The sequence below is a fragment of the Apium graveolens genome, chromosome 6 (genome assembly GCF_009905375.1).
Source record: "Apium graveolens cultivar Ventura chromosome 6, ASM990537v1, whole genome shotgun sequence".
Classification (NCBI taxonomy): Eukaryota; Viridiplantae; Streptophyta; class Magnoliopsida; order Apiales; family Apiaceae; genus Apium; species Apium graveolens.
The window spans coordinates 304,131,048-304,275,226 of record NC_133652.1 but is presented as its reverse complement, the minus strand read 5'-3'; the positions used below and the strand labels follow the sequence as shown (position 1 = coordinate 304,275,226).

The following is a 144,179-nucleotide window of genomic DNA, read 5'->3' as shown; positions in this document are numbered from 1 at the left end:
AGCTTCAAGTCTTGCAACTGGAGCAAAAGTTTCATCATAATCAATTCCTTCTTCTTGTGAGTAGCCTTTTGCAACTAACCTTGTTTTGTTTCTAGTAACTATACCATTTTCATCCATCTTGTTCCTGCACCCATTTTGTTCCAATGATGCTTCTATTCTTTGGTGCAGGAACTAATTTCCAGACTTTGCTTCTTTCAAACTGATTCAATTCTTCCTGCATGGCAGATATCTAGTCAGGATCCAGAAGAGCTTCATCAGTTTTTTTAAGTTCTACTTGAGACAGAAAACATGCATGTTGGCACTCATCAGTAGTTGCACTCCTGGTCCTCATACCAGCAGTAAGATCACCAATAATTGCATCTCCAGTGTGACTCTTATCTCACTTTCTTGTATGAGTTTGTTGACTGGTGCCTTCATTATTTTCCTCATTGTTGGTATGACTGCTAGATTCTTTTTCTTTTTCTCCCCCTGAGTTTGTGCTCTCAAATTCAGGTGTTTGAGATGAGTTTCCATTTTCATGATTTTCCTGTTGAGTAGTCTCTTCATTTAAAGTCTGATGTGCATCAACTTCAGCTTCTCCATCAGAGTCACTATCAATGTTGAGGTTATCAAATGCCAGGATTTCAGCTTCATTATCATCAAGGCATTTCAATCCTGAACATTTGTCATAATCAAAGATCACATTTGTGCTTTCCATAATCTTCTTTTGATCAGTCACATAAACTTTGTAGGATGTCCTTTGCAGTGAATATCCCAGAAAAATTGCTTCAAAAACTTTTGAGTCAAATTTTCCCACATATTCAGAGTTGTATTTCAAAATATAACACTTGCTTCCAAACACATGAAGATGCTTTACAGTAGGCTTCCTCTTAGACATGATTGAGTAAGGTGACTTTCCATGTGCCTTGTTAATGAGATATCTGTTCTGAGTGTAACAAGCAGTGTTAACAGCCTCTTTCCAGAAACTTGTTGGCAACTTGGCATCTTGCAACATTGTTCTGGCAGCTTCAACCAATGTTCTGTTCTTTCTCTCAACTACTCCATTTTGTTGAGGTGTCCTGGCAGCTGAAAAATTCTTAAATAATGCTTTTGCCTTTGCAGAATTCACTTAATGTAACATTTATGAATTCTGTTCCATAGTCACTTCTCAGTCTTTTCACACAATTGTAATCTTCAGCCTGCTTTTCTATCTTCTTGATGTGCTCAATTATGATGTGTGAAGTTTCATCTTTAGAGTACATGAACTCTACCCAAGTGTATCCTGAGAAATCATCCACCATCACAAGTGCATATCTGTTCCTTGAAATTGATAAGACATTCACTGGCCCAAATAAGTCCATGTGAATAAGTTGCAAGGGTGCACTTATAGAATTCACAGTTTTTGACTTGTGACTAGATCTTTTTATCTTTCCTTTCTGACAAGCTTCACAAACTTCAACTTGAGCAAATTCCAGTTTGGGCATGTCTCTCACTAACTCCTTTTTGACTAAGTTGTTAATTGCCTTGAAATTCAAGTGAGACAGCTTCTTATGCCATAGCTTGCTTTGTTCTTCTGATGCCTTGGTGTAGAAGCAGCAAATATCATCATTATTTGTTGAGTCCAAGTCTGTAACAAATAAGCTTCCTTTTCTTGCTCCTTTCAGAGCAACTTCATCAGTTTTCTTGCTGATAAAAGTGCATTATTCTTTGTTGAATAAAACTTCAAAGCCTTTGTCTGCAAATTGGCTAACACTGAGAAGATTCACTTCAAGACCAGCTACTAGTGCTACATCATCAATGACAATATTTTCAGAAACAATCTTGCCATATCCCATTATGAATCCTTTGCTGTTGTCTCCAAAGGTCACCAATGGGCCAGCTTTCTCCTCAAACTGTGATAGCAGGGCCTTATCACCTGTCATATGTCTGGAGCATCCACTGTCAATGATCCACATGACTTTCTTCACTTTGACCTGCACACGATGAGATTCAGGTATGTTTAGTGACCCAAGCAGTGTTGGGTACTTTCTTCTTGTTAACTGATTTATCAGAAGCAGAGTGAGTTATTTCAGATAAGATAGAGTTCAATGATAGTTGTGCATTTTCCCTTTCTGATGTAGACTCAATTTTTGTTTCTTTAAGGTCTACTATCAGTTTGTGGCAACTCCTCATCACTTTCAAGTTGCAAGGGATGCAGTCAAACTTATCACAGAATGAGTGGGGATCATTTAAATATGCTTTATTATATTTGCAAGCTCCTTCAGTTGGCTTACTAACAACCTTTTTATAAAGGTGAGTTAGATGATTTGCAGAGCCACATTTTTCACACTTCTTTCCAGGAGCATCTGCAACGTAGTCCAGATTATTGCTTTTGTTTATCCCTATTCTCCCATTTCTATTATTCTTCTTCTTTCTTGCATCTTCAATCTTGGTTTCTTTGACAGGAGTCTTGGTGCTTTGATTGTTCCTGAGATTTTCTTCAGCCTTGGAAGATTGAGTTGAGTTTGCATTTTTCTTTTTATTATCCTCATCTACAATTTCTTTCTTGATAATCAATTCTTTTTCACTGAAGTCTACTTCATAAGCCTTGAACATAGGTGACCCAACCTTTTTCAGCATTGCTGGAACATTTTCATTCTCTGTTGCTTTTTATCTGTCCCTTATGTACTTCTTTTTGTTGTTCAAAACATCATAATCAAGACCAATAGCAATGTTTGCACATGGTTTGATTTTCTCATGAACTGACCAATCAATTCAGATACATTATTGAAAGACTTCAACCTTACTTCATTTTTCTCCAATTTTTCCCTTAGCACAGCCTCAATCTCATTTGCACACTTGAGCTTGTTCTTCAAATAACCATTTTCTTGTTTCAAAGCTTCAAGCTCCATTGTCAACAATTTAGTTCCTTGTTTTTCATTCTCAAGCTTCTCATTTAACTTTGTTAATCTGCTAACTTCTTCATTAGCAGCAACCATGCTTGTGTGGATGTGAAACATTTCTGTGCTCATCTTCTCAACAGTTTCCTTATACTGATTCATATTTAAATCAGTGGTGGTAAGAGTTGGTACCTGTGATTTAGATGAGGATGATTCTCCTTGCTCCAAAGCCATGAGTGCATAGTTTCCAAGTTCTTCATTTTCATCAATTTCATAGTCATCCCAACTTTTACCTTCTGCGATATAAGCTTTGCTTTGCTGTTTCTTCAGAAGAGCTTCATACTTTGCTTCAAGTTCAAGATAAGCTTTATCTTTTGTTACCTTCTTGGATTTCCTGCATTCTGTAGCAAAGTGACCCAGTTCATCACAATTGAAGCACCTTATCTTAGATTTGTCAATAGACCCAGTTTTGTAGCCATTCTTGCTATCAGAATTGTACTTACCTTTTTCCTTCCAGCTGCTGTCTTTGTTGAAAGACTGTCCTTTATTCTTGAAGTATCTTGGCTTCTTTACTCTAATATTAGAGAATTTCCTAGCCAAATAAGCCATTGACTGATCTAGCTCATCCAGTTCTTCAAGAGTATAGAACTCATCTTTTTCCAATTACAGAATGACTTGTTCCTGTGAATCATTTGTTCTTTGCTCTCTTGCTGAGGCAACTGGAGTTTGAGATCTTGGTTCATCATTGGATGTTTGACTTTCATTTACAATTAAAGCACTTGAACCATCCACAACATGTCCTTGACCAGATCTCAATGATTGTCTTTGAATCATCTCTAGTTCATATGTTTTGAGAATTCCATATAGAACTTCCAGCGTTATTATGCTTAAGTCTCTCCCTTCCCTGATTGCTGAGATTTTCTGTTCCAAATGATCAGGGAAAGTAAGCAGGAACTTTAGATTCACTTCTTCAGCTTCATAGTATTTGTCATGAAGTTGCAAGTCATTTATCAGCTTATTGAATCTTTCAAACACATCAGTAATGTTTTCCTTTGGCTTAGCCATAAAACCCTCATACTGTGAAATCAATATTCTTCTTTGGTTTGACCTAACTTCTTCAGTTCCTTTACAGAGTATCTCAATCTTTTCCCATATTTGCTTGGCAGTGTCACAGTTGACAATGTTCTTGTACATCACATTGTCAAGTGACTCAATCAATATTAATTGCAAGCTATTATCCAGGGAGACTTTCTCTTTTTCAGGATTAGTATACTCAGCAGGATCTTTTGGAGCATAAAGAGCTGGGATAATCCTGTCTCCATCTGTAGATTCCTCAATTCTAACCATAGGAATGAAAGGTCCATCCTTGAGGATCTGAATGTAGAGAGGATTGGCCATCTTGATTAATAACATCATTTTCTTTTTCCAAAGAGTGTAGTTAGCTTTGTCAAATGTAGGAATTTTGATACTACTGATTTTATGTGTATTCATTCTTCCAAAATCTTAAATCTGTTTACTTTCAGATTTAGTTCTGATACCACTTGTTAGGAAATGAATAACACACAGAGGGGGGGGGGTGAATGTGTTTTACTGTTTTTGAGCTTTTCTTGAATGTTTATGGTTGAACAAAGTAAATTGATTCTTGTAGAGAAATGTGTTCATGCAGAATTTAAACTTGCAGAAAAATAAAGAACACAAATCTTCAAAACTCACTTAATTTTATAATAAAATTAAGACTGTTATGCTACAAAATTTTTAGGCTCTTTGTTAATAAAGAGCTTAGCTTCTACTTGAGAGTGTTACAAGAAATCTGATCTAAATTGTTACAACTGACTAAAGGACCAGTGTTAACTTTATAACTTAGTTAACTGCTGGTTTACACAGTGGATAATAAAACATGCTATTAGCTTTTCTAAACTGTCACTTGTCATTTCTATTTATAGAAAAGTAGATCTTCCATTTCTGGCTTGGCATATCTTTAGCATCCCGTGTTCACTTTAATCTTCCTCTGTCAGTTAATCTTTACCATTGATCTTGCACATTCTTCAAGCTGTTTTTTGTAGACTTGTCAATCCAGCTGTTGGATTGTTTGTTGATTGTTTATCTTGGATATTCAACTGATCTGCAATTTTGTACTTTGAGATTGTACCTCGAGATCTCCAGTTTAGGTTTACAAAACTATTGATATCTCGATAAGTATATTGACTTATCGAGCTCTCCAGTATTCTCTGTTTAGTTTGGCTTGTAGAGGTCTTCAGTTCTCTATAAGAGATTTTAGGCTTATCGAGATCTCTAGTCTTCACATCTTCACTTTGACTTATCGATAACTCTTAGTTCTCTAGTCGCTTCTTGACTTGTCGTTGTCTCAGAGTTCTTTAGTCAAATTCACCTTGTCGATATCTCAGAGTTCTCTAGTGAATTTTGACTTATCGATATCTCTGAGTTCTCTAGTGGAACTTGACTTATCGATAACTCAGAGTTCTTTACGGAATGTAGACTTGTCGATAACTCTGAGTTCTCTAGTGAATGAATGACTTGTCGATATCTCCAATCTTCAGTTCTTCAATTTGGCTTGTCGATATCTTCCTGAGTTTTCTAGTAGCTATCCCGACTTCTCGATAAGCCATTCTAGAGTTCTCGAATAACTTCTCTATAACATTAAATTTGTGACTTGTAGAGATCTTGACTTAGAGTATTTTTCTCCAAACAGATTTATTCAACTCCAAGGTTCTTCAAAATTCTTCTGAGGCATGATCTTCTTGATCTTCTTCCAGATAGAATGCTTAGGCTTGATATTGTTTCAGGAAAAAGACTCCAGTCCACTCCTTTGCATTTTTACAGACTTTAAGTGTTACAAGTACAAAATACAAATTAAGATAACAATACAACTTACTTAGGGTTGACAAGATGTCTTAGTATTGTTAAAGTACATGCATGTCTCTTACAACAATCTCTCCCAATTTGTGAGAAGATTGCTTAACACAAATTCATGCCTGTTAACAAGACTAACCCCAAGTTTAACCGATTACCAAAAATAACAGTTCATTAATCTCCTCCTTAGATCAGATGTCCATCTGGCTTGCTTCAGACTTTGATCAGAGAAACTAATGATATTGTTATCTCCAATGATATTTGACATCATCACTTATATATTACAATCTCCCCCGACTTGTTCATTATGGAATTATGCACAAGTTCTGATTGATGATGTCAAAACTCTAGCTAAATGCAGAATTCAATCTCCCCATCTGGTCTTCTTTTGTGGTTATCTTTGTTATTGGTATGATCTATTCCAGCTATATTTTTTAAATTTAATTTGAGTTAATTTTTTTAATATTATCTAATTAATTTGAGTAAATTGATAATAAATTTTATTTTTAAAAGAATAATTGGTTGATTATTTATAATAATAATATTATTATTATTGTATTTTTATTAAATGAATTGATCATGCTATCTTTGAAAATGAAGAGGGTTGGTTATAAAAATGAAAAATATAATGTGTTTTAAATGAAAAAAGATAATTTGTTAGTTATTACTAATTACAATATTATTATTATTATTTTAATAATTAATCTGTTAAGTTTGTGGAAAATGAGGTGTTTTAGGTGTAAAAAATAGAAAAGGTAACTTCTAGTTGGAAAAAAAATAATTTGTGTTACTAATAATGTGACATTTTCCGGAAAAGAGGTGTTTTAGTTGGTAAGAATTAGAAAAACTTAATATGTTGTTGAAATACGTAATTGATTATATTTTAATTGAAAAAGATAACTGGCTAATATTATTAATAATAAAATTAATATTAATAGTAGTAATAATAATAATAATAATAATAATAATAATAATAATAATAATAAATGATAAAAAACTGTTTAAACCAAAGTTTTAAATATTTCATATGTTAGTTATAAATATATAAATGTAAAACTTGTCTCAGAAAATATGTATTTTTATTAAAAAAATTTATCATTTATATTATCTAACTTAATGCATATACAATCACATTTAACATTTTAAAATATATTAATATTTATTTTGACTAATAATATATATAAGGGGGCCAAAAATACTAGTCTAGTTTTTGGGGGGTTTTTGGGCCTTTTTTGGTTTATGGAAAAAAATACTAGTCTAGTTTTTGGGGGGTTTTTGGGCCTTTTTGGTTTATGGAAAAAAATACTAGTCTAGTTTTTGGGGTTTTTTGGGCCTGGATGAAGGTTTTATTTAGTTTTCCACTTTTGCTCATCTCAGAGAGCTCACGCATTTTACAAAATATCTCTTTTTGATCCAACTCATTTTGCAATTTAACATATTTTTTTGTCTATCTATATATTTTTTTTAAAATGTCAAAATAATTAGTTTAGAAATTAGATTTAAAAACTATTAAATATTGACCAACTTTAATATTATAAATACATATTTACATGTTTGGTGTTATGTCTGTACAATTTTTTTTATTAAAGAATGTGTACCTCAATACAAAACAATACGAGTTTATTCAAATGCATAATTTGCATTATCTAATAATTTTTTTATGTATTTAGCTAAAAAGATTTTTTAATTGTAATTTTATATAAAGTAGATAACGAAATTCTGATTACATCTATTTTTAAACTATTAAAATTTATTTTAATATATGAGATATACTTTACGAAAAAATTTGGTACAACAAGATATATATCCATGATCATTTGGAAAGTAAAATATTAGACTTCACAAACTTAGTATAAAATTATTTAAAATATAAAAATAATTATATAAAAACCACAAAGAGAGAAGAGATTCCAGAGACTACTGTATTTTTCTTTTGACACGTCACGTACTGCATGCATTTCATACACGTGTCTTGTAGAATTGAAGTGTCTGCATTCTATTCAGCTGTACAGTTCATAGTTGATAGACATGCTCATATACATCGAGAGAGACTTATAACATTTATATTATAAACTGTGAGAGAGAAAACTAGCTAGAGAATTCACTACAAATGGAGAAAAAAGTTAAACTTGTGTGTATAATTGTTGGAATTTTTGGAGCTTTAGCAACTGCAACAGGCTTTGCAGCAGAGGCCAAAAGAGTTAAGGTGACTTCTAATTTTTCATTTTACAAATTTATTTCATCAACATTTAAATACTTGTTTTGTTATAGCTCAATCTTCTACATGTGTGTGTTTACATAAATGTACTAAATTAGATGTTTTCATTTTGATGAAGTTGTATTGAGGATTTCTAGAATACATGTGAATTATTACTTATGTGAATTATTGTGATTTGGGGATAAATTTTATTAGTGAATTGATATTATCACCTGAATTTGATATTTATGAAAGAAGTGTAAATATTTGTTTATGATTGTATTGTTTTGTGAAAGAGTTTCTGAACTTTATAAAATTTAAACAAATTTATTTAATCAAATTGTGATCCTTTGGTGGAATGAAGAAAAAAAGGAAAATTATGCAAAGTTACATGTGTAAAACGGTTTAAAAAAAATAAGAAAGGATATGTACAAGAGAGGGTGAATTTTGGACGATGAGTTTGTAAAGAATGTGCTCACACCTTTGTACAAGATGAAAATTAAACTATAGACCTCTACTAGCAGTTGGAGCACCTTTGTCACGGTAAACTCTTTGATTCTCTATCTTGAGTTTTTAGCGTTGCTAACTAGCTTTTTCACACAGTCAATATATATAGTCAATATATATATATATATACACACACAAGTAATTTGTGTTTGCATGTGTATCCAAGCTTCTCTTTTTTTGTGATTTATATGGGATATCAAATGGAATACTGGCTCTAAGAATGTCGTGTGAATAAGCCAGGTAGTTGATAAACATTTTTCCCTTGAACTATGATCTCTTTGCTTTGATGGACTTTTTAAAGTAAAACTTTTTTGGTTATGAAACTTAAATTGGATATTGAAAGTCAGTTTTGCAATAGGTACCATTCTTATATCAACATATACATTTTATACCCTGTACTCGAGGAATAGTAATCATATAAACAAGCTAAGATGTCCCATGAGAACAACAAGAGCTGTTCCTTTATTAGTAAAACTAATTATCTAAAAATGAATTGTGGGTTTTAGTAGTCAGTAACCAAATGATCTCTATTTCATAAGCTATATAATCAGGTCCCTGCACTTATACTTGCGGTTCCTTTGTAAGAGTAATTGGATGATTCCTCATGGTCATCTTGAAATGTATATATTCTTACCCCATGTAATGAAACATGTGACTGAAAATTTATTTGTTGTGGAACAATGCTAGTATACTCTTAGAGCCTCTTCATGGCATTCCTTATAAGCTTGAATAGTAAAATAGGTCGCATCCTTTTAAAATGGGAAATTGTCCTCAATTTCGAACTCCTGTTTGCATAAGCATAATCTGAAAGTCCTAGGAACCCGCCTTAAAGTAAACATAAGTATGAAGGACAATTCTAATTAGTAGGATATAGCTATCCTTGATCATGTGCAAGCATGACTACCATGCATTCTTGTATCAAAGTAGTGGCCTGCAAATGTATAGGGTGTGAGATGGAGCAGAAAGGTAAATTAAGCTAATAATGCACGGAGTTAGTGTGTTACTTGATAATATTGCCCATGACTATCATCACTCAAAATCTTGTGTGAATACTGTGAACAAGTGTTTGTACGACTACAACGTAATATCAGAGTTTTTGCCACACTTCTTTAGTCGTTGCAAGTTGCTGCTGCCAGTAAGATTATTATATTGGAGTACTTCATTTAGCTTTATGTTTTTCATTGTCTGAGTCATTATGTTAATAACTGACATGTTTATTGTAAAAAAACATTGCAGCAACATCAGATACGCTATTTAACTCCAAATGGATGTATATATCCCAGGACTCCAGCTGTAGGTCTAGGATTGACGGCTGTCGTGGCTCTTACGATAGCTCAGACTATTCTCAATATCGCTACTGATTGTCTTTGTTGCAGACCACGAACTTTTCCGCTAGATTTCAAGCAAACAGTGGCTCTAGTCTGTTCTACCATGTCCTGGTATCTTCTTCTAGTCCACAGCTTTACCCCTTCTTATCATTCTCTACCGCCTAGAATATTAGCCTTTGTGTAGTTTTTGAAGTGTGAACATTGTCCTAGAACGACTATAAAAAAATCACACAGGATTTCATAAGCTAATAGTGTAATCTTGTTTACTTCACTTCCAGTGTTACATATGCGATCACAATAGGAGTTCTAAGTTTGATATAAAACTATAATGCAGGTTCACATTTATAGTAGCGTTCCTTATGTTGCTACTTGGTTCAGCAGTCAATGATAAAAAAGCTGAAGAGACAGCATACCTTAACGAATTTTATTGCACTGCTGCGAGGAGTGGAATATTCACTATGGGTGCCGTTTTATCCCTTGCAACTGTCATTCTAGGAATCCTGGCATATGCGTCGGAGGAGTCCTCAAAGAACAGAGGTGACCCTTGGTCTCCATCTGTTGCTCCTGAACAACTTGGCATTGCCATGGAAGAAGCTCGGAGGTCACACGATGCAATGTTTTTTCAGGACGAAAACTACCAGATAGCTTGATGAGTTATCTACATGAGGGGCTTGGCAAACTTCTTTGCCCAGTCCCAGAAGACTCCAACCGAGCTGGAGTTGGAAGACTGTTAGTGTCTTGAAAAAAAGATTTGACTTGTGTTTATGTTTATCGACAGACAGAAGGTCTTCCGTTCGAACTATTTTAAATAAATAATGCAATGTGCTTTACTATTCATTTCATTCAGGTTAGATGGTTTTCTCATCATTGAAGTCGCTCTGAGTGAATATGGATGAAGGCGATTACATCCCTATTCACGCCTTACATGTATATTACAAGTTATGCGTGGTCTAATAAGCAGGAACACTTGGGTCCATGTTGAGTCCCTGTGTCGGATTCTCGGGCATACTGTATTGAATATACGGATTCTTCCACAATACTAATATGAAATTTTATGTTCATAAATTGTAGTCAAAATCTATTTTAAAATACTACATTTACAAAATAAAGTATCTATATCTATTAGCTACTACAAAAGTATTTATTATCGCATTCATTTTCGCATAAACTAAAAGATTTTACTTAATTTTTCTGTTTTAGATTAATAAATGATGCATTTGATTTATTTTAATGTAATTTTTGATTTTATTAGCAGGTTTTATTATGTTTAACATGAAATATATATGATTTGCTTTTTATTTTTCCCCTGTCCCTCGCACTGTCCCTCGCACCCGTATTCCCATATTATTATATTTATTGAATTTCCGTATCTCCGCACTACGCACTCCCGCACACATGTTATTGCTTCCTAGCGCGTGGTTGTATTGTGTTGTGTTTTGCTGCAGATATGGCACATTCTCAACAGCTTGGTGACAAGATAAATTGAATTACAGACATTAAGTTAAATTAAGAGTGGATTGTTGATTACAATAGCACCACAATAGATAATGTGTATCTAATAATCTCTCATTAGAGTCCTACTATTCTTATGTGAAATCCCAATGCAGGAGTTAGTGCTAGGTGCATATGCAGAAATAGATGGCACTGAAGTGCTTATTTCTTCAAACTCGACAAGGCAACAAAATGGTAGTGTCTCATCAATACATGAATTGATAATCCCAAATCACCCCGGGGCCTTCTCCTGACCGGATTCGGACTCAAACTCCTTTTAAATGTCGACGGCGGCGGCGTGCGGTGTAGCTGGAGGGTGGGAACCTACAAAACAGAACCGGAGGGGGGTGACGTCCCTGCGGCCGGAGGGGCGGCACCTCCGGCGTGAGGATGAGAGGATGAGAAAGGGTTTTTAAGGAGAAGAAGGGCAAAGTGGGGATTATGCGAATATATTTGTGGGGTGTACGTGTGTGCATGTAAGTATAGGTGAGAGAGAGTATGTAAGATTGTAACCTGTAACCTTCCTTCTGTTATACCTTTTATAGGCCTCCTACTAGGGTTTAGGGGTTTATCTCCTTTAATCTGGACCGTAGGTTGGCCTTTTGGACTGTAGGGCATCTGGACGCCTGGGATGTGTCAGAGTACTGTCAGATCCGGACCGTAGGAGTATTCTGGATCCCAGGTACCTGGACGGTGAGGATGTCGTCACGTGTCCTAGTCTTCTCAAGGTCAAAGCTGAATGCGTCAGGGTACTATCTGATCCGGACCGTAGGAACGTTCTGGATCCCGGGTACCTGGACGGTGGTGATGTTGCCACGTGTCCTGGGCTTCCCAACACTACAAGAAAAATGCCATCAGACAACACCCATCAGACAACGCTTGACCAAAAAAGTGTTGCCCAGAAATTTTACACAACAGTTTTTTAAAAACCAGAAAACGGGTGTTGTGTGAATCCCTTTACTACAATAGGTTTAAAACTGTTGTCTAGCATATCGTATCAGACAACCGTTTTATGAGATAAGGTGTTGTTTAAATAAAAAGATTTCATCTTTCCTACAATGCTTTAAAAACTATTGTCTAGGTAATCGACACAGACAAACCTTTCTAAAGATATGTTGTGCAAATGAGGTAGTTTGTACAACAGTTTAATTTTGCATTGTCTGAAAGTAATGGAGACAACGTTGTGAAACACCGTTGTTGGAATGAGACAAGTGTTTTCTACAATAGGTCAATGCTGAGTACTCCCTGGGCTCTTGTGATTGAGCCCTGGGCCTTTGTTATTGGGCCTGAATTATTATAGGCTATCATTTGCCCCCACTCCCTTATGCGGGTTTACCCGGATGGGGGAGTAGAGTAATTACCATTGTGTCGCGACGCCTTTGAAAAATTTTGGGGGTTATTTGATTTGCTGCCCTCTAACCCCGGGGTCAAATGGGGATGAGGCTCCAGGGTTGGCTTGGTTAGTCATTTGACTTCAGTTCAAGGTGGGATTCGTTGAAGCACTTAGAAAAAGTTTTGGGGGGTTTTTGATTTGTTGCCCTCTAACCCCGGGGTCAAATGGGGATGAGACTCCGGGGTTGACTTGGTTAGTCATTTGATTTTGAATTTGAATTTTGGGCACGGTTTGGTGGGCAAGTGCACTCCTGAAATTTGATTTGACCGGACTCTGAAAAGTCGACACTGCAAATCCGGGGTGTCAGACGACTGTTGGGATTCCAGCCGGGGTCAAAGATAGATACGTTTTATCCGTATCTTTTGAGTTTGCCGGTTATTTATTTCCCCCCCCTTTTTCGCCTAAAAAGACGCGCCCACGTAATGATTACGTGACAGTTCATGTAATAACTGCTGTGCAGTTACTTTTTGGGACCAATTGGTTTCTGCCACGTGGTTGAGGTAATTTCTCTTCAAAAAACCTTTCATCTATCTTTCTTTTCTTTATAAATACTGCCTTCTCCCCTTCTTTTTTCTTTTACGCAGAAACTTCCACGGAGCGATAACGAGAGAAAGAGAGAGAGACCTGAGAAATCTTGCAGAGATTTTTTGAAGCCGCATTTCTTTCTCCTGTAACTTTGTAAGTGTCTTGAACTTTTGCTTGCTTGTTTTATTTCTTTTTCGTTCGTTCTTGCAATGCATGCAGTCATTTTGTGCAGTTTTGATTCGCCCCTTCATATCCCTTTTTCGATTTCCACCGCTGTGTTGTTGCCTTGATCTTAAATCTGTGAAGTTGTGTAGATTTTGATGACTTCTTCGACGATTTTGTGTTTGGTTTGTGTAAATATCGTGAATTTGGTAGTTTTGTATGCGGGTAAGTGGGTTTTTAGCAGCGTAAAAAGTTGAAGGGCCCGGGGTGTGTTCTTGATATGTGGTCTTGGTTGTATGTGTATGTATATGCTGTAGATCTTGTTTTTGGGGTAAGATACGTATACGATTTGTTTCTAAACTTTCTCTGTTTTTTGTTTTGTTTTTGTTGTTGTTGGGTTCGGGATTTGGCATTGACTCCGGGGTGCGTTTATATAGACACACATAGTATATGCCAGGTAGCCGTTTTAAGCATACTGCTACTCTTAGGAACCGGTATCCCGAGCGTCCTGTCGGATTAGGCGAACTTAACTCCTTTTATCCTTCTTCCTCTTCTAGCAGTAGTTCAGTAGAGATGCCTCCCCGGGTTGACCAGCCTCAACAAGTTTTAGCCCAGACTTTAGTTTTAGGCCCCGGGGGTACCCTGTCCAACCCGGATGGGTCTTGGGAAGATGTGGACGAATACTTTGTCCAATGCCGCGTGAATCCTAAGCCCTTGGGCTTTTATTACCGAGACTTGTCCGAGGCATATGGGGACCCGGATGGTTTGGGAGGCAGGGAGCCCTATAATGAAGATGACATGAATATGAAGTTCTTCACCGCCCCGGGGACTAGGTATGAGTGTGGGGCGGTTCATAAAGAGGTCCAGGAGAAATATACGGACGCTGAGGTAGATGGAGCCCTTAGACTCGCCTTTAACCTTGATGATACATACCAGTGGAGATGGCCCGAGGAGCATGAAAGGGTATACCACAGACCGGAGGGGGGATGGGTTGGTATTCCATTAGAGCATCTCCGGGGCATGCGCCTCGGATTACATCAGTTCACCAAATCTCTATGCCGGGATGTTTATGGGATTCCTTTCACACAGCTAGCCCCGAATTCGGTGAAATGGATAAGCTGGTTTTTAGCTTGCTGTCATGCCAAAAACTACCTCCCCACCTTCAAACTTTTCCATCATATTTTCAAAATTAAGAGGTCCACCGCTCGGCCGATTTATGAGTTCATGTTTAGGATAGAGGACTGTGGGTATCCTTCTGATAAGATGGTTCTCCCGGTTAGTATGTTGACGTCGCTTAAGGGATGGCACCGGGAGTTCATTTTTGTCCGAGGTGGGGATTTGGAGTTCATGCCGCTCCATAAACTTGAAATTAAAACAAATAGGTTTCCGGTCCAGCGACTCGGGCAAGCAGCTCTCGTGATGGTTTATGCCTTCTGTGGGGCACTTGGGACGTAGTGGACCCGGGACTATTTTACTAGCAATGAAAACATGCATGCTGCCGGATGTAAGTCATTTGCCTTAGTGTTATTTTTGTTGCTTTAGCTTTGATTGTTTGTATCCGGGACTGATAATTTGTTGTTTCCTTCTCAGGTATTCCGAAGTTAATTCCTTATCCCCGAATATGTCTGCCCAACTTAAGGATCTCTCAGCCAAGCTGTGAAGGATTGGGGGAATGACGAGCTTGGACGCCGGGAAGAAGAAGGTTGGTGAGGGTGATGATGCGGCCCGGAAGGCGGGCAGGACAACGATCGTGATCAACGAGCCCCGGGTCGAGGACGTGCAGCAAGGGGATGTGATAAGGGTTCCGGCACCCCGAAAGAGGAAGAGTGCTCCCGCGAGTTCCGGGGACAAAGGTGATGATGTATCTGAGGGCCCAGTTTCGAAAAAGGCTTCTATTGACCTGGCCCCGGATACCCCGGAAACTTTGAAGGCCCTGCTTGCTAGTTTCACCCCGGAGACTCGCCGGAGGGAGCTGTTTGAGAACTATGCTAGCACGGCGGAGAGGAAGAAGTACAGGAAGGAGCCTCTCGACGACTTCCTGGTCGGGCTACAGGAGGATATCACTGCTGTAAGCCTTTTTCTTACTTTCCTTCTCGTGTTCTTGTATTTGTGTTGCCTAATCATGATTTATAATGTTTTCAGGCTAACTCCCGGGTTGCTGGACTGGTTTGCATAACCCGGAGCCTTCAGGCGAAGGCTGATGCTGCCGAGGTCTACAGGACTGAATCCGAGCGGCTGTTCCGGGAGATCCAGGAGTTGAAGGAGGCAAGTGCAAAGGAGGCTGCTGCTCATAAGAAGATTTTGGATGAGATCCGGGAGAGGCCGGATCGGGCTGAGGCTTCTGTCCGGGAGATGAGGGCTGAAAACAGAAGTTGAAGGATGATCTTGCCGCCCGACCCACTCCCGAGGAGGTTCTGGCAGGGTTCTGGGGCACTCCTGCATACTTCGAAGAACTGTACGACAAGGCCCTGGAGAAGATCCAGATCTGCTGGAATGTTGCTTCTAAGTATCTTGTTGAAGAGCCCCAGGGTACCATTGATGTCTTCCTGGAGAAGTACATCGAGGAGGAGACTCGGCTGGAGCAGGAGAAAGAAGCCATCCAGGCGAGGGAGTCCGGTGCCGGAACCTCTAGCAATGTTCCTTCCTTCCCCGGATCGCCACTTGCTGAATAGCCTCCCGTACCAGAGGGTGACCCGGAGCAGCCTCCTTCTCCTCCCGCCGATCCTGCCGTCGAAGCTTGAAGACTTTGCCATGTTTTGCCATGTAATTTCTATTCTCTTGTTTTTAAATTAAGCCATTCCGAACTGAGCCTTTTGGCTTTATTTTTAACTTGTTTGTAATCTAAATGCTTCCGATTTGCCCCCCGGGGTGTGTTTCCCCGGGGTAGTTTAATGTGATTGTGCTTCGTTTCCTTCGTTTTGATTTGCATATTAAAACTTCTGACGTAGGAATTCAGGAATAGTTAGGAATTTTCTTAAGCACACATGGGCTGCATTTTTGTAGACCCCGGGATGGGGTAAAATTTTGAACTTATAAATTTTTTATGAATATTCGTGGGCTGAGTTTTTATAGGACCCCGGGTAGGGGTTACTTTCCATTTGATAGAAATTTTCATAGTACACATGGGCTGTGTTTTTGCGGACCCCGGGATGGGGTAAAATTTTTAACTTATAAAAATTTTATGAATACTAATAGGCTGAGTTTTTATAGGACCCCGGGTAGGGGTTACTTTCCATTTGATAGAAATTTTCATAGTACACATGGGCTGTGTTTTTGCGGACCCCGGGATGGGGTAAAATTTTTAACTTATAAAAATTTTATGAATACTCATAGGCTGAGTTTTTATAGGACCCCGGGTAGGGGTTACTTTTCATTTGATAGAAATTTTCATAGTACACATGGGCTGTGTTTTTGCGGACCCCGGGATGGGGTAAAATTTTTAACTTATAAAAATTTTATGAATACTCATAGGCTGAGTTTTTATAGGACCCCGGGTAGGGGTTACTTTCCATTTGATAGAAATTTTCAAAGTACACATGGGCTGTGTTTTTGCGGACCCCGGGATGGGGTAAAATTTTTAACTTATAAAAATTTTATGAATACTCATAGGCTGAGTTTTTATAGAAATTTTTTTTAAGTACACATGGGCTGTGTTTATTTAAATTTGATGGCAAATAAAGGAGCAACGTAATGAAATTGATTCAAGCTATGGAAGGCTTAAAGTAGAGTTTTTCATTCATATTGAAAGCAAGAATTACATTCTGGGGTGAATGAGGATAATGTTTACATCAAAATATCATAGTATGAATGTAGAGGTGTTCCCAGAGTGTGCACCTTTTCCTTACTGGTAGAATTTCCTTAGGCGGGTTCCATGCCAGGTATTGGGGACCTCGGTTCCGCTGAGGTAGTTCAGCTTGTAAGTTCCCGGACGGATCACTTCCTTGACTATATAAGGGTCTTCCCAGTTCGGCTGCAGTTTTCCCTGATTAGTTGGGTCCGAGGCTTCAGTGTGCCGGAGCACCAGATCTCCCTCCACATATTCCCTTATCCTGGCCTTCTTCGCAAAGTGAAGCTTTGTTTTTTCCTTGTAGCTTTCCATTTTTTCTACGGCCCGATCTCTTACTTCATCTAGGAGTTCGAGGTTGGTTCTGAGGCCTTCTATATTGGAGACCTGAGGCCTTCTATATTGGAGACCTCGTCAAAGTTGGGCACTCTATGTGAAGGGGATCCGGTCTCTACCGGTAACCGGGCTTCAGTACCGTAGGCAAGCTTGAATGGAGTCTCCCCGGTTCCTATCTGGGAGGTGGTTCTGTATGACCATAAAACCTTCGGGAGTTCATCCGGCCAGTTCTTTTTAGAGTCTTCCGGTCTCTTTTCCAGACCTCGGAGTATGGTTCTGTTTGTGACCTCAACCTGTCCATTCCCTTGTGGATGGGCAACATATGCTTTTTTGTGTCTTATCCCGAGCTCTTTGAGATAGGCTTCAAAATCCGAACCCACGAACTGTGGCCCGTTGTCCGAGATTAAAACCATCGGGATCCCGAACCTTATTACAATCATGTCCACAAACTTGATGTAGTCTTGCTGGTTAATGGTTCTCATAGCCTTGGCCTCCGCCCACTTAGTCATATAATCTATTGCTACCAAAACGTAACGAAGGTCCCCTTTTTGCCCGAGGGAAAGGGCCCATGATGTCAATTCCCCAGACAGCAAATGGGATCGGGGAGAGAATGGACCTAGGGAGGCTTGAACCTTGTTTTGGTACGTTGCTGAAATTCTGGCACTTGCTACATTTCTTGACATAGGTGACTGAATCAGCGTGGATTGTTGGCCAATAATAGCCTTGTCTGATGACCTTGGAGGCTAGAGCTTTAGCGGCAAGGTGATCCCCGCAGATCCCCTCGTGAACCTCCCGAAGGCAATAATCCGCTTCATCCGGATCAACGCACTTTAACGTTAGTGCAGAAAAAGTTCTCCGGTATAACTGATTGTCTTCTAAAAAGAAGCGTGCAGCCTTATACTTGAGGTACCGGGCTTTGTTCTGATCTTTCGGAAGGGTGCCGTCCTTGAGATAGGCTATGTAAGGAGTCATCCAGTTCTCTGGGCTACTAACACATAATACTTCGGGCCGATCGGTGCTGGGGGCTCCGAGCTCCTCGAAGTAAACCGAGCTGCTTAAATCTGAAGTATTCTGGACGAGCTTGGACAACTCGTCTGCTTTCGCATTTTCCTCTCTGTTTATCTGCAAGATGGTTGAGTCCGGGATGGTTTCCAGGATTGTCCTAACCATTTCCTGATACCGGGCCAATTTGGGATCTTTTGCAACATATTCACCATTGGTTTGTCTTACCACAATCTGAGAATCACTATAAATTGTTAAATTCCTTACTCCAAGGGATTTGGCTAACCTGAGTCCGGAGAGTAGAGATTCATATTCAGCCTGGTTGTTTGTAGCTTTGAAGGAGAAGGTAATGGCCTGCTGGATTGCGAATCCATCCGGGCTGGAGAGGATAAGGCCGGCTCCGGACCTTTCGGCTGTAGCCGAGCCATCAACATGTAATGTCCAAGAATCCCGGCTGTTAGACTCTTTTTCCCCCTTGGATCGGGTTTTAGGCGTCTCGGGGGCTTCCGAAAAGGTGCATTCCATGACGAATTCGGCCAACGCCTGGGCTTTTATGGTTGTCCTCGGGATAAATTTGATATTGAATTGGCTCAACTCGATTGCCCAATTAACTAACCTTCCGGAGGCGTCTGGTTTGTGGATGTTTTTGCGAAGTGGTTGATTAGTGATTACCCTGATTTCCCGGCCTTGGAAGTATTGTCTCAGCTTTCTGCTCGAGTGCACAAGAGCCAGTGCGAATTTTTCCAAGTTTGGGTACCGGGTTTCAGCATCTTTCAGGACTTGGCTTGCATAGTATACCGGGGTCTGCGTTCCATTTTCTTCCCGAACGAGTGCGGAAGATACCGCTCTTTCCCCAGCTGCAATGTAGAGATAAAGGGGCTCCCCGGGCTTTGCTTTTGACAAAATAGGTGGGTTCATCAGATGTCGCTTGACTTCCTCAAACGTTGTTTGGCAAGCCGGGGTCCAGTCGATCATCTTTTTATTTTGGGCCCCCTTTAATATCTCAAAGAAAGGCAGGCACTTTTCTGCCAATTTTGGGATGAACCTTCGAAGAGCTGCTAAGCATCCTGTAAGCTTTTGAATGTCCTTTTGAGTCCGGGGGACTGTCATTTCCATTATAGCTTTGATCTTCTCCGGGTTGGCCTCTATTCCTCTTTCGTTGACCAGAAAACCAAGAAACTTTCCGGAGGGAACCCCGAACGCGCATTTCTCCGGGTTCAGCTTCATGTTGTACTTCCTCAAGTTGTCGAAACACTCCCTGAGGTCTCGGATGTGTTCTGGGATTGTGGCCAACTTAGAGATCATATCGTCAACATAAGATTCCATGTTCTTGCCCAGCTGATCTTTGAAAATGGTATTCATCATTTTCTGGTATGTTGCCCCGGCGTTGATTAACCCAAACGACATCATAACAAAAGCGTAGACAGCCCGGTGTGTGATGAATGCCGTCTTCGCAATATCTGCCGGGTTCATCTTGACCTGGTTATATCCCGAGAAGGCGTCCATGAAACTTAGCATTACATGGCCCGAGGTCGCGTCTATCAGCTGGTCAGTGTTGGGCAGGGGGTAGGAGTCTTTAGGACACGCCGAATTGAGGCTTGTATAATCCACGCACATTCGGCATTTTCCATTGGGTTTCTTGACCAGCACAACGTTTGCCAGCCAATCCGGATACTTAATTTCACAGATTATGTCTGCTTTTAACAACTTTTCGACTTCTTGGTCGATTGCCTGTTGTCTCTCCGGGGCGAAGTTTCTTCATTTTTGCTTGATTGGTTTTTGCTTTGGATCCACGTCCAGGCTGTGCATGGCCACAGATTCATTAATCCCCGACATGTCTTCCGGGGACCAAGCGAACACGTCGGCGTATTCCTTTAGTAGGTCGATGAGTTCCTTCTGGAATGTGGTTTCCAGGCCTTTGCCGATTTTGAAATTTCGGGTGGGGTTCCCAGATTCCAAATCTAACTCTATTGTCTGTTGGGCAGGTTCTACCTTTGTCTTCTCCTTGCTTTCTACAAATTTCTGAATCCGGGCATCAGCGTTGGTTACACCGTACCCGGAGTCCTCAATCATATTTACATCCAGACGGCCCCTTTTACTAAGATGCTCTCGATGCTTCTTTCTGCTTTGTTCATTGGGTAGGGACATTATCTTCTTCCGGTTTTTCGGCTCCGTTTCTGCCATGACAAGTGCTTGACCATAGCATCTACCTGCCATTTCCCTATCTCCTTTCAATTCTCCAACGCCTCCCGGGGTGGGGAATTTGAGTTTTAAGTGAATAGTTGAAGGGATTGCTCTGAGCTTGGTGATAGTGGGCCTTTCAAGGATCATGTTGTATGAGGAGGTTGCACTTATCACATAGAATTTTATCATATGAGAGATCTGCCGGGGTGCGGTCCCAAAGATTATGGGGAGATAAATGATGCCCCGGATTGGAATCATCGTGTTCCCGAATCCGTACAAGGGATCTTCGAGACAGGGGTCCATTCAGAGGTGGTCGAACTCCATCCTGTTAAGTGTGTGCTCGAATACAATATTAGCAGATGAACCATTGTCAACTAAAATTCTTTTTACCTCGTTGTTTACGACATCAAGGGTCACCACCAATGCCAAGTTGTGGTCCGAATCGAGTCCCTCGTAATCAGAATAAGAGAAGGAGATCGGCTCATCATCCTGAGTCTGGATCATCATCACATCATTCTCCTGGTCCGGGCTCCGAGGTGGAGAAGCTGTGCCTCCAAAAACAACATTCACCACATTTTTGCCTCTTCCCGGGGCTCTGTCTTTGTCATTTGACCCCCTTTGAAGATACTGGTTCATGTTTCCTTTCTTGATTTGGTCTTCTATGAACATCTTGAGGGAGAAACAGTTTTCAGTGGTATGACCATGATCCTCGTGATAGCCACAATGCTTGTCTCGGGCCCTGTTTTTGGGAGGCGCCAGCAAGGGTTTTGGAGGATAATAAAAGGCTTGCCCTTGACTTCGCGCAAAATGTCGGCCCGGGGCCTGTTAAGGGGTGTCCACTCCGGTTCCGGCTTGGGTTCCTTCTTTGTCTTGGGTTTCCTTTCATTCTTTCTTGATTCGGGGTATGTATCCCGGGGTGGGGTTCCCCGGGGCTGCTGAATGTAGTTTGCTTGCCTGTCAAGCTTGTATCTTTTGTCTCTCTGGGACGACGAGCGTCGCTCTGGAGACTCATCATCCTCATGTATTCTTCTATTCATCTTCATTGATTTGAGGAAATCATTTTCCTTTATGAACTTTGATGCCAACGCGTATGCTGATGCTAGGCTCTGGGGCTCCCTATGAATCAAGTCTTTAACATAGCCTTCACAAGATATCGGGTGCAAGTTTCTTCGAAAGATGTTTACTGCCTCCTTTTCTTCTAAGTTGGAGAGTTGATTGACTGCTTCCTGGAATCTTTTGATGAATTCCGGGAGGGGCTCCTTGCTTCTTTGCTGGATTGTTTCTAGATGACACATCTGCAGCTCGTTCATCCGGTTGGCCCTGAATCTTTTCAAAAATATCTCGCGGAAGTCTTTCCAAGAGTCCACACTCCGGGATGGTATGCGGCTGAACCATTTCTGAGCACCCCCCCTTCAACGTTGATGCGAAGAATCGACATCTAGTCAGGTCGTTGTAATCATAAATATTAGATATTTGCTCAAAATAGTTCAGATGCTCCTCGGGGTCAGCCAGTCCGTCAAAAGAGTCAAAATTGAAGTGCTTCAGCCCTAACTCGCTGGGGGAGGATTCCAGTTTCTTTATGAACGGGGTTGTTGCCGCCCTACTTCCATATCGCCTTCCACTTTCCTTTTAAGGTCCCGAAGGACTCGGGCCATTTGTTCTTGCTTGGATTCCTTCTCTGGCTCTGAGTCTGAAGAAACATGAATCCGGCGAGCCTTTCTCTTTAGCTTGGCCTCCTCCTCCCGGACTCTCCTTTCTATAGATTCCTGGGCTTTAGCCTCTTCTTCTTTCCGGATTCTCTCACGGAGGGCAGCTCTTTTTATTTCGTCTCTGGCATCCTCTGGTGGCCTTTTGAAGTTCTTCGCAATCCGGTCGAAGACGGATCCCCGAGATTCTCCGGACCGTTCGCCGGACCGCTCTCGCTGATCCCCTGGGCGGGCCTCAGGCTCAGCGTCCTGCTTTTCCTTCCACAAGTTTATTGCCGCCTGTATCTGTTCCGGGGTCATGCTTCCCCATGGATTTGTGGGGACCCCTGTGTGTTTGTGGGCAGCTCTTTCAATAACTATTCTATGGTCTCCTGGTTGGAGATTTTGAGAGGGAGTCTGGGTTATGGGGAGCCCTTCGTCCAGGTTTTCCATGTCTCCATCCCTGGGTTGGGGAGGAGGCGGAAGGAAAGAGGCAGAAACTGCTGCTTTGCTTTTTCTCGTAGTCATGGTTATTTGAAGGTGCTACGAACTCAAAATAATAAAATTCGTAAAAACAGATCTAAGAGATTGGTAGTAGCGTTCTTACTGGGAGATGGTGTTTCAAGTTTCAGGGTGATGTGGCTGTGGATAGGAACACCACTGGTCGGAGGTTTGACCCCTCCTTCTAGTGCCAATGATAATCCCAAATCACCCCGGGGACTTCTCCTGGCCGGACCCGGACTCAAACTCCTTTTGGACGTCGACGGCGGTGGCGTACGGTGTAGCTGTAGGGTGGGAACCTACAAAACAGAACCGGAGGGGGGTGGCATCCCCGCGGCACCTCCAGCGTGAGGATGAGAAAGGGTTTTTAAGGAGAAGAAGGTCAAAGTGGGGATTATGCGAATATATTTGTGGGGTGTACGTGTGTGCATGTAAGTATAGGTGAGAGAGAGTATGTAAGATTGTGACCTGTAACCTTCCTTCTGTTCTACCTTTTATAGGCCTCCTACTATGGTTTAAGGGTTTATCTCCTTTAATCTGGACCGTAGGTTGGCCTTTTGGACTGTAGGGCATCTGGACGCCTGGGATGTGTCAGAGTACTATCAGATCCGGACCGTAGGAGTATTCTGGATCCCGGGTACCTGGACGGTGGGGATGTCGCCACGTGTCCTAGTCTCCTCAAGGTCAAAGCTGAATGCGTCAGGGTACTATCTGATCCGGACCGTAGGAATGTTCTGGATCCCGGGTACCTGGACGGTGGTGATGTTGCCACGTGTCCTGGGCTTCCCAAGGTCAATGCTGAGTACTCCCTGGGCTCTTGTGATTGAGCCCTGGGCCTTTGTTATTGGGCCTGAATTATTATAGGGTATCATGAATCTTCCTCTCATAATCAGACCAATTTAAGCGGAAAACCTATAAAGTCTAATTTCAAAGAAGTTCCTCTCAAACTCAGACCAATTTAAGCGAAAACTTATAAAGTCTAATTTTAAAGAAGTTATGGAGGGCGAAACTAATAATATCGTTCTTTTGAAGAATTTTTATAATATGCTACTCAATTTCACCTTCTGTAGATGAAGAATGTGTGTGAATCATCTGAAAAATACTTAGCGCGTCTGTTGTGCTCTCATTAGAAATTTAAACCAAATTTACCATGAATTTTAATACAAGAACTCGAGAAGTTTTGATTAGGCCTAGTTTTTTAGCTGTGTTTTTCACGCATTTTGAACAATGACTTTGCAGATGAGAAGAAAACATTTATTTTACTACAGACACGTTTGTTATTCCATGAAGAGTCGCCTACCATCAGCAAAGTGAACATAACTTCAAGTACACCCCTTCCGAATATTCAAAAAAGTAGTGCATTGCTTCTATCCAAATCTGCAGCCCAAACCGGGAATGAAATAGTCACAACAAATGATGAAGGTTTGTGAGTAGAAATTTTGTGCTTTTACAGAGTGAACAACCAACACAGCACTTGTATTCCCTTACTCCCAAGTTTTAAAAAGGGAAGAAAGTAAATGTAAGATAAGTAAAGTACTTTCATTTCCTCTCGTAGTAGTGTAATAAATGGAAATTTGACACACTTTCCCTCCAAAACTTCCACTCAAAAAATGAGATGAAATGAAAGTATTTTACTTCCTAATCACTTTCTTTTCTTAGAAAAAAGTCAGGAGCAATCTTTATATTGCTGAATAGTAGAATGGGTAATTAAAAAGATTACCATGTTCAGCTGAAAAAGATTAGTAAACTACGCCGAAGGGACATTGTTGTAGTATCTTATCTATTAGTTTCTCAGAAGATGTCTCACCTTAAACTGATTTATATTTACTCACGTTTTACAAATAGAATTGAAGCAATCATCAACTATGTTACTCAGACTCTTCATTTGACGTTCTGAGTACCCGTGTCGGACACTCGACACTCGGAAATGGACACTCGGACCTGAACACCTATTTTAGGCTAAAAACATGTGTGTTTTTCAAAATCTTGACGCGTCCGTTACTTGGACACGTATCCATGTTGGACACTTCTAGCCAAGTCAGAGTAACATAAATCATCAGTGCTAAGGCTTTCATTGATAAATACTGATGCAGTGTTCTTTTTTCAATATGGTGCAGTGAGTGATACAATAGTAATTAAAACCAGTTAAACTGAAGAGCCTGATGCACAAGTTCAGGATTTAACTAATGCAGCAGAAATTGGAAAATTGCAACTAGAGGCTCAAATCCAAATAAATGAAGAAAGAGGCATCAAATGTAATAACCCCAATTTTTGGAATTTTTGAAACCCTTATGAATAGTGTTTTGCTGATTATGCTGAATAACATCGTTCATTGCTGTTTTTGCTCTTAATATCAGGACCCGAGAACTCCTTGTTAGGTTTTGACCATTGCCATAATTAGATAGTTCATGTTACGAGCTTCGTTTTGATATGTATTCGTTTGATTCCGATGTACGGTTTAGGAGAAACGACCGTTTTAAATAACGGCTTTTCGCGACCGAACCATTACCCCTCGCCTTACTTTGAAACCTTGGTTAAGGACCTTAAATGACTAATTGAGGTAAGAAACAATTATGTAAAGTGGATTAGGCACTTGGTAAGGTACTCGCGAAAGAATCGCCTTAAAACCCTTAATGGTTAATTTATTAAAAATGGTGGAGCCGAGGGTACTCGAGCGACTTAAGTAAATCATTAAGCGCGAAAGCGAACGTTAGGACTCTAAATGGTTAAAGTCTAGTTTCTTAAGCGACCGGGGTTTAATTCCGACTTAAGTTGTTGTTCATAGGTTATCGGACCCACTCTAAGCTTAAGTCTATCCGGGAACACTCAGGCAAGTTTTCTACCTGTATAAACTGTTGTTGTGATGTATATGTCTATATGCATGATCTTGTGATAAATGCATATTTGTTATTAGCAAATTCTTGCGATATATTGGAGCATGTGATATGGTATATATGCATGCCTGTTTCGTATTCTTGATTTATATATCTGTTGGTTCAAATGCTTATTAGTTGCATAATACCTATGCTAGAGATAAACAGTAGTTGCGTATACCCTTAGTATAGGGGACCCAAAGGTGAACATATTTCTAAACCGGGAGTCGATGTTCCCGAGTATATATATATATATATATATTTATATATATGGATATAGTTTTCAAAACTATTGATCGAATAAGGTTTATTCGATAACTTTATTTTATTTAATGAATATTATTTGAATATTCATTCGAGGACTTATGACTCTGTTTATTCTATTTAACGATTATTAATTGGATATTCATTTGAGGATGTATGACTCCGTTTATTTTATTTAATGAATATTATTTATAATATTCATTCGAGGTATTATGACTCCGCTTATTATTTAATAATATTCTTTATTTTATTAAAGAATAATGTTTCGATAATTAAACTTATTTTCGATTATTCAAATAAAGATAGTACTTTCATATAAGTATATCTTTGGTTATTTAATATTCATTTCAAGTATGAGTTTTAAAACTTCTACTTCGATTATTTTTATAAGGATTATCTTTATTAGAATATTATTTAAATAATAATATTCAGATATTTCTAATATATCGGGACTGATTTATTTTAATAAATCAGCAGTACTCCAAACATCCTTAAAAATGTTTTCGAGTCTTCAAAATGATTTCTAAAAGTTAGGGCGGATCCCAAAACTCATCCTTTTATATTTAAGATCCTCCTTTCGAAGGGGATTTAAATACTCGCTCAAAACCTGGGGGATCCGGCTCTGTGGTGTATTTTACATTCGCAACGTGGTTGCTGTTTTGAGAAAACAATTTGATTACTTGCCCAACGTTCGGGAAGTAAGTCCCTCTAATTGAGTCGGCATAAGCGACAGGCCGGGGTACGGTCTATCAAAGTGTAAGTGGCTGGGTGGCAGTCCATCAACGCGTAAGAGGCCGGGTGGTGGTCCAGCACAAGGTCCTTATGTGGCCAGGGTGATGACCGGTGGGGGATTCATCCATCTACTAGTAGAAAAGGTTACTTATTGGTATCTTTTCCTGATCAGCAAGATATCAGGTTTATGCCAAGGTTTTCTCCTTTCCAAAATTCATTGGATATTGCAACTCTGTTTATAATTTTCATAACAGAGGTTTTCAAGGAGTGTATGAAATGTATATATATATATAGGTGTATATATATATCAGGACTTAATGAAGTATCTCGTAACTTCATTATTTATAATAATATTTCAAAGATTTAATCTATTCAAGTCTTATCTTGTAGTCTCATCTGGGTGATGAACTTTGAAACTGATTATATCTTGAACGATGGTAGTTCAAGTAGTATTCGGATATAAGTATATGGGAGTATCTTATAACTTCATCTTTTAAACTTATATCTAGTAAATGATTATCTTGTGCATGTCAAAGATTTTTGGAAAAACGTTGAGACAGGGTTAGATAAATGAGATCACCTTGCAACGATATTTTATACAGTTATAAACGGGAACTCTGTGTATATTATACATGTCAGAGGATTTCAAAGATTGTGAAAAGTATATATGTACATATATACTGAATATTTTGCGACTTGGTCGCCGTAAGATATCAAACTTGGTTCATTTCTTCTTGATCAAGACTTTCATTAGTACTATGAGAATGCTCATATATTGTTAATTATTATAAATATTATTTCGGTGGGCTTGTTGCTCACCCTTGCTTTCTTCTTTCATCACACAACATCAGATAGACAAGATGAACAGGACCAAGCTTCCAATTCGCAAGCGGTTAGAATATGTTCCGCAGTTTTCTGGAAGCGTTGATGTCGCCGTAGCTGAGGTAGGAGCTACCAATAGGCTAGGTTTTCAACTATTGATGAACCAGATTTATGTATATTTATGAATTGTAATAATGGCAAAGAAATGTAAATTTATTCAGAAACCCTTTTAAGGTGTATTGGCATATAATTGTGGAATAAAATGACTTGTGGTTATTTTTGGATATTCATCTCTGAGACTATAACTTGTGGTGTGTGTGTTTATGGTGGGGTCACAGTACAGAATAGTTGATTATTTATTAAGATTGGGTGTTATTAAGGGAAATGGAACTCGTGACAACCCGGATCCCCGACCCTGGATTTGGGGGTGTTACAGAAGTGGTATCAGAGCCAAGCGTTATAAACCTCAGAGATGATGTGACGTTAAGATAATAAGTTCACAAAGATAATAAGAACCCTTGCCAAGTTCATAGTCGGGCTGCCTAACGTAGTACTGACAGTTAAAACCCTTATGGGAACCCTTATAAATATCGTGATAGAAGCGTAGTTCGTTATCGTATATAGTAGCAGGACTCCGAACCCTGAGGGTGAGGAGCAACAGCGCGATGATGTTTTATTACTTATTGGAGATCGGATTGTGGATCCAATAAAACACCCTAATGAGGGACCGGATGATATTCATATTAAGGATGTAGCGGTTGAGGATGTTGTCCCAGAAGGGATTGTTGTTGAGAAGGATCTCGTGGAGGATCCTGACAAGAATGAATAAAGGACCACTGAGGAATTGATGACCATGGTTAGGGAACTACCAGAGGTAGGATTGGCCGGTCACTACCGGAGGTTCATTCAAGTTTGTAAAGATAGTAGCCCCTTTAACGCGGCTTACTCGTAAGACTGAGAAGTTCTAATGGACAGAGAAATGCGAGAACAACTTTTAAGAACTGAAGAAAAGATTGGTGATGGCCCCTATATTGGCATTGTCGGATGGAAAAAGGAGATTTTGTGATTTGTATCGACGCTTCGCATAAGGAATTAGGGTGCTCTTATACAGCACAACGAGGTAATCGCGTACGCGTCAAGACAATTGAGGGAATATAAAAATTCGATATCCTCACCCATGAGCTTAGGCTCGTGGCAATAGTTTTGCCCTAAATATTGGAGGCACTACTTGTATGGAGAGAAGTGCGAGATTTACCTAAGCCACAAGTGCTCTAGTACATTTTCCCGCAGAAAGAGCTCAACATGCGCCAGAGGTGGTGGTTAGAGCTAATCATGGATTACGATTATGAGATTATTTATCATCCAGGGAAAGCCAAAATGGTGGCTAATGCCCTTAGTATAAAAGAGAGACTCAAGATGATAATGTCTTTAGGAGAGTTGATAAGGGATTTTGAGAAAATGGAAATAGGAGTGAACGCAACCGGAGCTGGTACTGAAAAAGCTGTTTGAGATTGCAATACAGCCCGAATTATTGGAAAAGAACAGATTGTGCCAGAAAAAATGATGAATGAAGGCAGAGAGCCAACAAATAGATAAGAGATTAATACCGAGAAAGATGATAAGGGAATAATGAGGTATTCCTACAGAATTTGGGTTCCAAATGTTCAAGAGCTTAAAGATGAGATCTTAGATGAAAGCTAGTTTGAGGAATAAGATTTAGAGCAAACCCTGAACGTGATAGTCAGGGAGGTCGCCATCAAGATAGAAGGAACCCATAACATAATGGGGTGGAAAATGAGGATTTTAACGTATAAGATAACCCCAAGTATGGGAGAAGGATGAAACATTTCATACTAAGGAAACAGAAAGTCGAGTAAGGAAAGGAGACCTGAGACGGTACTCCTATACGGCAATTCATGAACCTGTCTAAAAAGAACTTAGACTATTATCCCCAACCACCACCTTGAGGAAACAATCCGGTAGGAAATTCTTTCGTGACCTTTAAATCGCTAAGCTCTCAGAGTTCCAAGGAACAGGTTGACCCAGTCGAGGCAAGAGCCTGGCTAAAGGAAATATAGGAATCATTTGAAATTCTAAATGATTAACGAATTACGAAAGACTGTTTTGTCACTTACCCTCCTAAGAGAGAGGCCACCCGCTGGTGAAAGACCAAGAAAGGCACGGAGCCAGAGGTTAGAATAAACTGATTAACATTCAGTCAATTGTTTTCGGGAAAGTAACTCCCGAGGTTATGAAGGTAGTATAAAAGAAAAAAAACTTTAGAGTCAGAACAAAAGCAGACAAGTATGATGAATTATGAATTTAAGTTGTAAAAGTTGTCAAGATTCGTTCTGAGGACACGAATCTAGAATGACGGGATGTTTGAAATCAATGCTTATGTTGTGTTGGTTCATGTAATGGTTGTAATGGAAACGAAAATAAAAGACTGAAAAGGGTAGAAATATAAAGGGATATAAAGGAAATAAAGTTGAGAAGTGATAAGGGAGTTAGGTATAAGAAACCCTAAGAAACCCTTGCAATAAATATAGAGAAGTGTGTCATCATCAGCGCGATGGTGACTGATCATGAGATAAATTCAAGGTTTGAAGGCGTAAGCGATACGTATAGTTAATTCCCTTGAAGTTGACAGTATTCGATGAAACTTTGAGATAGATCGATTGATTAATAAGGAAACGCGGATGGACTGAGGAGTCAAGAAAGTAAGAAATTAGGAAAATTGGATGAAGGAAGTGACCTTCAAGAATATGAAGTGTAAGACCGGTGGCTTGATACCCAAAAAGGGAGGCGCCAGGTATGAAAGATATCCCAACATTGAGGTGACTGTTGAGATAAACCACAAAAGTAAATAAGGAATTATTAAGAAGAAGTTCACGTTGAACACGACCAATATCTTCCAGAACATCCTTGTTATGTTACCAAATTAGGCAAGAAAAGCGGATAACCGTTGTTATCTTTTGGAGGCCATATTGATTGACCTCATTTTGAATACAGATGTTATTGTGAAATTAAGCATATACTATCGAGGTGGGAATGATTGAATAAGACACCCTTATCAGGGATATATGACTTGATTTATCCATGGAAGGATGCATGTACCTTTTTAAAGGTGGAATTAAGGATAGAACATCGGTAGCTTAAAACGAATCCTAGGGGAATGCATAAAGGTTGGCATTTCACCCTTAATAGGGATAGTATGAGTTTTGACAGTATGAATTGGAAAGGATTAAGGTAATAACAACCTTTAAGAATCAGTGGAGAAATTTTTTCAGAAGTATATAGACAATGATTCTGGTATTAATAAATGGTATCTTGATATGCCCTGTATCTAGGGAATACATGAGGAACGATTCAAGGATAACCTTAGAGGTTTTACAAGGAGAAAGGTAATATTCAAAATTTTCAAGAATATAAATGTTGATAAAGGAAATATGACGTAATTATAATGATGCCAAGTGGGGCACGTGTTAAACCACGAGAAAGTATGGATCGAACCAGTAATGGTCGAAATTGTTCAGGGAAATTAGGACTTAAGATAAAAGATGTTCTAAGTATGATTGAGAGTCAGTCGTGACAGTGATTAACCTCTAAAGACTGAGGCAATAACTTATGGAAAAATGGTGATATTTTTTTTTTACTCATCAGATTTTAAGGAAAACATCTTCACATAAGCTGTGATTGAAATGAGGTAGAAAATTTATTTGGAGGTGGTTAAAATGGCATTGACTGTAAGGAAATTTTACTATCGAAAGGCCAAAGAGGTGGCCAGCACTTTAAATGTAAGAGGATAATTATAGGCGCTTGTGCCAAAGGAATACAGTGATGATGGTTAAAGCTATGAAGGTTGTATTATAGTTTGGAAGATTGACATTTCTTCTGATGACTGTGCAATACCCAACCGTAATAGTACTTGGTAAAGGTTTAATTCGTGTAATCGCCATGAGCGGGCTATCTATCTCAGAAGATACTATTTTGAGATAAGCCGGGACCATGTTTCAAAAAGGATTAGACGAACCCTTGAGTTAAGTCTTCTATTTAAGGCATACGATTAAGAATGGTATTAACCTGCTATCGTTGCTTTGACTGAAACTCTTCTGCAATTTTATCTACTTCATGTCATGAAAGTACGTCAGAGTTTGGAGTGTTCTTCATGAATTATGATTGGTGATTATGTTAACTCCTTAGAAGTATTCTATACGACATGTATGGACTCCGTATGGTTAGATATTAAGATTTCATGGAAAGTGAATGACGACAGTAGGTCAGTGGTGGACCATAGTAATGCAGCAATGATTCTGCGAGTAATGAGCTGATTACAACCGTGAGAGTTGTATTGGAATGGATGTTGAGATTGAGTACCACTAATCGGGTCGTGGTAGTGCATAAGTTATCATTGATAGACTAATTAAGTAGAGTATCTACCTATTGAAAATTTATTCCCTCTTATGAAAAGAGAGTCGTATTACTATATGAGGAAGGTTACGGTGCACGCATAGAATTCTAGTAACGATGATGTCTAGAATGAGATCCCAGATTCGATTTTCGATATCGAGGGAGTTTCATAGGTGATTGTGTATAAGCTCGAGGAAGAGCATAGGTCCATAGAATGATGGACGGAATAGCAAAAATATTTAGGCATGTGAAATACGATGCTATAATACTTGATGTGGATATAAATACACATATGTTTTGTTCTCCTATGACAAACCTCTATAGTTCAGAGGTAAATTCCAAGCCAGATATTTTGTGGCAGTATATTTTATATATATATAATTCTCTTCAAATCATTCTTTTCTCTCCTTTTCATTTTGTATAAGCTGAGAAGAACAACCCTTCTAGAAGGGGAGGTATTGCCGAATGACTATCTATCTGTGTGATAGAAGCCTAGTAGGATACCATCTATTATTTAATTGCTTGTCAAGTACTAAAGGCTGGCTACCTTCTGTACTAACTATGCAATAGAACAAGTTTTCATGATCATAGTGATCTCTCAACAAATTCCTTTACTTCTATATGATGGATCAAGCTTTCGAAGATGGAAGCAGCTAAAGGAAGTAGTATCAGTACGGTGGTATTCCGATTCTAACGCGTTAGTGATACTAAGGTTGATGTGGTAATTAAAAAGGTTATAGAACGCTAACGAGCAAAAGTATAACCAGTATAATATTAGGAACGGAAGGTGGTAGCGATTACGAACTGGAAAAGAATGGGTATTGAGAAGCAAAAGCTCTAATGCTAAAAGCTATAATGAGAGTCTGTGCAATAGACTTGAAAGAATTTGGAATGATCACTTAATGCGGATTAAGTTTTCTCACGACAATAGATCATGTCATTATCGAGATGTCGCCTTATGAGATTCTTGAGGGAAGACAATGTCGATCTCCCTTATGTTAGGATGAAGTTGTAGAGCGCAAGATGCTCGGACTCGCAGTAGTCCAAAGGACCAAGGATATAATAGATCTAATCAGAGGACGGCTGGGAGTAGCCCAAGATGGACATAAGAAGTATGTTGATTTGACACGAAAGGACAAAGAATAGGAAGTAGGGGATTTAGTACTACTAAAAGTATCCCCTTGGAAGGGATTAATGAGGTTCGGAAAGAAAGGAAAACTAAGCCCAAGATACATTGGACCTTTTGAGATACTAAAACATATTGGGAAGTTAGCATACGAGCTAGCCCTACCCCCGAACCTGTAGCAAGTTCATAATGTGTTTCACGTATCAATGTTAAGGAAGTGTAATTCGGATGCCGGATAAATAGGGGCATATGAGCGCATAGACATGCAACCCGACGTAACCTATATGGAGCAACCAGGAAAGGTTATAGAGTGAAAAGGAACAAGTGCTTAGGAGAAGGGTTATCAAACTAGGCAGAGTTTGGTGGTAGGACCATAATGTTGGAAAATTTACTCGAGAGTTAGAAAGTGCAATGCTAAGAGAGTATCCCTATTCATTTTCTATCTGATTCCGGGACAGAATCCTTTTAAGGAGGGGAGACTGTAATAACCCCAATTTTTGGAATTTTTGAAACCCTTATGAATAGTGTTTTGCTGATTATGCTGAATAAGAAAACTTTTCATGTCACACTATGTAGGGGCTCTTTTATTGATCTTCTGGGATATTATTAGTACTCTATATGATAAATAAGTGTATGTAAAGATCGTCAGAATCCAAATTCGAACACTTTGATTTTTCCCGAAAATCTACCAGATACAGAAAGAATTGAGTATAAGGTAATAAAATAAAAAGGATTTAAATTCAAGGATTAAAAGAGAGGATCATGAAAGGAATATAATGTATTGAGAAAGGTTAAAGAAACCTAAGTAATAAGATCCCGGGTATGATCCCTCAAACGATAAACGAAAATGAAAGTTAAGCGAACCGTATAACAGATCGGCGGTCATTAGGCAAGCAATTAAGAGTTAATCAAGGAGGTTAGGGATGATGATGTCATCAAACCAACAAGAAGAGGACAAGTGTGAAGGGTGACATCACATGATGACCAAAGCATGACATAAGGGAAAGAAGTGTGGTTGATTTATAACCACACAATTTTTCAGGGTTAAAAATGATTAAAACAAAACAAAAGTCAACCAACCAAGGCAAATCAAAACAAATCACAAAAAAAACACAAAAGCTCTTCCCTTTTCTTCATCAAGCTCTCGGCCAAAATAAACACAGCAACTTCAAACTGCCATATCTCCTTCAATACTCACTCAAATATTGTGTTCTATAGCTCGTTGGAAAGGTATTGAGATGGCCTACAACTCTTGTTCACAAGTCTCGTCCAAATAATCATGGTAAGACCCTCATTTTGATAGTTCTTTAAATTGGACTTTTAGAAACTTTAAAGCCTAACTTTGTATTCTTGATTTCTTTGGAAAGATCAAGCTTGTAGGAGGCTCCATAAGGCTTCCTAGTAACTTTCCACCCTCCAGTAAAGGTATAAATCTTCACACCCTTTAGTAATAAGTTTAAATGTTGAAGTTTGGAGATGGTTTGGATGGATGAGTAGTAATTTGAAAGATAAGCATGATTCGAGCTTAATTGTTAAGTAGTTTAGTTGAATTTGGAGATGTTATAATATATGATTGGATTGAGATCCTTGAGCTTATTATGACTGAAATCAGTAGCATTGATGTGTATCTTGAGTTGTTGTTGATTGGTAGTTGGATTGATATGATTTGGAATGGTAAAAATTTGGGAAATCGCGTAAACATAGCCGTCGTAATGTCCGATTTACTTTAGACTGTTTTTGCTCTTAACATCAGGACCCGAGAACTCCTTGTTAGCTTTTGACCATTGCCATGATTAGATAGTTCATGTTACGAGATTCGTTTTGATATGTAGTTCGTTTGATTCCGATGTACGGTTTAGGAGAAACGACCGTTTTAAGTAACGACGTTTCGCGACCGAACCATTACCCCTCGCCTTACTTTGAAACCTTGGTTAAGGACCTTAAATGACTAATTGAGGTAAGAAACAATTATGTAAAGTGGATTAGGCAGTTGGTAAGGTACTCGCGAAAGAATCGCCTTAAAACCCTTAATGGTTAATTTATTAAAAATGGTGGAGCCGAGGGTACTCGAGCGACTTAAGTAAATCGTTAAGCGCGAAAGCGAACGTTAGGACTATAAATGGTTAAAGTCTAGTTTCTTAAGCGACCGGGGTTTAATTCTGACTTATGTTGTTGTTCATAGGTTATCGGACCCACTCTAAGCTTAAGTCTATCCGGGAACACTCGGGCAAGTTTTCTACCCGTATAAACTGTTGTTGTGATGTATATGTCTATATGCATGATCTTGTGATAAATGCATATTTGTTATTAGCAAATTCTTGTGATATATTGGAGCATGTGATATGGTATATATGCATGCATGTTTCGTATTCTTGATTTATATATCTGTTGGTTCAAATGCTTATTAGTTGCATAATACCTATGCTAGAGATAAGCAGTAGTTGCGTATACCCTTAGTATAGGGGACCCAAAGGTGAACATATTTCTAAACCCGGAGTCGATGTTCCCGAGTATATATATATATATATTTATATATATGGATATAGTTTTCAAAACTATTGATCAAATAAGGTTTATTCGATAACTTTATTTTATTTAATGAATATTATTTGAATATTCATTCGAGGACTTATGACTCTGTTTATTCTATTTAATGATTATTAATTGGATATTCATTTGAGGATGTATGACTCCGTTTATTTTATTTAATGAATATTATTTATAATATTCATTCGAGGTATTATGAATCCGCTTATTATTTAATAATATTTTTTATTTTATTAAAGAATAATGTTTCGATAATTAAACTTATTTTCGATTATTCAAATAAAGATAGTACTTTCGTATAAGTATATCTTTGGTTATTTAATATTCATTTCAAGTATGAGTTTTAAAACTTCTACTTCGATTATTTTTATAAGGATTATCTTTATGAGAATATTATTTAAATAATAATATTCAGATATTTCTAATATATCGGGACTGATTTATTTTAATAAATCAGCAGTACTCCAAACATCCTTAAAAATATTTTCGAGTCTTCAAAATGATTTCTAAAAGTTAGGGCGGATCCCAAAACTCATCCTTTTATATTTAAGATCCTCCTTTCGAAGGGGATTTAAATACTCGCTCAAAACCTGGGGGATCCGGCTCTGTGGTGTATTTTACATTCGCAACGTGGTTGCTGTTTTGAGAAAATAATTTGATTACTTGCCCAACGTTCGGGAAGTAAGTCCCTCTAATTGAGTCGGTATAAGCGACAGGCCGGGGTACGGTCTATCAAAGTGTAAGTGGCTGGGTGGCAGTCCATCAACGCGTAAGAGGCCGGGTGGCGGTCCAGCACAAGGTCCTTATGTGGCCAGGGTGAGGACCGGTGGGGGATTCATCCATCTACTAGTAGAAAAGGTTACTTATTGGTATCTTTGCCTGATCAACAAGATATCAGGTTTATGCCAAGGTTTTCTCCTTTCGAAAATTCATTGGATATTGCAACTCTGTTTATAATTTTCATAACAGAGGTTTTCAAGGAGTGTATGAAATGTATATATATAGGTGTATATATATATCGGGACTTAATGAAGTATCTCATAACTTCATTATTTATAATAATATTTCAAAGATTTAATCTATTCAAGTCTTATCTTGTAGTCTCATCTGGGTGATGAACTTTGAAACTGATTATATCTTGAATGGTGGTAGTTCAAGTAGTATTCGGATATAAGTATATGGGAGTATCTTGTAACTTCATCTTTTAAACTTATATCTAGTAAATGATTATCTTGTGCATGTCAAAGATTTTCGGAAAAACGTTGAGACAAGGTTAGATAAATGAGATCACCTTGCAACGATATTTTATATAGTTATAAACGGGAACTCTGTGTATATTATACATGTCAGAGGATTTCAAAGATTGTGAAAAGTATATATGTACATATATACTGAATATTTTGTGACTTGGTCGCGGTAAGATATCAAACTTGGTTCATTTCTTCTTGACCAAGACTTTCATGAGTACTATGAGAATGCTCATATATTGTTAATTATTATACATATTATTTCGGTGGGCTTGTTGCTCATCCTTGATTTCTTCTTTCATCACACAACATCAGATAGACAAGATGAACATGACCAAGCTTCCAATTCGCAAGCGGTTAGAAAATGTTCCGCAGTTTTCTGGAAGCGTTGATGCCGCCGTAGCTGAGGTAGGAGCTACCAATAGGCTAGGTTTTCAACTATTGATGAACCAGATTTATGTATATTTATGAATTGTAATAATGGCAAAGAAATGTAAATTTATTCAGAAACCCTTTTAAGGTGTATTGGCATATAATTGTGGAATAAAACGTCTTGTGATTATTTTTGGATATTCATCTCTGAGACTATAACTTGTGGTGTGTGTGTTTATAGCGGGGTCACAGTACAGAATAGTTGATTATTTATTAAGATTGGGTGTTATTAAGGGAAATGGAACTCGTGACAACCCGGATCCCCGACCCCGGATTTGGGGGTGTTACATCAGAGATTCATAAATTCATCAGCTCCCTCTCTGACATGTGGGCCTCCTAAGAACTCTGCAAATATGACAAGAAAGAACTCTTTAACAAAGTAATAATGATGCCAATATCAGAGTGTCACTAAGATCTCTTTTATTGTAGTTGATAGGCCAGAAGTAATCAGGCCCAGATAAAAGGACAAAGGCCCAAAAGAGATAACACCCCAGGCCCAAGCCGGGGTGGTCCCCGGTGCCACGTGGCACATGACAAAAGAGTAAGCTGTCTCATGTTACCCAAAATGGAACAATTGCATCCCAGTCGTTCATGGGTAAACATCCCAAGACAACTCTGATGGAGAAAAGACACCTGACCACACAGCCCATCTGGACCGTCCAACCTATCACAAACCAAGAATGATCAAAGGCCAGGATGAAGAGGTACAAACCCCAAAACCCTAAATCTTGGGACCTATAAAAGGCCCCAAAAAGAGGGTTTTAGAGGTTGAGAAACATTTGACTGCCACACACCTACATACACACCCTCACATATTTTTTGAATAACTCCTTCTTCTTTCTTCTTCTTCTCCTTCAAGAAAGCCCATTTTCTCATTCTTACACCGGAGTTGCCGCGGGATACAACCCCCCCTCCGGTTCTATTTTGCAGAGACCCCTACTTGGCAGGTTAACCACACTTCAACCGCTACAGAAGTCCGGTCCCAGCACGTGTGAGAAAGGAGAAGACTTCGGAAGAAACCGAGTTATCATTGGCGCTAGAAGGAGGGGTTTGGACCTCCGGTGACGTGGTGTCATCTCCGGCTGCGTTACACAGCTACAAAACCAAAGAAACCCTCTCTCTGGTAAGAACGAAAACCCCCACTGTCTTTACAGCTTACTTTTCTTATTTTTGCCTCCAGAACAATCACACACCCTAGTACCATCACCCATAATCTGTTCTGAAACTAATGACCACGCGAAAAAGCAAAACCTCGATCTCCGGAACCATTCAACCCACCGTTGCCCCGCCCAGGGACGGCGAGAAGGAAGATATAGATGAAGAGCCCCCCACAGCTCGTGCTTCGTCTCAGCTTCAGCCCGGAGACCAGAGGTTAACCATAGAGAAAGCAGCCCACAAGTATGCTGAAACCTCTACAAACCCTTGGGGGAATATGACCCCGGAGCAGATTCAAGCGGCTATGGACATGTGGAAAGAAAAGAACAAGGCTCCTGAAACCCGTCCTGAGGATCGGGAAGAGCACTCGGGAGAATCCCGGGGCTCAGTCTTGGATCGAATTGGCAAAACTAAGAGGCCGTCAGAGGACGCCCGAGACGAGATCAAGAGGGCCACGCTCCGGGACCGCATCCGAAAGGAGGAAGAGGCCAAGCCCAAAGCCAACATTGAAAAGAGAGTCCAAGAGGAAGAAGCCAAACTAAAGAAGAAGGCATGCCGGATCCATGTCTCTTCGGATTCTGAACCTGAAAAGGAATCCAAGCAGGAGCAAATGGCCCGGGCTCTCCGGGATCTCAAAAGAAAAGTGGAAGGAGATGTGGAAGTCGGGGCGGTGGCCACGCCCTTCACCAGAAAACTGGAATCCACCCCCAGAGAATCAACACTCAAGCACTTCAACTTCGACTCTTTTGACGGGCTTGCCGACCCCGAAGAACATCTCAACTACTTTGAACAGATCTCGAACATATATGACTACAATGACCTCACCAAATGTCATTTCTTCGCCTCAACACTAAAGGGTGGAGCACAGAAATGGTTCAGTCGAATCTCCTCCCGGAGCATCGACTCTTGGAAGGACTTCCGGGAGATATTTCTCAAGAGGTTCAGGGCGAACCGTATGAACGAGCTCCAGATGTGCCACTTGGAAACCATACAATAGAGAAGCATAGAAACTCTTCCGGAGTTCATCAAAAGATTTCAAGAATCAGTCAACCAGCTCTCCACCCTTGAAGAAAAGGAAGCCGTGAATATTTTCTGGCGTAATCTCCACCCAGTTTCATGTGAAGGTTACGTGAAGGACCTAATCCATCAGGAACCCCAAAGCCTCGCTTCGGCCTACGCGATGGCATCCAAGTTTATAAAAGAAAATGACTTCCTCACCTCGATGAAGATGAATAGGAGGATCCGGGATGATGATGAGTCTCCAGATCACCGCCACACCTACGGAAAAGAAAAGAGACACAGGACAGACAGACAGACCAATTATGTGCAGCAATCCAGGGGGACCCCACCCCGGGATGAGCACTCCAGACCCTAGAGGAGTGAAAGGAAGCCCAGGCCTAAGAGGGAACCAAAACCGGAGCCCGAATGGACTCCGCGCAATCGGCCCCGAGCCGACATCTTGAGAGAAGTCAAGGGGAAGCCCTTTTATTACCCCTCGAAGCCGTTGTTGGCACCCCCGGGAACAGGGCCCGGGACAAGCATTGCGGGTAGCACGAAGATCATGGCCACACCACGAAGAACTGCTTCTCTTTCAAGATGTTCATTGAAGATCAGATCAAAAGGGTAACATAAACCAGTACCTACAGAGAAGACTTGATGACAGAGATAAACCCTCTGGTGGCGGGAAATATGTGGTCAACATGATTTTTGGGGGAACCTCCTCCCCACCCCGGAGTCCAGATGAGGGCAACGATGTCTTGATGATCCAGCCTGCTGAAGATGAGCGCATATATTTCTTCAACGCAGATTATGAAGGCCTGGATCCCGAGTACAACCAAGCCCTGGTCGTGACTCTTGACATCGCCGAGAATGAGGTATAAAGAATTTTGGTTGATAACGGTTCCTCGACTAACATTGTTTTCGAGCATACCCTTAACAGGATGAAGTTGGGACACCTCCGCATGGATCCATACCTCGAAGACCCTCTCTATGGATTTGGGAACAATATGATCCCGATCCGCGAGGTGATATACCTCCCCATGGTCTTTGGTGCCGCACCCCGACAGGTATCTCATATCATGAAGTTTTATGTGATAAGTGTTGCATCCTCTTATAACATGATCCTGGGAAGTCCTACCCTTACTAGGCTTCGGGCCATCCCGTCTACAATTCAGCTGAAGCTGAAGTTTCCCACCCCGGGAGGCATCGGAGAACTTAGGGGAGATCGGGGCGCTTCGGAAAAATGCTATGGACAGGCGCTGGTCATGGCCGAAACTGATCCAGAAAACAGAAAGAAGGCAATGGCCTTACCCAAAGGCCAAAGCCGCAAGAAACATCGTGAACATTTCAGCAAAAGGCTAAAGTTGGAAGTCAACATGATAGAGGATTCGGGATACAGCGTAACCAACACCGACGCCTGGATACAGAAATTTGTGGAAGTAAGAGAGAAAACCAAGGTAGAACCTGTTGCCCAGACGGTGGAGATAGAATTGGACCCCGGGAACCCCACCCGGAAGTTGAAAATTGGAAAAGGCCTAGAGACATCCTTCCAAGAAGAGCTCATCACGTTGTTAAGAGAATATGCGGATGTATTTACATGGGCACCGAAAGATATGCCCGGGATCGATCAGTCTGTGGCAATGCACAGTCTGGATGTAGACCTGAGGAAAAAGCCGATCAAACAAAAAAGGAGAAACTTTGCTCCCGAACGACAGCAAGCAATAGACGAAGAGATAGAGAAGCTGCTCAGGGACGACATCATCTGTGAGATCAAGTATCCCGAATGGCTCGCCAATGTGGTGATAGTCAAGAAGTCGAATGGAAAGTGGAGAATGTGTGTCGACTACACGAGCCTCAACGCTGCATGTCCTAAAGATTCCTATCCCCTCCCAAATATTGACCAACAAATCGACGCAACTTCGGGCCATACCATGCTCAGCTTCATGGACGCCTTTTCGGGATACAACCATATTCGCATGAATCCCGAAGATATCGCCAAAACGGCCTTCATCACTCATAGGGCAGTCTATGCCTTCATCATGATGCCTTTCGGGCTCATCAACGCCGGAGCCACCTAACAGAAAATGATGAACACAATTTTCAAGAGCCAGTTAGGGAGGAACATGGAATCTTATGTAGACGACATGATCTCCAAGTCACTCACCACCCCAGATCACATAAAAGACCTCAAGGAGTGTTTTGACAACCTGAGGAGATACAACATGAAGCTGAATCCGGAAAAATATGCATTCGGAGTACCTTCAGGAAAATTCCTGGGGTTCTTGGTCAGCGAAAGAGGAATAGAAGCAAACCCGGAGAAAATCAACGCCATAATAGAAATGAAGATACCTCAAACGCAGAAGGACATCCAGAAGTTGGCAGGATGCCTAGCGGCCCTGCGAAGGTTTATCCCGAAGCTGGCGGAGAGATGTCTCCCATTCTTCGAGTTGTTAAAAGGTGCCCGAAACAAGAAGTTAGTGGATTGGACTCCGGAATGTCACATAGCTTTTGAGGAAATCAAGAGGTACCTGATGAACCCCCGGTGTTTTCCAAAGCCAAGCCCGGAGAGCCTTTATCTCTCTACATCGTCGTTGGCCCCAAGGCTGTCTCTTCGGCACTGGTCCGGGAGGAAGGAGGAATGTAGAACCCCATCTACTATGTCAGCCAAGTCCTCAAGGACGCCGAGACTCGGTACCCAAACTTGGAAAAATTCGCCTTGGCCCTCGTACACTCCAGCAGAAAGCTGAGGCAATACTTCCAAGACCGAGAGATCAGAGTGGTCACAGACCAGCCGCTCAGGAAAATCATCCACAAGCCGGATGTCTCCGGAAGGTTAGTTAACTGGGCCATCGAATTGAGTCAATTTAACATCAAATTTGTGCCACACACGGCGATAAAGGCCCAGGCCTTAGCCGAATTCGTCATGGAATGCACCTTCCCGGTGCGGCATCTACCCTCCCCCCAAGAGATAGTCCCAAAAGGAACCAACCCAGAAACGGATTTCTGGAAGCTCTATGTTGATGGATCATCCACAGCCGGAAGGTCCGGAGTGGGCCTCATCCTTATCAGCCCGGAGGGATTTACCGTTCAACAGGCAATAACTTTTGCTTTCAAGGCAACGAATAATCAGGCCGAATATGAGGCACTCATCTCTGGGCTCAAATTGGCAAAATCTCTTGGTATTTCAAAGATGACCGTCTACAGTGATTCTCAGATCGTGGTCAAGCAAACCAGTGGAGAATATATCGCGAAAGATCCAACTCTGGCACAATACCAGGCAATGGTACGGAACATCTTGGAGGCCACTCCCGACATCACCATACTTCATCAACAAAGAAGAGAACTCCAAAGCAGATGAGCTGTCTAAGCTCGTGCAGAATACTTCGGACATCGTCGGTTCAATATACTTCGAAGAACTCAGAGTACCCAGCACGGAGCGAGTTAAAGTCCTGTGCATCGGGAGCCCAGACAATTGGATGACTCCCTACATAGCTTACTTAAGAGATGGGACACTCCCGGAAGATCATAAAAAAGCCAGGTACTTGAAGCACAAAGCTGCTCATTTCTTCCTAGAGGATGGGCAATTATACAGAAGAACATTCTCAGCACCCACCCTGAAATGCGTGGACCCAGATGAGGCCAATTATTGCCTCCGAGAGGTTCATGAAGGCATCTACGGAGACCACCTGGCGGCCAAAGCTCTAGCTTACAAAGTCATCAGACAAGGATATTACTGGCCCACAATCCACTCGGACTCCATCGCTTATGTTAAGAAATGCCCCCAATGCTAGAAATTCAGCAACATTCCCAGGCAAAGCCCCGACCTGCCAGCATCAGTATTATCTCCGATCCCGTTTGCCGTTTGGGGCATAGACATCATGGTCCCCTTTCCCTGAGCAAGAGGTGACCTCCGCTACGTCCTGGTAGCCATCGATTACATGACAAAGTGGGCAGAAGCCAAGGCTATGAGGAAAATCAATCAACAAGATTGCATCAAATTTATGGATTCAATCATCATGAGATTCGGAATCCCGGTAGTTCTCATCTCCGACAATGGCCCACAGTTCGTTGGGTCCGAATTCGAGGCATATCTGAATGAGCTCGGAATCAAGCACAAAAGAGCATCGGTTACACACCCTCAGGGGAATGGACAGGTCGAAGTAACTAATAGAACCATACTTTGGGGCCTGGAAAAAAGTCTAGAGGAGTCCAAGAAAACTTGGCCGAATGAGCTTCCGAAAGTCCTGTGGTCCTACAGAACCACCCCTAGGACGGGAACGAATGAGACCCCCTTCAAGCTTGTGTACGGTACCGAAGCCCGCATACCAATCGAAACCGGGTCCCCTTCCCATAGGGTCATTAACTTTGACGAGATCTCAAACATTGAAGGACTTAAGACCAACCTGGAGCTCCTAGATGAGGTAAGAGACAAGGCGGTAAAAAGGATGGAAAATTACAAAGAAAATACAAGGCTCTACTTTGGGAAGAAGGCAAAAATCAGAAAGTATGAAACAGGAGACTTGGTACTCCGGCACACCGAAGCCTCGGACCCAACCAATCAGGGAAAACTCCAACCCAACTGGGAAGGCCCCTACAGGGTTAAAGAAGTACTCCGACCAGGAAATTACAAGCTAAGCTACCTCGGGGGGACCAAAGTCCCAAACACGTGGCACAGAGCCCGCCTAAGGAAATTCTACCAGTAAAGGTAGGGCGCACATTTCGGGATCTCCCCTACTTTTAGGCCATAGCAGCTTAATGTAATTTTTAACGTTTTCCCCGACATGTATTTTTCCTTTATTATGATTTAAATGAAAACTCCACATTGGGCACCCCATAGCTCAAGGTTATTCTGCTATCACTCGATCACTGTCGCCTTATTACTTAGAAAATTTCACTCAGTTAAAATTCTAAACCCCTTCCCGGGGACCATCACACAATCCATGTGTACTTAAAAAAATTTATTCAGTTAAAATTCTAAACCCCTTCCCGGGGACCATTACGCAGCCCATGCGTACTTAGAAAATTTTATTCAATTAAAATTCTAAACCCCATCCCGGGGACCATCACACAACCCATGTGTATTTAGAAAATTTTATTCAGTTAAAATTCTAAACCCCTTCCCGAGGACCATTACGCAACTCATGCGTACTTAGAAAATTTTATTCAATTAAAATTCTAAACCCCTCCCCGGAGACCATTACACAACCCATGCGTACTTAGAAAATGTTATTCAGTTAAAATTTTAAACTAAACCCTTTCCCGAGACTACAACGCGAACCACGTGTACTTCGACAAATTTCGAGAAAAGGAAAATAAAACCAGGTACGAAAGGGAAATATATGTTATTCCCAGTGGACTAACAATGAGATTTACAGAAGGGGGGTTGAATGTAAATCTCAAAACTTTTTCAAGTTTTGAGCAGTTTGTAAGACTAAGTGTTTGAGTGATCAAATGTGTGTGAATTGCTTGGAGCTGATGTAGACAGATATATATATTCAAACACAAATGTAATGAACACAAGGAACTTAAAAACTTTTCTGGTGGATTTGTTGTTCCACCAGAGATGTGTTATTTCAGAAAATCTGTGATTCAAAATTAAATCACAGCTGCTTCCTAGTACAAACTAGATGATTTTCTCTCTTGATATTTCTAAACAGCTCAGGGAAAAATTCATATCTAATTACTAGCTTCTACTTGGTTTATATAACACCAAGTTTACAAGTGAAGACAAAGATAAAGTACAATAAGACAATAGTTCTCCACTTGTTTCTGTTCCATTTTTATCCAGTGTAATATGGAATTATCTGTTGACTTTCCATTTTGAACCAGACTAAAAACGGCTGCTTTTTCTGCTGTTCCTGAAATAGGCTACCACATCTCTGTCAATCCATGTGCCTCAGTCAGCTTTGTTAACTGTCACTATCAACTGCTATGAGACTGAGCATCCATTGAAACTTTCATCCATTGATGGCTTTATCCGTTGAAGCTCTAGTAGTGCATCCGTTGAAGCTTTCATCCGTTGATGGCTTTATCCGTTGATGCTCTAGCAGTGCATCCGTTGAAGCTTTAGAGACATCCGTTGAAGCTTAGTTTCTTATCCGTTGAAGGTCTTCAATATCAGTTGATACTTCTTCACTTATACAAAATTACAAGGCATGAAATATTTACAATTAGCCCTCCTATTTGTACATCCATTAGTAGTCAACATGACTGATTATCTCCTAACAACATCTAAGAATTACAGCTTGAAACCAGAGAGTGAGATGTGCTACAATACCAAACTTATTGCTAAGTAAGGCTACTCCTTCAACGGATAGCCAAGATGGTCTTATCCGTTGAGGCTACAAACACTAGATTTCTACTTAAGTGTTTTGCTGAACTTATCATCAAACTAATACACATATTCCTAACAATCTCCCCCTATTTATGTCTACTAGAACTGTAGGCATAAATTTGGGTTTAGCTTGATGATAACAAAACACTTAACAAATATATAAACTGTAACTAAGCAGAAATTCAAAAGTGCAACAAAAGTGTATATGCTGAGATGAAATTGAAGAAATACATTATTTCCAAGGGTGCTCCTTTAGCTTGAGCAAATTATTTTCTTTTCCTTTGATCCCTGGTTTTCTTTCCTAGCCTCCTGTCATTCTCCTCCATTTGAAGTTGAAGTTGTCTGTAGAATTCAGCTTCATCTTCTTCATTGATATCTAACTTAGATTGCATATCCTTGAGAGTTTCATTACTGGCAATTTTTAGCTGATCTTCAATTCTGAAAAATCTTCTGACTCCTTTGTTGTCTATGAACTCCATCAACCAATGAGGTGATTTGTGAATTGTAATACCTCTCTCTGGAATGAGTAAAGTTCTAGGCAAAGCATTGGGCTCCCTCCAAGTTTTCCTTATGTTGGCAATCTTGTTGAGAATCTCAGTCCTGGCTGTTCTGGTAAAGCCAGAATCCTTATGTATGGCTGAGTAGACTCTAATCAAGGTAGTGTAGCCTTCATTCAGAATTCTATGAAGAGGCCATGTTCTTTCCCCAGCTCCTTTGTATTTGAACACTAGTCTTTCTGGTAGCTGTCTGTAGGCAGCTATTCCCCTTACATCCTCCAGCTCATCCAGATAGAGTTCAATGTCTGAAAATTCTTTTATGTCACAGATGTGAACATAATCATCTTTAGAGTTTTGAGGTTTGGACTTAGGCTTCTGTGTGAATTTGATTGAGGCTTTAGAGGGTGTTAATTTGATTCTTCTTTTCTGCTTCTTTGATGATGGAGAAGAGGTTAGGAAGGTGGGCAACTTGATGGTGTCTCAATCAATTGGTTCCTCCTTGGGAATGATTGTTTCACCATGAATGTTCATGAAGGGGTAAGGTACAATGGGTTCAGGAATGGAGGGTAGTGGTTTGGATATTGATTGGGTTTCTTCAGTCTTATCTACCTTCTTTCTCTTTGCATTGACCTTCTTTCTTTTCCCTTTCTGCCATTCTTCCTTACTTCTTTCCTCCATCTCAGTACCAACCATGTCCCCCATAGCTTCATCTTCACCTTTGTCTTCAATTACTTTCTGATCTTCAGCCTGACTTGACTCTAGCTGTTTTTCAAGCTTTGCTTGTGCTCTTTTGTCAGCCTTTAGCTGTTTAGCTTCTTCCTTCAACCTTTTGGTTTCTTCCTTCTTGGCTATTGAGAATTTGGGATGTCCTTGCATCACACATATGCTCTTTCCCTCTCTGAAAATAATAGCCATGTTTCTCCTTACAGCCTCATCCATGGTCTCTTTGAGATATGCAATACTTCTTCCTAAAAGCTTGTCCTCATCTGCTTTTGGAAGAGGAAAATCCACCTCTTTTAGAGGATTCTTTGTAGAGTCCTTATTGGATCTGTTGTTGGGCTTGAGAACCATAGGTTGCAGATCTTTTGAAGAAGTTTCTCCATCCTTATGCCTCCCTACTGGCTTGAGTTCCATAATAATTGATTCCACTTTTGTGCTATGCTTCACAGATTGTGATTGAGAAGTTGTAGAACCAAATATTAGTTGCATCTTTTCATCAATCTTCTTCCTTTGCTCTTTGACTTGCAATTCAACTGCTGCTATCTGGATTAGATCAATTCCATCTAGCTTTCCTTTGACTTGAATTGGTGGAGAAGTTGTGATGACGGGAACTAGCACTTGAGAAATCTGAACTGTTGTAGATGGCTCTCCTTCCCCTTCCCCTTTATTCTCCCCCTTTTTGTTATCATCAAGGGTAGGGGTCAAGCCTTGTGCTTGTGCCAGCTGCATGAGGAGATTTGTTTGAGTTTGTTGATTCTGAAGAATGGTGACCATAGAGTCTTCAATTATTTGAACCCTATCTTCCAATCTGGCCAACCTCTTATCAGCATCAGAGGCCTTCCTTAGTCTCCCCAACAAATCTTGCATAGTACCATAGGGTATAACTGAATCCAATTTCTCAGCATTGTAGGATTTCAGATCAGCAATGTCCAGCTTGAGCTCATCCACACTTAGATTGTGCTGGTAATCCTGTACTGCAAGAGATGCAGAGATTCCAGATGAGCTTGAAGAATTGCCTTGGTGCCAGCATCCTGAGTCTCCTGAATGGCTTGCTGAATTGTCATGACTTGTCTGACCAAAGTGACACCAAACTCTCCTGGTGTTGATGGTTTGGTCCATGCCCATGCAGGAAGATTAGGAACAGAACTTGGGCCTGCTAGTCCCCCTAAGTTCATGCTCTCATTCAAAGAATTAGAGTCATCATCATTAGAATTTACTCCAAATTCTTCAGATGGCTCACCAGCTTGAGAAGGCAGTCTGTTGACAGCAACTTTGTCTCTTAGAAGAGATTCTGAAGTGTGTACAATGTGTAGTGTCTGTTCTGCCTCCACATTGCCCTGTGCAGCCAATAATTGATAGGCTGAAACAGGGTGAGTAAAAGTGTCAGCATCTAAGGAAATGTTATCAATGACAGCTTTATAGTGTTGCTGAAATTGTCTTCCCTTATCTGCATCATCCACTTTCATTAACTCACTAGCAATGGCTGGATCCACCCTTATAGCTTCTGTACCTGCCTTTCTCTCAATTTCTCTCTTTTCTTGCATCAGGGGCTCCCCCTGGCTCACACACACCCTCACACCCTCACCTTCACCTTCTAAGGTGGCACTCCTTTCACTTTCTTTTGCCATGCTGGAAGAAATAGCATGCATTTGGTGACTCTCAACCTCTCCTTTTGCCTGGGAGCAACCCAGCCTCTCACTCAAGAAATCACTCCCTTCCCTCAAACCTAACAGTGATTGTACAGTTGCCATGTCCTCTACAGTTGGAGTTGTTTCTGTTAAGTGTGTAGAGGCCATCAATGGATAGGGAGTATCCGTTGAAGTGGAAACTGATGGTATCAACGGATAACTGCTGTTAAGCTTATCCGTTGAAGAACAACCACTTGTCAACGGATGAGAGATATCCGTTAAAGAAGGAAATGATGTAGAGATAGAAAGTGATATAATTGTTGAATCTGTGTGGATTGATTTTAAGTGAGGTGACACAGATTCTGCAACTACATCTGAAAGAATTGGCTGATGATCCAACAAATCATCTAAAAGATGATGATCACCAGGTTTTGAGTGGGGCTCCTCCCTGAGTTTTAATGAGGGAGAATCAGGAATTGATGTGAATATCATATCCACATCCAGAGAGGGAGTAGGAGAGTTTGAGGAATGGTGTGTGTCTATATTGAGAGAATGGGGCTGTGATTCCACATTTGCTGGAATCACATCAAGCTGAATTTGAGAAGGCATAGATACTGGTGGGTGTATCTGTGCTGTGTGTGCCCTTTGTGTGGAAACTAGGGTTTTGGCCTTCTTCTTCCTTGAAAAGGCTTGAATTGGTAAATGTTTAGCTTCAGTATCCCTCCCTCTTTTGTTCTGTGTCCCTGGGTGGGGACTATTTTCAATAGTTACATCCTTTTGGGAGGATGCAACTAGGGATGTGCTGGACTCCTTTTGAACCACTATAGTCTTTTGAGAGACTGTGGCTTGGCTGGAATGGGTACCACTCACCTCTCTCACCTTATCCTGGGGGGCTTTTTGATGTTCACCCCTCCCCTCACCACTCACACCCTGTTCACTCCCTTCAGGGTTTATGGTAGTTGTTACAACTGTTGTCTTTTGAGAAACAACAGAGGTAGGTTTCTTTGACTTGACTTTGGAGATTTTAGATTTGGTGGCTTTGGTAGGAGCCTGTTTGGACAATGACACAGGTTCCATAGCCACACTAGAAGGCAAAGAAACATTGGGGTTGGAAATGGTAGAAGTTATAGAAATATTTACCTCACTTACCTGTGGTGGATTCATGATTGGCAAGTATACCAATGGCACCTGGCTGTTGAGGTTCATTCTCAAAAGGTCTGCAAGGACCCTTTTCTTTTGTGCCCAGCATTTGAGTTTATTATTCTCATTGGATATAACCAAACCTTCAGCAACATGGTTAGCCAATAACATAAAGAATCTAGCAAAGTAGATGTTATGTGGTCTATTAGCTTTGTTACCTAATCTGGAACCTAATTCTAGCATAACACAGTTGCTAAAATTAAAGTACCTATCAGAAACTAGCATATAGAGCATATTAACAAGAGATGAAGTGATAGCATCAAAATTGCTAATCTTCCCAGAGAAAACCTTAATAAAGGCATCTCTAAGAAAACTCCATTCTTTCCTAAGGCCTTTCCTTCTAATACTACCTAAACTAGTAGAATCAAAAGCATAGCCTATGGAATCTAGCATATCAGAGACATCTCTATCAGTGTGTGGTGTCATGGCATTGTTCTCAGGCAACTTAAAGTAAGATTGTAAATCATCACAATTAATGCAATAGTCCTTACCTTTGAGAGAGAAGGAAATGGTCATATCTGTGGAGTTGAACTCTGCAGTTGTCCAAATCTCCTCAATCACTTCACAGTAGATGGTTGGGGCTTCCAGCATTGCATAGCTCAGTTTGCAGTTCTTGATGAAGTCCATCATCTTGTGATAATCAGAATGGGCTTCCTTCTTTTCGACCAAGACTATGAAATTATTCTTTTCATAAACAAATCCTGTTTGAGACATAATTTTGACTACTGGTGCCATTTTTGTGAGTAGAGGTTGCAGAGAAGAACTTGAGAATTGAGAGAGAAAGAGAATGATAATTGCAAGAAAGCGTAAAGTGAAAATAAGAATTCAATTGGGCTTTTATACTTTCTTGAATTAAATACAAATTAAAACAATTAAATGATACTTTTAAGTAAGTGAAAGCCGTTCAGGAATAAAAGAAACTGTAGAAATTCTGAAAACTACCGTAAATACAAATACATACAACACTGTATATCTGTATCAACGGTTGAGTAAAAGAATCAACGGCTGTGACTCACTAACGGGACACATCAACGGATAAGGTAAATAGTTATCCGTTGATGAACAACACTATTTTATCCGTTGAAGGATAAAATTACCAGAAATGTATTTGTCTTTCAACGGATAATGAATATCCGTTGATAGAACAATTTTGGCTTTCAACGGATAGGGAATATCCGTTGATAGGATAAGTCTTGATTAAAGCCAACTTTGTTCTTGCAGCAAATTCATTTCAGGCTTCAAGACAGATTACATAGATGACATAGATTATGAATAGTTAAGCATACCTAACTCACTTACTAATCTTGTGAATGTTGATTCATCAAGTGGCTTGGTAAATATGTCTGCAATCTGCTTTTCACTTGGAACAAAATGAAGTTCCACTGTACCTTTCATCACATGTTCCCTAATGAAGTGGTACTTGATATCAATGTGCTTGGTTCTTGAGTGCTGCACTGGATTTTCAGTAATGGCAATGGCACTTGTGTTGTCACAAAATATTGGAATTTTGTCAACAGTTATACCATAGTCAAATAACTGATTCCTCATCCGCAGTATTTGTGCACAGCAACTACCAGCTGCAATGTATTCAGCTTCAGCTGTTGATGTGGAAACAGAATTCTGCTTCTTGCTGAACCATGATACAAGCTTGTTTCCTAGAAATTGACAGGTGCCTGTTGTGCTTTTCCTGTCTAATTTGCAACCTGCATAATCTGCATCTGAGTAGCCAATTAGATCAAAACCAGACTCTCTAAGGTACCAAATTCCTAGATTTGGAGTCCCTTTGAGATATCTGAAAATTCTTTTAATAGCCACTAAGTGAGATTCTTTAGGGTCAGCTTGAAATCTAGCACAGAGACATGTAGAAAATATAATATCAGGTCTACTGGCAGTTAAATATAAAAGTGAGCCAACCATGCCTCTATAACTTGTAATATCCACAGACTTTTCAGCCTTGTTTAATTCAAGCTTGGTGGCAGTGGCCATGGGAGTTTTTGCAGGTGAACAATCCATTAAGTCAACTTCTTTAAAAGATCATAAATATATTTAGTTTGACTAATGAAAATTCCACCACTAACTTGTTTAACTTGTGAACCAAGAAAGTAAGTTAGCTCTCCCATCATGCTCATTTCATATTTACTTTGCATTAATTTAGCAAACTTTTTACAAAGTTTATCATCTGTAGATCCAAATATAATATCATCTACATAAATTTGTACAAGTATCTTAGAGCCATTAACATTTCTAAAGAAGAGAGTTTTGTCAACAGTACCTCTTATGAAGTGATTATCTAGAAGGAAATTTGATAAAGTCTCATACCAGGCTCTAGGTGCTTGCTTTAGTCCATAGAGTACTTTCAACAAATAATACACATTGTCTGGAAAATTTGGATCTTCAAAACCAGGAGGTTGGGTTACATAAACTTCTTCCTCCAATTCCCCATTTAGAAATGCACTCTTGACTTCCATCTGATAGACTTTGAAATTGGCATTAGCTGCATAGGCTAGAAAGATTCTGATGGCTTCAAGTCTTGCAACTGGAGCAAATGTTTCATCAAAATCTATTCCCTCTTGTTGAGAATAGCCTTTGGCAACCAATCTAGCTTTATTCCTTATGACAATGCCATTTTCATCCATCTTGTTTCTGAATACCCATTTTGTGTCAATAGAATTCTTGTTCTTTGGCTTGGGTACCAGCTTCCATACTTTGTTCCTCTCAAATTGGTTTAGCTCCTCTTGCATTGCTAAAATCCAATCTGGATCCAATAGAGCTTCTTCCACTCTCTTAGGTTCCTCCTTTGATAGAAAGCTACTATACAGACATTCATCTTGAGTAGCCCTTCTAGTTTGTACTTTTGATGTAGCATTACCAATGATCAGTTCAAAAGGGTGATTCTTGGTCCATTTCCTTTGAGGTGGTAGATTAGCCCTTAATGAGGTTGCCTCAGTATTGTCATGATGTGAGATAGAATGTTGATTTGTTGAAACTCCCCCTGAGTTGCTGATCCTTTGAAAGGAAATGGGAGTTCTATCAACTGATGAGGTGAAGTGATTATCCGTTGACAGACTGTGATCAACGGATGCTTCGTTATGAACTTCAACGGATGATGCACTTTGTCTTTCAACGGATGCTGCATTGCTTCTTTCAACGGAAGCTGAATTTTGACTTTCAACGGATGCAGCATTATGTGCATTATCCAAAGACAGACTCTGGTTTCTTCTTGAGATGTCTTCTTCATCATTCTCATCTTCACTATCATCACAATATATCTCAATATTGTCAAATTTGAGTCCTTCATGATGTCCCTCATCTGTTAGTCCATCAATCTTTTTATCATCAAACACAACATGTACAGATTCCATGACAATGTTGGTTCTTAGATTGTAGACCCTATATGATTTTCCAGCAGAATAACCAACAAATATTCCTTCATCAACCTTTGCATCAAACTTTCCTTTATGATCAGATTGATTCCTTAAGATGTAACATTTGCAACCAAAGACATGTAGAAAGTTTAAAGTTGGTTTTCTTCTCTTGAATAATTGATAGGGAGTCATGCATTTTGCTTGATTGATTAGAGAAATATTCTGAGTGTAACATGTACAGTTAACAGCCTCAGCCCAAAAATAAGTTGGGAGCTTTGACTCCTCAAGAATTGTCCTTGCAGCTTCAATTAGTGATCTGTTCTTCCTTTCCACCACACCATTTTGTTGTGGAGTTCTTGGAGCTGAGAACTCATGCATGATCCCATTTACTCCACAGAACATCTTCATGGTTGAATTCTTGAACTCAGTTCCATTGTCACTCCTAATATTCCTTACTTTGAAATCAGGATGATTGTTGACTTGCTTGATATGATTGATGATGATTTCACTAGCTTCATCCTTTGATCCAAGAAAATAAACCCATGAAAACTTTGAGAAATCATCTACAATCACTAGGCAGTATCTTTTCCTTGAAATTGACAATACATTGACTGGTCCAAAGAGATCCATGTGTAGAAGTTGCAGTGGTTCATCAATTGCAGATTCAAGCTTCTTACTGAATGATACTTTCTTTTGCTTTCCTTTCTGACAAGCATCACACAGTCCATCCCTTGTGAATTCCACTAGAGGCATTCCTCTAACTAAGTCCTTTTTGACCAGATCATTCATTGTTTTGAAATTCAAATGGGACAGCTTCTTATGCCATAGCCAACTTTCAACTGGACTTGCTTTGCTGAGAAGACAAGTAATGGATTCTGCATCTGTAGAGTTGAAATCAGCTAAGTACACATTTCCTTTTCTAACTCCAGTTAGAACCACTTTATTGTCCTTTTTACTTGTGACAATACAGGCTTCAGAATTGAAGGAAACAGTATTCCCTCTGTCACATAGTTGACTGATGCTCAATAAATTATGTTTGAGACCATCAACCAATGCAACTTCATCAATGATGATATTTTCTTTTGAAATCAAGCCATATCCCATAGTGAATCCTTTGCTGTCATCTCCAAAGGTTATGCTAGGGCCAGCTCTCTCCTTAAATTCTGTGAGCAGGGTGAAATCTCCCGTCATGTGTCTTGAACAACCACTGTCCAAGTACCATAGATTCCTTCTTTGTCCCTGCACACAACAAAATCAATCAAGTTGATTTTGGTACCTAAGTTTCCTTGGGTCCAGCCTTGTTAGTCTTTTTCCTAGACTTCATTCCTCCTGCATCTTTTGACTTAGGTAACTTTGGGTCAACCTTGGTCTTAGATGTGGTTGGTTGAAGTGTAGGGTTAGTCACGGAATCATTTAACACATTTGATTGAATTTGATAAGGCATAGGTTGTGCAAACATGTTATTCCATATAGGCATATTGTATGGCATTTGAGGCATACTAAATGCAGTAAAGTAAGGATTGTTAATGTATGGCATGTTTGCAAAATGTGCATGGGGATTCTGGTGAGACATAACAGGCATAGCATGCAGAGGTGACATAGACATGTTAGGCATGGAGGGATTTGAAGGCATGGGAGCATTTTTAACAGATTTGCAATTATCAGATAGGTGATTAACACTTTTACAATGTACACAGCTTTTTCTAGGAGCATACCTATCAGGTGTGTAATTGTTATGTTTATTAATCCCTACCTTCCCATTTCTTTTAGATTTTCTTTTAGTTTCCTTCTTATCCTCAACCAATTTAAGCCTATCTTTTAACTGATCTAAAGTCATGTGACCTATATTCACCTTACCGACATCTCTGGATGTGCTAGCTCCTTCTCTGACAAAGTTCTTGAGAGTTGAATCATTCTTTTTATTTATAAAAGAACTTGCCTGTTTTAATTGATGAGCCTTCAACGGATGCTCCTTTTCTTCCTTCAACGGATAACTTTCATCATCCGTTGATTCCACATCCGTTGACAATCCATCAATTAATTCTAACTTCTTTTTGTTTTTCGTCCAGGCATCCTCACAGAATGATTCAATTCCCTGAACCTTGGCAATTTGAACACCAACATCCCTAGATGTTTTCCAGGCCTTGATTACCTCTTGCTCACTTTCTAACTGTTTAGAAAGAATTTCTACTTTCTTAACAGCTTCTTCTAGTTCACTCTCGACAGTCAAGCATTTAAGTTTAATCTTTTCAAGCTCAATTACATGACTCTCTAACACAGCATTCCTATCACTTAAAAACACATTATTTTCTTTGATCCTAGTGTTTTCTTTAGCTAGTGATTTAAGAGAAACACGCAAATGATATAATTCATTGGACATATCATTTATGGCTTCATTGCATTCATGTTTAGAAAGCTGAGAGAGATCAGTAGTAATTACCTGGTTGCTTGATGAACTAGTTTCATTTTCATCAGAATTAGCCATCAGGGCTAGGTTGACATATTCCACATCATCATCTTCATTTACCCCATCTGCTGCCCAATCATCTTGAGTGAGAAAAGCTCTTTCCTTTTGTTTGAGCAAATCAAAATACTTCCTTTTGTAATCAACTTGCTCAAATTTCTTTTTCTCAGAATTTGGCTTCCTACACTCACTTGCAAAGTGTCCACTAATGCCACAGTTGTAACATTTGAACTTTGATTTGTCCACCATATTTTTGTTTGGCTTAGTGAACTTTGTGTTTTTCCTGAACTTCATCTTTGCAAACCTCCTGGACATAAAGGCCAGATGTTCATCAATATCATCAGATTCATCCTGACTGGAATTGTCTTCATCCTCAGCAACTTGCTCTTTACCCTTGCTTGATTCTGATTTACTTGTGCCAATTTTGAGACTTGGCATTGTCTTTTCCTCATTTCTGGCTTCAACCTTTTCACTGTCAGCTACAAGTGCAACTGATCCTCCTTTTCTCTTTCCCTTTTCCAACAGCTCATCTTGCTCCATCTCAAGTTCATAAGTCTTTAAAATTCCATATAATCTTTCAAGTGTGAAGTCCTTATAATCTTGAGAATTTCTTAGAGAAACAGTCATAGGCTTCCATTCCTTTGGTAGAGACCTTAGAAATTTTAGATTGGAGTCCTTGACTTGGTACATTCTCCCATACAGCTTTAATCCATTCAATAGTTTCTGAAATCTGTTGAATGTATCATTCAATGATTCTCCTTCTTCAAAGTGGAAATATTCATATTATTGAATGAGAAGCTGCATTTTGTTTTCTCTAACTTGCTCCGTGCCTTCACAGATAAGCTGCACAGTATCCCAAATTTCCTTAGCAGTTTGGCTATTGATGACATTGTCAAACATATCTTGATCCAGGCCATTAAACAAAATGTTCATGGCTTTCTTGTCCTTGTGGACCTCTTCAATATCTTCAACAGTCCATTTTGCCTTTGGCTTGGGAATAGACTGTCCAACAGCAACTGTAGCAGTAGCAGCTGTGGCCACCTTGTGTGGGATGTGAGGACCATTCTCAATGCAGTTGATGTAGCTTTCATCTTGAGAGAGAAGATGTAAATACATCTTCACCTTCCAGTGATGATAGTTATCTCTTTCTAGGATTGGAATCTTTATACCAATATCCTTCTTACTCATGATGTTAGCAAAATAGATCTTTAAACTCTCTGTATGTTAAGAGCTTGCTCTGATACCAATTGTTATTCCCAGTGGACTAACAATGAGATTTACAGAAGGGGGGTTGAATGTAAATCTCAAAACTTTTTCAAGTTTTGAGCAGTTTGTAAGACTAAGTGTTTGAGTGATCAAATGTGTGTGAATTGCTTGGAGCTGATGCAGACAGATATATATTCAAACACAAATGTAATGAACACAAGGAACTTAAAAACTTTTCTGGTGGATTTGTTGTTCCACCATAGATGTGTTATTTCAGAAAATCTGTGATTTAAAATTAAATCACAGCTGCTTTCTAGTACAAACTAGATGATTTTCTCTCTTGATATTTCTAAACAGCTCAGGGAAAAATTCATATCTAATTACTAGCTTCTACTTGGTTTATATAACACCAAGTTTACAAGTGAAGACAAAGATAAAGTACAATAAGATAATAGTTCTCCACTTGTTTCTGTTCCATTTTTATCCAGTGTAATATGGAATTATCTGTTGACTTTCCATTTTGAACCAGACTAAAAACGGCTGCTTTTTCTGCTGTTCCTGAAATAGGCTACCACATCTCTGTCAATCCATGTGCCTCTGTCAGCTTTGTTAACTGTCACTATCAACTGCTATGAGACTGAGCATCCGTTGAAACTTTCATCCGTTGATGGCTTTATCCGTTGATGCTCTAGTAGTGCATCCGTTGAAGCTTTCATCCGTTGATGGCTTTATCCGTTGATGCTCTAGCAGTGCATCCGTTGAAGCTTTAGAGACATCCGTTGAAGCTTAGTTTCTTATCCGTTGAAGGTCTTCAATATCAGTTGATACTTCTTCACTTATACAAAATTACAAGGCATGAAATATTTACAATTAGCCCTCCTATTTGTACATCCATTAGTAGTCAACATGACTGATTATCTCCTAACAACATCTAAGAATTACAGCTTGAAACCAGAGAGTGAGATGTGCTACAATACCAAACTTATTGCTAAGTAAGGCTACTCCTTCAACGGATAGCCAAGATGGTCTTATCCGTTGAGGCTACAAACACTAGATTTCTACTTAAGTATTTTGCTGAACTTATCATCAAACTAATACACATATTCCTAACAATATATTTACATACATTCCCGAGGCAAACCAAACCCCGGAGCAAATCCAAATCAAAGTCATACGGAAACCAAATAAACGAAGTCTAAAAGCCACAAGGGCCAAGTCTGAAACTACTGTAAGGTACGAAAATAAAATTACAAGGCACAAAGCCTGGGTCTTCATTCCTCAGTTCTCGGGAGGAGGAGGAGTCTTCTCGCGGCCATCTTCGGGAGGCGGAGGCGGCTGTGTCCCGGAAGTACCCGCCTCAGCAGCGCGGGCTTCTTCACGACGGAGCTCTTCGGCAAGGTACAGCTCTATGAATCCGTCCATATCACCACCCGGATTCTAAGCCAGATAAGCAGAAGCAACGTCCCAGCAGATATTGACCTTCTCAAAGATCTTATTGTTAAGCTCCTCGTAGTAAGTAGGGGTACCCCGGAAGGACTCCAGCACCTCCTCTGCCCGGGGCCTAGCACCAAGCTCCTTTTTCAAATTCTCCACCTCCGCCCGGAGGGACCCAACCAGCTGATCTGCAGCCTCACGAGACTTCACCGCCTCAGCAACAGCTTCCTCATGTGCCCGAGACTCCTTTTCCTTTACCTCCCGGTACTTGGCGAAGCTTTCCTTCTCCTTACTCAGCTCCTTCAGCGCAGCCTTATTCTTAGTCTCCCTTATGCGGAAGTTGTGGAGAATGGTGGAACAGCCGTTGATCCGAACATTGGCCTGATAACAAAACGACTAAGTACTAACACGAGAGCAGGAAAGAAAAAGATAAGGGAACAGTCTTACCTCCGACACATCCCAGATAAGATGATCAAGAAAGGTATCCAGATCCTCTGTGGCATAGCAGTCAAAGTCAGCAGGGGTAGCATAATTGTCAAATATTTTATTCCGGCGATCATCCAAGGTCATCCGGGCCAAGAGGTTCTTTAGTGCATCTTCCTCCACCAACTTTTGACTCTCTTCCTCAGAAGGACCCGACCCAGACACCCTCCTACGTTGGGAAGTTCCGGAACCACCAACATCCTCGGCTACAGCTTTCCTCTTTCGAGGATTCAACGATCCGACCTCCACCTCCTCCAACTCAACTACCTCAACCTCCACCTCAGGCTCCGGGACAGCAGGTGTAGTAACCACCGGAGCGCTTTGCCTTACACTATTTCCCGAGGAACCAGCATCCCGGGTCTGAGAACCACTACCTCCACCAACTGCTCTCTTCCCCGAGTCCAAGTGAACAGCACCACCAATCTTCTTGAACCTCCCGACCAAATCTTTGAATTGTTGCGACATGGCGTAATGGAAAAAATTAAGGAAAGGGAGACCTGCACAAGGAACAACAATTATAAAGAGCAACATGATAAAAATATACATCAAGAAAAGTACAAGGAAAAGCTACTAAGGTAAAACACTTACAGCCAACATTAAACAAGGTTTGATTATCTAAAAAGGTATCCCGGGTCCACTAGGCACCAAGAGCAACCACAAAGTCATACATCTTCACCAGGGCATCTCCACCGAGCCTCTCGGATGGGAACCTATTATTTTTCATAGCAGTTTTGTACAAAGGCATAAACTCCAGGTCCCAACCCCGGACGAAGATGAACTCCTGGTGCCAGCCCCGGAGCGAGTTCAACATAAAGACGGGAGCCTTTTTGGCATCAGAAGGGAGCCCACAACCATCTATATTAAAGGTAAACTCAAAAAGGGGAGGTAAGGTGGACTTTTTGATCTTAAAGAGGTAGTGGAAGAGCTTAAATATAGGAAGATACTTCTTCACATGACAGTAGGCCAAGAACCAGGAAACCCACTTAACAGAGTTCGGAGCTAGTTGGGTGAAGGGTATCTCGTACATGTCACGACACAGGGACTTGGTAAACTGATGAAGGTTGGGCCTCATACTACGTAGATGCTCTAAAGGAATCCCTACCCAACCACCAACAGGGCGGTGATAAACCCTCTCGTGAGGCTCGGGCCACCTCCACTCCATATCATCCCCGAAGTGAAAAACGGCCTTCACCGGGTCATCTATCTACTGAAAGGTATACTCAGAGAGGTCGGGATGACGGGGAGCAGGAACATACCTAGTCCCGGGGGCATTATAAAAAAGTTGATCCATCCGGACCCCATCGTAAGGCTCTATGCCCCCGGGCCTATACGCAGTAGTGAGGTCCCTAAAGTAGTAATCATGGGGAGGACTATTCTCACGGGTCTGAACAAAATAATGGTCTATGTCTATCCATGACCCGTCTCTCCTACCCAAAGTCTGCCCGGGGTTTAACAGGAAGGTAGGCAACTCCTCAATTATGGCTTGGCGACGGGGAGGCATATTTTCTGGTTCCGGGGAAGAGTCACTCGAAGAGTGTTCGGGAAATCCAAAGTGGGGACGGTCAGGTCTATATTTCAGGTTAGCTAATTATTTCTTTCTACCCCTCCTAACCATATAACCCCGGAGTCTATGCCATTTCGGGAAGAAAAAGAAAAGAAAGAAACACAAAAGCTACTCAGAAACAGTTAACCTCAAAATCAAAACACCAAATTATATCAGACAACCTATACATACATATATACGCCTATAACACATGTTATGAACAGTCATAAAACCAAAGATTAAACCCAGTTTTACATAGATTAAAACCCTTATTCGCACATATGTGCATACCAAAACACAAGCCCAGATTCACTACAAAATCAACTTTTTCTTCGCAAATAAAAGCTATAAATCTAAACAATAAATAACCCGTTTGATTCACCAAAACTCGATAAAGAAAATAAATTGATTCAGATACTTGGGTACACATGCATTCTAAAAACTCAGCCTACAAATATTCGCCAAACAATCATGAAGAAACAAAGAATAGAATGAAGAAAAAATTAGAAACTTACAAGAAAGCAGGAGAATAAGGCGGCTTCGAAGAAAAAGCTCCCAAATCCGACTTAGAGAAAAATTGCAGAAAATTTTCGTGTTTGCAGTTGCGTAAAGTGAAAAGAAATGAGATAGGTGAAGTATTTATAGGCGCAAAGGGAGAGGTAACCCACTCAACTGCCTCGCAATCCGGTCCGTTGATCGAAGACACGTGGCACAATCCTGAGCGTCCTGAAAATAACCGCTGCAGTTAATGATTACATCGCTGTAATTATTTAACAGGCGCGACTTTTGAGGCAGAAAAGGGGGAAACTGCAACGTTTCGTGCATATACATATACTTACACATATATTCGTACAAGAAGCTCAACCGCCGCCTGACACTCCGGGAATAGCGCTAAAACACTACCCACCTGTCACATCTGCACCCAAGCCTACACAAACACAACCCCGGGGACTTGTACCCAACAACACACCGGGGTTAGGGGCCACAAATCAAAGGAAAAATGATAAAAATTTTCCAAAGGGCCTACCCAAACACCACCCCGGGGACTTGTATCCAAGGATATCCCGGGGTCAGCGGACAAATTATAGAAGTGAAAATTTTTCCAAGACAACTATTCCCCCATCCGGGAAAACCCGCATAAGGGAGTGAGAGGCAAATGATAGGCCAGAAGTAATCAGGCCCAGATAAAAGGATAAAGGCCCAAAAGAGATAACACCCCAGGCCCAAGCCGGGGTGGTCCCCGGTGCCACGTGGCACATGACAAAAGAGTCAACTGTCTCATGTTACCCAAAATGGAACAATTGCATCGCAGCCGTTCATGGGTAAACATCCCAAGACAACTCTGATGGAGAAAAGACACCTGACCACACAGCCCATCTGGACCGTCCAACCTATCACCAACCAAGAATGATCAAATGCCAGGATGAAGAGGTCCAAACCCCAAAACCCTAAATCTTGGGACCTATAAAAGGCCCTAAAAAGAGGGTTTTAGAGGTTGAGAAACATTTGACTGCCACACACCTACACACACACCCTCCCATATTTTTTGAATAGCTCCTTCTTCCTTCTTCTTCTTCTTCTTCTTCTCTTTCAAGAAAGCCCATTTTCTCATTCTTACACCGGAGTTGTCGCGGGATACAACCCCCTCCGGTTCTGTTTTGCAGAGACCCCTACTTAGCAGGTTAACCACACTCCAACCGCTACAGAAGTCCGGTCCCAGCACGTGTGAGAAAGGAGAAGACTTCAGAAGCAACCGAGTTATCAGTAGTGACTAGTGAATGTTCTGGCTCTGGGATTGGGTGCTCTTATTGGAGAACTAATTGTTATGAGTCACAATGCAAGTATCATTTTCTTTTAAGTGTAACTTAACGGGGAGACTGAGGTGGATTGCAACAAAATACAAGACAAAAAAGAACTTGTTGGAAGATCAGGTTATGTTCATGAAACAAAAGTTGAATGTGGATTCGGAGGATGCAGAATTGGATCGATTAAAAGGAATCGATGAATCTTTGAGTTTTCGCGGTACTAGTTCTGGATACGCTTTCGAAGATATGCTGATTAGTTCCCTTAACAGTATTTTGTGATCTTTTAAGTATCTATTCCCATTGATATACTTTCAGTTTCTATCATCATCTCATATGACTTTTAATACAGACACTTTGCTTAATATGTGTTTTGAGGAGCACAAGAATAAAATGAAGAAACATTCTCGGTGCAACTTCTATAAAGGTTTATATACATGACAATTAAATGGGCATCGTTCTGTCTACGACAGGTACATATTTAACTGACCAATTTCAGTAGTGGCCAATTATAATCTATTTGTTAATCGATATTGGTCGGTTATGTATCGGTCAATTTTGTCATCTTTTCTTGTAGTGTAGCTTGTCCATGAATCCGATAGACCTTTCTTTCTAACAAAACTATCACCAATAAATAAAAGAATTCACTAAACAAAAGGAAAATCACTAAAAATATCCAAGTAGTGCCTTCCAAACTAAGGTCCTTTGCTTTTTCCAAAAATACTCCTTTTTTAAACGTGATTGGACTTTTTTGCTCCTGTGACTAATTAAAATAAAAATTATCAAAATTTATTTTTTTAAATAAAAATATATAATTAAAATTTTAATTATAAATTCGGTGTTAAGCTAGATAAAAGTTTGGTTCGAGTTCAGTTCAATTTATAAATAAGTCGAATATGAATACAATTTTAAGATTTGATAGGTAAATAAGTACAGTATTATTCAGCTCGAAAGTTCACGAACATGTTAATTAATATAACTCATGAATAAATATATGAATTATTGATTATATAAACTAGTAAAAAGTTATAAGTTATGAACACATACTTATGACATAATATTTAGTTAAGAATTGTTTGTATATAATTCTATAAATAAAGTTACTAATTTCTTTATTTCATTTATTTTTTATATATTTATAGTTTGAATTATAATTCATGTTTTATGATAAATATATAACTATTTTATATAACTTGTAATTATATAATCAATTGGTTTGTATATATCATTATTTGAATAAAAATAACTCAATTTAATCAAAATCGGAATGCTAAATACTCAAATTTATTTATTTGGTTTATTAGGTTTTAATTATTTGATATTTAAAAAATAGAAATAAGTGAAATTCATGTAAAAATTTGGGAATCGTTAGGACGAGTTCGTAAAATGAGTTATTGATGATTAGGAGTTCGTCAACAAGGCTTAGCAAAAAAATAGTTTGTCTACAATATTTACGAATTATTCGCTGAAACATAATTTGTGAAATATATTTGCGAATAACCTTTTTTCTTAATGAGCTAAAACACGAACAATTAAGAATTCAGCTCGGTTTGACCCATTTACCGGATAATTGGTAACTTTACGGGATTGTAAATATCCGCGCAAAAAACATGATTCGTTAAAAATGAAAAGTCTGGCCCGGTCTTCTTGGGCTTCTTTAAAGCCCGCGCATCACACTATTCCCAGAAGTTATATTCACTGCATAAAAATAATCACGGAGCTGATCGGAGAATCCGTACAGTCACGCCGATAATTCGCCGTCCGGTCACTATTTCCGGTAACTCAGCTTCTAACTCTGTTTAATGTTCGTTTAAATATAACATATACATTCAGAGGCATTGCAATTCGTTTTATTGATTGTATAATTAGTCATGTTACCTAGTTAATTTCTTTTTATATGAATTAATTTTTTTAAAATTCTATTAATATTTGATCAATTTAGATATGTAATTACATGATGTATGATGCTTTACTTGTGTTGTAGTGACGCACTAGATAGTTGTTACTTGTCACTCTTTTTTCGATTAATTTGTTATAGTGACTGTTTAATTTTAATTATATATGTTCGTTTCGAGACAATTTTATGTGTTAATGTATATATGTAGCACTCGATGTGGCACGAAACTAGTATGTTGTTGCTTATTACTTAAAGTTTAGTAAAATGCCGTAGACAAGTTATGTAAATGACAGAGTTTGGCTTGTGTTGTTGCAAGTTGTGAAAAATTAGTGTGAACTTTGTAGCGGAACCTCTAATTGAATTTCTCCGGAAAAGTAATAAGGATGTTGTTTTATCCTTTCAGGATATTTATTAATGTTAAGTAGTATAATTGTACTCTTAATAATTAGGAAGCCTAGGCTGAAAGCAGGTGGTTTGCTAGTGTTCGATATGTTGCTGAAACGTGTTTTTTTTTTGTTTTACTTTGATGTAGGTTTTATGTTTTGTTACTGGTCATGGACAGTAGTTGTTCAGAGTTACCTAAAACACCACAGATGCTTCCACCTGCCCCTGGAACTTTCGTTGATCGTGAAGCGCTAATTGAGTATGTTGGAGAATTTGGTGTATCCCAAGGATACGTAGTTACAATTAAGCAATCTAAGAAGGACAAAATTGTGACACTTGGCTGTGATAGAGGAGGTGTTTGTCGCAGTAAACGTAAACCTGATGGCGAAACCTCTGGTGAACGCAGTCGCAAAAAATCTGGTTCTCGTCGTACCAACTGCCCTTTTGAACTAGTGGGTAAAAAAGATGATGGTGTATGGATACTTATGGTGAAAAATGGCTCGCACAATCATGAACCTCTAAAAGACATCAAAGAGCATCCGTCTGCTAGTCGCTTTACAGAGAAGGAAGTAATGCAAATTAAAGAGATGAATGAGTCCGGCTTGAAACCGCGCCAAATTCTGAAGAGACTGAGACAAAGCAATCCAGAGCTTTTATCTACACCAAAACATCTGTACAACGTGAAAGCTAAACTTCGGCAAGGAAATCTTACAGGTTTAGTGTTTCTCCTTCCATCATCATTGCAATCACTTTTTTTTTCTTTTCTTAGTTCTTGATATCGTCCCCACGAAAGACCACTACCTTTTTGATGTTGTCTGGCTATGAGATTATTTGAGTAAGATGCTCCCCCCTTCATATCTGTTAGCTTTTGTTGAGTGGTTTAAGTTAAAAAACTAAGGCATGTGGCTGGGTTAAAATTCTTCTAAACGTCTAATGTGTTATGTAATTTTTGTGCAATGTACCCAAGCATACATTGTTTGTGTGTGTATTATTATTCAATAATATCCATCTGCTGGTCATGGATTTAGCTGCTAATAACATCTGTGTTAAATAGTGAGCTTTCGTTTTGGCTTTATACTTGCTTACTTCTACAACTGCAGACTAATAACACAAACTGGAATGCAAAATCATGATTGATATACTACTTTATACTGAGATATTTTTATTTATACTTATCAATCACCTGATACTTATATACACCCACTTTATTTTTATTTATTTTTCATTTTTCATTATTCTTGTTTAAACTGGTGATACAATATAAAAATGTACTCCCTCCGTCCCATGTATATTGTCATCGGACAAAAATCCACGTTTTATTTAATTAAATTGAATAAACTAATAGGTGTTACAAATTTGTGTTCCTTTTGAAATTAAATAAGACCAAAACTTATACTTGATTTACCATATTAATGCGGAAAAAACTTTTGGGACGAAAACAAAAGGAGTGAGGCCATCATAAGAAAAATGGAGAGTATCTTTTTTTATCAACCAGAACGTGTGAAAAACTATTGTAGTCTAACCATAAAACCTATTAAAGATTAAAAAAACTTTAAGTAATTATATTGATTTTCTTGTAAACATATTATTACTTACCTGGGATAACACCCCGTCTTAGTGTACTCCGTGTACTTCAAGATGTTCGGAAGGATGATGACAATGTCCCCTAATTCCGGCTAAACAAGTAGGAGACGCAAATTTTAAATGTTTTCTTGTGTTTGATAGGGGTCAGCCCTATTATTGTATTATACATTATTATCATTATTTGGACCGGATTTTATATTATCGGACTTGTGTTAGCCCACGTGTTTAGGGATTTGGCTTATTATTAGCCCATTAGGGTTTTATGCTGGTATAAAAATACCGAAACATTTTACTTCTAGGGTACGCTTGATTATACACTTTTTTACCAGAACCACCAGTTACTCTAACACCCCAAGATCTTAGAGAATGACCCTTTTCAAGGATCTTATGTTCTAACATTCCCCCTCACTTGAGAGTCCATTAACGGGTCGAAGAATCGATCACAAACGCTCATCTCTGGAGCATTAATTTGCCATTCGTGCCACGATAAATTGTGAGAATATTTGGGGTGGCAGGGATTGAACCGGAGTCCTCTGCCAGCCTGAGCTCTGATACCATGTCAAGGAACCAGTTACTCTAAAACCTCAAGGTGTTAAAGAATGGCCCTTTCCAGGATCTTATATTCTAACATTTACAACTATCTTTTGCACTATGTGTAAATAAGTATAATATGCATAACCAAGAACCGTGCATATCATTTTCAGAACAAACTATTCCGTTATTTGACTTCACTTTCGTTTTCATCGTTTCTTTCATAATGTCTGTGTGTTTCTGTTCAGTGAAAAGATTAAAAACATTAAGTCATAAGAAGCCGACTGAGGGAAATTTGCAGTATTCAACATCTACTAATGAGCCATCTTGGAAGAGACGGTACCCTCTGGTAAGCTTTACTTGCAACTGAACTGAAACTTATTTTTGGTTACTCCGAGAGACTAATTTATAGCTCTGATGGATAAAAACATGATCCAAGTAGCTAAAGTTGGTTCTATAAGAGTAGCCTTTAAGGATTAGTTATAGTGTCGGCACCTCTCGTGCATTCTACTGAGTAGTGTTATAGCTGGGTTACGAATTTGGCTCTTTCTTGTTTCTCCTTGGTGGAAGCTGAATTATTGAATGGGGCATCACTTTCATAATCTATTGCATAAGGTGGAGTGGTTGAGTGGGTTTTGAAGACCACGTGCTCATTGCTGTCGGACTGCTGAAGCTTCTGCATACTTACCTGACATTCGTAAATAAATTGTGTAGATGCCTCTTACAGATCAACATCTTCTACATAAACCATGTTACTTAATTAAATAGCCCTAGTTTAGTGATATGCAGTTCTAATGTAGTAATGTGACAATATTCTTAATCTTCCTTCTCACTCTTTCAATCAGTACATTACAGATGAGTAACTAAGTTATCTAATACCAACCTTATCACTAAACTTTAGCAAGGGCACTATGTTGAAAAAGAATAAAGAAGCCACTTATGGATCAGATGATTTATTTTGATACCTGTTTCATTGAAAGTGCATCCTAGGTTAATCATTCAGCAACCTTTCTTAACACAGTAGTATCCACACAATTTCCTGTTTGATCTCTTAAATATTTTCTCGAGGAATTTGGTTGATCAATGAACCATATATTATAGGAAAAAAATTAAAGGGGTACGCGGGGAAGGGGAGGGGGTGTGATGGAGGGAGGAAGGAGAGCGCCTTAGTAGCCATAATGTCACAAGGGAATTTGAGTCAGTCTGTATGCTTGAATACAAGTTCAAGATGAATAATATCATTTGTTAGGATAAGTGGAAGATCAGAACTATTGTATGGCTTAGGTAATTTGATTAGAACATCTTTTAGAATATTAATAGTTATATCTTAATATATATACAACAACCAGGATTGATTAACGCTTAATTATCTAAATTATGAGAATAGTTTCATGCAGTTATTATAATGATTATTATTGACGACACCTCATAACTATTCAAATTTCAAATATATCAAAGTTATTTATGTGGAATAAAGGGTGACGTCTCAGGTAAATTAAAAATTACATTATCAATTAAGCTTGGAAAACCTCGCAACTGTAGAGAAACAACCAATTCATGATAGAGAACTAAATTCTGAGAAGAAAAGACTCTCACTGCTTCATGTACGAGGAAAGGTGATTGTCTTTAATATTAAATTTGGTGTTTGTAAGATTTAATAAGTTGATCAGTTTTCTGTGCCAGACTTATAGGTTACTGTGAATTATTAATTATATGATGTAACTGACTTGTGAATATATGTTATGCATAAATAGCACACGCTGTTTTCGTCCATCGTTTGGAAACACATAGAATTGAGGGTGAAAGCATCAGCCATGCAATTTTGCATGTTTATGTTTTCTGCCTAGAGTCTGGCTTCAGTTGCCAATTTTTACAACTTTATAAAGAAAAGTGTATTAGAAATAGTGAAATACTAATGATGTACTGCACAGAAAGAAGATTTTTGAAAGTTACTAAATAACTATAATATAAAATAGGAGCAGAACTGAAAATAGTACACCAAACATACATTTACTTCTCCCCTTTTTTATTAGGAAACGGGTGCTGGTTGTCTGTTTAAGTGTGTTCTTATTGAAATTTATTTGTCCATCTTTCAGAAAGTTCCAAATTTTATTGGAGGTAAATTTGTTGAATCGCAATCATCAACATCCATTGATGTCATAAATCCTGTAAGTTCTTAAAAATATGCAGAGCTTATGTTTCTGCTTCTTTATTACTCATTTTTGTCAATGGTTTGAAGAAATATTTTGTTACTCAAAATTAGGCGACACAAAAAGTTGTTTCTCAAGTTCCTGTCAGTACCTATGAAGAATTTAAGGCTGCAGTATTTGCTGCAAAACATGCCTCACTGTCATGGCGAAATACACCACTTACAGCTCGTCAACGTGTTATGTTCAGATTTCAAGAACTTATTCAAAGAGACATTGTAAGTTCACTTGGATTTATATATCTTCCTGCTTTCCGAATCAGTAATATTATCAATACAACTCACTGCAACTCTGGCATAGGAAAAAATTGCTTTGAGTATTACCACTGAGCAGGGTAAGACACTGAAAGATGCACGTCATGATGTGCTCCGGGGACTTGGTTAGTACTATATTTGTACTTTGTCATTTCACATTAGCGTATAGATCATGTTCAAGTTTCTGACTATTATTAATAGAAGCGGTAGAACAGGCCTGTGTGACAACAAGTCTACCAATGGGGGATTTTGTTCCAAACATTCGGAGTGAAACTGATACTTACAGCATAAGGGAGCCCCTTGGCATATGTGCTGGGATTTGTCCTTCCAACTTTCCAGGAATGGTTCCACTGTGGGTATGCGTCCTTTTCTTAATAAAATTCTTTCGTTCTCTCCCATCCCCTCTGTACTATACACATGTGTGGGCTGTGGCAGTATAGGTATCTCCTTGTATATAAAAGGAAATCACTATTCTTTCTTCACAAACTTGCAAATCTTTTATACGAGTTTTTCACTAGTTCTGTATGTGAGACAAACTAGCTGTTTAACCTCTATGTGATCATTGCTTCCTATCTGTTAAAATGTTTTAATCTGCTACATTGTTATTATGGTTCTTAAGGGAATTAAGCACCATCCTTAAATTTTGGAACCCTGATTTTGATGTAGATGTTCCCGATTGCTGTAACATGTGGCAATACCTTTATATTGAAGCCATCAGAGAGAGATTCAGGTGAGTTTGTCTGCATTTGGTTTATGTAGTATTGTAGTTGATGAATTGCTCCTTGTTTTGTAATAACAGGTTGTTCCAATTTTAAGTCTAAAACTTGTTTCCACTGAAAATTTCATAGTCTTGTAGTTTCTACAAGGGTTATGTTTTGTATGACATGCTCTTTCATTTTATTTTTCACCCTATTTCTCCTCCTGTTTGAGACATAGATGTAGTCCGTATATCTAAGTAGTTGTTTCGAGATTACCTCGACTTGGCGCTGTCCAGACTGAATAATAAGATATAATTACTTTTTGAAAGGAGGAATCACTACTTTATGTACACTATGAGGGACAAATCTATTTAAACCTCCAGTATACTGGTGGATAATATACACACAGTTGGCCAGGAAGTAAGGGATATTAGAATTAAAAGAGCCGGTGAGAAAGAAAGATGTCATAATAGACCTGCTATGCAGTCTCAACTAGAGCCAAACTGGTTTTGAACTCTCTGCTTTTCGGATAAGGATGGATGTGAACCCCCTCTTTTTTATGTTAAAGCAAATGTACCTGAGGTTGATGTTACGCTATTAGTATATAATTATTTCTAGAATACAGACAAGTCTATTCAAGGTGTTCTAGATTTCTTGGTACACTGTAATTTGTAGTAATGGCAACTTAAACAGCCTTAGTGTTGGCCTTCCCCAGTGATATAGACACACTCAGCACTTTTTGGACAATTGCTTAGCTTGGTTTGCTATTGATCTCTGCAAAAACCCTGGTAGTGCAAACTTCTGAATCAGATAAACACTTCACTTTATATATATTCTGGTACTTTTGACAGATAGATATGTGTCTATGTGGTAAAGTGGTTTGTGGTTGATCAGGTACTTGCTTTACATTTTTGAGTTGTATGTTAAATAATGCATGTGTGTGTGTGTATGTACTATGTAGGTATGTTATTCGTTCTACATGAGTTTTACATATTACCTTAATCTTACGAACTAGTTATGTGGCATTTTGCTGGTCAGCTGCTTGCTTGACGTTGGCTGAGTTAGGAACGGAAGCGGGGTTGCCTAATGGCGTCTTAAACGTTATTCATGGGACTAATGTGAGCTTTACCTTTTCTTTTTTCATTTTTGAACGGCTTGTGACCTTTACTTCACTTTTGGCAGTTTACTGCTTTATGGACCACCCTATCTAGCATATTACACGATGCATACATGGTGATACATAAATGTCTAACACTTATATCTGATGTATTAATTACTAATGTTCTCCTTTTCACCAGGATATCATTAATGCCATATGTGATGGTGACGAAATAAAAGCTGTATCATTTGTTGGTCCAGATACAGTAAGTTTCCTCTACTTAGCCTAGATAGATGTCATCGCACTTTTCCAAATTTTTGTAGATTGTCTACCGATTTGTGTGTGTGTGTTTAAAGATTTTGTCGGAAAGGGTTGTTTTAGCCTACTTTCAACTCTAAAGTGGCAAACATAGTACTTAATGATAGTAGATTTCTCTATCCACATAGTTGTATGTCATGATTTATTATTTTAATTCCTCCATTTTGTTAAAATTAAGTATAATGGTTTATATGTCATCTGCAGCTTGTATGCAGTCTTCATATAATATGATTTTCAACTTACGCAAAATATAATTGTGGGGCTGCTTCTCTACTCTGACACTTTTTGCCATAATTATATCTATGTTTGTAATTGGAACTGTAAGAGAGACAAGACTGATAATTTAAATAATTCACCTAATTATTGTGCATGAGGGTCTAAAATACTGATGGTGCAAGGTGTCAAATCCAGACCTCTTTGATACCAAGTTAAGTAGCCAACTCGCTCTAAACTTATTGGATAATATTATAATTTAATAAGACTCTACATATATTTTTTTACAACCAATTTGTGCTCTTTCTAAAAACTAAATTTGATTTTAATACTAGTGTCTCAACTCAATTTTGTAACATTGACTGTCTTTGGTATCAAGGTTGGTATGTATGTAAATGCAAGAGCATCAGCTAATGGGAGACATGTTCAGGTATGTGTTCTTCGTCTTGTTCTGGTAAAAACATGCAGTCTCTTGATTTGGTCTATGCACTTAGCTCCAATTCAATATATTCTATGTAAATAGACAAGCCCGTTTTTTGGTTTAATCTTCAATTCTGTATAAATACAATTAACACTAACTTAATGTACATTGAATCACGAGTTAAATGTACTCACTATGAAATCCTTTTTGTTGCTAATTACTATGACAATCTTTGCTGATATAAACATGGATATTTAAAAACAAATAAGTGTGTGTTGGTTCTATATATAAGATTTTTAATGAACACAACTAGTACAATCTTTTTCATTGTGAGTAGATTTTTTTTTTAATATACCGACTACAAAAATATATTGTAATATGAATATGCTTGTAATTTAATATCTGCTACCATAGATATAAATATCATTATAAAAAATATGAACTTATTTAGCAAAAAAAAAGAATTGTAATTACACAATACTAACATAATATCTTAAAATATATGAATCATAATTATGTATATGAGAAGATGGAAGATAAGATGCGGTTTTATCTTCAAATGTCTAGATAAGAAATAAATTACTAGCAGGAAAAATACAAAATTAAAAAAATGTGTAGAACATATGTTCCATTGTATTTTATTGGATAAGTTCATACTGGAATATCGATATAGTAATGATAATATCCCATAAAAAATGTTTTGTAATAATAATAATAATAATAATAATGTATAGCACAAGCTGACCTCCCTAAGGTTATGATGTGTCCATCCACATTGATTAGAGATATTATATAATCAAATTGATGAGAAGATGTAATATTGACATATTGTTTCAAGTTTATTTATCAAATTTTATAATAAGCAGTATGTGTGTCTTATGGCACTGGTCAGTCTTCCAGTAAAGATAATGACTTGACCTCGATACTTTTATTAGTCCAATGCTGGAGCCAAAAATCACGCAATTGTGATGCCTGATGCTAGCATGGATGCTACTCTCGATGCTCTAGTTGGCACTGGTTTTAGTGCTGCAGGACAGAGGTGCACAGCAATCAGCACAGTTATTTTTGTTGGAGGCTCAAAGTCATGGTAAGCTTTTACTTTTTAGTTGTATTTTTTCTGAAAAAATAAATTCTAAATTTTTAATTTGAACGTTGAGTTCAAGGGGGTAAAGTTCAGTACAAGGTTAGGATGGACAGTTTAGAAGCAAAGGGATTTTCGCTTAATAAGGCTGTGGGGTGGAAGTGGAAACAGATCAGGTTCCACTCCCAGTGTGTGGATGTGGTGGTGTTATGATCTTTTTTTATATGAAGGTTTTTTACGGAACGACTTGGTTAGCAAAATCCGTGCATTGTTTTACACTATATTCTTACATTCCTTTATCAGTCAAACCTATGGTTTTCCCTACTATTCAAATTATCCGTTCTCCTTCCAATACCTTTGCAGATGCTCCAAGCTTCCATGTTATATTAAACTCCTGTATAAAATTCGAAGCATATTTCCCAAAGCAAGGGTGTTCATATAAGCAGCTTCTCTACTCCTAGAGCCTAGGAGTGGAGTCGTCCGCAGACATCTCACCCTCCCCAATTCCCATCCAAGTGGGACGTACCTGAAAGTGGGTGCTCGTACTACACGAAAAACCACAGAATGTTGTGTAAATATCATATATTGGATATTATTATTCACTTGTTCCTTTCCCTCGTACATCAAAATGCTGATCTAAATAATTAATGTTCCTGAAAACATTTTGCTTTGTAGTTATCTGCATTAGCATAACAATGTACTTCACTCGTATTTCAGGGAAGACAAGCTAGTAAGTCGCGCCAAGGCACTCAAAGTAGGTGCAGGAATTGAACCGGACGTCGACATTGGGCCTGTAATTAGTAAGCAGGTCTGTGCTAGTTTAATTTTTTAACAAAACTTTTGTGCTATATATATGTTGCCGATTAACTATAAAAAATATGGATATAAGACAACTGTAAGGTTCTTGTCAAAATTGTAAAACCATATTGTTTGTATGAATATTGTTGATAATTGTTGTGTTTTCTGTTCTGAGTAAAAGTTCTAATGAATTTTTAATGCTTTTAGTGCTTGTCTATATATCCAAATTTTGTTGTATACAGGCCAAGGAAAAGATTTGTAAATTAATTCATTTAGCTGTTGATTGTGGTGCCAGACTAGTTCTTGATGGGAGGCTGATTACGGTACATTATCCTCCTTTCTCTACCAGTTCTGTTTTTCTGTAATTGGCGGATTGTCTTGATGTGCTCATTAGGCAATACATTTAACTCTTATATACTTTTAACTACAAATCAATAAATTTGAGCATATTTTTCATGGAGTAAACATATTTGTGTTACTGATGAAAAAATTAAGGTGAAGCTAATACGTATTTGAAGGAATTTGAGTGCAAACTAGCATTAGACTGGCGGACGTTATGCACTTATTACACAACCCCTTAGAGGAAAGTTCAAGCAATAAATGATTATATGATGGATTGTCATTGTATACTATGCCAACTACCAACTGCGAATTGAACGCTTGGGAGAATGAATGTGAAATGAACGCTTGGGAGAATGAATGTGAAATGAACGCTTAGGACAGAGAATTTTAGAAAATTGAAATCAAAGAAGACTTTAACAGAACTTGAAATTAAGTAAAGACAATTATCTTAGCTAGTGGTAACAGAGAAATGACCATTGTACTGATTGGGAACATGTATGAATAATCATGTTCCTATGCATCAAGAAAGAACTTCAATGAAGATTTTTAAACACTCTTTAGATGTAGAGTAATGATCACTAGAATATATTTAAAATTTTGAACTTCAAAAAAAGGTTATGATTATATATCGGGAGGATCAGGGTTACATTTATGTTGTGTTTGTTTGGGGAGAAAGGAATGAAATGGAATGAAAGGAGTAAATTAATGGGCAATAATGGAGTTTGGAGATTTGAAATTTTTTGAGAGAGTGCTAATTTGTTATGATAAAAATTGTGTAGGAATAGGGATAGGAAGGAATGGAGCATTCCTTCTCAAAATGAGGTGCTTGAGCTCTAGTCTGTTTATGAATGGAATAGAGAAAAGAATGAAAAAAAAATGAATAACTACAAATTGTAGTTCAAATTTCATTCTATTCCTTCCATTTTCATTCTTCCAAACCACACACAACATTAATGAAGATGGGAACTTGATGGATTGGCAAAAGAAAGCAGAGAAAGGAGGTGTGGGAAATATGAGTTTTAGGGAGTTGGATTGGCATAGAGTAGACGATGTTAGTTTTCCAGTAACTTGCCATTCTGTAAGTTCATATATTTTACTCTTGTTTGACCAATGAAGGATGAATGTAATCGGTATTTGCCCAGTCAACCATACACAACTCAGATGCAGAATTATCATTTTTGATATTGGATTTTCTATCGGTTAATACCATGTCAATTTTTATATGATTTCGTGTTAGCATGTTTCATTTTTACTTTTATAATTATGAAAGTACCCTGATCTGTCTACGTACTTATAATGGATGGCTAATAGGTTCCAAATTATGAACAAGGAAATTTCATTGGTCCAACCATCTTATGTGATGTCACCAACAATATGGCCTGTTACAAGGTACATATTTGCTACCTATCATAGTCTGAGTATGTATCTTGAGATTTGTGACATACTGATAAGTGGAATATGAATCCTGACAACAAAGTTTGTTCATGTGCACAGGAAGAATTTGCCGGTCCAATTCTTCTTTGCATGCAGGTTGATATATTGCTGCATTTTCTGTATGACTGAGATGCTATTTGATTTCCTTGAATTTTATTGACATTTGTCTTTCTTATGCTTAGGCTGACAGCTTAGACGAGGCCATCAGTATTGTCAACAAATACAAGTATATATATTTTTAATTTGGAAAATGATGTTAAAATCTAGATTTCTATGTACATATTGCATTGAACTCATAGGTTGCTGCTCTTGGCAGATATGGCATAGGAGCTTCCATTTTTACAAAATCCAGCATTGCGGCAAGGAAATTTCAGACTGAGGTAGAAGCTGGACAGGTATAGCCGAATTTATATTTGTCAACTAAATTTGCAGGTTACTGAGGAATAAAAAGATCTTGCTGTTTCTTCAGACTAAGTAAAATACTAAACGTGTTTGAAATTATATAATTTTCTTTAGAAGCTGCAATAAGCAAATTGCAGGAACTTTGTGGACCCCAGACTATCGAGTACATCAGTAGCAGTTTATTTAATTTACTGTATTTCTTAGAATGGAGCTTTACTCTAAGTTGCACTCGATTCAGGTTGGCATAAATGTTCCTGTTCCAGCTCCGCTGACATTTTTCTCATTAACCGGCTCCGAGGCATCTCTATCTGCAGATCTTAATTTCTATGGTAGGTTTGAACACTAATTTTTTTTCCTTATGCTTTATCTTATCTTAAAACAAATTTCTCACACCGAATGTTATACTTTCCACTGTATTAACTAAAGAATCAACACCTATGTGATGTCAGGCAAGTCGGGAGTTCATTTTTACACCCAGATCAAAACAGTGACTCAGCAATGGAAAGATTTTGACCGCGGCGATGCAACATCTTCCGTAACGCCGTTGAGCAACGTACCTGATTGCGGCGATATATCTTTGGCATTGCCGTCAAATGATTTTCCCTCGGCCGACTTTTTTTCACCAGCACTGCAATCAAATAATTGCCAGGGCATAGATGGAATGGAAGAAAGTGAAGACGGAGACAGAGACGGAATGCAATCAAATGATTATGAAGACAGAGACAGAGAGGGTATACAATTAAATGATTTTCAGTGCAGAGATGGAACACAATCAAATGACCTAAGAAGTATGGATAGAGTTTCCCTGGCAATGCAATCAAGAGGTTTTGATAGTAATGGTACAGATGCTCCAACACTGCAACAGAAATGTCCAGAGACCAATAGAGTGTCAATGCCATTACAGTTTGAAGATCACCAGAGCAGAAGTGGAGTATCCCTGACATTGCATTCAAATGATTTTCCAAGTACTGATGAGGAAAGACAGCAATGTCAAGGTCCCATGTAACTCACTAAACAGCTATCATCTGTTCATGTGGAACCGGTGAGCTTACAAATTTGAACTTGCCTTTGTTTTTCGATAAAGATTTCCTAAAAATACTCTCATCGCTTTTTTGCTATATTGCTTATTGTGAAGGCAATATTAAGTTTTCTTTTCACCTTTCAGGAGAAAAGGCAATGAAGGTTCCTGTCCATGACATTGTGAAGTGGTCTTCATATGTAGGATTTCAGAGAACTAGCCTTGGTTTGGAATGGAGACATGGTAGTTTAGTTGGTGAATAGTACTGAAGTTCAATTTAGGGGGGAAAAAAAAGAAAACCAAAAAACTGAAGTCTAAAACCTAGTTTAGTGATTCTTTTACCTTGAACCTACCGTTTCTTTATTTAATTTTGCTCAAAGCTAAAGGAGAGGATCCGAGTTTTGGAGATTTGGTGCATAGAACAATCTCATATATTTCAGTTTTTATTTAAAACGAAGACAGCTTTTTTGCCCCTGTATAGGACTCAACCCTAAAGCGAACTGAGATGTAGTACTGCAAATGCCATTTACAAAACGGTATCTACGAGCGAGTTAATTTTGATATATTTGGATGTGACGATCTGATACTTATCCAAATAATCACGCATGCATCTTGTATTTGACAAAATTAATTTTGGATAAAATGAGAGAGATTTTGTTAGTTCGGGTAGCGCACAAAATGTATTTGACACTGATTAATTTTGATAAAACATGAGAGAGTATAAAATGAGAGAGATTTTGTTAGTCCGGATAGCGTGGAAGATATATTTGACACTAATTAATTTTGATAAAATACGAGACAGCGCAAAATGACACGTCTTAACAATTATACTTTATATAATACTTAGGGCCTGTTTGGTCGGTTACTTATAATAACTTATTTGATTTAAGTCCTTAATTACTTATCGAGAAGTGTTTGTCGACCCAACTTATTAGTCGAATTTATAATTTATAAGTTGATAAATTGAATGTTAGTAACGACGTACTTTTTATCAACTTATTTTGATTTTTATTAACTTTAGTTTTAAAATATATGGTTTAAATGTTAATTCAATTTAAAATTTACGAATTAAGCTAATTAAACTGAAAATTATTTATTTTAGTTCATTAAATTAAAAAAAATCTGACTTATAAGTAAAATTATCCAAATACTTATATAACTTATAAGTATTTATCTATTTATCACCTATAAGTAGTTAATTTAAGTCAAAAACTACTTATTTTAAATTTTTTCAAACGGACACTTAAATCATACTTTCTTATTAAAACAAAAATCATAATTTTTTCCCCAAAAAATATAGGTGTATAAAAAAACATTTTAAAATTTACAAGTTCCGTTCCAAATTCAAATTTCAAAATTTGACGGTCGGACCAGACTCCATCACTTTTACTTCCAAGACAAAAGTGTACATTTGTAGCAAAGTGGGCCCCAGTCAGATCACTAGGTTTCCCTCCAAATTATCCATAAAAACACACCTACACAACACAACACAATACCAGCTGGTACTTACAAGTAACAATGTCAGACATAACTTCACAATCTCGAATATACATTTTGTTTTTCCGATGGCTGTTCGGAAAATGCTTATGACTAGTTTGCGTAATACGACGCCGTTTCGATTAACTCGTCCACCATTCTCCTCTCTGTTCAGGTCTTTCTCTCTATATCTTTTACTCTCACTCTAGCTTTTATTTCTCGTATGCCTGGTTGTAAAAATCGGAACTAATCCGTAAATGCACCGACTAAAAATTATTCGACAAATCGAGTATTAATAAAAAACCGGTACACTAATATGTTAATGAAATTTTATATATTAGACTTGTTTATAATAAAAATCGAATCGGTCAAATTTTTTTTTATATAATACGATTTTTATAACACGATTTTCTGTTTCTCACTCTATTTTTTATTATTTTTTACTTTTTTTTTGTTCATGATTTTTTTCTGCAGGAATGTGCACTCTGAGGCTCAGCAAGACCACTCTGCTGCTCCAGGAGGAGACCTTGTATGTCTTTATTTTTCACCCATGTGTTTTTTTTTCTTTTTGTTTTTTTCGAGATATTGAAATCCGTCAAAAAGTGAAAGAGTTTGGTATTTTGGGACGGAGAGAGTATATATTAATGTCGTCAGGGGTTTCGTGTAAATGATATTTTTTTAAATATGCATATTAGTTTTGTGATTGTTTATGTTTTTGAGTAATTTGTGATATTTGTTTTAGCTGTTGTTTCTATGTTTCGAGTAAGATAGTGTGCGGTTTGCCTATTAAAGTGTCCGTGTTTATGTACTCTTTATGTCGATAATTAAATGAAGTGATAGTTGATGGTGATTGAGATATGCTGCAGCTAGTCTGCTGAGTATTTGTTATTTATGTAATATATTTTTGTGTGTTTGAGGATTTGATAGAGATTTTAAAGTATCGTTTTCAGTTGTGATGTATAATTTGTGAAGGATGCGAGTCTGGGAGCAGGGGAATGAAAATTCCAGTTGTGATTTACAAGAACACTTTTACCTTCATCTACCTATCCTTACTTCAATTAAAGAAAATCTTGTGCAAGATTTTATTCATATTTTTTGTGAAATGTTTTAGCTTGCTGGAATAGTTGTTCATTTATTTAGGATATTTATTTTTTATCAAAGAGGTAAGGCCCTGGTTTCACGTATTTGTCAGAATCACTTGTTTTTCATCGTTGGGTTGATTTGGTGTATTGTGCAACTTTTTATATGTGTGGAGTAAATTGTAACTTTTAATGGACATATTCTACCTCTTTGTCTGATTTTGTTGAACTAATAAAGAATAGTTTCGGGATGTTTCTTGTGGAAATTCTTCATAACATCAATGCTGGTTAAGTGTCTGATAGTTCTATACTTCCATTCTTGTGGTTCTTACACATTGGTTTTGATTCATGAAATTTTTTAAGGTGGGGTGGTGGAGTGGAGTCTGTGCCGAAGGGAAAGTTCCCTATGGCCAAATCATTCATATTAGAGAAGATCAGGGAAGATACCTGGCAGAAAGTTTTAGTCCATGGTATGATTAATGGCTTTGTGGACACTTCTACTTTCTTGTTAAACTATTCAACAATGATCCATTTTTGTTAAAACAATAACAAAAATTACAGAAAATGCATGTTAAATTACAGAACAGTTTCACAAAAATTGCATGTTAGAAATTTTTGTTAACAGTTCATTTCTCTCTAGTGTAACACTTACACATCTTAGTACAATTTTTTTGGCCTATAATATGCATTTTAACATCATTTGTACACGCAATTCGTTTTAGTTAATGGTTATTTCAGATTCTTTTTATATTCGATTCTCCAACTTCCTTTCTGTCCTGTTAAAAACAATTTGTTGCGATTTGTGTTTTGGTTTCAGGCAGATTGCCACAGGGAAAACTGGAACCCCGGTATTTGAGATTTATGTCACATCTGGTTTACAGGGCGAATACAAAGAACAGGTACTGCTTTTCCTATGAAAGTTTTGCATGAATAACAGTTGTTCTTACTCAATGGAGTGTTATATATGGGGGGGGGGGCGGCTTCTGTTCGGTGGCCATTGGAAATTACCACCTCCTTTTTTTAGCAGTTCTAAGTTCTGACCTTCGTCTTTTTTGAGTCAATATGCAGTTAGAACCTATGTAAATGAATACATAGGATATCCGTAATATGCAATCTATATAACACATATGATTAGTTATTGTTGATTATGAATTTTGACTCCCCCTGACTATTTCTGCTCCGCCACTGATTACATAGTACATAATCACTTAATTACGAACTTTCTTTCAGTTAGGTTTGAAAGGACTTCTTTATAACTCTAAATAATTTACCAACTTTGTGTCACTTGGATTCTGTTCAGTGACATCAAGTTGAATTATATCGGTTGAATTTTTACTTGTGAAGAAACCGAGATTGTAGTTACAAGTAGAACTCCAAAGTCATCTTCTATTTCTTATTATTCATAAAATGCATGTGATATAGGCTGTGTTCTTAAAACGTAAGGCAGCTTGTCAAGATTCTTTGGGGTCCTCTGAAGATATGAAGATACAGGTAGAAACGCGCATGTTCCTCTTGACGGATCCATCTAATAAAATTAGAGCAGATCAGTGGGGTATGACACTCTCGAGACTTGCAGCATCACAAGGAAAAGATAGGGACCCGGATAAATGCAAAAACCTCTTGGCACAATTTGGAGTAAATCTTGTAGTCGAACGTGACGAAGCAACTGAAGCTTCAGTGGATTCTCTGGAAGAGAAAACTGCATATCACACTACTTATGCTGTTGGTGACATTGTAGAGAAACCTACCACTCCTGATAAATATTTGCTTAGAGTACCAGCTGTGTTGGAGAGAAAAGGTTGTGCCTCATTCAGCCTGGCTTTGGAAGAAAAAGATTCACATGTTTCTGGTGATCGTAGTCCTGAAGATTATTGTACTACGGACCATGGTTTATTTGATTTTATTGACTGCATTGCCAGGGGCATACATAGAGAGGTCTTTTTTTCCACTTCTCGTATATTGCGCTTCTTTGCTAATGAAACGACTATTGATTTCGAGGATATATTTTCTTACAGCCAATTTATCTTTGTATTCATTTTACAGAAGGATGATCCTACCAAAGTAGCCAAACTGGAGCAACCTAGAAACCTTGTCATTTGGGCTAAAAATCAACTACCGCTTCTATCACGCTTAACCATATTCAACCGCATTGACGTATCAGCATTATCTGATCCTCTCAACGGTAGTGTAATGCTGTAGTAAAATAAATTGGGAGTGTTTGCATTCAGACCTGTAATTTTAATGTGCTGCAGTGTTTTTTGTACCTCTTTTGTGAGTGACTTTGTAACATAAATTTTGCGCTTTGGAGGTAACTAGAATCATTCTACTTCCTCAGGAATACATATTGGTTCAAACGGATACCTCGTTACAGAAGTCATTAAAATCAGACGTTTGTTTGTTCCCTGGCAAGAAGTTGGTGGCACCAAGGATGTTTCAGAGCTTGAGTGGTGTGACTATATTGAAGCTGTGTACTTGACTGGTGATTCCGTTTTACCAGCCGGTGAGGTAAGTTTTCCGCTCCTCCCTCCTTGAATGGGGCAATATATCTTTCTGTTTTTTCAAGTCCCAAAGTCCAGTATGCGTCTTCATTGCTTCAATTAATTTTAGGGATCAGAGCGTTCTGTGTGTAATTACATTATGTCATCATATTTGATAGGTCCCGTGGAACATATAAATCACTCTTTGCCTCTTTTCTAATTATCTTGTGTGCATCAACAAGTTGTATACATTAACCTACAGGTAGCTTTCCGAGCAAAGGTGGGGGAAAAATATAAGCTTTCTCCAGGGCTCTATCTAGAAGACGTCTATGGAGCTGTACGTTATCCGACTACCTAGCTAATGACTTTTACTCTTATTATGTCTCTTTTGGTTTTAAGTTTTATTAAAACTGCAATAAAAAATTTAGCTGCATATTAAATCTATTATTTTTTTCCGCGCCTATCTTCTTTTATCTCTTAACTGTCTTGTGATCTTCACTGAACTTCAGGAAGCTCGCTACAAAGGAGAAGGAAGACTTGCTGGATTTCAGGATTCTAAGTTGGTTGATGTTGAAATTTTGATTCTCGGGGGAAAGGTACAGTCTGTTTTATATGTAACTCATAACTATTTTGTATCATCTTGTTAAGATAGTATATTTTTTTTACTTTAGAGTTTCTATAACTAACTATTACTTAGACCCTGTAGCTAACTTTGTGCTTCTGCAGTATCGTAGCGAAGGATTTGCTCTTGGAGTTCTATATTCAGCCTCCGAATACTATTTCTTTAAGTTGTTTAAGCAGGTTCTAAGCCGGAGCTCCCAGGATTCTAACTGATCGAGATTTTTTTGGTAAGTCATTTGCCCTTGATTAGTTAGAAACTTCCAACTGATCTATATTTTTAGCAAGTCATTTGCCCTTGATTAGTTAACCTCGCCTAATCATTATGAAGCACACTTAGTTAAAACAATTAAACAAAAATGTTTCAGCTATCATATGAATCCATGTCCTCTTGCATTTTTAGAGCTTATAGAAAACCTCACGCCCTTCTGCAGAACTGCACGTCCACAAAATTTAGTTTTACTGGCACTCGAGAATCCTCTAACGTATAGTTTCTTCTCTTGTTTTCTTGGCAGTCGACGACATTGTTGCACTTACGTACCCACTGATTCCAATCACATTTCTAATGTACGCAAATATTGTTAATGCGATACTAGATTGGATAGAAAACCAGACTTAAGATGGGTAATTTTTGGATGAAATTTCTTTGTGCAGCTAAAACTTACAGTTTTTGTGCTACTATCTTCTACACTCTGGTTGTTTAGGAGTGTGACAAGATTGGTTGAAGTAATACATAGATTTGTGTTGTAGTTCAAACTGGTGAAGTCTACACATTTTTAACTAGAGGCTCCATATATTTTGGTCAGTCTATATTATCGACATTGATATTATTATGTATCTAGCATAGATTGCGCTCATCTATTCAATTGGATTTTTATGGAAATCATGTGCTATTTAATATGGATTCTAAATAATTCTGGTATTGAACAACGATTGTAAAAAGTTTTTAAAAATCTGACCTATTCAATTTAGATTTTAAAAAGTCAATTAAAATTTGGTGATATTCAATTTGGATTTAAAAAATCCATCGAAATCTGATGCTATTCAAAAATTCATGAATTTTCTTTTATTTAAAAAAAGTTGTGGATTTTGATGGATTGCTAGTACATTTTTAATATTTTCAAATCTTTTCAAAATACATGAAATTAGATTTTGATGGATTTGTAAAAAACTCCACAAAAATTTGCAAAATTTTTGGATCAACTTCATCAAAATCTTCAAACAATTAAAATCAACGAAAATCTTTTAAAATTAATAAATTATTAACAATTTTTTAAAATCTGAAATGAATACATCCTGAACATTTATAATGCCAAAAGTTATATCAATTCTTTGCATTTCTTCTTTTAAAAATGGAAGAAAACAATCCACATATATAAAATATAGAGAATAAGGATTCTAAGGTTAATTTTAGGATAATTTTGCATGAGAAACACATAAAAATATAGATCTAGCAAATATTTTTTTAGATCTAGCAAATATTTTTTTGCTGGGTATTAGCAAATATTTTTTACCCTCTTTGTATGTTATTTTAAAATTAGGAATGTACATAATTATGTGCTAAATTAGCTACACAAAAATTAATCATTATCTGAGGAAACTTTTCCTGAGATAATAGATCTCAGGTTCCTTATTATCTAAAGTATATAAATTAATTAATTATTAATTAATAAATAGTTGATCAATTGATTTCACATTTTTTAATTGTAAGTAAATAAGTCTGTTAGTAATCATTTGTGTATAAATCCTAGTACTAAATGTTTCAAACCTTAAGTTTTTTAACTTGCTGATTTTTTTTATTATCTTTAAATAATTATTTTTATAATTAATAATTAATTATTTACCACGTTTACTCAAACACGTTTTTTTTTAATTTTTCAAACTAAAACAGCTAATTTTTCAAAAATATCACTCGATAATTTTATTGTAAAAAATGATAATATTATAATTATTAATAATTAAGTAATTTACTTTTTTAGTTAAAGCACCTCATATTTTTTATTTTTTTCTTAAAAACTTTGTTTGCCAACAAAAATAACCACTTTTCAACGGGGAAAAGTCCAAAATATCTATTTAAGGGAAACATCAACTAGATAACCCATCAAATCATGTGAATAATACTTCTATTGAATACGTATTATGCAGAGGCGTGTTATTTACATATTTTTTATTTTTACATGAATATGTATGTTAATATGTATATTTATTATAAATCTGTACTATACTATAATAACCCGGAATGTGGTATAATTTGGTTCAACAGTATTCCGTAATTTTGGTTATAATAAAGGGAAAATGGATTTTTTCGTCACTCAACTTATCGTGTTTTTAGGAATTTACCATTCAACTATTTTTTTTCTTTTACTCACTAATGTTAGGTTCGTATTTGTTTTTAGTCACTAACGTTAGGTTCGGATTTGATTATTAGCATTATGTCAATTTTTTGTAGCATTATTAAAATATAATGATAGTCTGTAATATTTTAATGATTTGATATATGTCTTTGACAAGCATTTTAAGACTCCTAAAAGATGTAGTTTTATGAATTATTTTTAATTTTTTTCTTCTAAATAATAATTTAACGTTTAAATTTTTATATACAAAAAAAAATCTTAAAAATAAGTTATAAAACTATGTTTGGAAGATAAATATCTTGTGAGAGTTGTTTGATTTAATACCAAATTCACATTATTACAAAATTATTATATTTTTGTGTATATATATATACTTGTTTCACAATTCTATTAGAATGAATGGGTTTATAGTTTTGATTTTGGGTCGGTAAGAGTTGCACGAAGGAGTTGTGATAATTGATTTCATTGGGTTTTTGAAAGTGTCGTTTGGTAAAATATTGATATGTAATTTTTTAATTTTTTTATAAGTACTTTATGATCAGTTTGCTAATTTGATTATATTAAATTTTTTATTTTTTTATTTCCCAATAATTTTAGTATGGATTGCGATGCCTCTTCCTAATAATTTTGGTTTTGAGTTTAGTACCCCACCTAAAAAGTAACAGACGTATATGAACTAATTTTATGCGTCTGTTTACAATGTATATACATCAGTTCTGACCAGATTTTTAAAAAATTATGCATTCTTCCTATAACATACGTATATAATTCAGATATTATACGACTTCTCCATATGCATCTAGCAAACTCAGACTTCTTATAAGACAAATATGACACTTTTTGTACTAGTTATCACTTAATTTTAATAATGCTATAGAAAATTGACAAAATACTAATAATCAAATCCGAACCTAACGTTAGTAACTAAAAAAAATCCGAACCTAAAATTAGTGAGTAAAACAAAAGAAATTATAGTTGAGTGGTAAATTTCTAAACACACAATAAGTTGGGTGACGAAAAAATTCATTTTCCCTATAAAAAAATCGAATAAATAGTGTTATATATTCACTAAACAGTCTAAACTACTAAATTATTAAACAACTACATACATAGTCTACTTATCCTACTAAATTACGACTGTTTCTCCTATTATTAAAAAAATAAATAAATAGAGTTATATATCTGTTAAACTACTAAACTGTTAAACTATTAGATTTAATATACTTATTCTAATAAAATACGACCACGGGTTATCCTATTATTTTTTTATAAATTTATTATTATTATTATATAAATATTTTAAAATTATAATTTGACAAGATAAATAAAATTTTAAATATTAAACGGAACCCGTGCATCGCACGAGAAGTCTATCCTTTATATTTTCAAATTTCGTAATTCGTAGCAGTTTTTGTCGCGTAAATCACTTTTACTAAAACGACCATAACTTTTGATCCGTAAATCGGAATCAAGCGATTCAAGCGCCTAAACGATCCTTATAACATTGTCTATCATAAACAAAGGTTATTTTTAAAGAATCTACAGTTTACAACTTCGAGACTTTCTGCAGAAACTTAAAGTTACGATTTGTTGGTTTTAACGAAGTTACGTTTACGATCGGGGTTTCGTTTACGCCCTAACTATTAACACAATCACCAACAATCATCATATCATTATCAACACACAAACTCCTCTCAAGAACATCATGTTCTTGAGGCAACAACAACCAACCTTAAATCTACTTAACTTAATCATCAAGATTTCATCAATAACACTTAGTAAGCTAGGTTTACTACCACATACTAAATGAATCTTAAAAATGAACTTTAAATAAAGTTGGGCCAAAGATTTTTACCTTTCTTGAAAGCTTGAGATGTGTTCTTGAGGATGGTGGAGGCTTGGAAGTGCTTGGTATGATTTTTAGAACCTAAAACCACCATTGAAATCAAGAAACCAAAGAGAGGTTACTATTCACACTACTCACTAGTGAGTTTCTTGAATTTATTCCACCCATCAAACCTTAATAAAAAGAGATGAAAGAATTTTCTTACCTTAGTTTAGTTTCTAGTAGGCTTGGGAATTAATTGGGTGATTTTACAAGAGCTTGAACTTGGAGTTTGGAATTTGAATTCCACCCTTTTTGCATTAGGGCCGAATGGATGCTTGTGAGGGGGTATTTATACTACCTTGGTTGCTTCTCTTGGATGCTTTGGATATGTTGCTTCTTGGAAGGTGAGTTGATATCTTGCAACTTGATTTTATTCTTCCTAGTATAGCATTGTAGGTTTATTCTTTGTTGCCAAATCCATGGACATATCTTTGTAGCTTGCTAGCTTACAAGCTAACTAAAAGGTTAGCTTCCTTAGCACACTATTTTGCTAGCTAGCTTGGTCATCCTATGTTTAGCTCACTATTTGATGAAGTAACCATGGTTGCTTCCTTACCATGGTTTAGTTAGTGCGCTGCGTTTATTTAATCGTTTACGCGTTCGCTTGGTTACTTTAAACATTCTCTGTAATACTTACTCGTAAATGGTTCGCGATGTAATTCCTTTCGTATTTATTCCTTATATTTTTATTTATCCTACTTGAATATAAATCCGTAGGATTTTAATCTCGTAATTATATTGTGATTCTCGTAATCCTCGATAAGTCATAAATACGGTCATTTTTCAAAGTTCATTTTCTTTGAAAACTAATAGCGTTTACATACACTCATTTGGTACGTATAGTCGTAATATCAACTCCGAAACTCATTTTCTCATGCACTACATAGTGTGGGCTCAAAAGTTTTTCCCGTCTGTCAGGGTTACTATTCATTAAACGTTTTACAAGGTCTCAAAAATTCGAGTTATTACAGTCTTCCCCTCTAACAAGGATTCCGTCCCGGAATAAATTAGAAAATAAGTGGGGATATTTATTCCTCATTGCGACTTCAAGTTCCCAAGTTGATTCCTCAACATTTTGATTTCTCCAAAAGATCCTAACCAGCTTCACAGTTTTGTTCCTCAACACTTGTTCTTTCTGGTCCATTATCCTTACTGGCTGCTCGATGTAGGTCAGGTCTGGTTGTAAATCTAACTGCTCATACTATATTATATGTCGTGCATCTGCATGGTATTTCCTCAACATGGACACGTGGAACACGTTGTGTACTTGTTGCAAATTAGGAGGCAAGGCGAGCTCGTAAGCTAGAGGTCCTATTCTCCTCAAAATTTCAAAGGGTCCTATGAATCTGAGACTCAGCTTCCCTTTCTTTCCAAATCTCATCACTCCTTTCCACGGGATACCTTCAATAGCACCGAATCTCCTACTTCATATTCCCTATCTTTCATGGTCTTGTCGGCGTACTTCTTTTGTCTGTCCTGGGCTGCTAGCAGTCTTTTACTGATGAGTCCTACCATTTTCCCTGGTCTGTTAGACTAACTCTGGTCCTAATATCTTGTGTTCTCCAACTTCATCCCAACACAGGGGAGAGCGACATCTTCTTCCGTAAAGAGCTTCATACGGGGGCATTCATATACTAGCGTGATAGCTATTGTTATAAGCAAATTCGATCAGGGGTAAGTGATCATCCCAATTTCCTTTAAAATCAATGGCACACACTCGTAGCATATCTTCTAGGGTCTGAATAGTCCTTTCGCTTTGTCTATCAGTCTGGGGGTCGTAAGCGGTACTCATGTTTAGCCTGGTGCCTCCACATTCCTGGAAGCTTCTCCAAAATCGGGAATTAAACCTCGGGTCTCTATCTGACACTATGGCTACCGGAACGCCGTGTCTAACTACTATTTCCTTCAAGTAAATATCCACCAACCTGTCTATGGTGTATCTTTCGTTGATTGGTAGGAAGCGTGCGAACTTGGTCAGTCTATCAATGAAAACCCATATGGCATCGTGATTGGTCTTTGTCCTTGGTAAGCCTGTCACGAAATCCATGGCTATGTGCTCCCATTTCCATTCCGGAATCTCTAGGGGTCGTAATAGTCCACTAGGTCGCTGATGTTCCGCCTTCACTCTCTGGCATGTCAAGCACTTGCTGACCCACTCTGCTACTTCTCTCTTCATGTTAGGCCACCAATAATATTCCTTAAGGTCCCGGTACATTTTCGTACTTCCTGGGTGGATTGAATATCTAGAGTTGTGCCCTTCGTGCAGCAGCTCATCCTTTAATTCTTGCACATTCGGAATCCAAATCCGGGACGCATACCTCATGATCCCTTTCTCATCCTTCTCGCATCTCACTTCTTCACCGGTCAATGTTCCTTTTACCTCACTCATCTTCTTTTCCTGACATACTCGTATCTTTTCAGTCAGTTCTGGCACTAGCTTAATCTCAAATAATCCTTCTGCTCCCTTACCAGTCATCCTCACGTCAATTTCCATCTTCTCAAATTCCTTAATCAACTCCTCCGATGTTATTATCATCTTGAGTCTTTCCTTCCTACTAAGGGCGTCAGCCACCACATTGGCTTTACCCAGGTGATACAAAATTTCACAGTCGTGGTCTTTTATCAACTCTAACCATCTCCTCTGTCTCATGTTCAGTTCCTTCTGAGTAAAAATATATTTGAGGCTTTTATGGTCAGTGTAGATCTCGCATTTCTCACCGTATAGGTAGTGTCTCCAAATTTTCAGGGCAAACACTATGGCTGCTAATTCTAGATCATGCGTAGGGTATCTGCTCTCATATTCCTTCAATTGTTGAGAGGCATACGCTATAACTTTGTCGTGCTGCATTAGTACACATCCTAATCCTTTAAGCGATGTGTCGCTGTATATCACAAACTCTCCCTTTCCATCGGGAAGAGTGAGCACTGGTGCTGACACCAGCCTCCTTTTCAGTTCTTGAAAACTTTCCTCACATTTCTCTGTCCATACAAACTTTTTTGCCTTCCGGGTAAGTCTAGTCAGTGGACCGGCTATCTTAGCAAAGTCTTGCACGAATCTTCGGTAATATCCTGCTAAACCCACAAAACTCCTAACCTCTGTTGGGGTAGTTAGTCTTTCCCAATTGGATACCGCCTCTATCTTGGCAGGGTCAACTAAAACTCCCTTGCTACTCACCACATGTCCTAAAAACTGAACTTATCTCAACCAAAATTCGCACTTCGAGAACTTGGCATACGATTTCTCATTCCTCAAGATCTCTAAGACTATCCATAATTGTTCTGCGTGTTCTTGCTCTGTCTTTGAGTAGATCTGAATTTCGTCTATAAAAACTATCACACATATATCCAGGTACTTTTTGAACACTATGTTCATCAAATCCATAAAGGCTTCGGGTGCATTGGTTAACCCAAACGACATAACTAAGAACTCATAGTGTCCATACCTAGTACGAAAAGCAGTCTTCGGTATATCTTCCGGTTTGATTTTCAACTGGTGATATCCTGTTCTTAAATCTATTTTGGAAAAATGTACAGCTCCTTTAAGTTGATCGAATAGGTCATCAATCCTGGGGAGAGGGTACCTCTTCTTAATAGTCAGCTTATTCAGCTCTCGATAGTCTATACATAATCTCATACTGCCGTCCTTTTTCTTTACGAACAGTACTGGCGCTCCCGATGGCGACACACTGGGCCTTATCATTCCATTATCTAATAACTCTTGCAGTTGAGAAGCTAGTTCCTTCATTTCAACTGGGGCTAGCCTATATGGGGCCTTGGATACTGGTGTCGTTCCTGGTGCTAACTCTATAGCGAACTCTATTTCTCGGTCAGGTGGTAATCCTGGTAAGTTTTCTGGAAACACATCCTCGAATTCGTTTACTACGGGTATGTCATGTATATTAGGGACTTCCTTCTTGGTATCTATCACATAAGCCAAATAGGCCTCGTTACCTTTACTTAACAATCTTTTTGCCTGAAGCATGGTTAGAAATTTCTGGTTCTGTCGTTGACCTTTAAACACTACTTCTTTTTCATTCTGCACTCTTATATTTTCTTTCTTCCGTTCACAATCTATTTGCGCTCCGTTACTAGATAACCAATCTATTCCTAAGATTACATCAAATTCTCCTAACACGAATGGGATTAGATCGACCTCGAAGATCTTCCCTTCTAATTTCAACTTGCACTTAGGGTGTACTTGATTTACAAGGATTATTTCTCTGTTTGCTATTTCCACTCGTAATATCTCACGTAAGGGTATGGCATTAAGTTTTAACTTTTTAGCAAAATCTTGAGATATAAAAGACTTGGTTGCTCCAGAATCAAATAGGACATTTGCATGTTCGGAATTTAACAAAAGGGTACCTGCTATCACGTCAGTGTTTCGAACAGCATCCTGGACAATCATGTTGAAGGTCCTAGCAGCTGGGGGTCGGTTGGATGCAGCTTTGCTCATCCCTGAGGCTGGGGCTTCAACATTGGGCAATCCTTCTTCATGTGTCTTGCCTTTCCACATTGGAAACACGTTACATTGGGTCGGGTGCAGCTGTTGGCAAGGTGTCCGATTTGGTCATACCGGTAACATCTCAGAGGGGCTCTTGTCTGGGTACACACTCCAAGGTGTCTCTTCTTACAGGTTTGACACTCTGGTATTGGGGCACGTGGTTGGCTATGAAATGTTGCCCTAGATTATCCGCCGCCTTGGCCAACGCTCTCACTCGGGGCCTTTATGAATTCGGGGCCTTGTACAGGTTGGGATACCGCTCCCCTGACGAACCTGCTCGGAAGGCTCCTGTTCCTGGTTCCTATCCCTTGACTTCATATCTTCCTCTTCCTATTTTCCTTTTTCCTTCATAATCTGCTCACTGCCAGCTTCGACAATCGAGGCTTTCTGTACCAAGGTGGCATAGTCTGTCAGCTCTAACACCGCTACTTGGTTCTGTATCCACTGTTTCAGACCAATCTGAAACCTTCGCGCTTTCTTTTCTTCGATATTCACAAACTCAGGCACAAATCTCGATAACTCAGTAAATTTGGCTTCATATTCTGTCACAGTCATCTTATCCTGTTTCAACTCCAGAAACCTAATCTCCATCTGGGTTTCCATAAATCTAGGGAAGTACTTGTCTAAGAACAGTCGGGTAAATCTATCCCATGGAATCACAGCATCACTTTCTAGGTTTCGTTTGGACTCCCACCAGTAGTTAGCTTCTCCTTTCAGCATGTAAGAAGCGAAAATGGTCTTATGTCGTTCCTCGACACCAAGTATTTCAAAGGACTTTTCTATGTCTTTGAGCCAAGCCCATGCTTCAACGGGGTCGGCAGATCCTAGAAACTCGGGGGGTTTGAGAGATTTGAAGGCTCTAAAGGCAGTAGCTGTAGTCTGTTGGGCAGCATGTGGTTGTGGTGGAATAGGCTGCTGGTTCAGATTTACTCTTAGCAGTTCCATAAATTCATTCATGGGGTTTCCTCCCTGATGGGTATCCTCAGCCTCTTCTTCTACATATTCTTCCTCATCATATTCATTATAGTCTAGGTCTTCTTCACTTTCCTCATTTACTACAGGGTCACCTCGTTGTTGGTTAACAGATTCTGCGGGCTGTGCCCTGGTTCCTCTTCTACGGGGTGACATTGTTCTGATAATGAAAAATGGTTAACATAATTGTAATTATAATAGTTGGGTTATTTTATTCATATGTAAGCATGTCATTTATTATCTAACAGGTTTTATAAAGTGCAGTAATATAGACATCATTTCTTAATAACTGCTTAGATATATATTAATAAGATCTCCCATTTATATTTTGGGGATGAAACAACTAGCCGAGTTCATACATGCCTGATTACAATCTATCACTACTAGTTCTGAATAATGAAATGAAAATACATAAGCTGTGTACCCTGAAGGGCTAGGAACGCTATCTACTACTAGCTATCCTATCAAAATTGGTGATAAGTCACCCAGCCTTCTTCAAGGTCCATATCTAGTCACTAGTCTCTCAGTCACTATCACTGCGAGTGAGGTCACGCACCCTCCTCATCGCTCCTGCAATCATCAGCTCTGCATCAACTATCGGGATGTATCCTCTCACAGTTGTCATCCTCATCTGAACCCTGGTACGGAGCTCGATCCCATCGATCTCTCTACGGGCTATGGCTGGGGAAGCAGCTCTGAAATCTCCTGGGTATCCTAGTCGGGTGGCTCTCTAAGCTGTCAGTGCCTGGCGTAACTCCGCAATGCGAGCAGATGCCGCAGTGATCTCAGCGTTAAGCTGACCCACTATCCAGTCGTGTACGGCTACATGCATGGTCTCCGGTGGTGGTAGAGGTGAATCTGGGTCACTAGAGGATATGTTATGGACCTCGTGGAACTGTGCGCGTATCGCCTCCTCATCATCATCATCAGTATAGGACATAGGGCTCTGGATCCCTGGGGATGGTGTAGGAGAGCGAATGGCCTGGTGAGGGTACATCTCTATATCTCTCCATACTACGCCATTAGCTACGGGGACAGGAAGCTCAGTCTCCTCCTCTAGGACATCCTCAGTAGGGTCATCGTCTGAATCATCAATGGGTGGGCTCTCTGGCTCGGGAATAGGGTCACGCTCAGGAATCATGACATCATCAATAAGATCAACCTCCCTCCTAGGCTCCACTGGTACCTGACACAATAGGCAAGGTGTTACTAACTTAGAGTTGGAATTCCCTTGAGGGTGAAACAATCAAGACTACCCGTGTAGCCCGACGACGAACTCGACTTGAGCTCTAATTGATTATTTTATTATTCTTATGTCTACGTATTTTATATCCTATCGTTTCCAAGATTTGATAATCTAAGGCTCTGATACTATTTCTGTGGCACCCCAAAACCCAGGGTCAGGGGTCTCGGAAGCCACGCCATCTAAACTCACACAACTCACACTACAATATGTAAATACTCACGCTTCACAGCCCCACACTTATCACACACGCACTTACAGGTTATTGTCTTGGAAACGAACCATCATAACTAGAGTAATTTTATTACAACCCAAATATCATTAGTCTTACCGGGGAATGACCTTTAGGTAAGGTTAGTCCGCCGGCCAAATATACGTTTTTTATTTCTTACCTTACATAAATCATACTTATAAATAAGTCGAACTATAGACAATTGAAAACTAATCCAGCTTATTTTGGCTACCTGAGGTACAACATCAAACAATCTACGAAATAGCTGGCCATTTCCTACCCGTTTCCTGGCTGTGGTTCTCATGGCAGGCATCTTGATTCATTGTTGTGTTGTGTTAATTTAAGAAAACAAGTGTGAGCGATAATGCCCAGCTTAATAATGTACAATATGGAAATGACTATATGATAACATCATATATGATATTTATGTTTTATTCGAAAATAGTTTTCCTTGGTGTTACACACCTTCTTACGAAAACAATTCTTTAAGGGATTTTAATATCCTGCGAATACCTTAATAGTATTCACAGCACCTAGGCTTGGGTTACGGTATTGCATCACAATTCTAATTGAAAGGGTTTGGAAATTCACTGGAGCCACCGCATACGATGATCAGTCGTACTGCGATAAAGTAACTTTTTCTACTAGTAGAAGGACGAAACCGTCATCCCTCAGGTATCACCCTTGCCGCATTCGGGCTACGTGTCCCATTTTCGGGTATACACATATTTCACAAGTTCCTGAGTACACTGAGTACCTTCACCTGCGGTACCTTTGGTAGTCCATCTAGCACACATAGTACCAGAGTCTACCTCTCCCTTGTCCTTTAAAAGAATCCTATCAATCTCGAGAACTCGAACCACATCGAAGTTCCCCAAGCGTTTTGCTTATTGATGGAAATAGATTATCTCTCTAAGATATAAGTGTATATATATGTATATACGTACTTCCGAGAATTTCGGAGGAAGTACTAAGGATGTGAGTTGACCGTTGTCAACAGATAATTAATAAGGGGGAAAAGTTTCTTCTCGAAACTATATTCAACATATTAAATATGTCGGGATAATATTCACCGACGATATGAAATTATTCGAATGATATTCTGAAATCAGAAAGTATATTTTAAATCATGATCTATGATTTTTAAGTCAATAATAAACCCTTTAATAAATAATTAAATGATGATTGATAATAATCAAACCTCGAATGAGTTTACTTCTTAAAAGAATATTTAAAATAATATTCCTCAACTAGTTTGTGTCTACATAATTAAATAATCTATAATGATTAATCGGGTTTGAAATAAACGTTGGAGTATACTTCCCCCATAATAAAGGAATAAGTATATAATATTTTCTATTCGAGCAATAAAATATAGTTGATGGAATATGATCGTTGGGAAATCGTTTTAATAAAAGTTCGAGGTGTTTTAATGTTTCGTAAGTGGACGATGAGTCCCTTTTAAAACGTACTAATATGGACTTATAACTGTCCCATAATATCTCCGGAATGATTCCCGGATTTTATCTTAAATCCCGACCGACTCTCGGTCTTATATAATACGTCGCGCCTTAAAGCGAAATATCATTTCACGATATATACTTATCGTACAACATCGCTACATTATGCGAAAATTCAACAACTACGTATCATGGCAAACATGGTATTTATGCGATGATAATAAAACAATCCATTCACAACTCAACAGTAAAAATGGAGTTGGGTTTGTAAACTTGCCTGGGTATCTCGAGGTGGAGGATGCTCTAGGTTCCGCTCGGAAATCTATAACCATAAACACATTTCATTTCGTGAGGTTCCGTTATAATTTATGGCAACTCGCACTCATGCGCTACTTATTATGCACCCTCTCAACTCATACTACCCTTAACATTCCTTTAAGTTGTATTCACATTATGGTCACTTCATTTTCTTAAGTATCTTGGGTTCATTCTCACTATCGTCGTCGGCTCCGCTTAAGGATTCTTACGGTTTCTACTCGCGCGGTCTCGGCTCCGACATTTTTATAAAATTGAAAAATCATTATTTTCACTTGAAATTTTTATGACAGTTAGTAAACTCAATATGTTACTCTCTGTAAAAATTGCATGATTTATGAACACTTTAAGTCTATCCTTTATATTTTCAAAGTTCGTAATTCGTAGCAGTTTTTGTCGCGTAAATCACTTTTACTAAAACGACCATAACTTTGATCCGTAAATCAGAATCAAGCGATTCAAGCGCCTAAACGATCCTTATAACATTTTCTATCCTAAAAAAAGGTTATTTTTCAATAATCTACAGTTTACAACTTCGGGAATTGCTGCAGAAACATAAAGTTACGATTTGTTGGTTTTAACGAAGTTACGTTTACGATCGGGGTTTCGTTTACGCCCTAACTATCAACACAACCACCAACAATCATCATATCATCATCAACACACAAAATCCTCTCAAGAACATCATGTTCTTGAGGCAACAACAACCAACCTTAAATCTACTTAACTTAATCATCAAGATTTCATCAATAACACTTAGTAAGCTAGGTTTACTACCACATACTAAATGGATCTTAAAAGTGAACCTTAAATAAAGTTGGGCCAAAGATTTTTACCTTTATTGAAAGCTTGAGATGTTTTCTTGAGGATGGTGGAGGCTTGAAAGTGCTTGGTATGATTTTTAGAACCTAAAACCACCATTGAAATCAAGACACCAAAGAGAGGTTACTATTTACATTATTCACTAGTGAGTTTCTTGAATTTATTCCACCCATCAAACCTTGATAAAAAGAGATGAAAGAATTTTGTTACCTTAGTTTAGTTGCTAGGAGGCTTGGGAATTAATTGGGTGATTTTACAAGAGCTTAAACTTGGAGTTTGGAATTTGAATTCCACCATTTTTGCATTAAGGCCGAATGGATGCTTGTGAGGGGGTATTTATACTACCTTGGTTGCTTCTCTTGGATGCTTTGGATAGGTTGCTTCTTGGAAGGCGAGTTGATATCTTGCAACTTGATTTTATTCTACCTAGTATAGTATTCTAGGTTTATTCTTTGTTGCCAAATCTATGGACATATCTTTGTAGCTTGCTAGCTTACAAGCTAACTACAAGGTTAGCTTCCTTAGCACACTATTTTGCTAGCTAGCTTGGTCATCCTATGGTTAGCTCACTATTTGATGAAGTAACCATGGTTGCTTCCTTACCATGGTTTAGTTAGTGCGCTACATTTATTAAATCGTTTACGCGTTCGCTTGGTTACTTTAAACGTTCTCCGTAATACTTACTCGTAAATGGTTCGCGATGTAATTCCTTTCGTATTTATTCCTTATATTTTTATTTATCCTACTTGAATATAAATCCATAAAAATTTTAATCTCGTAATTATATTGTGATTCTCGTAATCCTCGATAAGTCGTAAATACAGTCGTTTTTCAAAGTTCATTTTCTTTGAAAACTAATAGCGTTTACATACACTCATTTGGTACGTATAGTCGTAATATCAATTCCGAAACTCATTTTCTCATGCACTACATAGTGTGGGCTCAAAAGTTTTTTCCGTCTGTCAGGGTTACTATTCATTAAACGTTTTACAAGGTCTCAAAAATTCGAGTTATTACACCGTATCTCGCGTACGCGAGTTGGCCTGGGAGAGGAATTTTAATGATGATTTAACTAAAGTAATTTATGACTTGGTATATTATTTTAATCTGAATATTAAATCGGTGGTTACTACAACAGGGGCTATCAGTATTTGCAGGTTAGGGTTTATAAACTCTAATATGGCTGAATAAATGCTGATATGATATCAGTTTTTGTTGTGTGGTTACTAAATGCCGATATGAGTACGAGGTATATCAGCTTTTGCCGATAAACTCTGATTCGTGACTGTTACAGTTCTGATTCTGGAAATATTATATTAAATGTAATTTAAGTCAGAATATTTATTTTAATTTATGTAATATCTTCAGTTACATTTTAGTTTTGTTTAATATATAGAACGAAATGTTTGGAAAAGATATATTGAACACACGGACTTGTGAAACCCTATCTCTTTCTTTTCCCTCCACATACATACAAAATTATGCATAGGTTTCTAAGCGAACTGAGGTACGGATCGCTGTTGAGCATTACGTGACTGTGGACGTATTGTTCTGTGTTGTTTTATCCTGGAAGCGATATTGCTGCAATCCAACACAGCGTAAGTGGGGCAATAATCTCTTCAAGATCACTCCCGGCTCCTCGAAGGCTAGGCGACTCAGCAGTTGATTGTTCCTTCAGAATTTGTTCAAAACTTCTGTTAGAACTAATGTTTCCATCCTTTCATTGTCAATTCAGTCTATGATTATATCGTGTTATTTTGCCTTCGTGTTTTGTTTCGTTATTGGTTTATTATCTATTCTTGCTTAATCCTAATTATATAATTGTTTCATTGTTGCAGAAATTTATATATAAATTTAATTTGATGCATTATTTTAGTGAACATCTGTATTAAGTCAATTAAGTCTCCGTGGACGATACACATTTTAGGTCTCAGTTTCGATTTCTATTAAATTTAATTATATATGGTTATGTTCACAATAGGCACTGTTAAAAAATATAAAATCATATTCGGACCTTCCTCTACTACCTTAAGGTTTTAGTGTGACTGATTACTTAACAGACGCGTAGTGTATAAACGAAGTTTAATGGCGCAATTGAGAAATATAAAGCTATAGTATAACTTGTGCTTTGTTTTTCCGTAAATGTTTAGTGGATAGTTAATTTGTTGCTGATATTTATGTTTCTTACTATTATAATCGACTTGTGTTGTGATTTATGAACAATGATTACGTGAATCTCTACGTTTAATTATAATTTCATTACTCAGTTACATTCATTTTCTATCATTACTTTAACTGTATACGATCTTATAATGTTTTTGACATAGCAGGCAAATGCCAGTTTACTATGTGTGGTACCTGTTATAGGGAGAATTTCGTATAACAGTGTTGTGGAGGTTGATGGGTGAAACAAGGATTAAGGGCGGTGTTTGAGGGCGGAGGAAGGTTATGTATGGTGGTGGCTGAGCTTGTATGTTGACTCCTTAAGAAAGAATAGGGTTTTTAATTCTCTATCAAGTGTCGACTCATGTATCATACAAGTGCCTACGTACCCTATTTACAGGGATCAAGCCTTACGTAGTTCTTGGGGAACAAGTCACGTAGGCTAGGGTTAGGGTTCTCCAACCCGTGCAGCCCAAGCCCACGATAAATTCAGGCCTTCAGCCAATTAGTCACGTAAATCTCGACCGGCTCCACATGCTTCCAACAATCTCGCGGCATCTCCGCATTTCTTCCCGTAATTGTAGGAATAACCCGTGTCGGCCCCGAAATCTATGAGCAACTCAGTCATTTATGAGTCTCTTTCCGTGTTACAGACAAAGTCCTTTGATGCGGGCCGGCCTGGTCACCTCGGCCCGCACCGCCTTCCTTTTTAATTAATAAATATAATGTTACCTCTATTTTTATAAGATGTGGGCTCATGGGCCCAGCCCACATGTGGGCACCTGAGCCCGCCCCGCGTGTGGGCACCTGAGCCCAACCCGCATGTGGGCACCTGAGCCCACCTCGCTTGAAAGTACCTGAGCCCACCTCGTGGGGACAACCGAGCCCGGCTCGCATATGAGAGCCCCGATGGCAAATGTGAGCCCAGCTCGCATGTGTGAGCCCAACTCGCATGTGTGAGCCCAGCTCGCATATGTGAGCCTGACTCACATGTCCTGAGCCCATCTCGCATATCATGAGCCCAGCTCGCATGTCGTGAGCCCAGCTCGCATGTCGTGAGCCTATAGGGACCTGTTTAGGGCCCATGACCGAAAGCGGGCATAACAACTACCCCCAAAATTCCTGGTCGCATCTTGAGGCTAGGAATTTTTCCAACATTAGCTTTTTATGGCCCAGAAAGCGCGAGCCCATGAGGTCGTACCAAACCACCTCGCATTTCTCGCCTCGCATGCCTTTCAACGACCATGTGTTTGAACACATGACATATGTTGGACATCTGGCATATGGATGCGTGTCATCCTCTGAGATGATGACACATGGTCTTCTCCCTTTCTCTCTCCTATCTCCTATAAATATGTGAGATCTTCACTTCATTTTTCACATTTCCAAAAATACTTCTCGAATTGCTACTCATTTTTCTCAAGGATCTACCACGACGAAAACCATCATCACCACAAGAACCGTCTACCGGCGGCGATATTCTCTGGGACCAGATTCATCAGGATCATCCTACATTTCACTTACAGGTATTCCTTTGATCTTCAATCTTCCATATTCATTCATGTTTGTTCATATGCACCATGCGAGCACACACCACCTGTTCGGTGCAAGCTCACACACAATCACAACATGCGATGCGTGCCCGTCTGCTCGCTTAGATACTTAGGTGCGATCTCGTGTGAGATGCGAGGACAGTTAGGTGCGACCCCATACTTGTTTTTATTTTCTTTTTAGGGCCACACACTAATTTTCACCATCCTTTACAGATGTTGAGTGCGTCTTCATCCCACTCTTATGGATCATCTCGCTCTTCCTCGAGCCCGGCTCGCTCCTGTGCCAGCCCGGTTCGCTCTTCGGCCACTCCATCTCCATTAAATCAATATCCACCTGAGCAGCGAGGCTCAAAGGATTTCCAACGCGAGCTGACCTCCCTCTATGGCCGTCTCATCCAACTTATTTCCCCTAGCTCTGCTATCACCCCTCGAGGGGCCCTGAATATTGCCAGAGTCGAGAACTCAATGCGAGCAACTGGCTCCGGCTCGCTGGATATTCACCTCGACCCTAACCGTGAAGATTACACCAGGGAGAAAAACATATATGATTGGAGAAACAGGCCTGTGGGCCTCTCCAACATTCCAGTTTCACTTGGGGTGGAGGAGCTGCTAAACCGCGAGCCCGCTCCCATGGATAAAGAGCGAGCTGAGGAGATTCTAAGAGAAATGGTTGAAGAGAGGGCGGCCCGCCTGAGGCAAGCTGCAGCCAACAACCTTGACCCCATTCACCTTGACTCAAAGTCCACGGACAGCGATCTGGAAAGTGCATACTACGACACCAAGAAGGGAAAAGAGCCTGTAGCCGCAGAATATCCCATTTTAGGGCTCGAGGGTGAAGAAAACGGCTCGCATTGGTCTTATGACTCCCCTCAGAGCGAGGAGGTGGCAGATGTCACTAGTCAGTATTAGATCTGCAATTATAACTATGTCCCTGCGGCCTCACATGAGCCTTATGTGCCTCCTGCCCAGCCCGAGCTTGAGGGTGAAATTATTTTTAAGAGGCAGATCATTCTTGATGGGGAGGAGAGCTCAACTGCAAACGAGGAGGTTAAAGTTTTCGCTTGTCGCGATCTACCCACCTCGCTTACTCAGAAACACCTGGCCGAGCACATCGAGCAGTTTCAGCTCGAGGGCCATGTTGTTTTGCCCCTGCCGCATATGAGATGCTCTAGATTCAATCACCTGGAGAATGGAGGCAGGGTGCCTCGCATGGTCTTGTCCACTTTCCTACTAAGGCTAGGAATCTCTTCACCCCTTCATCCCTTCATCAAAGATGTTTACGAGTACTACCAGCTCGCACCCCTTCAAATCAATCCAAGCGGATACCGGGCCACCCTCGCACTGTACATCATGTACCACAAATGCGGGTACCCTCCTTTAACCGCGAGGCAGCTGGGTTATTTCCTCAATTTGAAGCATTCTCCCAACGACTTTGGGTATTTCTACTTCTTTGTCTGGTCGTGCTTCAACAAGAAAAACCTCATTCACAACGGGCCGAACAACGTAGGAAAATGGAAGAGCCCCTACTTTTATGTCCACGAGGTGCCCCGGGTTCAGACCCACTTTTTTTATAATCCATGTAAGTCCTCCCTGGTCGCTCTCCTTTCCTTCACCATAGTTCTTTCTTTTAACAAAAAATATTTTATATTTATCTCCAGCCACCCCGCCTCGCACTGTCCTTGTGGGACAAGAGAAAATAAACGCGGACAACCTTCTAGATCTTCCTAAGGCAAACAGGGATACTCGAAAACTCATAACGACCTCAAACCTGGTCGTGTGTGGGTTTTTGAAGGAAGGAGTGAGGCTGACTCCGCAAAAGAAGAACTCTAAGAAGAGGGCCAGAAAGGGTAAGAACGTCGGGCCCGCATGTGCGAGCTTGTCTGCTCGCATGTGCGAGCTCGTGTGCTCGCATATTTATATTTTCTGCATGCATCTCACTCCGCATTACACTTCAATTCTCTGCATTTATCTGCTCGCATTTTCTTTTTTTTTTATTGCATCTCGTTGTGACTAATATATCACTTTATTGTTTTCTTTTTCAGAAATGACCATCTCCCTTATCTCCTTTATGGAAGAAGCTGAGCAAGCTGCGGCCTCGGGCCCAGTTCAACCCGCTGCTGCGACCACAAGGGCTCGCTCTCAGGCCAACCCTCCAGCCTGCATGACTACTCTTTCTAAGCATCTCAAGGACTCAGGGCCTTCTCCTCGGCTGAAAAGGCATAGAGGCCATAAGGAGGGAAAAATTGGCGAGCCTGACCCAAAGAAGGCTGCTCCATCTGATGCCCCTCTTCCAACTTCTTCTTTAGTCAACACGGTCGCGGCCACATTTGGCCGGCTCGCTCAAGCTAACATCAGCGACCAGGATGTGAAGAATTGGTCCTCTTCTTCTCTCGAGGCCAACCAGGACGCACTGACCCGGGCCGCGACTGAGGTGTATTACCGTCAGCTGTCTAAGGCTTGAGAGATGCGAGCCCTCATCCAGAACAATATAAAGCTAGACTCTAAGGTCAAATCTCTTCATAGCAAGGTCGCCGAGCACGGGTAGGAGAAAGTTACGCTGGTGAATAATTATAATCAAAAGATGCTCGATTTGAATGCTGCTCACGAGAAGGCTTTAAGGGAGCAGAAGGAGGCTCATGATCTGGCTGCGGAAGTGTGGAAGAAGGAGAAGGATGGCCTCGAGGAGAGGGTGCTCGAGCTGGAGGGGTCGGTTTCTGCCTTGACCGCGGGCCGCAAGGCCGCCCTCGCTGATGATAGGAACCTGGGTGCCAGGAACTTTATGAAAATCTTTATCAGTAAGGTCCCTGACTTTGATTGGGCGGCTCTGGGCGTGAACAGCTAGGCATGCTGAGAAGCTAAAGCTGGAGATGGAACGGGACGCTCAGATTGCTGAGGAGGCCCAGCTCACAGCTGAGTAGGCCCGGGTCGCGGCAGATGAGGCTCGCAAGGAGACGGAGGCTGATAACCCTTAGATTAATTTTATTTAGGAACTTAGACTTTTGATTGGGTAAGCGGGCACCCTTCTCGCCTCGCGTTTGTATTTGAAATATTCTGCCTTGGGGCATAACTTATTTACAACTTACTTGTATAAAATATCAAGTCTTTTGTGCCCACGTATGCCTTTACTGTGCTAGCTGGTTTTCTTTATTTTGTGTAAACTTACCGTGCCCCTACTGACCAAAAGCTATCATAGCCCTGGTCGCGTATGGCGGGTATTATACCTTCACAGCGAGCCGAGCAGGCTCGCATCATTACTAACTCACAAATATTGTAAGTATACTCACATTAGCGGGTTGGGCCTAGGAGCTCGCATCTTGTTCATGTATATTCTTCTAGCATAATGCGACCCCGGGCCATGTACGCATGACAGCGAGCTGGTCTGCCCGGCTCGCCTTGATATCATGACATCGGGCTGGTCTGCCCGGCTCGCCTTGATATGGGCTCCCGTTGCGGCTATCCTTAACTTTTAAGTTAGATTGTGGTCACCTCTCCCTATCTTTATCTTTAATCTGCTTTGTTCTCATTATTTTTCCAAGCGGGACGGGGCCCATCTCGTTCCATAGATTTGTTGTGAAGCGGGTCGGGGCCCGGCTTAACTTGTTATTTTAACATGTTAATAAAACAGCTGTTTTATCCTCGCATGGGCTCCCAGGGATGGGCTCCCCTGCTGGGTATTTTAATCTATTAACAGGAGTTAAAATATCAAGGGCACAAATAGATATCAATCTTTTATTCATAGATAATGGAAAGTGAAAGGAGTACATGCTTGTGGTCTCAGGGAGACACCTATATGGCACTACCCCCCGAGACTTAGGAATATTTTAAGATAATACTAAGTCTGAAAAGAATAATATTACTGATAATACTTGCAGAGGTGTTCCGCGTTCCAGGCTCTCGGGATCAACTTATCTTGCATATCATTGAGGTGGTAGGTTCTCTCCCAAAGCACTGATTTTATCTTGTAGGGGTCTTCCCAATTTGCCCCAAAGACTTTGTGACTCACCACCTTGGTGTTTGGCATGACCCGGCGCAGAACCAAATCTCCCACCTTGAAGGTCCGGGCTCGAACCTTACTGTTGTAGTGCCTAGCTGTCCTCTGCTGATATGCTGATATCCTGATCTGAGCATCTTCCCGAGTTTCTTCGATCATGTCCAAATAGAGCCGATGGTTGACCTCATTTGCCTCTGAGTCATAGTTGTCCCTCCGAAAAGAACCTGCCCCTACCTCAACGGGCACCATAGCTTCACACCCATACACCAAAGAGAAAGGGGTCTCTCCAGTTGTAGTTCGAGGAGTCGTGTTGTAAGACCACAGGACCTGGGCGAGCTCCTCCGGTAATGTCCCTTTCTTCTCTTCAAGATTTGCCTTCAAGGTGTGCTTAATGATTTTATTAACAGCCTCCGTCTGCCCGTTGCTTTGGGGGTGGCAAACTACATCAAAACTCTTCTTAATCCCCAGCTGCTCACAAAATTCTCGCATTTCTTTGCTATCGAACTGTTTCCCGTTGTCAGATATCAACTTGTAAGGGATGTCATAGCGACACAAAATAGTCCTGTGCACAAATTCCTTGAGCTTTTTTGCCGTGATAGTGGCTAGAGGCTCGGTCTCTGCCCACTTAGTGAAGTAGTCTACCGCAACAACCGCATACTTGACTCCTCCCTTGGCCTTCGGGAGTTCTCCAATCAGATCAATTCCCCACATAGCGAAGGGCCAAGGGATCATGACGGATGTGAGGGGAGCCACGGGGCTGTTATAGTAATTGGCATATCCCTGACACTTATCACAGGCCCGAGAGAATTCAAAGGCATTTTTTTTCATCGTTGGCCAATAGTAACCTTGACGGAGGTTTTTCTGAGCAAGAGAGCTACCCCCCGAGTGATTGTCACAAATGCCCTCGTGTACTTCCCTAAGGATATAATTGCACTTCTCCTCATCTATGCACTTGAGGAGGGGCACACTGAACCCTCTTCTGTATAGGTTCCCATCATATATCACATAGCGGGCTACCTTGTATTTTATTCTTCTTGCCTCATTCTTTTCGTCCGGGAGTGATCCTTCTTTTATGTAGGCTAAGATAGGTGTCATCCATGTAGGGCTGAGGTTAGCACTGAGGCTGCCCACCTCGTGCTCGGGCACACTAGGCTGCCTCTGTATATCAAGGGGCACGACCCCAAGTAAGGTAGCCTCGCGGCACGAGCCGAGTTTAGCTAGCTCGTCAGCGCCTTCATTCTGCCCGCGCGGGATTAGTTCCAGCCTCACCTTATTGAACCTTGCAATTATCCTCTGCGCGCACTTCAGGTAAAGCTCCGTTCTCGGCCCCTTAGCTTGATACCCCCCGTTTATCTGATATACCATAATCATGGAGTCACTAAAGACATTCAAATTCTCCACCTTCATTTCCAAAGCTAGCTTGAGACCGTTGATCAGGGCCTCATACTCAGCATCATTGTTGGTTGCATGAAAGGCCAGAGGGGTCGCACGTCTGATCTTGTGCGCCTCTGGGCTGACTAGCTCAATTCCAACTCTCACCCCATCCCCATTGGAGGCTCCATCCACAAATAGGCTCCACCATGGGGCACTATTTTGAATTTCCAGCCCGACCTCCTCTGCACTAGGTATGATAACAAGGGCTCCCTGCCCCACTTCTTGATGCGGAGGAAATTTCAGCACAAAATCAGCCAGGGCTTGGCCTTAGATTGCGGTCCTTGGCTTATAATCCACCTCAAACTGGCCGAGCTCAATCGTCCACTTCAGCATTCGACCAGAAGACTCTGGTTTGTGCATTACTTGCCTAAGGGGTAGGAGGTTCTTACTTCTATCCCGTGCGCCTGAAAATAGGGCCCGAGCTTTCGGGAGGCCAGGATCAGAGCATATGCTAACTTCTCGAGGCTTGTGTACCGAGTCTCAGCCTCATCTATCCTTTTACTCACATAATATACAGGGAGCTGGATATCATCCTCCTCTCGGACTAACACTGCACTTACTGCAAAGTCAGAGACGGCCAAGTATAGGACCAGAGTCTCACCTGCCCTTGGGTTGGACCACATTGGAGGGCTGCTGAGATGCTTCTTTATGTTCTGAAAGGCTTCCTCACATTCTTCTGTCTATTCAAAATTCCTCCCCACTCCTTTAATTGCTTTGAAGAACTCCTGGCATTTATCGGAGGACTTTGAGACGAAGCGGTTTAAGGCAGCCACTCGCCCCGTTAAGCTTTGAACATCCTTCACCCGTCTAGGGGATCTCATCTCGAGTAGGGCTCGTATCTTGGCGGGGTTGGCCTCAATGCCTCTATGGTTGACAATAAATCCCAAAAACTTCCCTGATTCGACCCCAAACACACATTTTTGGGGGTTGAGCTTCATCTAGTACTCCCTTAGGATCTGGAACATTTCTGATAGGTGGCCGACATGATCCTTGCTTCCTTTGACTTCACAAGCATATCATCTACGTAGGCCTCCATGGTTTTTCCCAACTGATGTTTGAACATCTTATTCACCAGCCTTTGATACGTTGCCCCAGCGTTAAGGAGCCCGAAGGGCATCCCGATGTAACAGTGGAGGCCCCGATCAGTAATGAAGGAGGTGTGCTCCTGATCTGGCCCATACATGGGGATTTGGTTATATCCCGAATAAGCATCCATAAAGCTAAGCAGTGCGTGCCCGGGCGTGGAATCAACCAGCTGGTCGATTCGGGGTAGAGGAAAACTATCATTCGGGCAAGCTTTGTTTAGGTCGGTGAAGTCCACACATGTCCTCCATTTGCCATTTGGTTTCTTGATAAGCACTGAGTTGGCTAGCCACATGGGGTAGAAGGTTTCCCTCAAAAGTCCTGCCTCCACCCTCTCTCCACTAATCGGCTGCCTCTTCTGTCTGACCCCCTTCTTTTTCGGGTATAAGTTGAGCCGGTGGCATATGACATTCGGGTCAATCCCTATCATATCAGAGTGTGACCATGCAAAGACATCTAAATTTCTCCTCAGGAATCGGGCCAGATCCTCCCTCAAGTCAGGACTTCAGTTACAGCATATTCTGAGTACCTTGGAGGGATCATTTGGGTCTACCAAGATCGGGATTGTGTCCTCTGCGGCCCCAGCCCTCTCAACCATTGGGGGCATTCTCGGGTCTAAGTCTGCTCGAGCCTCACTAGACTATCCCACTTCCGTGATTGTCAAACCTTCCGTATCCTCGGGCTCAGGCTGGTGAGCTCGGGCCGGAATTATCAGCCATTCAGAGGTCGTAGTGACAGTGCGAGTGATTCCGTTGGGCAGATCCATAGTGGTTGTTGTTTCTTCGCGTGCCCACTTCCCTTTCCTGAGTCTTGCGGCGATTTGTTCTGGGCTCTCTTCTTCATCGCTTGCCTATTCCACAATCCCTTCTTGTATTAACATGACGGGCTGAGAGGTTTTCATTAGCAAGGCCCCTGGGTGCGGTTCCACCTAAATCCCCATGTGCTCGAAATAGTTCTTGGGCAATTCCTCGATTGAAATCAGGTTACAAGTCTCGTGTCCCTCAGGACGTACTCTCTTTCTGCCCTCAGCCTCTTCCATAAAGACATCGCCTTCACCCGGTCCAGCTGTTTCCTTTAATACATTTCCTGACTCGGCCGCCCTGAGTGTCTGGTTGTAGCAGACCCTTGATTCGTATTGACAGCTCTTCAAGAAGCCTACCCCCGTGGGGGTTGGGAATTTTACAGTCATGTGATGGATCGAGGTCATCATCCTCATTGCCCTCATGAGTGGTCCGCCCACTATAACATTGTAGGCACAAGGCTGATCTACAACCGTAAACATAGCGATCTGGGTGGCCACATAGGGCTCTTCTCCTATGGTCACCGGGAGCCGAATTATCCCTTTCACTCCGATCGAGTTTCCCGTGAACCCGTATAGGTGTCCACCTGTCGAGGTTAATTTTCTATCCAATAATCCCAGCTTCTTGTAGGCATCATAAGTCAAAACATCAGTCGAGCTCCCGGTATCCACCATTGCTCGGTGAACATTCATCGTCCCAATCTTCATTTTTATAACCAGGGCATCTGTAGGAGGGTAATGCACCCATTTCGCATCGTTCTCCCTAAATAAGATGTCAGTGGCCTCCCTTTCAAAGAGCTCCGGGGGCCTTTGGCTCAGATGGTTGACGTTGGTAAGGGGCTTGTCCTTTGCCTCTCGAGCATACCTGTCCATCGCCTTTCGGCTGTCTCCGCCAATGTGAGACCCGCCTAGAATAATATGAATACTTCCGGCCCGAGGTATCCTTTCTTTGTCCTCTGGGGGTGGAGGAGGGAGGGTATGATAATCAGTTCTATGCTTTTGAACCTCCTTGACAACCCACTATGTAAGCTTTCCTTGTCTTATCAACGTCTCGATTTCATCCCTCAATTGTCTGCAATCAGCTGTATCGTGCCCCATGGCCTCATGATATGCACAATACTGTGAGAAGGGCTGCCTTCCTGAATACCCCCTTCCCAACATAAGTAGCATATATGTGGTCGATAGAGGCTACCAGAGGGGTGTGTGTCTACCGTTTGCTTGTATAAGGCCTCCCCGAATCTTTGCTTGTCTCTTTACCTCGGGCAGACTTTTTGGGGATTGAGCTACGCCAATATGTCTTTCTCCTCTCATCAGGGCTCGAAGATCGGTCTCTCTTATCTCGATAAGTCTCACTGATTTTCAGCTCTCTCATCGACTTCTCTACCCTCTTTAAGGGTTCAGCTTGCTCATAGAACTCGACCAAGGTTCTCGTCTCACTCGCCTGGAGGCTCTTCCAGAATTTTGACCCTTCTTTCAACCCTGCAATTAAGAAATTCTTGATGGTCTCCTCACTGGCTCCCCTCACCTTGGGAACTTCGGCGTTGAACCGACGAAAGTATTCTGCCAGGGACTCCCCCTCCCTTTGCTTGATGTTGGCTAACGTGGCCACAAAAGGTGAGTAGTGGAGGGTGGACTGAAATTGTCTGAAGAACAGGTCCTCCAATTGTCGCCATGTCCTTATGCTAGCAGGCCCCAACTTGGAGAACCATTGTTGGGCACTACCTCTGAGTGATGCCGCGAAGTGTCTGCAGCGGGTCATCTCTGGCACCTGATAGACTTCCATCTCAGTGTTAAATTGTATAAGGTATTCCGCCGGGTCGGCTTCGCCGTTGAATAGAAGGTCGGGGTTGTGCCTAAATACCCTAGGCAGGGGGGATGATCGGATGGCAGCCGTGAATGGAGAAGGGGCAGCCGAGGTTGGGGGTCCCCTCTTCTCTCGCTCAATCTCATCTAAGATCCTCCTCAGGTCTCTTACTCTAGCAACTTCTCCTTCTCTGTCACCATCTGCGTTACTCGAATGGTGTGAGCCTTGAGGTTGCTCGCGGCGTCCCCCTCCTCCAGCTCGCACTTGCGACTCCTCTTCATGATTGTCTCTGCGCCTACGTCGCTCCTCCCTCCTGGGCGAGGTGTGTTGACGTCTTTCTGGAGGGGTCGCTGCACGTTCTCTTTTTGAGCCTCTCTGATCCACGGGCTCCTTCTCTTCTTTCTCCTTCTTGCAATTCTCTAACTTAAGCCTGAGGTCATGCTCTTAGCTTTTTACCCACACGGTCTAGCACGCTAGTCGACCTGGCCTCAGACGAAACTGGCTTTTGCCCCGATCTCTTAGATATCTGGTTGCCCCGCTCATCATGACCTTGGGGTATGTCTTCTTCTTCATGCGATGCCTCTTTCCTCTGCTTGGTCTCAGTTTCCGCGTCATCAAAATCGTGGATCAACCTCTTTTGAGGACCTTTGCCCTTCCAGCTACGCTGAGAGACCTTGAGGCGGCGTGCCTTACGCTTGGCGTTTCGGCCCGAGCTTCTCTCTACCCGTGACATCCGGGCGTAATCTCATTCATCTGATCGACTAGCCCTTCGAGATACGTCATGACCGCCTGCCCATCCACGGTTGCGATTGGTGGAGGTGGCGCCTGATTCTCTGGGGGCATGTGCTCGACCTCGTTCTGGTCCTTCTTCTTGCCCCCGCTTCCTAGTGTCGCCGCTTGTTTGCCTTTTTTGGTCATCCTTCTCCCTAAGATGAAAACTCCCCTCCTTCTAGTGTCAATTGTTATAGGAAGAATTTCGTATAACAGTGTTGTGGAGGTTGATGGGTGAAACAAGGATCAAGGGCGGTGTTTGAGGGCGGAGGAAGGTTATGTATGGTGGTGACTGAGCTTGTATGTTGACTTCTTAAGAAAGAATAGGGTTTGTTATTCTCTATCAAGTGTCGACTCGTGTCTCATACAAGTGCCTACGTACCCTATATATAGGGATCAAGCCTTACGTAGTTCTTGGGGAACAAGTCACGTAGGCTAGGGTTAGGGTTCTCCAACCCGTGCAGCCCAAGCCCACGATAAAGTCAGGCCTTCAGCCAATTAATCACGTAAATCTCGACCGGCTCCACACGCTTCCTACAATCTTGCGGCATCTCCGCATTTCTTCCCGTAATTATAGGAATAACTCGTGTCGGCCCCGAAATCTACAAGCAACTCAGTCATCTATAAATCACTTTCCGTGTTGCACACAAAATCCTTTGATACGGGCCGGCCTGGTAATCTCGACCTGCACCACCTTCCTTTCTCAATCAATAAATATAACGTGTTTTTATAAGATGTGGGCTCATGGGCCATCCACACTTGAGCCCGGTGCCCTCACGCGGGCACTTGAGCCCATCTCTCTCTCATCTCTCTCTGTCCCCTCTCTCTCACACACACTTCTCTCTCTCCCTGTTTTTATTAATTTTTATTTTTGTGGGGGCCCGTGTCCCTGTTGACCTCTGCCTGAATTTACCATTGGGTTAGCCGGTTAGATGCAAGATTGATCAACAAAACGAAGAAGTCTTAGTACATTTATTATTAATTCATGTTTAAACATGTTAGCTAAATATAAATAGATTGACCGTAAAAGAAATTATACATTTTTTTATGTGATGTTATTTTGGAAATTAGATCAAATGTAAATTATATTTGCTTAATATATGCAAAACTGCATTGCAGAACTATTTTTTGATAATGGTGGATCACTTGTATACACAAAACCTAAATCAATCATAAGCTAAATTAATAAATTTCCGCGTTTATCACGAGAAACCGTCAAAAAAATCTTGTTTTGTTTGTACCCATAAATAAAATAATAAAAAATGCCCAATATTACTAGTAAACTCTATTTGTAGATGAAATGCGGGGCCCGTGACGATCCTTCCTTCCCTCCAAAACAAAAAACATTCCCATTTTCTGTTAAGCATCAGTAGTCATGCTTGTTGCTGCTGACACTACTCAGTACTATACACACACCAATCGTACATCTCTCTCTCTCCCTCCCTCTCTCTCTCCCTCTCTCTCTCTCCCTCCCTCTCTCTCTCCCTCTCTCTCTCTCATCTCTCTCTCCGTCATCTCTCTCTCTCTCTCTCTCCCTCTCTCACACACACCTCTCTCTCCCTCCCCTTCCTGTTCATATATCTCTCTCTCTCCCCACTTCAAATCTCACTCTACTTTCTACACAATCATCATAATCATTCCACTCGCCACGATGATACTAATTCAGGACTCGTAAGTTCTTTCCACTCATTTCTCGTTGTTTTTTGATATTAATCCACTTGTGTTGTGATTTATGAACAATGATTATGTGAATCTCTGCGTTTAATTGTAATTTCATTACTCTGTTACATTCGTTATCTATCGTTACTTCAACTGTATACGATCTTGTAACGTTTGTGGTACCTTATGTCTGAAGAACTAATTTAGTTGTTATTTTTTTACGATGTCACAATGTATATTGAAGGAGTAAGATCATGTTAAATTAGGTGTAATTACGACTGAATAAACAATTTAGCTGTTTATTATATTTGATGGCGTAATGTAATTAAAGGATTAAGGCACTGTTTTCATGATTAGCACTTTCCTTTTTATCAGTCCCAATTGTCGGTTTTGTATCTTGGGGTTGATTTGGTGTATAGTTATGTACTCTTTAATTTGTCGGATTGTTGTCGTTTAACTTCTTTCAAATGTCTGGGGTGGCTTGTTGGCTGTAGCTTCTTAACGCGCAGACCTGCCTCTCTGTGTAATTTGGTAGTACCATTGGAAAGTAGTTGAAATTGGCACCGACGATTGTCTCTGGTCTTACTTACAAGTGTTTTGCTTTGTACATCGTTTTTTCAGGTTGGTTGGTGGGCTGGGATTTCTGAAGAAAAGAAACATCCTTATGGTCAGCTTATTCATATAAGTGCAGAGGAGGGAAGATATTTGGCATGAATTTATAGTCCTTGGTATGGTCAAGAAGTTTTACTCTATGTTCATTCTTTCACAATGATCCGTTTTCATACTAATATTTTAACTACAGTAATGTATTTAAAATTAAAGAATCATGATGCTAGTCACAATACCAAGTCATATCTGACCTTCTTGGAAATTTACAGAAACATTTCACCTGCATTACATGTTAAATCAACGAATTACACTTCACTTTAGTTTGAAAGTTCATACATATGACATTTGAGTAAACCCTTGTCGGCTTACACTTGGCCATATCACATTATTCACGCGCACTTGTACATTTTGTAACAAGCTGATCCTGTTAGTATTTATCAGATTCTTGTTGTACCAATTTCAGTTACTCTTTAACTGTTTTGTTAAAGGATTTTGGTTGGCAACTGTGTTTTGGTTTTAGGCAGCTTGCAGCAGCCAAAAAGGGAACCCCAGTATTCGAGATATATGTCACAACTGGTTTACAAGGTGAATACAAGGAGCAGGTACTTTTTGGTATACCTCCTATTCAATCTTTTCCACCAATTACAGTGGCTCTCACTCTTACATAATGGAGTATCACGAAGTACATAATCATAGACTTGCTTTCAGCTAGATTACGTACTTCCATTTTTTGCTTAAACTCTTAAAGTGGCATTAAATTGGATAAATTTAGCAAATTATATCTGTTGATTTTCACTAGTAATGAAGAAACTATGGCAGAGTCACAAGTACGTCATAGAAATCTACTATCTTTCTTATCATGCTCTGATACATATGTTTTATAGGCCATCTATATAAAGCTGAAGGAAGCTTGTCACCATTCTTTGGGAACCTTAGAGCACACACAGCTAGAACTGGGTGTCTTTCCTTTGACAGCAGTAGGTAGTAAAACCGATCATGATCAGTGGGCTGAGATCATGATGAAATTCATGGCAGCAACTGGAAATTATATGGACGATGAGGCGGCGAAGAACTTTGCAGCAAAACATCGGTCAAGTCAACACATATCTCGTGACATCGGAACTGAGTTTGTGGTGGATTCGCTCGAAGAGAAAATTGTGGCACACTTTGTCTTTACTGTTGGTGACATTGTAGATAAGGTTACGAGGAATCTTGGTAAAAAAGTACTTCGGGTACCAGGAACACTGGAGAGAAAAGAATGCTTCTCCTTTTGTCTGAAATTCGAAAAGGACCATCAACATGTTTCTGACGACCATAACCTTGAAGTTTATCGTACTACAGACTATAGTTCCCTTGATTTTGTTGACTGCGCTGTCAGAGGGATACCCACCAAGGTTTGTTTATACTGCTGATAAATTGAACTATTTTACTGGTGAAACTATTATGTATTTAGCATGTTGTACATATTTTACAGGGGGTTATGGCAGAGGAAGATCACAATAAATTTATTTCACTTCTCGTCAGTCGGGCACAAAATCAGCAACCGCTTCTATCTCGACTGACAACATTTAACCGGATTGATGTTCCAGCTTCATCTGATCCTCTAAATGGTAGTGTAATTTATAAATATTGTCCGGATTCTGTATCAGGACCTGTAATATTAATGTTTTACAGTGTTTTTGTACTTCCCATTAAGACTGGAGCTTTACATCCTCTGAAGTACTAGAATTCTCTATCTTCACAGGATTATGTATTGGCTCAAATGGTTACCTCGCTTCAGAAGTCATTCAACTGAGGAGATTGTTTGGTCCTTGGCCCGAGATTGATAGCACAAAAGAAGTTTCAGAGCCTGAGTTGTGTGAATACGTTGAAGCTGTGAACTTGACCGGTGATTTTGATGTGCCAGCTGGTCAGGCAAGTCTTTACACCTCTTTATCACCTTTTTCTGTTTAATCATCAAGTGCCATGTATGTGTCTTCTTTCTGTAGTATAATAGTTTTTTTTATACGTCTCCTTTGATGTCCATATGTTTTTTCTTCAGTGTTTCAGTTAGGGATCAGACCTGTCTGTGTTTTTGATTACTTGATGCACCCACATCTATGATGCTTACACTAACATACATAACAAATGTAGCAAAGAGAACTAGATCGTGATCATCACAGACCTTGTATTGAACAGTATAAGAGCACAATCTTGATGATAGTCCAGTCAATATTTTTTAAATTAAGTTTCTGGTGTTTCTTTTTCATATTAGACTGTTTCTTCAGGAATTTGTATATCACTTTAGTTCTTTCTTTGGCTATCTTTTGTCCATCAACAAGCAGTGTTTGTTAATCTACAGGTAGTGTTTAGGGCGAAGGTTGGGGAAAAACATAAGCTTCATCCTGGAATCCTTCTTGAAGAAAGATTTGGAGCTGTACGTTGTTTCATTAAGGAGCTTGAAACTATCAATTTTATAGTACTCATTCTATTTTTTTTTTTTGCTAAATTACTCATTCTAGTTTTAAAAGTTTTGAGCTTTCACTTGTCTTCTTTAATTTTTTGACTACATTCTGATTCTTGAGAAAATTCAGGTTGCTCGCTACAAAGGAAAAGGGAGGCTTCCTGGATTTAATAACTTTAAATTGGTCGATGTGTGACAAATTGAAGCTTTAATGTAAATGTAGAAGATGAAGCTTTAATCAGATAGAAGATGTAGACATTGCCAAATATAGAGAGTAAAGACTGCAAAGACTCAAGGAAAGAAAAGGCGGGAAAAGCTGTTGAATCATCAAGCCACATCAGCATAGTTAGTTAGAGTTATACATACAGATTGTATATGTCATATAGTCTAGAAGATTCATATGTCATATAGTTACCATTGGCACATGGCCTTTTTACTTTTACAAATTGCCACTTTCTTTTCCAATACATCACAGGCTGATATGAACCAATACATATTATATAACTTTGTGGCATTCCTATGATGACACATAAACAGCAAAACCAGAGAAGCAATTTTCACAGCTGCAATATTCTCGCAAGCATGACAGATTAATCCGATTCATTTAGGTTGGAGTCGTGCTTTTTCCCGTAGAGATGACAGGCCATATCTACCTCACTTGAGTATTTCACATCGCATATATTGCACCAATACTGCACCCCTCTTTTGTAGCCTGAATCTTCAATTACGGACAAGTGTCCATTCCCGCGGAGATGCAATGCCATTCCGGATTTACTGGTGCATGTTACATTACATATAGAGCACGAATGAAATCCATTGCTGACCTTAGCTTCTATATTTACCCGTGCTATTGAACTTAGATTTTGGTTTAGTCCACTAGACTTTTTATCTGAATACTTTGCGGACGAGGTAATCTTGTCTTTCTCTGTCATCTCATTTGCTTTTAGTTCAGATTTGGACTTGTGTTTTGTCCCTTGAAGATGCGATTTCAGTGCTGCCTCACTCTGTAACTTCACCTGACATAGATCACAAACAAACCTTGTTTATTCCACTGTCACAAACAAACCTTAACTCTGTAACTTGTAGTTTGGTCCACTTCCAGATGATGATTTCTTTGGATTTTGATTAGCACAACTAACCTTGTTTATTCCACTGTCAGCTGACACTTTCTTCGGAACGTGATTAGGTTGTTCCGACTGAATTGTGGTACTTGAGGAATTATTTTTGATCTCCGTTTGCTTTCCTTCAATGAATTCCTGGTGAAGTGAAGTCCGTGTTGTCTTGCTCTGAGTTGTTACCTGACTGATTGCACAATTCCTCTCTTCGTTCGGGGTACTAGTAGAGACTCCTTTCTTTGCCGCTGTCTGCTTTACTAATTTTAACTCCTCGCATTTCGTCCTGTGTTTCATCCCTTGAAGATGTGATTTTAAAGTTGCCTCACTCTGCGTTGTTACTTGACATACAGCACAAGTCCACTCTTTCTGGACATTCTTAAAAGCAGGAGGTACTAAAAATGCATTCTCTGTTAGATTTTCTGGCGATGCAGCATTGTTAACTTTGATATCTGCATCGACTGTTGTTGTCATCTGAGAGAAAAATGTTGCAAATATAAGAACAGTTTATAAATAAAAGCAGATGAAAAAAGGAAACAGAAAAAGTGAAAAACAAACAGCTACAGTTAACAATTTGCCTTAATATCTGTAGATTGTGCAGAAGTTCTCTAAATTTATTTTAAAGATGATGAAAGAACTCTAAAATTAAACTTTGAACTTCACAGTGTGTTTTTAAGCTGCTTGTGAAACCTAAAGGTAAGAGGAGATTTACAAAAATTATAAAAATGCCACTTAATAAAATGATTATTTCGCAGAAATGAATCAATCTTTGATCTTAGGTCACTAACAACTTATCCGTTTGTTCCAAGAGTGACTATAAACCACAAAGGTTGTACACTATTTCATGTCTCATAGGTAGGGATGTGCACGGTACATTTTGGTGCGGTTTCAACCTAAAACCAAGCCAACACCTGTGCAGTTTCTAAATTTTCACTATTTGGGCGGTCTGCTAACTGTAGTTCAGTGATAAACGGTCCGATTTTGAACCCAGTGAAACACGGAACAATTAAATAATGCATCATAATAATTTCACAAGACTGCGAAATTTTAGAACAAAAATTGCATATTTCCTGCCTGTTGTTTTTCAGCTCTTGCTTTCCGTCTCCTAGAACGCTTAGCAGGTCCACTGGTTTCCTGCAAGATAATAACGCTAACTTCTCTTACTTGACATAATCCTATGAAAAGGAATCTCAAAAGACAACAATGTACCACGGGTGTAGAAATTGTTAAGTAAAAAAAAAAACGTAAAGGTTCACCCCTTATGGAAAAATCAGAAAGACTGACCTGAGACCTTATGTTACATTCTGATTTCACAATATAAATCCGTATAATTTAACAATGATTCAGTGATGAGACATAAATTAAACAATGCAAATCATCACATAAGTTGTAGACAAGGATTACAGTAAAACTTAATATCAAATGAAGCAGCCTGCAATTTGCATCCTGCAACATCACTGCATCACTGGAAGTCCAATCTTTGGTTAATGGACTGATGTGAGGAAGTTGTTTAAGATATGGCCAGCCCAATTGTATTATCAGAGCAAACACTAGTATTGAATATCGACTATTGAGTATTCAGTTTTCACTCATTTGGGTATTAATAGTTTCACACACTTTAATAACACTATATATTATTTTAATATTAAATAAACACATAAAATTATATATAATATATAAATAGCCTACATCTTTACAATTCTCTTATTAATGTTTTAATAATTATATATGATTTTAGTGAAATTCTAATGGTAACAATAAATTATTATTTAAGTTAAATTTAATTGCAAATAGTAGATTGTAATTTTAGTAGGTAACTAAAAATAAAAAAATTAGTTTTTATATATAGTTACCATATTATTTAGAGAGCATTTAAATTAATAATTAAATTAAAACAGAATGAAATAATATTTGGTTGATGGGATTTGTACTTATATCTTAGTGAATAATATAAATGCTTAATTTATATGTTGTTAACTGGATTTAAACCTTTAACCTTTGGTAGTATTTTAAACATAAATTTAAGATATAGATAAATGCTTAATTTACTATTCTGTTGAATGGATCGTACTTCAAATCTTTTTTAGTATTTTAAATATTAAAATATTTTTTAGTGTTAACAAAAGGAAAAAATAAAGGGTCCAACTACAAATTATACATTCTGCTATAATTAGTATAGATGTATAGTATAGATAAGAGCTAGAATCATTTGCTAACTAAATAAATTGATTAACTTAATTCACAACTTAAACTGCAAAGGAGATGCAACAATAAAATACAACATTCATAGGTATGTCAAGAGTTTCACCGTCAAAATACACTACCAAACTAATACTGACTGTGAATGTTGAACTTCAAAAATCTTAATATTCTTAGTAAAGTTTAAATGAATCCTTTTTCCTAAAATTAATGCATTTGTGCAGTTAGAAATGATAACAAAGTTGATAAATTGATTTCTTGTAGAGAGTGGGGGCAAAACATTTTTCAAACAACATAAACACCTTTTTCCTCTCTTTCATTTCACAAAAGTCATAGCCTATATGTATACATACCTAAACGAGAAGAACTTAAAACAAAATTTCTCTTGACTCTTGAGTGTGGACGAATGCTACAGAAGAGAGGTGGAGATCATAGCAAGAATGAGTCCTTCGTAATTTTGAGAAATGTCGTTATTGGTCCTTGATAATGAGTTTCCAGTCTAATAATTCTAAATGCAAAATATATGATCCTATAACTTCATGGAGCTGTAGTGCAATGGTGATGTCTGATAAGACGCCTAAGAAGATAATTTTTTGGTATACAAAGTTTTTGCATGTGTACAACATAACCAGTCTAGTGATTTCTAGTGGCGAGTTTTGAATCACAAGTTTTAGCGAAATTTTTAACCATAAAGTGAACTCTATGAGATCTAATCTCTCTTCGAACCTTAGTCGGTAATGACACATGTGAACGTAAGCATATGATGTCTTTATTGGCTCCATCTCATGACATTATGATTCTTATATGCAAATAAGTGAAAGACAATTGAGTCTATTTCGTGCTTTCTTTATGTGCATGACTGCATGAGTCTTATCCGCAGAGAAGGCTTACCGTAAGCAGCTTGCTGCTGAAGAGGTTCCAAACACTGAGTTTGAGCCACCCTCAATGCCTAAATGTGTTCCTCCGCACAGGAAACACAACGCATGTTGAATTATGTACAAGGAAATGTGGTGCCACTCTAATTGCAAACACTGGGAACAGCTAATACTAAGAGAACCATTCAGTTCATTGATTAGCTCTCAATGGAGTTCAAGTGTGCTATTACAGAACAAGCTCCAACTGATGTGCCTGGAGGTGATTTGGCCAAGGTACAAGGCTGTATGTAAGATCTCTTGCATAAGTGTGTTCAAGGATTGATAACAAGTTTGTTCAATGTATGCAAAAAGTGAAATTGTGATTTGTGCATTGGTGATGGTATGGCAGAAGGAGAATTCTCAGAGGCAACAGAAGACTTTGCTGTTATGAGGTAGGGCTTGACTCTGCTGAAAATGGATATGATGCTAATACAACTGCAAGTGTTCTAGAATTGTACTTCTATGCTTTTTAAGAACTCAGTATTACTGAGATGGCCTCATTGGTAGTCATTTGTTAGTTTCATTGTTTGTGTGCCAGAATATTGTGAATGGCCTAATCCTGTTTCATTTGTTTGTCCGTATAGTTTGAACAAATTCAAACATATATTTAGTATATCTTTGAGAAAGTTGTATATATTGCATTAAAAAAAGAATTTAAATATTTAATGTTATATAAATTAGTATTAGAACTATAATCCTAAGACTTAAACAAACACCTGAAGAAATTTTCCAGTGATATTAAAACAAACCCAATATGCCTCTTCTTCCAGGACTAGAGAAGTTGATAACATTAATTTTCTTCTGCCAGAAAGTTTTTCGAAACATGATATTTTCTTCTAAAAAAATGGAGGATTAGAAGACATAGATCAAACTTAATGACTGACCTCGATCTCTGCAGCTGCCGTACTTTTGTCCAAATGATCTACTGCTTTTATATCCTTTTGCGCAACTGGAGGCTCACTGATTATTTGCTGTTTTATAATGTTGCAGTACATGACATTCAAAAGGAATTTCTTATCACTATAAGGAAGCACTCTTAAAAATGTTAATAAAATTATAAAGGCCTGCTAACACCTAATTAAAACAACGCAGCTAGTTAAAACCTAGTTAAGCATCCACTGACATCAAACATCCCTTTTTTAAGTAAAGTCAATCACGATAATTCTATGTACTTTACGCACACATGTATTCATAGAGAATCGATCCATCACCATTTTGTCACCAAGGGAAGAGGTGTATTTAGTTGGCTACCATGATGCCAGTTATTTATAACAAAAGCCCATAGAGATTCTTGATTTTATTTTACTTCCCTTTTCTTAAGGAATGCAGAACAAGTCTAATATCCTGGATGCTTAAGCAGATATACACCATACAGATTCATGACTTGTGTACCATTGAGATTTATGATTTAAATGTACTTTCCTTTCACATCAAATACAGAACCAATGAGGTGTCGAGAATCAAAGGTATATTTACTTGTCATTGATAATTCCAAATCATAAGCTTTCATATATGAGGAGATTAGTATGTACCTTGCTAGCAAAAAGTCTCTCCAAACCCTCAGTTCCATTTTCTTTGACATATTTTTCTGCCTCTTCTAGAAAGGATTCTCTTGTAAGAGGAACATACTGCTTCTTGTTTACCATGTCAACAAGGATTTGAGGTGGTTGCATAGATAAGCATGGACGTACAATATTGTTGTAGGCAATACTAGCTCCATTGAAGCCGGGCATCACTAACCAGCAGATGGCTAATATCTTTACGTAAGGCCACACGGGAACCCTGGCGTAAAGAGACAGGACATTGAGAATAGAAAAATGTTGCAAGGTCTCTTATTAACAATTTCAGTAATGGTTGATCTAGGAATTAAATTCCCTATAATATATTAATAATGTATTAATAACTACTTGACCTTTCAAGTAGTTAAATTTGCATAATGTATCTAGCTAAATTTTTTAACTCGATGCTGCACATGCTATAAGCTATAATGATCGAACCTATGCTTCCATAAACGCAAAGGGGTTTTGACCATCATGAATATATTTAAGCATGTTAAAAAATTTCCACCATAGAATTAGCATAATTAGCAGTGGTAAACCTAATCAACCCATGCTTTATGACAAAGACAACCAAAATTTCAATAATTGTACGACTACAAATACGACAATTCCCAATAATTCACACTTATTTATGTGTTTACATGACATGTATAGCCAATAATAAAGTCAAGATATGATTACCAGTCAAGGAGTATACTAAATGTATACTCAAAAAGAGAAATCAAAGAAAACAAAATCCAATATGCAACCAACTTCCTCATGTGGAAATCGGAATTTGTCTCAATTGCCTGAATCGAAGCACATCTGTCAAACACCAAATGCAATCACAATTACACATTTAACACTACCAAGAACAACAACAAGAACAAAAATAAGCTAAATGTATCAACAGCAAAAACCAACTTATCAAACACATAAAGATACTTACAGAGGGTACCCTAGAGCAAATGAGGGCCTAAATTTAACCAAAACACAAAAATGTGATTAGCATCCACATGCATGGTTAACTACAATCATTACAATCAAAACCCAAAAATATAAACAAAAAAAAAACAAATTTACCAGGCAAGTAGTTGGAAGCATTTCAACACAAGATCAAGAAAGCCCACAAAGCCCATGTGTAGTTTGAATTCTATTCTTGGAAATTTTCTAAAGAAAGAGCAGTGATTGTTATTATTACAAAGTGATGAAACACAGGCCTTAAGAGTTAAGTAAATGAAAAGACAAGGACAAAAGTCAGTTAAAGAACCCCACAAGGCTTTAGTTTACTTTATTTCTGTACGGTAACCTGACTGTGTCCATTTAGTCTTCGGCGAGTACACGCGTTTAAGTATAAATGGAAGGGAATTTACCAAAAATATCATATTTTATAAACATATTTGCGCAAAAATGCGGACGAGATATATGTAGTTATATATGAAGTTGAAACGTTTGCATATGTAATTGCATATATTATTACAAATATTTTCTGTAATTTGGTTATTTATGTAAAAATCCCTATACGGAATTTACTTTTAGAAATCATGATGTCCGAAAAATCCCGTAAGAATTAATTCCTTTTTAATAAATTCGGGGAGTCAAGTTATATGAAAACCACCGTTTTGTTATGTTATGGAAGGCTATGCGACTAAACATTTTAAATCTATTATTTTATTAATCATGTTATGTGATTATTATTATTTTATTCAAAATTTGAATATAATATATGTACAGTATGTAAAATGTTACAAAAAAATTTATTATACGAAACATATTTAATTTGGAGAATATTTGTTCACCTTTTAGAATATACACATTCTACTTATTATTGTTTATTTTTTTAAAGTACCCACATTCCACTTATTAAATTTAAAAAAAATCTACAATTTTAATAAATTAGTGATATTATACGAAACATATTTAATTTGGAGAATATTTGTTCACCTTTTAGAATATACACATTCTACTTATTATTGTTTATTATTTTAAAGTACACACATTCTACTTATTAAATTTTAAAAAAAAAATCAACAATTTTAATAAATTAGTGATATTCGTAGAATATACTTCACAAAAACCAATAATATAAGCAGAACAAGCAATATTACAAATTTCGGAAATCGGGACTATTCGGTTGAGGTACCGATTTACGATTTATCGGATGATTTTAAAAAAATCGGATGATTTATCGGCGATTATCGGAAATCGGTCAAATCGGACAAATATTTTTGACCGATTTTTAAGCGATTTATCGGCGATTTTTGAAAAATCGGCCGATTTTTATAACAGAAAGAACCAGAGATAAATAATAAAGTGCATGTTTGGCCCGTCATATCTACATTTCATTAGGACCAAAATCCCATTCCCCTCTTGTCTCCCATGTTTGGCAAAAGATAAGATCAATCCTCCTTTTTGGTCATGAGCCCAAAATTGTAAATCTTAGTGCATGTTTGACCCGTCATATATATACTTCATCAGGACCAAAAGCCCACTCCCCTCTTGTCTGCCATGTTTGACAAAAAATAAGATCAGTCCTCATTTTTTGTCATGAGCCCAAAGTTGTAAATCTTACTCCCTCTGTTTCATTTTAATATTCGTTGGACTTTTTTTCACTCATTTCTAAGTGCTTTGACCGTATAGTTAAAATAATAATTTTTAAAAATTTTCTTTTCCTGAATAAAAATATATAAATTAGTGATATTCGTAGAATATACTTCACGAAAAGCCAATAATATAAGCGGAACAAGAGATAAATAACAACATGCATGTTCGGCCTGTCATATCTACACTTCATTAGGACCAAAAGCCCATTCCCCTCTTGTCTGCCATGTTTGGCAAAAGATAAGATCAGTCCTCATTTTTGGTCATGAGCCCAAAATTGTAAATCTTAGTGCATGTTTGACCCGTCATATATACACTTCATCAGGACCAAAAGCCCACTCCCCTCTTGTTTGCCATTTTTGCAAAAAATAAAATCAGTCCTCATTTTTTGTCATGAGCCCAAAGTTGTAAATCTTAGTATCTTAACATTCATATTTTCATTCTTCACTTTTGTCTGTTCCTAACTACTACTTCATTTCCCTTTTTTTCCTAATTTTAAAATTGTCTTTATCTTTATATTTCTCAATTAAAAAAAAGCTTCTTATTTATTCTAGCTTAAATATTATGAAAAAATAAATACATATTAGAATTGATAAAATTATGGGTTGTTATTTGAACTTCATTTTGATCTTTGAATTACGTAACTATATGTTATTGATAAATTTTAAATGATAAAATAATGGATATATATAGGGTTGTTCAAATAGAAAGATCCTTAAAATAAAAATTAGAAACTTAGCCCATCACAAGACAAAACAACCCAGCCCAACCCATTAAGACAAGCCCATTATGTTTGCCCCGTAAAATTAAAATTAAAAATCAATTACACAAAACACGTGTACAAAACTCCTACATCACCGTCTCCAACAAAATCAACGGAAATTATTACTAAATTCAACCATCAAAACCCGAGATCTCTCAGTCAATTTCAACATTATTTCTTCGTATACCTTTAAAATACGAGTTTACCGAAACTACTTTGCAACCGAAAGGGGAGATTTTCTGCAACGAAGAACTTCAAATCAAAGTTTGTGACTAAAATCAACTCGAACATGTATGTATCTCAATATTCATCACAGAAATATGCATAAATTTACATATAAACTTAATTTGATGATGCATGCTTGTATTTTAGTGAATTCTAGGGTTTTTTAATTATTATTTTGTAATCTAACATATTAATCATAAAACAAATCATATTTAGCCTTTTATTGAAGCAAAAATGGCTAGGATTAGAGGAGTTGTGTTGAATTAAGTTTTAAAATGTTTTACAGTGATTTATTTCATAAAATGATTATATTCAATAAAATTGTTGATGAAATATTAAGTGATTATTTAAGAGTAATTAGTGAATCTTTAAAATAATATGCATGTTAATAATTGAACAGTTTAGCGATTATTTAGTAGATTGTTATTTAGATGTACTTATTTGTATTTAGTTTAGTGATTGTTATTTTACTGAACATGTATATTAATCAAAATTCATCATAGTAATATGCAGAAATTTATATATAAACTTAATTTGATGCATTATTTTAGTGAACATCTGTATTAAGTCAATTAAGTCTCCGTGGACGATACACATTTTAGGTCTCAGTTTCGATTTCTATTAAATTTAATTATATATGGTTATGTTCACAATAGGCACTGTTAAAAAATATAGAATCATGTTCGGACCTTCCTCTACTACCTTAAGGTTTTAGTGTGACTGATTACTTTACAGACGCGTAGTGTATAAACGAAGCTTAATGGCGCAATTGAGAAATATAACGCTATAGTATAACTTGTGCTTTGTTTTTCCGTAAATGTTTAGTGGATAGTTAATTTGTTGCTGATGTTTATGTTTCTTACTATTATAATCGACTTGTGTTGTGATTTATGAACAATGATTATGTGAATCTCTACGTTTAATTATAATTTCATTACTCAGTTACATTCATTTTCTATCGTTACTTTAACTGTATACGATCTTATAATGTTTTTGACATAGCAGGCAAATGCCAGTTTACTAGGTGTGGTACCTGTTATAGGGAGAATTTCGTATAACAGTGTTGTGGAGGTTGATGGGTGAAACAAGGATTAAGGGCGGTGTTTGAGGGCGGAGGAAGGTTATGTATGGTGGTGGCTGAGCTTGTATGTTGACTCCTTAAGAAATAATAGGGTTTTTAATTCTCTATCAAGTGTCGACTCATGTATCATACAAGTGCCTACGTACCCTATTTACAGGGATCAAGCCTTACGTAGTTCTTGGGGAACAAGTCACGTAGGCTAGGGTTAGGGTTCTCCAACCCGTGCAGCCCAAGCCCACGATAAATTCAGGCCTTCAGCCAATTAGTCACGTAAATCTCGACCGGCTCCACACGCTTCCTACAATCTCGCGGCATCTCCGCATTTCTTCCCGTAATTGTAGGAATAACCCGTGTCGGCCTCGAAATCTACGAGCAACTCAGTCATCTATGAGTCTCTTTCCGTGTTACACACAAAGTACTTTGATGCGGGCCGGCCTGGTCACCTCGGCCCGCACCGCCTTCCTTTTTAATTAATAAATACAATGTTACCTCTATTTTTATAAGATGTGGGCTCATGGGCCCAGCCCACATGTGGGCACCTGAGCCCGCCCCGCGTGTGGACACCTGAGCCCAGCCCGCATGTGGGCACCTGAGCCCACCTCGCTTGAAAGTACCTGAGCCCACCTCGTGGGGACAACCGAGCCCGGCTCGCATATGAGAGCCCCGATGGCAAATATGAGCCCAGCTCGCATGTGTGAGCCCAACTCGCATGTGTGAGCCCAGCTCGCATATGTGAGCCCGACTCACATGTCCTGAGCCCAGCTCGCATATCATGAGCCCAGCTCGCATGTCGTGAGCCCAGCTCGCATGTCGTGAGCCCATAGGGACCTGTTTAGGGCCCATGACCGAAAGCGGGCATAACAACTACCCCCAAAATTCCTGGTCGCATCTCGAGGCTAGGAATTTTTCCAACATTAGCTTTTTATGGCCCAGAAAGCGCGAGCCCATGAGGTCGTACCAAACCACCTCGCATTTCTCGCCTCGCATGCCTTTCAACGACCATGTGTTTGAACACATGACATATGTTGGACATCTGGCATATGGATGCGTGTCATCCTCTGAGATGATGACACGTGGCCTTCTCCCTTTCTCTCTCCTATCTCCTATAAATATGTGAGATCTTCACTTCATTTTTCACATTTCCAAAAATACTTCTAGAATTGCTACTCATTTTTCTCAAGGATCTACCACGGCGAAAACCATCATCACCACAAGAACCGTCTACCGGCGGCGATATTCTCTGGGACCAGATTCATCAGGATCATCCTACATTTCACTTACAGGTATTCCTTTGATCTTCAATCTTCCATATCCATTCATGTTTGTTCATATGCACCATGCGAGCACACACCACCTGTTCGGTGCAAGCTCACACACAATCACAACATGCGATGCGTGCCCGTCTGCTCGCTTAGATACTTAGGTGCGATCTCGTGTGAGATGCGAGGACACTTAGGTGCGACCCCATACTTGTTTTTATTTTCTTTTTAGGGCCACACACTAATTTTCACCATCCTTTACAGATGTCGAGTGCGTCTTCAGCCCACTCTTATGGATCATCTCGCTCTTCCTCGAGCCCGGCTCGCTCCTGTGCCAGCCCGGTTCGCTCTTCGGCCACTCCATCTCCATTAAATCAATATCCACCTGAGCAGCGAGGCTCAAAGGATTTCCAACGCGAGCTGACCTCCCTCTATGGCCGTCTCATCCAACTTATTTCCCCTGGCTCTGCTATCACCCCTCGAGGGGCCCTGAACATTGCCAGAGTCGAGAACTCAATGCGAGCAACTGGCTCCGGCTCGCTGGATATTCACCTCGACCCTAACCGTGAAGATTACACCAGGGAGAAAAACATATATGATTGGAGAAACAGGCCTGTGGGCCTCTCCAATATTCCAGTTTCACTTGGGGTGGAGGAGCTGCTAAACCGCGAGCCCGCTCCCATGGATAAAGAGCGAGCTGAGGAGATTCTAAGAGAAATGGTTGAAGAGAGGGCGGCCCGCCTGAGGCAAGCTGCAGCCAACAACCTTGACCCCATTCACCTTGACTCAAAGTCCACGGACAGCGATCTGGAAAGTGCATACTACGACACCAAGAAGGGAAAAGAGCCTGTAGCCGCAGAATATCCCATCTTGGGGCTCGAGGGTGAAGAAAACGGCTCGCATTGGTCTTATGACTCCCCTCAGAGCGAGGAGGTGGCAGATGTCACTAGTCAGTATTAGATCTGCAACTATAACTATGTCCCTGCGGCCTCACATGAGCCTTATGTGCCTCCTGCCCAGCCCGAGCTTGAGGGTGAAATTATTTTTAAGAGGCAGATCATTCTTGATGGGGAGGAGAGCTCAACTGCAAACGAGGAGGTTAAAGTTTTCGCTTGTCGCGATCTGCCCACCTCGCTTACTCAGAAACACCTGGCCGAGCACATCGAGCAGTTCCAGCTCGAGGGCCATGTTATTTTGCCCCTGCCGCATATGAGATGCTCTAGATTCAATCACCTGGAGAATGGAGGCAGGGTGCCTCGCATGGTCTTGTCCACTTTCCTACTAAGGCTAGGAATCTCTTCACCCCTTCATCCCTTCATCAAAGATGTTTACGAGTACTACAAGCTCGCACCCCTTCAAATCAATCCAAGTGGATACCGGGCCGCCCTCGCACTGTACATCATGTACCACAAATGCGGGTACCCTCCTTTAACCGCGAGGCAGCTGGGTTATTTCATCAATTTGAAGCATTAAGCCCAATGACTTTGGGTATTTCTACTTCTTTTTCTGGTCGTGCTTCAACAAGAAAAACCTCATTCACAACGGGCCGAACCACGTAGGAAAATGGAAGAGCCCCTACTTTTATGTCCACGAGGTGCCCCGGGTTCAGACCCACTTTTTTTATAATCCATGTAAGTCCTCCCTGGTCGCTCTCCTTTCCTTCACCATAGTTCTTTCTTTTAACAAAAAAATATTTTATATTTATCTCCAGCCATCCCGCCTCGCACTGTCCTTGTGGGACAAGAGAAAATAAACGCGGACAACCTTCTAGATCTTCCTAAGGCAAACAGGGATACTCGAAAACTCATAACGACCTCAAACCTGGTCGTGTGTGGGTTTTTGAAGGAAGGAGTGAGGCTGACTCCGCAAAAGAAGAACTCTAAGAAGAGGGCCAGAAAGGGTAAGAACGTCGGGCCCGCATGTGCGAGCCTGTATGCTCGCATGTGCGAGCCTGTCTGCTCGCATGTGCGAGCCTGTCTGCTCGCATGTGCGAGCTCGTGTGCTCGCATATTTATATTTTCTGTATGCATCTCACTCCGCATTACACTTCAATTCTCTGCATTTATCTGCTCGCATTTTCTTTTTTTTTTATTGCATCTCGTTGTGACTAATATATCACTTTATTGTTTTCTTTTTCAGAAATGACCATCTCCCTTATCCCCTTTATGGAAGAAGCTGAGCAAGCTGCGGCCTCGGACCCAGTTCAACCCGCTGCTGCGACCACAAGGGATCGCTCTCAGGCCAACCCTCCAGCCTGCATGACTACTCTTTCTAAGCATCTCAAGGACTCAGGGCCTTCTCCTCGGCTGAAAAGGCATAGAGGCCATAAGGAGGGAAAAATTGGCGAGCCTGACCCAAAGAAGGCTGCTCCATCTGATGCCCCTCTTCCAACTTCTTCTTTAGTCAACACGGTCGCGGCCACATTTGGTCGGCTCGCTCAAGCTAACATCAGCGACCAGGATGTGAAGAATTGGTCCTCTTCTTCTCTCGAGGCCAACCAGGACGCACTGACCCGGGCCCCGACTGAGGTGTATTACCGTCAGCTGTCTAAGGCTCGAGAGATGCGAGCCCTCATCCAGACCAATATAAAGCTAGACTCTAAGGTCAAATCTCTTCATAGCAAGGTCGCCGAGCACGGGCAGGAGAAAGTTACGCTGGTGAATAATTATAATCAAAAGATGCTCGATTTGAATGCTGCTCACGAGAAGGCTTTAAGGGAGCAGAAGGAGGCTCATGATCTGGCTGCGAAAGTGTGGAAGAAGGAGAAGGATGGCCTCGAGGAGAGGGTGCTCAAGCTGGAGGGGTCGGTTTCTGCCTTGACCGCGGGCCGCAAGGCCGCCCTCGCTGATGATAGGAACCTGGGTGCCAGGAACTTTATGAAAATCTTTATCAGTAAGGTCCCTGACTTTGATTGGGCGGCTATGGGCGTGAACAGCTAGGCATGCTGAGAAGCTAAAGCTGGAGATGGAACGGGACGCTCAGATTGCTGAGGAGGCCCAGCTCACAGCTGAGTAGGCCCGGGTCGCGGCAGATGAGGCTCGCAAGGAGACGGAGGCTGATAACCCTTAGATTAATTTTATTTAGGAACTTAGACTTTTGATTGGGTAAGCGGGCACCCTTCTCGCCTCGCGTTTGTATTTGAAATATTCTGCCTTGGGGCATAACTTATTTACAACTTACTTGTATAAAATATCAAGTCTTTTGTGCCCACGTATGCCTTTACTGTGCTAGCTGGTTTTCTTTATTTTGTGTAAACTTACCGTGCCCCTACTGACCAAAAGCTATCATAGCCCTGGCCGCGTATGGCGGGTATTATACCTTCACAGCGAGCCGAGCAGGCTCGCATCATTACTAACTCACAAATATTGTAAGTGTACTCGCATTAGCGGGTCGGGCCTAGGAGCTCGCATCTTGTTCATGTATATTCTTCTAGCATAATGTGACCCCGGCCCATGTACGCATGACAGCGAGCTGGTCTGCCCGACTCACCTTGATATCATGACATCGGGCTGGTCTGCCTGGCTCGCCTTGATATGGGCTCGCGTTGCGGCTATCCTTAACTTTTAAGTTAGATTGTGGTCACCTCTCCCTATCTTTATCTTTAATCTGCTTTAGTCTCATTATTTTTCCAAGCGGGCCGGGGCCCAGCTCGTTCCATAGATTTGTTGTGAAGCGGGTCGGGGCCCGGCTTAACTTGTAATTTTAACATGTTAATAAAACAGCTGTTTTATCCTCGCATGGGCTCCCAGGGATGGGCTCCCCTGCTGGGTATTTTAATCTATTAACAGGAGTTAAAATATCAAGGGCACAAATAGATATCAATCTTTTATTCATAGATAATGGAAAGTGAAAGGAGTACATGCTTGTGGTCTCAGGGAGACACCTATATGGCACTACCCCCCGAGACTTAGGAATATTTTAAGATAATACTAAGTCTGAAAAGAATAATATTACTGATAATACTTGCAGAGGTGTTCCGCGTTCCAAGCTCTCGGGATCAACTTATCTTGCATATCATTGAGGTGGTAGGTTCTCTCCCAAAGCACTGATTTTATCTTGTAGGGGTCTTCCCAATTTGCCCCAAAGACTTTGTGACTCACCACCTTGGTGTTTGGCATGACCCGGCACAGAACCAAATCTCCCACCTTGAAAGTCCGGGCTCGAACCTTACTGTTGTAGTGCCTAGCTGTCCTCTGCTGATATGCTGATATCCTGATCTGAGCATCTTCCCGAGTTTCTTCGATCATTTCCAAATAGAGCCGATGGTTGACCTCATTTGCCTCTGAGTCATAGTTGTCCCTCCGAAAAGAACCTGCCCCTACCTCAACGGGCACCATAGCTTCACACCCATACACCAAAGAGAAAGGGGTCTCTCCAGTTGTAGTTCGAGGAGTCGTGTTGTAAGACCACAGGACCTGGGCGAGCTCCTCCGGCCATGTCCCTTTCTTCTCTTTAAGATTTGCCTTCAAGGTGTGCTTAATGATTTTATTAACAGCCTCCGTCTGCCCGTTGCTTTGGGGGTGACAAACTACATCAAAACTCTTCTTAATCCCCAGCTGCTCACAAAATTCTCGCATTTCTTTGCTATCGAACTGTTTCCCGTTGTCAGATATCAACTTGTAAGGGATGCCATAGCGACACAAAATAGTCCTGTGCACAAATTCCTTGAGCTTTTTTGCCGTGATAGTGGCTAGAGGCTCGGTCTCTGCCCACTTAGTGAAGTAGTCTACCGCAACAACCGCATACTTGACTCCTCCCTTGGCCTTCAGGAGTTCTCCAATCAGATCAATTCCCCACATAGCGAAGGGCCAAGGTTTCATGACGGATGTGAGGGGAGCCACGGGGCTGTTATAGTAATTGGCATATCGCTGACACTTATCACAGGCCCGGGAGAATTCAAAGGCATTTTTTTTCATCATTGGCCAATAGTAACCTTGACGGAGGTTTTTCTGAGCAAGAGTGCTACCCCCCGAGTGATTGTCACAAATGCCCTCGTGTACTTCCCTAAGGATATAATTGCACTCCTCCCCATCTATGCACTTGAGGAGGGGCACACTGAACCCTCTTCTGTATAGGTTCCCATCATATATCACATAGCGGGCTACCTTGTATTTTATTCTTCTTGCCTCATTCTTTTCGTCCGGGAGTGATCCTTTTTTATGTAGGCTAAGATAGGTGTCATCCATGTAGGGCTGAGGTTAGCACTGAGGCTGCCCACCTCGTGCTCGGGCACACTAGGCTGCCTCTGTATATCAAGGGGCACGACCCCAAGTAAGGTAGCCTCGCGGCGCAAGCCGAGTTTAGCTAGCTCGTCTGCGCCTTCATTCTGCCCGCGCGGGATTAGTTCCAGCCTCACCTCATTAAACCTTGCAATTATCCTCTGCACGCACTTCAGGTAAAGCTCCGTTCTCGGCCCCTTAGCTTGATACCCCCCGTTTATCTGATATACCACAATCATGGAGTCACTAAACACATTCAAATTCTCCACCTTCATTTCCAAAGCTAGCTTGAGACCGTTGATCAGGGCCTCATACTCAGCATCATTGTTGGTTGCATGAAAGGCCAGATGGGTCACACGTCTGATCTTGTGCGCCTCTGGGCTGACTAGCTCAATTCCAACTCTCACCCCATCCCCATTGGAGGCTCCATCCATAAATAGGCTCCACCATGGGGTACTATTTTGACTTTCCAGCCCGACCTCCTCTGCACTAGGTATGACAACAAGGGCTCCCTGCCCCACTTCTTGATGCGGAGGAAATTCCAGCACAAAATCAGCCAGGGCTTGGCCTTAGATTGTGGTCCTTGGCTTATAATCCACCTCGAACTGGCCGAGCTCAATCGTCCACTTCAGCATTCGACCAGAAGACTCTGGTTTGTGCATTACTTGCCTAAGGGGTAGGAGGTTCTTACTTCTATCCCGTGCGCCTGAAAATAGGGCCTGAGTTTTCGGGAGGCCAGGATCAGAGCATATGCTAACTTCTCGAGGCTTGTGTACCGAGTCTCAGCCTCGGCTATCCTTTTACTCACATAATATACAGGGAGCTGGATACCATCCTCCTCTCGGACTAACACTGCACTTACTGCAAAGTCAGAGACGGCCAAGTATAGGACTAGAGTCTCACCTGCCCTTGGGTTGGACCACATTGGAGGGCTGCTGAGATGCTTCTTTATGTTCTGAAAGGCTTCCTCACATTCTTCTGTCCATTCAAAATTCCTCCCCACTCCTTTAATTGCTTTGAAGAACTCCTGGCATTTATCGGAGGACTTTGAGACGAAGCGGTTTAAGGCAGCCACTCGCCCCGTTAAGCTTTGAACATCCTTCACCCGTCTAGGGGATCTCATCTCGAGTAGGGCTCGTATCTTGGCGGGGTTGGCCTCAATGCCTCTATGGTTGACAATAAATCCCAAAAACTTCCCCGATTCGACCCCAAACACACATTTCTGGGGGTTGAGCTTCATCTAGTACTCCCTTAGGATCTGGAACATTTCTGATAGGTGGCCGACATGATCCTTGCTTCCTTTGACTTCACAAGCATATCATCTACGTAGGCCTCCATGGTTTTTCCCAACTGATGTTTGAACATCTTATTCACCAGCCTTTGATACATTGCCCCAGCGTTAAGGAGCCTGAATGGCATCCCGATGTAACAGTAGAGGCCCCGATCAGTAATGAAGGAGGTGTGCTCCTGATCTGGCCCATACATGGGGATTTGGTTATATCCCGAATAAGCATCCATAAAGCTAAGCAGTGCGTGCCCGGGCGTGGAATCAACCAGCTGGTCGATTCGGGGTAGAGGAAAACTATCCTTCGGGCAAGCTTTGTTTAGGTCGGTGAAGTCCACACATGTCCTCCATTTGCCATTTGGTTTCTTGATAAGCACTGAGTTGGCTAGCCACATGGGGTAGAAGGTTTCCCTCAAAAGTCCTGCCTCCACCCTCTCTCCACTAATCGGCTGCCTCTTCTGTCTGACCCCCTTCTTTTTCGGGTATAAGTTGAGCCGGTGGCATATGACATTCGGGTCAATCCCTATCATATCAGAGTGTGACCATGCAAAGACATCTAAATTTCTCCTCAGGAATCGGGCCAGATCCTCCCTCAAGTCAGGACTTCAGTTAGAGCATATTCTGAGTACCTTGGAGGGATCATTTGGGTCTATCAAGATCGAGATTGTGTCCTCTGCGGCCCCAGCCCTCTCAACCATTGGGGGCATTCTCGGGTCTAAGTCTGCTCGAGCCTCACTAGACTCTCCCACTTCCGTGATTGTCAAACCTTCCGTATCCTCGGGCTCAGGCTGGTGAGCTCGGGCCGGAATTATCAGCCATTCAGAGGTCGTAGTGACAGTGCGAGTGATTCCGTTGGGCAGATCCATAGTGGTTGTTGTTTCTTCGCGTGCCCACTTTCCTTTCCTGAGTCTTGCGGCGATTTGTTCTGGGCTCTCTTCTTCATCGCTTGCCTCTTCCATAATCCCTTCTTGTATTAACATGATGGGCTGAGAGGTTTTCATTAGCAAGGCCCCTGGGTGCGGTTCTACCTGAATCCCCATGTGCTCGAAATAGTTCTTGGGCAATTCCTCGATTGAAATCAGGTTAAAAGTCTCGTGTCCCTCAGGACGTACTCTCTTCCTACCCTCAGCCTCTTCCATAAAGACATCGCCTTCACCCGGTCCAGCTGTTTCCTTTAATACATTTCCTGACTCGGCCGCCCTGAGTGTCTGGTTGTAGCAGACCCTTGATTCGTATTGACAGCTCTTCAAGAAGCCTAACCCCGTGGGGGTTGGGAATTTTACCGTCATGTGATGGATCGAGGTCATCATCCTTATTGCCCTCATGAGTGGTCCGCCCACTATAACATTGTAGGCACAAGGCTGATCTACAACCGTAAACATAGCGATCTGGGTGGCCACATAGGGCTCTTCTCCTATGGTCACCGGGAGCCGAATTATCCCTTTCACTCCGATCGAGTTTCCCGTGAACCCGTATAGGTGTCCACCTGTCGAGGTTAATTTTCTATCCAATAATCCCAGCTTCTTGTAGGCATCATAAGTCAAAACATCAGCCGAGCTCCCGGTATCCACCATTGCTCGGTGAACATTCATCGTCCCAATCTTCATTTTTATAACCATGACATCTGTAGGAGGGTAATGCACCCATTTCGCATCGTTTTCCCTAAACAAGATGTCATTGGCCTCCCTTTCAAAGAGCTTCGGGGGCCTTTGGCTCAGATGGTTGACGTTGGTAAGGGGCTTGTCCTTTGCCTCTCGAGCATACCTGTCCATCGCCTTCCGGCTGTCTCCGCCAATGTGAGACCCGCCTAGAATAATATGAATGCTTCCGGCCCGAGGTATCCTTTCTTTGTCCTCTGGGGGTGGAGGAGGGAGGGTATGATAATCAGTTCTATGCTTTTGAACCTCCTTGACAACCCACTATGTAAGCTTTCCTTGTCTTATCAACGTCTCAATTTCATCCCTCAATTGTCTGCAATCAGCTGTATCGTGCCCCGTGGCCTCATGATATGCACAATACTTCGAAGTGTCCCTCTTGTTATAGTCTGTGAGAAGGGCTGCCTTCCTGAATACCCCCTTCCCAACATAAGTAGCATATATGTGGTCGATAGAGGCTACCAGAGGGGTGTGTGTCTACCATTTGCTTGTATAAGGCCTCCCCGAATCTTTGCTTATCTCTTTACCTCGGGCAGACTTTTTGGGGCTTGAGCTACGCCAATATGTCTTTCTCCTCTCATCAGGGCTCGAAGATCGGTCTCTCTTATCTCGATAAGTCTCGCTGATTTTCAGCTCTCTCATCGACTTCTCTACCCTCTTTAAGGGTTCAGCTTGCTCATAGAACTCGACCAAGGTTCTCGTCTCACTCGCCTGGAGGCTCTTCCAGAATTTTGACCCTTCTTTCAACCCTGCAATTAAGAAATTCTTGATGGTCTCCTCACTGGCTCCCCTCACCTTGGGAACTTCGGCGTTGAACCGACGAAAGTATTCTGCCAGGGACTCCCCCTCCCTTTGCTTGATGTTGGCTAACGTGGCCACAAAAGGTGAGTAGTGGAGGGTGGACTGAAATTGTCTGAAGAACAGGTCCTCCAATTGTCGCCATGTCCTTATGCTAGCAGGCCCCAACTTGGAGAACCATTGTTGGGCACTACCTCTGAGTGATGCCGCGAAGTGTCTGCAGCGGGTCATCTCTGGCACCTGATAGACTTCCATCTCAGTGTTAAATTGTATAAGGTATTCCGCCGGGTCGGCTTCGCCGTTGAATAGAAGGTCGGGGTTGTGCCTAAATACCCTAGGCAGGGGGGATGATCGGATGGCAGCCGTGAATGGAGAAGGGGCAGCCGAGGTTGGGGGTCCCCTCTTCTCTCGCTCAATCTCATCTAAGATCCTCCTCAGGTCTCTTACTCTAACAACTTCTCCTTCTCTGTCACCATCTGCGTTACTCGAATGGTGTGAGCCTTGAGGTTGCTCACGGCGTCCCCCTCCTCCAGCTCGTACTTGCGACTCCTCTTCATGATTGTCTCTGCGCCTACGTCGCTCCTCCCTCCTGGGCGAGGTGTGTTGACGTCTTTCTGGAGGGGTCGCTGCACGTTCTCTTTTTGAGCCTCTCTGATCCACGGGCTCCTTCTCTTCTTTCTCCTTCTTGCAATTCTCTAACTTAAGCCTGAGGTCATGCTCTTAGCTTTTTACCCACACGGTCTAGCACGCTAGTCGACCTGGCCTCAGACGAAACTGGCTTCTGCCCCGATCTCTTAGATATCTGGCTGCCCCGCTCATCATGACCTTGGGGTATGTCTTCTTCTTCATGCGATGCCTCTTTCCTCTGCTTGGTCTCAGTTGCCGCGTCATCAAAATCATGGATCAACCTCTTTTGAGGACCTTTGCCCTTCCAGCTACGCTGAGAGACCTTGAGGCGGCGTGCCTTACGCTTGGCGTTTCGGCCCGAGCTTCTCTCTACCCGTGACATCCGGGCGTTAATCTCATTCATCTGATCGACTAGCCCTTCGAGATACGTCATGACCGCCTGCCCATCCACGGTTGCGATTGGTGGAGGTGGCGCCTGATTCTCTGGGGGCATGTGCTCGACCTCGTTCTGGTCCTTCTTCTTGCCCCCGCTTCCTAGTGTCGCCGCTTGTTTGCCTTTTTTGGTCATCCTTCTCCCTAAGATGAAAACTCCCCTCCTTCTAGCGTCAATTGTTATAGGAAGAATTTCGTATAACAGTGTTGTGGAGGTTGATGGGTGAAACAAGGATCAAGGGCGGTGTTTGAGGGCGGAGGAAGGTTATGTATGGTGGTGACTGAGCTTGTATGTTGACTTCTTAAGAAAGAATAGGGTTTGTTATTCTCTATCAAGTATCGACTCATGTCTCATACAAGTGCCTACGTACCCTATTTATAGGGATCAAGCCTTACGTAGTTCTTGGGGAACAAGTCACGTAGGCTAGGGTTAGGGTTCTCCAACCCGTGCAGCCCAAGCCCACGATAAAGTCAGGCCTTCAGCCAATTAATCACGTAAATCTCGACCGGCTCCACACGCTTCCTACAATCTTGCGGCATCTCCGCATTTCTTCCCGTAATTATAGGAATAACCCGTGTCGGCCCCGAAATCTACAAGCAACTCAGTCATCTATAAATCACTTTCCGTGTTGCACACAAAATCCTTTGATACGGGCCGGCCTGGTAATCTCGACCTGCACCACCTTCCTTTTTCAATCAATAAATATAACGTGTTTTTATAAGATGTGGGCTCATGGGCCATCCGCACTTGAGCCCTGTGCCCTCACGCGGGCACCTGAGCCCATCTCTCTCTCTCATCTCTCTCTCCGTCCCCTCTCTCTCACACACACCTCTCTCTCTCTCTCTCCCTGTTTTTATTAATTTTTATTTTTGTGGGGGCCCGTGTCCCTGTTGACCTCTGCGTGAATTTACCATTGGGTTAGCCGGTTAGATGCAAGATTGATCAACAAAATGAAGAAGTCTTAGTACATTTATTATTAATTCATGTTTAAACATGTTAGCTAAATATAAATAGATTGACCGTAAAAGAAATTATACATTTTTTTATGTGATGTTATTTCGGAAATTAGATCAAATGTAAATTATATTTGCTTAATATATGCAAAACTGCATTGCAGAACTATTTTTTGATAATGGTGGATCACTTGTATACATAAAACCTAAATCAATCATAAGCTAAATTAATAAATTTCCGCGTTTATCACGAGAAACCGTCAAAAAAATCTTGTTTTGTTTGTACCCATAAATAAAATAATAAAAAATGCCCAATATTACTAGTAAACTCTATTTGTAGATGAAATGCGGGGCCCGTGACGATCCTTCCTTCCCTCCAAAACAAAAAAAAAACATTCCCATTTTCTGTTAAGCATCAGTAGTCATGCTTGTTGCTGCTGACACTAAGTACTATACACACACCAATCGTACATCTCTCTCTCTCAAGTACTATACACCCAGGTGCCTTTCAAGTACTTTACAAGTTTCATGGCTGCCTGCATATGATTAGCCCGTGGTGCTTGCAGAAATTGCGACAAGAAGTGCACAGAATAAGATATATCTGGACAGGTAATAGTCAAGTAAATCAGACGACCCACAAGACGCCTGTATACAGTAGGATCTGCCATAAACAACGAGTCATCCAAAGCTAAAGTTGAATTATGTTCCATAGGAATAACAGAGGGCTTGGAAGATTCACAGTGCACATCTTTTAGAATGTCTAAAGTATATTTTCGTTGGTTAATATAAATGCCAGAATCAGACCTAGCAACTTCAATCCCAAGAAAGTACTTGAGGGTTCCCAGATCCTTAATTTTGAAATTGTTGGCCAGAAAATCTTTAACAGTCTGCATAAGCTTCACATCATTGCCTGCAAGAACCATGTCGTCAACATAGACAAGAAGAGTCACCATGGACTGTCCTTGCACAAACACAAATAGACTATGATCACATCTAGCCTGATGAAAGCCAAATTTTAACAAGGCAGCAGAAAGCTTGACAAACCAGCACCTGGGTGCCTGCTTTAACCCATATAAGCTTTTGATCAATTTGCAAACCAATTTTTGGTTAGGATATTTAGCAAGTACTGTAGCAGGAGGTATATAACCCGGAGGTAACTCCATATAAACATCTTCCTCCAAGTCCCCGTGAAGAAACACATTAGTCACGTCAAGTTGAGTAATGGACCACTGCAGTTGAGCTGAAAGAGCAAGAATAACACGAAAAGTAGTCATCTTGGCTACCGGGGCAAACGTATCAAAATAATCCAGCCCCTCCGTCTGAGTAAAACCTTTAGCTACTAACCGAGCTTTATATCGATCAACCTCTCCATTAGAAAGATACTTCACCTTATATAACCATTTGCAATCCACCACTCGTTTATCAGGAGTATAAGGTACCACTTCCCATGTATGATTTGCTTCAAGAGCCGCTAATTCCACACTCATAGTTGTACACCACTCAGTTTGGGTAACAGCTTGTTTATAAAATTTGGGCTCAGGTATTGTAGTAATGTTGGCAATGAAAGTCTGATAAGAAGGTTTGAGATGCTCATATTGAACATAATGATCTAATGGATATAAATCAGCACTAACAGTATTTGTAAGATGAGTGGGAAGACCTGTGTAGTCAGCAAGTTTGTGGGGAAGGTGCTTAACTCTAACAGGACGAGCAACATGAGGAGGAGGAGGACTTGGAGTCACAACTGGAACCTCAACATGAACAGGTGAAGAGAGAGCACTTCCAGAAGAGTCTGCAGGTGGAGAGGGATCCTCAGTAGCAGGAGCTAAAGGATCATAGAGAGCAGATGATGATTCAGTAAACAATGGTGGCAATGTGGTAGACTGAATATCATGAAATGGAAGAATATGCTCCACAAATTTCACATGGCGAGAGACAAACACTCGGCGAGTGTGAAGATCTAGTACACGGTAACCCTTTTTAGCATACGGATACCCAAGAAAAACACACTTGCTGGCACGTGTTTCAAACTTGTCACGAGTTGCAGGCAAAGTAGATGCATAACACAAGGATCCAAACACACGTAGAGAATCAAAATCCGGAGGTTTGTTAAAGAGAACCTCATATGGGGTTTTGCCCTTTAAAACTGGTGTGGGAGTCCTGTTAATAAGGTAGACTGCAGTGAGAATACAATCCCCCCAAAAATGAATAGGCAATCCCGCATGAAATCGAAGCGCTCTAGCTGTATTAAGTATGTGACGGTGTTTCCGTTCCACAAGACCATTCTGCTGTGGTGTATATACACAGCTAGTCTGATGAATAATATCCAAGACATTGAATATACTTGCTAACGATTTATTCAAAAACTCTGTTCCATTGTCTGTGCGCACAACTTTAATAGAGCTAGCAAATTGGTTTTTAACCAGATGAATAAAATTGGAGAACAATGTAGGAACAAGAGATTTATCATTTAACAAATAAACCCATGTGATACGTGACATATCATCCACAAGAGTAAGAAAATATTGGCAATTGTCACTAGTTTTGACATGATACGGACCCCATAGATCCGCATGTACTAACTCAAACAAAGAAGTAGTAACACTTGTACTAATAGGAAATTGTAACTTTGTTTGTTTTGCCATATAACAACTATCACAATTGGTTACATGAGTATTTTTACAAGAGATTGGAAGCTGAGAAAGAACATGAGGTGGAACATGACCCATACGAGCATGCCACAAATCAGCAGAAACTACAACAGTACTATTACAATTTGAGAGATATAAGGGTGAAGACAAAGACGCAGTGGGCATGTCCAATATGTAAAGACCAGCATTTAATCTACCAATCTCTAGTTCCTTCATCAACACATGGTCCTGAAGAAAACATTGTGTAGAAGTAAATGAAACTTGATTAGAAGAATTTCTAACAAGTTGAGGAATAGAGAGTAAATTGTAGGCAAAAGTGGGAACACATAGAACATTAAAAAGAGTGATAGTATCTGTAACACGAACAGTGCCAACATGAGTAATTATAGCAGATTGACCATTAGGCAATGACAGCTTAGCAGAACAAGTACGAACAGAGGATAATAGATGAACATATGGGGTGATGTGATCAGTTGCCCCGGAATCTAAAATCCACTGAGAGGGAGTTAAAGTGAATGGAGTGTAAACTTGACTAACAAAATGTGTGATAATACCTGAAAACTGAGCACTGTTTGCTGAACTAAGATAAGGCCAAGTATGACTAGTATCAGCTGAAGAATTCTCACGAAGATTAGCCTAAAGCATGCTTAACAGTTGAGTATATTGAGAAGTAGAAAGACCACAGTTCAAAGAGTCAGTAGAACCAGATGCATTGTCTGACATCATAGGTGAAGTCTCAACTGAAACTGCATTAGCGGAAGCATTCAGAGATGATTTAGGCTGAAGGAACTTAGGTTTGGGCTTTGGTTTGCCAAAGAGTTTGTGCCACTATGGGTATCCATGAAGACAAAAACAACGATCCTTAGAGTGGCCTTGTTGCTGACAGTACTCACATTGAACATCCTTAATGTCAGCATTAGGCTTCTTAGGAGATGAAGTTCCTTTAGCAGTAGAAAACCTTGAGAATTGACTGGTTTTCACATTCATGACAAGTTTCTCAACAGGCATATGAGAGGGAGAATTGCGTTGAGTCTCTTCCTGGAGTAACATGCTGTAGCATTGACTGAGAGTTGGAAGAGGAGTCATAATCAATATCTGACCCCTGACAGCAGTGTAATGTTCATTGAGCCCCATCAAAAACTGTGTCAATTGAACAGATTATTCATATTTCTCCAAACTATCATTGACATTACAAGTACACTTTGTACAGTTGCATTTAGGACGAACAGAGAGACATTCCAATTCATCACTGAGAGTACGATACTTTGTAAAGTAAGCAGCTACAGACATAGGTCCTTGTGATAACTGAGAAAGCTCTTTGCGAAGATGAAACAGCTGAGGCACATTACTCTGTGCATAGCGTGTAGCAAGATCTTGCCAGATTAAACGAGCAGTTTTCATGTACACAATACTATTACGAATATCAACCGATACTGAATTCAATATCCAGGATGTAATCATATTGTTACACCTGTTCCAATGAGCCAACAGAGAGGAATTTGCAGGTGGCATAGTATATGAACCATCCACAAACCCTAGCTTCAATTTAGAGGATAATGCAATCTCCATTGAGCGACTCCACTGATTATAGTTGTGTTCAGTGAGAGTAACAGTTGTCAAAGTCATCCCTGGGTTATCCGAAGGATGCAGATAATATGGATGATTTACATCAATCGCAACCAAAGAACTTGTAACCGAGGATGTATAGGAAGAAGGTGATGCAGACATGATGAAGTACAATCTAGATATGACTAATAGATCGAGAATTTATGAGAGTAACGAAGACAAATCACACAATCACACAACAGCAACTCAGTAGATTGTGAGAGATCTAAGAATCCAGATGCGAGAGAGATGTGTGATTCAGGTGCGAGATCAACATTTCACGATGAATTGAGTGAAAATACAAGTAATTGATTGTATCAAACAGATAGAGTGCATCAAAACAACCAATACATAGAGTAATGAACAGAAACAAGCACAAATCAACAGGAAAATGTAGAACTGTACGGACAGTGACAGAGTAATCGAGAAAATACCGCAACAGCAATACGAAAGATGAAGAAGTATCAAGGTTTAGTTCTGATACCATGTAAGTAAGCACAATATTAATGGTAAACTAGCAATATACATGATAGACAGCCATGAAAACATAGCTTTTATATTTCAGAGAAAGTATTGATATGTCTTGTACATTATTTGATCTCATTTCCTCACTAACAACCTGATTTTATATATATCAGATAGACCCACTACTCTAACTTTTAACTAACTTTCTACAGCTGTCATCTTTCTATCATTTGATGTGTCAGCAGTAGCTGAGTCATCATTCTTTACACACGATGATACTAATTCAGGACTCGTAAGTTCTTTCCACTCATTTCTCGTTGTTTTTTGATATTAATCCACTTGTGTTGTGATTTATGAACAATGATTATGTGAATCTCTGCGTTTAATTGTAATTTCATTACTCTGTTACATTCGTTATCTATCGTTACTTCAACTGTATACGATCTTGTAACGTTTTTGACATAGCAGGCAAATGCCAGTTTACTAGGTGTGGTACCTTATGTCTGAGGAACTAATTTTAACTGTTAATTTTTAACGATGTCACAATGTATATTGAAGGAGTAAGATCATGTTAAATTAGGTGTAATTACGACTGAAGAAACAATTTAGCTGTTTATTATATTTGATGGCGTTATGTAATTAAAGGATTAAGGCACTGTTTTCATGATTAGCAATTTCCTTTTTATCAGCTCCAATTGTCGGTTTTGTATCTTGGGGTTGATTTGGTGAATAGTTATGTACTCTTTAATTTGTCGGATTGTTGTCGTTTAACTTCTTTCAAATGTCTGGGGTGGCTTGTTGGCTGTAGCTTCTTAACGCGCAGACCTGCCTCTCTGTGTAATTTGGTAGTACCATTGGAAAGTAGTTGAAATTGGCACCGACGATTGTCTCTGGTCTTACTTACAAGTGTTTTGCTTTGTACATCGTTTTTTCAGGTTGGTTGGTGGGCTGGGATTTCTGAAGAAAAGAAACATCCTTATGGTCAGCTTATTCATATAAGTGCAGAGGAGGGAAGATATTTGGCAAGAATTTATAGTCCTTGGTATGGTCAAGAAGTTTTACTCTATGTTCATTCTTTCACAATGATCCGTTTTCATACTAATATTTTAACTACAGTAATGTATTTAAAATTAAAGAATCATGATGCTAGTCACAATACCAAGTCATATCTAACCTTCTTGGAAATTTACAGAAACATTTCACCTACATTACATGTTAAATCAACGAATTACACTTCACTTTAGTTTGAAAGTTCATACATATGACATTTGAGTAAACCCTTGTCGGCTTACACTTGGCCATATCACATTATTCACGCGCACTTGTACATTTTGTAACAAGCTGATCCTGTTAGTATTTATCAGATTCTTGTTGTACCAATTTCAGTTACTCTTTAACTGTTTTGTTAAAGGATTTTGGTTGGCAACTGTGTTTTGGTTTTAGGCAGCTTGCAGCAGCCAAAAAGGGAACCCCAGTATTCGAGATATATGTCACAACTGGTTTACAAGGTGAATACAAGGAGCAGGTACTTTTTGGTATACCTCCTATTCAATCTTTTCCACCAATTACAGTGGCTCTCACTCTTACATAATGGAGTATCACGAAGTACATAATCATAGACTTGCTTTCAGCTAGATTACGTACTTCCATTTTTTGCTTAAACTCTTAAAGTGGCATTAAATTGGATAAATTTAGCAAATTATATCTGTTGATTTTCACTAGTAATGAAGAAACTATGGCAGTAGTCACAAGTACGTCATAGAAATCTACTATCTTTCTTATCATGCTCTGATACATATGTTTTATAGGCCATCTATATAAAGCTGAAGGAAGCTTGTCACCATTCTTTGGGAACCTTAGAGCACACACGGCTAGAACTGGGTGTCTTTCCCTTGACAGCAGTAGGTAGTAAAACCGATCATGATTAGTGGGCTGAGATGATGATGAAATTCATGGCAGCAACTGGAAATTATATGGACGATGAGACGGTGAAGAACTTTGCAGCAAAACATCGGTCAAGTCAACACATATCTCGTGACATTGGAACTGAGTTTGTGGTGGATTCCCTCGAAGAGAAAATTGTGGCACACTTTGTCTTTACTATTGGTGACATTGTAGATAAGGTTACGAGGAATCTTGGTAAAAAAGTACTTCGGGTACCAGGAACACTGGAGAGAAAAGAATGCTTCTCCTTTTGTCTGAAATTGGAAAAGGACCAACATGTTTCTGACGACCATAACCTTGAAGTTTATCGTACTA

General features: G+C 39.7%; 10 protein-coding genes across 22 annotated transcripts in view; 7 read left to right on the top strand and 3 right to left on the bottom strand.

The window, feature by feature from the left end:
- The first annotated feature begins 7,714 nt into the window (after positions 1-7,714).
- Positions 7,715-10,598, top strand: LOC141667396 (protein MODIFYING WALL LIGNIN-1-like). Its single transcript, XM_074473877.1, has 3 exons — positions 7,715-7,935; positions 9,670-9,872; positions 10,096-10,598. The coding sequence occupies exons 1-3, from the start codon at positions 7,840-7,842 to the stop codon at positions 10,409-10,411; spliced, it is 615 nt and encodes a 204-aa protein (XP_074329978.1). The 5' UTR covers positions 7,715-7,839; the 3' UTR covers positions 10,412-10,598.
- A 6,892-nt stretch (positions 10,599-17,490) lies between these two features.
- Positions 17,491-17,865, bottom strand: LOC141666371 (ribosome biogenesis protein nsa2-like). The gene has a single exon (XM_074472359.1). It carries the CDS (start codon positions 17,863-17,865, stop codon positions 17,491-17,493), a length of 375 nt encoding a protein of 124 aa, XP_074328460.1.
- A 24,489-nt stretch (positions 17,866-42,354) lies between these two features.
- On the top strand, positions 42,355-43,222 carry LOC141666369 (uncharacterized). The gene is made up of 2 exons (XM_074472358.1): positions 42,355-42,714; positions 42,809-43,222. The coding sequence occupies exons 1-2, from the start codon at positions 42,355-42,357 to the stop codon at positions 43,220-43,222; spliced, it is 774 nt and encodes a 257-aa protein (XP_074328459.1).
- Positions 43,223-43,369: 147 nt separating this feature from the next.
- LOC141666368 (uncharacterized) lies at positions 43,370-44,134 on the top strand. The gene has a single exon (XM_074472357.1). It carries the CDS (start codon positions 43,370-43,372, stop codon positions 44,132-44,134), a length of 765 nt encoding a protein of 254 aa, XP_074328458.1.
- A 19,605-nt stretch (positions 44,135-63,739) lies between these two features.
- On the top strand, positions 63,740-77,213 carry LOC141668678 (methylmalonate-semialdehyde dehydrogenase [acylating], mitochondrial-like). Its single transcript, XM_074475664.1, has 21 exons — positions 63,740-63,884; positions 64,537-65,102; positions 66,752-66,852; positions 68,600-68,671; positions 68,767-68,928; positions 69,011-69,089; positions 69,166-69,320; positions 69,631-69,694; positions 70,701-70,780; positions 70,961-71,026; positions 71,672-71,722; positions 72,649-72,800; positions 73,512-73,602; positions 73,835-73,915; positions 75,246-75,323; positions 75,429-75,464; positions 75,551-75,594; positions 75,685-75,763; positions 76,009-76,099; positions 76,220-76,812; positions 76,936-77,213. Exons 2-20 carry the CDS (start codon positions 64,559-64,561, stop codon positions 76,774-76,776), a joined length of 2,583 nt encoding a protein of 860 aa, XP_074331765.1. The 5' UTR covers positions 63,740-63,884; positions 64,537-64,558; the 3' UTR covers positions 76,777-76,812; positions 76,936-77,213.
- A 1,069-nt stretch (positions 77,214-78,282) lies between these two features.
- LOC141667490 (protein EXECUTER 1, chloroplastic-like) lies at positions 78,283-83,275 on the top strand. Of its 2 annotated transcripts, XR_012552643.1 has the most exons (12): positions 78,283-78,439; positions 78,739-78,793; positions 79,707-79,813; positions 80,161-80,242; positions 80,766-81,278; positions 81,387-81,525; positions 81,679-81,848; positions 82,083-82,157; positions 82,330-82,416; positions 82,547-82,668; positions 82,954-83,005; positions 83,093-83,275. XR_012552643.1 is itself a non-coding variant. In XM_074474010.1 (11 exons), exons 1-10 carry the CDS (start codon positions 78,354-78,356, stop codon positions 82,652-82,654), a joined length of 1,422 nt encoding a protein of 473 aa, XP_074330111.1. In that variant the 5' UTR covers positions 78,283-78,353; the 3' UTR covers positions 82,655-82,668; positions 82,954-83,275. The 2 variants fall into 2 exon arrangements, 1 of the variants encoding a protein (XP_074330111.1); XM_074474010.1 differs by having other exon boundaries at positions 82,954-83,275.
- A 24,105-nt stretch (positions 83,276-107,380) lies between these two features.
- Positions 107,381-108,124, bottom strand: LOC141666367 (uncharacterized). Its single transcript, XM_074472356.1, has one exon. It carries the CDS (start codon positions 108,122-108,124, stop codon positions 107,381-107,383), a length of 744 nt encoding a protein of 247 aa, XP_074328457.1.
- Positions 108,125-109,836: 1,712 nt separating this feature from the next.
- On the top strand, positions 109,837-114,876 carry LOC141666366 (protein EXECUTER 1, chloroplastic-like). The gene is made up of 7 exons (XM_074472355.1): positions 109,837-109,873; positions 112,536-112,696; positions 112,979-113,488; positions 113,569-113,704; positions 113,839-114,008; positions 114,436-114,552; positions 114,668-114,876. The coding sequence occupies exons 1-7, from the start codon at positions 109,837-109,839 to the stop codon at positions 114,731-114,733; spliced, it is 1,197 nt and encodes a 398-aa protein (XP_074328456.1). The 3' UTR covers positions 114,734-114,876.
- LOC141668671 (uncharacterized) lies at positions 114,834-121,547 on the bottom strand. 4 transcript variants are annotated; one of them, XM_074475644.1, is made up of 8 exons: positions 121,384-121,545; positions 121,250-121,276; positions 121,003-121,125; positions 120,295-120,544; positions 119,647-119,733; positions 116,724-116,783; positions 115,618-116,123; positions 114,834-115,575 (listed from the first exon to the last, which is right to left on the bottom strand). In XM_074475644.1, the coding sequence occupies exons 1-8, from the start codon at positions 121,437-121,439 to the stop codon at positions 115,128-115,130; spliced, it is 1,557 nt and encodes a 518-aa protein (XP_074331745.1). In that variant the 5' UTR covers positions 121,440-121,545; the 3' UTR covers positions 114,834-115,127. The 4 variants fall into 4 exon arrangements, with proteins under 4 accessions (XP_074331745.1, XP_074331748.1, XP_074331746.1 ...); XM_074475647.1 differs by having other exon boundaries at positions 114,834-115,553; positions 115,677-116,123; positions 121,384-121,541; XM_074475645.1 differs by having other exon boundaries at positions 121,003-121,109; positions 121,384-121,538.
- Positions 121,548-142,065: 20,518 nt separating this feature from the next.
- LOC141668673 (protein EXECUTER 1, chloroplastic-like) overlaps positions 142,066-144,179 on the top strand; it is a 4,399-nt gene continuing 2,285 nt past the window's right edge. For 3 of the 9 annotated variants that reach the window (XM_074475657.1, XM_074475656.1, XM_074475655.1), the window contains exons 1-4: positions 142,067-142,212; positions 142,856-142,962; positions 143,364-143,445; positions 143,729-144,179. The exon at positions 143,729-144,179 is cut by the window's right edge and continues 54 nt beyond it. In XM_074475657.1, coding sequence (XP_074331758.1) covers positions 143,858-144,179 — 322 coding nt within the window. In that variant the 5' untranslated portion in view covers positions 142,067-142,212; positions 142,856-142,962; positions 143,364-143,445; positions 143,729-143,857. Of the gene's footprint in view, positions 142,213-142,260; positions 142,963-143,024; positions 143,456-143,728 lie in introns of those variants that run through there. The other 6 variants (XM_074475654.1, XM_074475649.1, XM_074475652.1 and 3 more) reach the window with 5 other exon arrangements.

Coding starts and splice junctions, on each gene's coding strand:
- LOC141666369 (XM_074472358.1), top strand. CDS start 42,355: ATGGAATGCACCTTCCCGGTGCGGCATCTACCCTCCCCCCAAGAGATA. Junction 42,715..42,808: donor TGGCACAATACCAGGCAATG/GTACGGAACATC, acceptor AAGCTCGTGCAG/AATACTTCGGACATCGTCGG.
- LOC141668678 (XM_074475664.1), top strand. CDS start 64,559: ATGGACAGTAGTTGTTCAGAGTTACCTAAAACACCACAGATGCTTCCA. Junction 69,090..69,165: donor TGATGTGCTCCGGGGACTTG/GTTAGTACTATA, acceptor TATTATTAATAG/AAGCGGTAGAACAGGCCTGT. Junction 70,781..70,960: donor ACGTTATTCATGGGACTAAT/GTGAGCTTTACC, acceptor CCTTTTCACCAG/GATATCATTAATGCCATATG.
- LOC141666368 (XM_074472357.1), top strand. CDS start 43,370: ATGACAAAGTGGGCAGAAGCCAAGGCTATGAGGAAAATCAATCAACAA.
- LOC141666371 (XM_074472359.1), bottom strand. CDS start 17,865: ATGGTTTTAATCTCGGACAACGGGCCACAGTTCGTGGGTTCGGATTTT.
- LOC141668671 (XM_074475644.1), bottom strand. CDS start 121,439: ATGGGCTTTGTGGGCTTTCTTGATCTTGTGTTGAAATGCTTCCAACTA. Junction 121,277..121,383: donor TGCTTCCAACTACTTGCCTG/GTAAATTTGTTT, acceptor GGTTAAATTTAG/GCCCTCATTTGCTCTAGGGT. Junction 116,124..116,723: donor CAAGAGCTGAAAAACAACAG/GCAGGAAATATG, acceptor TTTTTCTCTCAG/ATGACAACAACAGTCGATGC.
- LOC141667490 (XM_074474010.1), top strand. CDS start 78,354: ATGGCTGTTCGGAAAATGCTTATGACTAGTTTGCGTAATACGACGCCG. Junction 81,849..82,082: donor CCGTTTTACCAGCCGGTGAG/GTAAGTTTTCCG, acceptor ATTAACCTACAG/GTAGCTTTCCGAGCAAAGGT. Junction 82,417..82,546: donor TTTTGATTCTCGGGGGAAAG/GTACAGTCTGTT, acceptor GTGCTTCTGCAG/TATCGTAGCGAAGGATTTGC.
- LOC141666367 (XM_074472356.1), bottom strand. CDS start 108,124: ATGGACAGGTATGCTCGAGAGGCAAAGGACAAGCCCCTTACCAACGTC.
- LOC141667396 (XM_074473877.1), top strand. CDS start 7,840: ATGGAGAAAAAAGTTAAACTTGTGTGTATAATTGTTGGAATTTTTGGA. Junction 7,936..9,669: donor CAGAGGCCAAAAGAGTTAAG/GTGACTTCTAAT, acceptor AAAACATTGCAG/CAACATCAGATACGCTATTT. Junction 9,873..10,095: donor GTCTGTTCTACCATGTCCTG/GTATCTTCTTCT, acceptor ACTATAATGCAG/GTTCACATTTATAGTAGCGT.
- LOC141666366 (XM_074472355.1), top strand. CDS start 109,837: ATGACCGCCTGCCCATCCACGGTTGCGATTGGTGGAG. Junction 112,697..112,978: donor AAGGTGAATACAAGGAGCAG/GTACTTTTTGGT, acceptor TATGTTTTATAG/GCCATCTATATAAAGCTGAA. Junction 114,009..114,435: donor TTGATGTGCCAGCTGGTCAG/GCAAGTCTTTAC, acceptor GTTAATCTACAG/GTAGTGTTTAGGGCGAAGGT.